The 144,179-nt window shown below is 46.3% G+C and overlaps 1 protein-coding gene across 1 annotated transcript; it reads left to right on the top strand.

The window, feature by feature from the left end:
* Positions 1-71,357: 71,357 nt before the first annotated feature.
* On the top strand, positions 71,358-135,055 carry USP14 (ubiquitin specific peptidase 14). The gene is made up of 16 exons (XM_082257489.1): positions 71,358-71,516; positions 85,565-85,710; positions 88,037-88,069; positions 92,116-92,220; positions 97,020-97,123; positions 100,081-100,139; positions 101,011-101,141; positions 101,591-101,675; positions 103,031-103,103; positions 107,040-107,154; positions 114,290-114,355; positions 115,823-115,915; positions 118,349-118,477; positions 120,599-120,653; positions 128,321-128,428; positions 134,333-135,055. The coding sequence occupies exons 1-16, from the start codon at positions 71,501-71,503 to the stop codon at positions 134,479-134,481; spliced, it is 1,467 nt and encodes a 488-aa protein (XP_082113615.1). The 5' UTR covers positions 71,358-71,500; the 3' UTR covers positions 134,482-135,055.
* Positions 135,056-144,179: the final 9,124 nt, after the last annotated feature.

The following is a 144,179-nucleotide window of genomic DNA, read 5'->3' as shown; positions in this document are numbered from 1 at the left end:
CCATTGTGAGACCCCTCACACAGCTCACTAGCATTAAAAGACCATTCAAATGGTCAGATGAAGCAAATAAAGCTTTTCACCTGTTAAAGACAAGGTTTACTTCTGCTCCCATACTACGCCATCCAGACCCATCCCTCCAATACATTCTGGAAGTAGATGCGTCAAACATGGCAGTAGGAGCAATACTCTCCCAACGACCAACTCACATTTCACCACTTCATCCAGTCACCTTCTTTTCTAAATCCTTAAGCAGTCCAGAGGTAAATTACCCCGTGGGTGAAAAGGAACTGCTCGCTATAAAATTGGCTCTGGAGAATTGGCGACATCTACTCAAAGGCACCCGATTACCAATACTTATATACACGGACCATAAAAATCTTCAATATCTTCAGACTAACAAAACTCTCTCTCACCGACAGGTACGATGGTCACTATTCTTTCTAAGGTTTAACTTCCTAGTGACCTACACACCTGCAGATAAGAACAAAAAGGCGGATGCACTATCACGACTAACCGAAGAAAACTACTTCGAAATCCCTTCCGTTCCTATAATACCTCACAAACGTATTATTGGAGTTGTCCGTTCTTTGAAGGAAGAGGTTTTGCATGGTATAAGTTTGGATTCACCCCCACCACAACTAAATACTGATGCAGAAGGCTTCCTCTACTACAACGACAAACTTTACATACCACCTACCATGCGCACCAAGATCTTGGAATTATCGCATGATGTGCCTATGGCAGGACATATGGGTATGACAAAGACTCTCAATCTGATTACCAGGCAATTCTGGTGGCCTGACATGAAAACATCTATACAAAAATTCGTCTCTTCATGCAATGTCTGTGCCAGGTCCAAAATTGACACTACGAGACCATCCGGTCTACTATGCAGTCTACCAATACCCCAAACTCCATGGGAAGTTGTGTCCTTGGACTTTATAGTAGAACTACCCCCTTCCAAAGGATTTAATACCATCTTGGTGTCAGTGGACCATCTGACAAAAATGGCACATTTCATTGCTATTCGCAGACTACCTTCGTCCAAACAAACGGCAGAACTCCTGATGAAACATGTCTTTAAGTTACATGGTATCCCAAAAACTCTCTGTCTGACCGTGGATCACAATTTATTTCCAAGTTCTGGCAAGAACTATGTCACATACTATGAATTGAGCGGAAGCTCACTTCTCCTTACCATCCGCAGACCAACGGACAGACTGAAAGAGTCAACCAATGCATCGAGCAATATTTACGTTGTTACACTTCTTACCAACAGGATGATTGGGTGGATCTTCTCCCTCTGGCAGAATTTGCCTACAACAACGCAACCCACAGTACGACCAAGCAGAGTCCGTTCTACTTGAACTATGGGTTTCATCCCTCTATTCTTCCACCACGCATCCTTCCTTCAAATAACCCAGTAGCCTCAGACTATCTTACCCAAATAAAGGACTCTCTGGGTTTGCTTAATACTACCATTGCACACGCTCATAGTCAACAAAAGAAGTACTATGATCTTCGCAGAAGACCTTCTCCTCAGTATGCTATCGGGGACCTCGTTTGGCTCTCAACAAAAAATTTAAGACTGAAAATCCCTAGCAAAAAGCTTGGACCTCTGTTCTTGGGACCTTTCCCAATCAAGAAACTTATTGGAAAAGCTGCAGTACAGCTTACATTGCCAATAGACCTCAAAATACATCCCATTTTCCATGTGTCACTACTGAAGCCCCATGTTCCTGACCAAGGAATAAGGCCTACTATCCCACCTCCTCCTCCTGTACAAGTTGAAGGTGGAGAAGATATGAGATAAAAGAGATTCTGGATTCTCGTATCCACAGAAGAAGACTTCAATACTTAGTTCGATGGAAGAACTATGGGCCCCAAGACGACACCTGGCTAAACACCTCCGACATACATGCCCCTAGATTAATCCGCAATTTTCATGCGAAGTACCCAGACAAACCAGCTCCAGAGGCCTTCAGGAGCCGGCCTTAAGGGGGGGTACTGTAATGTTCTGGTACCTTTGGGTACCCGAATTACTCTTTTTCCTAAGTGTATGCGCCCCACCATTCTCTTTTGGTAAGGTGCGCATACACCTTTAAGACTGATGCTGTCATCACTGAGCGCCGGACTGAACAGCTATTTAAATCACCAGCTTTCACTCACATGTGTTCGTTCAACCTGCTTTGTGCCTTGATGCTAACCTGCCTTGAAGCTCTCATGCTTGCAAGCATACCTCGCTGTCGGAACCACGCTGCGCTGATCCCTGTATCCCGCTACCGGATCATCCGCTCTTGCCGAACCTCTCCTCTGCTACATTGCTACTAGTGATAAGTACCCCACAGGGGAAACCTCTATACCCTTCATACTAAAAGCTTACACTATCTAGCGCTGCATACTAAAGACTATTACTACATCTGCATTATCTAAGATTGCTAGCTCTTGAGCCTACTACCATCTGCTCTTGCACTGGGTTGGTCTCTCCTGTATGTTCACCTGCTACTCTATCACTTGCTACCATACATGATTGCTAACCTATCTGCATCCCATCTGCTACTATCTTACTTTCAAGAACATTCCTTTCAAGTGTCTGTCATCTACCATCTCTACCCAACCTGTCTCTTCAGCCTATCATCACTGTATTACTATATACATAAGTCACTCTAGGAACATCTTATTGAGTGTGTGTATTTACTTGCTGAATTGAGATCATCCACACATGATGAGTCTTGGGAGTTGGGATTGGTGTCTCAGCGTTTCTCTACATGACTACTGAAGTGGAATATTTCTGCAGCTGTAAATCCACATTATACATAAAACGCATGAGCGTTACATGTGGACATGGTACAGGAGATGTCAGGGGCTGTGCGGATATGGTACAGGAGATGTCATAGGCTGTTCGGACATGGTAAAGGAGATGTCAGAGGCTGTGCGGACATGGTACTGGAAATGTCATAGGCTGTGTGGACATGGTACAGGAGATGTCATAGGCTGTGCGGACATAGAACAGGAGATGTCATAGGCTGTGCGGACATGGTACAGGAGATGTCATAGTCTGTTCGGACATGGTACAGGAGATGTCGTAGGCTGTGCGGACATGGTACAGGAGATGTCGTAGGCTGTGTGGACATGGTACAGGAGATGTCCTAGGCTGTGCGGACATGGTACAGGAGATGTCCTAGGCTGTGCGGACATGGTACAGGAGATGTCGTAGGCTGTGCGGACATAGTACAGGAGATGTCAAAGGCTGTGCGGACATAGTAAAGGAGATGTCAGAGGCTGTGTGGACATGGTACAGGAGACGTCAGAACCTGTGCGGACATGGTTCTGGAGATGTCATAGGTTATACGGACAAGGCACAGGAGATGTCATAGGCTGTGCGGACATGGCACAGGTGATGTCATAGGCTGTGCGGACCTGGTACAGGAGATGTCATAGTCTGTGCGGCCATGGTATAGGAGACGTCATAGCCTGTGCAGACATGGTACAGGAGATGTCAGAGGCTGTGCGGACATGGTACAGGAGATGTCAGAGGCTGTGCGGACATGGTATAGGAGATGTCATAGGCTGTGCGGACATGGTACAGGAGATGTCATAGGCTGTACGGACATGGTACAGGAGATGTCATAAGCTGTGCAGACATGGTACAGGGGATGTCAGTGGCTGTGCGGACATGGTGCTGGAAATGTCATAGGCTGTGCAGACATGTACAGGAGATGTCAGAGGCTTTGTGGACATGGTACAGGAGATGTCATAGGCTTTGCGGACATGGTACAGGAGATGTCATAGGCTTTGTTGGACATGGTACAGGAGACGTCATAGGCTGTGCAGACATGGTACAGGAGATGTCAGAGGCTGTGCAGACTGGTACTGGAAATGTCATAGGCTGTGCGGACTGGTACTGGAGATGTCATAGGCTGTGCAGACATGGCTCAGGAGATTTCAGGGGCCGTACGAACATGGTACAGGAGATGTCATAGGTTGTGCGGACATGGTACAGGAGATATCATAGGCTGTGTGGACATGGTTCAGGAGATGTCAGGGGCTGTGCGGACATGGTACAGGAGATGTCATAGGCTGTGCGGACATGGTACAGGAGATGTCATAGGCTGTGCGGACATGGTACAGAAGATGTCATAGGCTGTGTGGTGTAATGTTCTGGTACCTTTGGGTACCCTAATTACTCTTTTTCCTAAGTGTATGCGCCCCACCATTCTCTTTTGGTAAGGTGCGCATACACCTTTAAGACTGATGCTGTCATCACTGAGCGCCGGACTGAACAGCTATTTAAATCACCAGCTTTCACTCACATGTGTTCGTTCAACCTGCTTTGTGCCTTGATGCTAACCTGCCTTGAAGCTCTCATGCTTGCAAGCATACCTCGCTGTCGGAACCACGCTGCGCTGATCCCTGTATCCTGCTACCGGATCATCCGCTCTTGCCGAACCTCTCCTCTGCTACATTGCTACTAGTGATAAGTACCCCACAGGGGAAACCTCTATACCCTTCATACTAAAAGCTTACACTATCTAGCGCTGCATACTAAAGACTATTACTACATCTGCATTATCTAAGATTGCTAGCTCTTGAGCCTACTACCATCTGCTCTTGCACTGGGTTGGTCTCTCCTGTATGTTCACCTGCTACTCTATCACTTGCTACCATACATGATTGCTAACCTATCTGCATCCCATCTGCTACTATCTTACTTTCAAGAACATTCCTTTCAAGTGTCTGTCATCTACCATCTCTACCCAACCTGTCTCTTCAGCCTATCATCACTGTATTACTATATACATAAGTCACTCTAGGAACATCTTATTGAGTGTGTGTATTTACTTGCTGAATTGAGATCATCCACACATGATGAGTCTTGGGAGTTGGGATTGGTGTCTCAGCGTTTCTCTACATGACTACTGAAGTGGAATATTTCTGCAGCTGTAAATCCACATTATACATAAAACGCATGAGCGTTACATGTGGACATGGTACAGGAGATGTCAGGGGCTGTGCGGATATGGTACAGGAGATGTCATAGTGTAACGCTCCTGCGTTTTTATATGGTGTGGATTTTCAGCTGCAGAAATAGTTCCACGTCAGCAGTCATGTAAGAGATATGCTGAGATACCATTCCCAACCTCAATGACTCATCATGTGTGGAAGGTCTTATTTCAGCCAGTAAATACACACAATTAGCAAGCTGGTTCTTAGAGTGACTTTATGCATGTGGTAACACAATGATGAAGGTTGAGGGATAGGTTGAGTGGAGGTGGTAGGTGATAGACACTTGAAGGTGAGACAGTAGCAGATGGATGCAGGAAGGTTTAGCAATGTTGTATGATAGCAGATGATAGAATAGCAGGTGGACATACAAAAGAGATCAACCCAGTGCAGAAAAGTAGCAGTAGTCTCAAGAGCTAGCAATCTAGTTTATGCAGATGTGATAAACAGTCTCTACTATGCAGAGCTAGATAGTGTAAGCTTAGTATAAGTTTATAGAGAATTCCCCTGCGGGGTACTTAGCACTATTAGCGATACAGCCGAAGGGTGGTTCAGGAGAGGAGGATGATCCAGTAGCGGGATACAGGGATCAGCGCAGCGAGGTTCCGTCAGCGAAGTAAGCTTGCAAGCATGGAAGCTTCAAGCAAGGTTAGTATCCAGATAAGGGTGTTTGAACGAACACATGTGAGTGAGAACCGACGCCTTAAATAGCCATCTAGTCCGGCGCTGAGTGATGACAGCTCCAGTCTTAAAGGTGTATGCGCACCTTTCCAAAAGTAAATGGTAGGGCGCATATACTTGTGGAAAGTGTAATTTAGGGTACCAAAGGTACCGGAACATTACACATAGGCTGTTCGGACATGGTAAAGGAGATGTCAGAGGCTGTGCGGACATGATACTGGAAATGTCATAGGCTGTGTGGACATGGTACAGGAGATGTCATAGGCTGTGCGGACATAGAACAGGAGATGTCATAGGCTGTGCGGACATGGTACAGGAGATGTCATAGTCTGTTCGGACATGGTACAGGAGATTTCGTAGGCTGTGCGGACATGGTACAGGAGATGTCGTAGGCTGTGTGGACATGGTACAGGAGATGTCCTAGGCTGTGCGGACATGGTACAGGAGATGTCGTAGGCTGTGCGGACATAGTACAGGAGATGTCAAAGGCTGTGCGGACATAGTAAAGGAGATGTCAGAGGCTGTGTGGACATGGTACAGGAGACGTCAGAACCTGTGCGGACATGGTTCTGGAGATGTCATAGGTTATACGGACAAGGCACAGGAGATGTCATAGGCTGTGCGGACATGGCACAGGAGATGTCATAGGCTGTGCGGACCTGGTACAGGAGATGTCATAGTCTGTGCGGCCATGGTATAGGAGACGTCATAGCCTGTGCAGACATGGTACAGGAGATGTCAGAGGCTGTGCGGACATGGTACAGGAGATGTCAGAGGCTGTGCGGACATGGTATAGGAGATGTCATAGGCTGTGCGGACATGGTACAGGAGATGTCATAGGCTGTACGGACATGGTACAGGAGATGTCATAAGCTGTGCAGACATGGTACAGGGGATGTCAGTGGCTGTGCGGACATGGTGCTGGAAATGTCATAGGCTGTGCAGACATGTACAGGAGATGTCAGAGGCTTTGTGGACATGGTACAGGAGATGTCATAGGCTTTGCGGACATGGTACAGGAGATGTCATAGGCTTTGTTGGACATGGTACAGGAGATGTCATAGGCTTTGCGGACATGGTACAGGAGATGTCATAGGCTGTGTGGACATGTACAGGAGATGTCAGAGGCTGTGCGGACATGGTACTGGAAATGTCATAGGCTGTGCGCACATGGTACAGGAGATGTCGTAGGCTGTGCGGACATGGTACAGGAGATGTCATAGCCTATGCGGACATGGTATAGGAGATGTCAGAGCCTGTGCGGACATGGTGCAGGAGATGTCATAGATTATGCGGACAAGGCACAGGAGATGTCAGAGGCTGTGCGGACATGGTACAGGAGATGTCAGAGGCTGTGCAGACATGGTACAGAAGATTTCATAGGCTGTGCGGACATGGTACAGGAGACGTCATAGGCTGTGCAGACATGGTACAGGAGATGTCAGAGGCTGTGCAGACTGGTACTGGAAATGTCATAGGCTGTGCGGACTGGTACCGGAGATGTCATAGGCTGTGCAGACATGGTACAGGAGATATCATAGGCTGTGTGGACATGGTTCAGGAGATGTCAGGGGCTGTGCGGACATGGTACAGGAGATGTCATAGGCTGTGCGGACATGGTACAGGAGATGTCATAGGCTGTGCGGACATGGTACAGAAGATGTCATAGGCTGTGTGGTGTAATGTTCTGGTACCTTTGGGTACCCTAATTACTCTTTTTCCTAAGTGTATGCGAACCACCATTCTCTTTTGGTAAGGTGCGCATACACCTTTAAGACTGATGCTGTCATCACTGAGCGCCGGACTGAACAGCTATTTAAATCACCAGCTTTCACTCACATGTGTTCGTTCAACCTGCTTTGTGCCTTGATGCTAACCTGCCTTGAAGCTCTCTAGCTTGCAAGCATACCTCGCTGTCGGAACCACGCTGCGCTGATCCCTGTATCCCGCTACCGGATCATCCGCTCTTGCCGAACCTCTCCTCTGCTACATTGCTACTAGTGATAAGTACCCCACAGGGGAAACCTCTATACCCTTCATACTAAAAGCTTACACTATCTAGCGCTGCATACTAAAGACTATTACTACATCTGCATTATCTAAGATTGCTAGCTCTTGAGCCTACTGCCATCTGCTCTTGCACTGGGTTGGTCTCTCCTGTATGTTCACCTGCTACTCTATCACTTGCTACCATACATGATTGCTAACCTATCTGCATCCCATCTGCTACTATCTTACTTTCAAGAACATTCCTTTCAAGTGTCTGTCATCTACCATCTCTACCCAACCTGTCTCTTCAGCCTATCATCACTGTATTACTATATACATAAGTCACTCTAGGAACATCTTATTGAGTGTGTGTATTTACTTGCTGAATTGAGATCATCCACACATGATGAGTCTTGGGAGTTGGGATTGGTGTCTCAGCGTTTCTCTACATGACTACTGAAGTGGAATATTTCTGCAGCTGTAAATCCACATTATACATAAAACGCATGAGCGTTACAGATTGAACGAACCTCAAATGGATGCAGCAGAAATAACCACTCAGGTGACACAATTAAAACAGCAAGTAACTGCGTTAATACACGCACTTGCTGAATTAAAAGAAGACAATCAGGCTCTGTCGCAGCAGGTAATTAGACTGACACAACTTACCACTGCTCAGTCCCCTGAACCCAAAATAAATCCTCCTTTGGTATTTACAGGCGATCGCAAAAAATTTTGCGAATTTAAAAACGCATGTGAGTTACTTTTCTTGCTAAAACCCCGTACCTACCTTACTGATCACATTAAGGTTTGTACTATTATTTCTTACCTAACAGGCGATCCTCGGGCCTGGGCAGACTCTCTTTTTGAGAAAAGCGATCAGCTTCTCAACTCCTATGCCTTGTTTCTAGCAGAACTTACTAGCCTATATGATGATCCCAATAGGCAGAGTACTGCCGATCTTCAATTAAGATCCTTGAAACAAGGTGGGAGACCTGTGGAAGACTTTGTCGCAGAATTCAAGAGATGGACCCTTGATTCAGAATGGAATGATGCATCTCTGAAAACCCAATTTAGGCTTGGCCTATCAGAGGCCGTTAAAGACGAGCTCGCCCGAGCGGATCTGCCAAAAACCCTGGATGCATTGATACAACTCAGTATCACCATAGATAGAAGACTACGAGAAAGAAAGGCTGAGAAAATGGGAATGCCATTATCCAGTTCTTCTCGGATTTCGGCCGTTAACCCAACTCCTATGGAGGTAGGAACCATACGCCCACCTCTATCAACTATGGAAAGAGCCAGAAGACGATCTGGTAATCTCTGCTTGTACTGTGCATCCCCGGATCACAAGATAAACGTCTGTCCCCTAGTCTACAAAAAGAAGGGTGAGTGTTCACATGTCCTCCTAGGGGGATTGGCAACTTCAATCACTAACCCTTACCTTTTTGTTTGCTTAACATTACAGTGGGACCAGAACAGGATTACTACTAAGGCCATGATTGACACAGGATCTTGTGGAAATTATATTGACATACGTTTTGCTGCTTTAAATAAAGTTCCTATTATTTCTAAACCTAAACCTGTCTCAGTGAGTCTTATTAACGGTGTTCCTTTATCCTCTGGTCTGATTACTGATCAGACACAGGCACTCCTAGTCACTACTAACGGGTCTCATATGGAGACTACTACCTTCGATCTAATACCTTCACCCCACTTTCCCATTGTTTTGGGACTTCCCTGGTTACACACACATCAACCAACCATAGATTGGAAGGAACGGACCCTGGCCTTCCATTCTTGCTATTGCGAGGGTACGTGTAACCTCCCGTCTTTCGGGAAGATCCTGTCTGTGGTGACAGATGAGATTGCACCACTATGTTATCAGGATCTCTCTGAGGTTTTTCTTGAGAAAAATGCTCAAGCACTACCTCCCCATCGAGACTATGATTGTAGTATTGATCTACTCCCAAATAGCAAATTGCCGTTCGGTCATGTTTATCCTCTTTCGCAGGATGAACTTTCCCATCTCAAAGACTATTTGGATGAGAATTTGAAAAAAGGTTTTATTAGACCTTCCACTTCTTCCACAGCAGCAGGACTCTTTTTTGTCCGCAATAAGGACTCAAGTCTCAGGCCTATCATCCACTATAGGCAATTGAATGCTATTACAATAAAAGATCGCTATCCTCTACCGCTTATCCCTGAGCTCATTGAGCAGGTGCGTAGAGCTACCTATTTTTCAAAATTGGACCTGAAAGGAGCATACAATCTCATTCGAATCCGTGATGGACACGAGTGGAAGACTGCATTCAGAACCAGATACGGATTGTTTGAATATCTTGTAATGCCATTCGGGCTATGCAACGCCCCTGCAGCCTTTCAACGATTTATAAACGATATTTTCAGAGACTTACTAGATGTCTGTGTTGTGGTATATCTGGACGATATACTTATATATTCACGATCCCTGTCTGAACACATAAGACATGTAAGACTAGTATTATCGAGATTGCTTGCACACAACCTTTATGTGAAACTGAAAAAATGCTTGTTTCATAAAGAAGAAGTACTGTTTCTAGGCTACATCATATCCAAAACAGGAATCAAGATGGACATGAGTAAGATATCCTGCATTCAGGATTGGCCTACACCAACCACACGCAAGGCGCTACAGCGATTCCTTGGATTTTCGAATTTCTACAGGAAGTTCATCAGAAACTTCTCTGCCATTGTGAGACCCCTCACACAGCTCACTAGCATTAAAAGACCATTCAAATGGTCAGATGAAGCAAATAAAGCTTTCCACCTGTTAAAGACAAGGTTTACTTCTGCTCCCATACTACGCCATCCAGACCCATCCCACCAATACATTCTGGAAGTAGATGCGTCAAACATGGCAGTAGGAGCAATACTCTCCCAACGACCAACTCACACTTCACCACTTCATCCAGTCGCCTTCTTTTCTAAATCCTTAAGCAGTCCAGAGGTAAATTACCCCGTGGGTGAAAAGGAACTGCTCGCTATAAAATTGGCTCTGGAGAATTGGCGACATCTACTCGAAGGCACCCGATTACCAATACTTATATACACGGACCATAAAAATCTTCAATATCTTCAGACTAACAAAACTCTCTCTCACCGACAGGTACGATGGTCACTATTCTTTCTAAGGTTTAACTTCCTAGTGACCTACACACCTGCAGATAAGAACAAAAAGGCGGATGCACTATCACGACTAACCGAAGAAAACTACTTCGAAATCCCTTCCGTTCCTATAATACCTCACAAACGTATTATTGGAGTTGTCCGTTCTTTGAAGGAAGAGGTTTTGCATGGTATAAGTTTGGATTCACCCCCCCACAACTAAATACTGATGCAGAAGGCTTCCTCTACTACAACGACAAACTTTACATACCACCTACCATGCGCACCAAGATCTTGGAATTATCGCATGATGTGCCTATGGCAGGACATATGGGTATGACAAAGACTCTCAATCTGATTACCAGGCAATTCTGGTGGCCTGACATGAAAACATCTATACAAAAATTCGTCTCTTCATGCAATGTCTGTGCCAGGTCCAAAATTGACACTACGAGACCATCCGGTCTACTATGCAGTCTACCAATACCCCAAACTCCATGGGAAGTTGTGTCCTTGGACTTTATAGTAGAACTACCCCCTTCCAAAGGATTTAATACCATCTTGGTGTCAGTGGACCATCTGACAAAAATGGCACATTTCATTGCTATTCGCAGACTACCTTCGTCCAAACAAACGGCAGAACTCCTGATGAAACATGTCTTTAGGTTACATGGTATCCCAAAAACTCTCTGTCTGACCGTGGATCACAATTTATTTCCAAGTTCTGGCAAGAACTATGTCACATACTATGAATTGAGCGGAAGCTCACTTCTCCTTACCATCCGCAGACCAACGGACAGACTGAAAGAGTCAACCAATGCATCGAGCAATATTTACGTTGTTACACTTCTTACCAACAGGATGATTGGGTGGATCTTCTCCCTCTGGCAGAATTTGCCTACAACAACGCAACCCACAGTACGACCAAGCAGAGTCCGTTCTACTTGAACTATGGGTTTCATCCCTCTATTCTTCCACCACGCATCCTTCCTTCAAATAACCCAGTAGCCTCAGACTATCTTACCCAAATAAAGGACTCTCTGGGTTTGCTTAATACTACCATTGCACACGCTCATAGTCAACAAAAGAAGTACTATGATCTTCGCAGAAGACCTTCTCATCAGTATGCTATCGGGGACCTCGTTTGGCTCTCAACAAAAAATTTAAGACTGAAAATCCCTAGCAAAAAGCTTGGACCTCTGTTCTTGGGACCTTTCCCAATCAAGAAACTTATTGGAAAAGCTGCAGTACAGCTTACATTGCCAATAGACCTCAAAATACATCCCATTTTCCATATGTCACTACTGAAGCCCCATGTTCCTGACCAAGGAATAAGGCCTACTATCCCACCTCCTCCTCCTGTACAAGTTGAAGGTGGAGAAGAATATGAGATAAAAGAGATTCTGGATTCTCGTATCCACAGAAGAAGACTTCAATACTTAGTTCGATGGAAGAACTATGGGCCCCAAGACGACACCTGGCTAAACACCTCTGACATACATGCCCCTAGATTAATCCGCAATTTTCATGCGAAGTACCCAGACAAACCAGCTCCAGAGGCCTTCAGGAGCCGGCCTTAAGGGGGGGTACTGTAATGTTCTGGTACCTTTGGGTACCCTAATTACTCTTTTTCCTAAGTGTATGCGCCCCACCATTCTCTTTTGGTAAGGTGCGCATACACCTTTAAGACTGATGCTGTCATCACTGAGCGCCGGACTGAACAGCTATTTAAATCACCAGCTTTCACTCACATGTGTTCGTTCAACCTGCTTTGTGCCTTGATGCTAACCTGCCTTGAAGCTCTCATGCTTGCAAGCATACCTCGCTGTCGGAACCACGCTGCGCTAATCCCTGTATCCCGCTACCGGATCATCCGCTCTTGAAGAAACCTCTCCTCTGCTACATTGCTACTAGTGATAAGTACCCCACAGGGGAAACCTCTATACCCTTCATACTAAAAGCTTACACTATCTAGCGCTGCATACTAAAGACTATTACTACATCTGCATTATCTAAGATTGCTAGCTCTTGAGCCTACTACCATCTGCTCTTGCACTGGGTTGGTCTCTCCTGTATGTTCACCTGCTACTCTATCACTTGCTACCATTACATGATTGCTAACCTATCTGCATCCCATCTGCTACTATCTTACTTTCAAGAACATTCCTTTCAAGTGTCTGTCATCTACCATCTCTACCCAACCTGTCTCTTCAGCCTATCATCACTGTATTACTATATACATAAGTCACTCTAGGAACATCTTATTGAGTGTGTGTATTTACTTGCTGAATTGAGATCATCCACACATGAGGAGTCTTGGGAGTTGGGATTGGTGTCTCAGCGTTTCTCTACATGACTACTGAAGTGGAATATTTCTGCAGCTGTAAATCCACATTATACATAAAACGCATGAGCGTTACATGTGGACATGGTACAGGAGATGTCATAGGCTGTGCGGATATGGTACAGGAGATGTCATAGGCTGTGCGTACATGGTACAGGAGATGTCAGAGGCTGTGCGGACATGGTACAGGAAATGTCAGAGGTTGTGCGGACATGGTATTGGAGATGTCATTGGCTGTGCTTGCATGGTAAATGCGGCAGGCTGGTTCAGTTGTGCAAACCGCCCTACCGCTGGAGGCGTGCGCTCGCCCCCTTTAGGCAACGGGTAAGCCAATCCATGTGGCTGGTTACCGCGATTGCCAACGGGCACCCGCGATCGCTCCCTAGGGAGAGAGAACGACAGTCTGCTGTTGTAAACAGCAGTCACGTCACCATGCCCCATGGCCGGCTTTACTCGCGAACGCTGCAGCCGTTTAGCTTTCTCCTTGGAGTTTTTGTATGACTGTTTTTTACATCAACTATGTGAGTGCACTATTTTATAATAAATGGAATTCTTTTTAGATGGTATTATGCTATGTATGCTTGTGTTCATTTTATATATATATATCTGTGCCTACTTACCTATCTGGAAGCTTACCTAAACTGACATCTGGGGTGATCTGTGCCTGGTGCGATTAATCCTTCTTAAGTGCTATTGGTTTTTCCATTAGTTTGGAAGCCAATATATTCCGGTAAGCGACCAATTCTTCCCGTATTCACTGGTGGCCTTTCTCGTCTTGCTGTGAGAGTATTGTGATCTCTATCCACATGCTGGGACTTGTGGTTCTCCCTCAATACATTTGCTTATCTCATCATCAGATATTGTTTTCATCACCTTATTTCCATCATCTTTGTATGGACTTTATGCACACTTAAATTTATGTTGTTATTTATTTTTCCAGCTATTCACCTTGGGTGTATAATTTTATACATCGACTATGATTCATTTATATGTCTCTTACCTCAATTATTATTGCTATTGGACTTTTTTTATTGGTCTGTGTGAGCTAATTATTTTTCACCAATTTTTATGCTTATCTAGCACAGGAGACGTTTTTTTTTTAGTTCTGTGTCCATGATGGTAGAGGAGCATGGGGGAAGGGGGACTCCTGTGAAATTTGGTAGTGAGGGGCCTGGGAACAGAGGAGGGATACTCACCTAGCAACTCTTGTGGCCGCTGAATCTCCTCAGAGCAGTTGGATGTGCCCCAGCGTAGCCTTTTCCTAGAGTTCAGGCTCCACCCACTCACATCAGGCCTTTGTAGCCAATCCTAATGGAGCTTCTTAACTTCTATTTTAGGTTCACACCCACAGTGATGCCATGCTTCCAGCAGTCAAGGCTTCCTTTCCCTAATGGGAAGGAAGGATCGTATACCCACAGAGACTCACCACCCCAGATTGCCAAACTGCTATGAAAGAGGGAAAGGAAGCACAGACACTGACACTAGAATCCCCCGCAGCACATCCCTGCACTCGGACTACAAGAAAATGGCCGCCGCTATTCTCAATGGTAAACCAAAAACATGGCCGCCAAAGCTGGGAATGCAGCATCCATGGCAAAATGGCGGCGCAGGACTCCACTGGACCCCAGGGAAGCAGGCATCCACCAGATGGGGACCCCCCCAAGCACTAAGGTACAGGCACCCCCAAAAGGGGGCCGACAGTGACACCCACCCCCCACTCTCTGACCCAATATCAGAAAAGCCCCCCTACCCAAAAATACACCAGTGTCCCCCAAAAGGGGGCAGGACAGAGGGCAGGTGAGGGCAACCTGTGTAAAAACTGAGGAGAAGAAAGCATTTAGTACAGTTGCCTTTTCTGTGCCATCTGTAACCATCCTCCGTTCATTTTGTTTTATGTGGGTAATGTGCTCTGATCCCACTTTTTTACTATTATTATATCTAAAGAATTCCTTGGGATTTTTTTTAGCTCTCTGTCACGGAACCATGAACCAGACGTACAACAACAGATAAGTGAAAATAAGAAGGCTTTATTGAAAATCAAGCTGTAAAGCAAAAGTCCAAACGGATGGCGAAACCGAAGCAGAGTCCTTGCGAAGCCAGAGGTCAGGAACCAGGAGGGTAGTCAGACGAGCCGGGATCAGGAACCAGCAGGGTAGTCAGACGAAGCCAGGATCAGGAACCAGCAGGGTAGTCAGACGAAGCCAGGATCAGGAACCAGCAGGGTAGTCAGACGAAGCCAGGATCAGGAACCAGCAGGGTAGTCAGACGAAGCCAGGATCAGGAACCAGAAGCAGCAGCAGTCTAGAAGCATGTGAACACAGGAGGACCAAGCAAGGAACTGAAGCCTCAGACCTCCTATATATATGAGCTAGGCATCCAGCTCCTCCCAGTGGGAAGGAGGAGCCGCAGGGTGGGAGGCTACAAGAAACCCAGAAACCAAGATGGCCGCCAGCACATGTCAAACGAAGGAGAACAGCAAGAAGGTAAGACCATGACACTCTCCTCTGCTATGTGTCTCTCGTAGTCTTTTTTAGCCGCCCTGATTTTGTTCTTACATTTCTTGTTGCATTCCTTGTATTGTTGGAATGCTGACAATGCCAATTTTTTTCTCTTCTTTACGGTTTAGCCACCCAGGGTTAAACTTCACTCTTCTATATTTATTACCCATTGGAATGCACTCTGTGATACCTTTGTTTAATATGTTCCTAAAACATTCCCATTTTTTCTCATTGTTCAATGTTTCTAGGGTTAGGTCCCAATTGATGTCCTGTAGCATTGAGCACAGTTCAGAAAAGTTTTCCCTTTTGAATTTTAGAGTTCTTGTGCTCCCCTTGTGCCTCCTTTTCCTATGATCTACGCTAAATGTGATCATCCTGTGATCGCTAGATCCCAAGTTGTCCCGTATTGCCTCATCTGAGATCAGACTTGGATCGTTTGTAATGAATAAATCTAGCAATGCACTCTTTCTAGTAGGAGAATCCACCAGTTGAGACATGAAGTTGTCCTGTAAGTCATTCATGAAATGACGGGCCTTTAATGAGTGAGCTGTCCCCTCTGCCCAGTCAATATCTGGATAATAGAAGTCTCCCATTATGATGTAATTTGCCTGCCTCTCCGCCATTCCTAACTGTGATAGGAGGTCCAGGTCCTCCTCCTCCCTTAGGTTGGGGGACCTATAACATACCCCCATTATTAGTTTCCCACTTCTTTCCTGTGGAGTTCTTCCCACACGGATTCCACCTCCCCCCTCGTCCCATTCACAATGTCACTCCTCTCTACCACCCTTACATCATTTTTGATATAGAGACATACCCCCCTCCCCCTCTTCTACCTTCCCTGTCCTTCCTATACATCTGCTTCAAGGTTGGATGTGTTGTGTGTTCAGAGATGGTAAACTGCCTACCTTGGATGTAACGAGTGGTTATTTGAGTTACTGTTGCCTTTATATCACCTAGAACCAGTCTGCCCATTCTCCTCTGACCTCTGACATCAACAAGGCATTTTCCTGCACACACAACTGCCGCTTACTGGATATTTTCTCTTTTTCCCACCATTCTCTGTAAACCCGAGAGATGGTTGTGCGTGAAAATTCCCAGTAGATGAGCAGTTTTTAAAAAAATACTCAGACCAGCCAGTCTGGCATCAACAACCATGCCACGTTAAAAGTCACCTAAATCCCCTTTCTTCCCCATTCTGATGCTGGGATTGAACTTAAGCAAGTTGTCTGCACCACGTCTAGATACCTAAATGCACTGAGTTGCTGCCATGTGATTGGCTGATTCACAATTTGTGTTACCAAGCAATTGGAACATGTGACGAGACCAATCTCGCCACTGGGCATTGGAGAAGCCTGGTTGCTCGCCTCCTGCAATGTGACTATGGACCCTCAGCCCATGCTAAACGTAAACCCCATGGCGATTTGACTGTGGTTGTGGCATCTGAGCACATTTTCTGGTGAATGTATTTATGTAGTTTAGGACTTCTTGCCACCCACGTAACACATATGTGCAGCGGCAAAGAGGGTGGGGTTTAATACCCGCACAGCGCACATATGTGTCTATGGACAGGAGAGTTTTCTGTGCTGAGAACGCACTAAGTGCACGCTCCCAGCACAGTGATCGAGCTGTCAAAGGCCCTACTACTCTTGGCCCTACTAATGATTGGGAGTCAGTGGGACCAGTTCCTGGTCATGTGACTGTCACAGTGGTTAGGTGATGGGCTAATCCTCCCTTCCCCCCTCGGTGTAAAAACCCTGTTAAAGGGGGCTGGACGGGAAGGGGTTAATTTGAAATTTGACTTGGCTTTAATCACCAACTTGGCAAACCAAGAATGTTCTGTATAGTTTGGCAGATATATTGCAGCCCTATATGAGTTCTGGCATCGGAGGACCCCTTTTATGTCTTCTGTGGTCTCCCTTTGGGTGGGAGTTCCTCCATGACTGGTTGGATGATTCTCTGGAGATCTTCAGTATATATAATACAAGGGGGTTACAGCACAATAAGAATAAACTTATAGCCGCCTCCAATAATATCTACAGCTATCCCTGCCCTTTTTTAACCAAAGTTTTACCCCCTTTATGACCAGGCCATTTTATGCAATTCAGCACTGCGCTACTTTAACTAGTGATTGCGCTTGCATCCAACGCTGTACTCAAATTAAATTTATACAATTTATTTCGCACAATTAGAGCTTTCTTTGGGTGTTATTTATTACCACTCGGTTTTTTTATATTTATTTTTTTATAATAAACATTATTTGTTTTATTAAGGAAAAACGACCAAAAATTTTGTTGAAAATTTTTTCTACTTTCTGTTAAACATATCCAATAAAATTGAATGGCTTTATAAATTTAGATTTATTGTTTTCCGTCACGTCTTTGGTAAAATGAAAAAAAATAAAATCCCAAAAACTGTATATTAGCTACTTAAAGCGGAGTTCCACCCTTAAATTATCTTTCCCTTCCTTCCTCTTCCTCCCTCTGTGGACTCGTCCACCGCCGTCACTTCCTGCTTGCATTGATTCCTGGGAGCTGAATGTCATCGCTCCCAGGAATCCCCAGAAGCTGTGCAGGAATGACGTGCCTGCACCGGACATGACGAGCGGGGCCGATGCAGGTGCATTCTGGGACCGAAGAGGAGGCTCCGGCTTCAGCTGCCCACACCTGAGATGGCAGCGCTGGACAAGACATTTTCAAGGTAAGTATTTCTTCTAAAAGGTAAGAGCGACCCGGGACAGTTCAGAGGCTATCCATTGTGGAATGCACCAACCCTGACTGTCCCGGGGGGATTTTTATCTAAAGAAATGTTTTCAGGTGGAACTCCGCTTTAAACACCAGGTCTATTTCTGACACTTGTTGTTTACAAGTTAAAATCAGTATTTTTTACTAGAAATCTACTTAGAACCTCCAAACCTTACATGATTTTTTTTAGCAGAGAACCTAGAGAATAGAATGGAGATCGTTGCAATATTTTATGTCACACCGTATTTGCGCAGCAGTCTTACAAACACAATTTTTTTGGGATAAAGTTCACTTTTTTAAATTAAAAAATAAGAAAACCTTAAACTTTGCCCAATATTTTTCTATAATGTGAAAGATAATGTTACGCAGAGTAAATAGATACCCAACATGTCACGTTTCAAAATTGCGCACGCTCGTGGAATTGGCGACAAACATTGGTACTTAAAAATCTCCATAGGCAATGCTTTAAAAATGTCTACAGGTTACCAGCTTAGAGTTACAGAGGAGGTGTAGGGATAGAATTATTGCTATCGCTCTAACAATTGCGGCAATACCTCACATGTGTGGTTTGAGCACGGTTTACATATGTGGGTGGGACTTGCGTATGCATTTGCTTCTGCACGTGATTTGACGTTTCATTTTTTATTTTTACACTGTCCCTTTAAAAATAAATTCTTTAGATCACTTTTATTCCTATTACAAGGAATGTAAACACCCCATGTAATAGAAATAAGCAGGAGAGGTCCCCTTTATTGTGAGATACAGACATGAGAATCACCGGAACCCCCATACAGATATGAGGATCACCGGAACCCCGATACAGATATGAGGATCACCGGAACCCAGATACAGATATGAGGATCACCGGAACCCCAATACAGATATGAGGATCACCGGAACCCAGATACAGATATGAGGATCACTGGAACCCAGATACAGATATAAGGATCACCGGAACCCCCATACAGATATGAGGATCACCGGAACCCCCATACAGATATGAGGATCACCGGAACCCCCATACAGATATGAGAATCACCGGAACCCCCGATACAGATATGAGGATCACTGGAACCCCCATACAGATATGAGGATCACCGGAACCCCCATACAGATATGAGGATCACCGGAACCCCAGATACAGACATGAGGATCACCGGAACCCAGATACAGATATGAGGATCACCGGAACCCAGATACAGATATGAGGATCACCGGAACCCCCATACAGATATGAGGATCACCGGAACCCCCATACAGATATGAGGATCACCGGAACCCCCAAACAGATATGAGGATCACCGGAACCCCCATACAGACATGAGAATCACCGGAACCCCCATACAGACATGAGAATCACCGGAACCCCCATATAGATATGAGGATCACCGGAACCCCGATACAGATATGAGGATCACCGGAACCCCCATACAGACATGAGAATCACCGGAACCCCGATACAGATATGAGAATCACCGGAACCCCCATATAGATATGAGAATCACCGGAACCCAGATACAGATATGAGGATCACCGGAACCCCGATACAGATATGAGGATCACCGGAACCCCGATACAGATATGAGGATCACCGGAACCCCCATACAGATATGAGGATCACCGGAACCCCCATACAGATATGAGGATCACCGGAACCCCGATACAGATATGAGGATCACCGGAACCCCCATACAGATATGAGGATCACCGGAACCCCGATACAGATATGAGGATCACCGGAACCCCCATACAGATATGAGAATCACCGGAACCCAGATACAGATATGAGGATCACCGGAACCCCCATACAGATATGAGGATCACCGGAACCCCGATACAGACATGAGAATCACCGGAACCCAGATACAGATATGAGGATCACTGGAACCCAGATACAGATATGAGGATCACCGGAACCCCCATACAGATATGAGGATCACCGGAACACCGATACAGATATGAGGATCACCGGAACCCCCATACAGATATGAGGATCACCGGAACCCCGATACAGATATGAGGATCACCGGAACCCCCATACAGATATGAGGATCACCGGAACCCCCATACAGATATGAGGATCACCGGAACCCCGATACAGATATGAGGATCACCGAAACCCTGATACAGATATGAGGATCACCGGAACCCCCATACAGATATGAGGATCACCGGAAACCCCCATACAGATATGAGGATCACCGGAACCCCCATACAGATATGAGGATCACCGGAACCCCCATACAGATATGAGGATCACCGGAACTCCCATACAGATATGAGGATCACCGGAACCCCGATACAGATATGAGGATCACCGGAACCCCCAAACAGATATGAGAATCACCGGAACCCAGATACAGATATGAGGATCACCGGAACCCCGATACAGATATGAGGATCACCGGAACCCCGATACAGACATGAGAATCACCGGAACCCAGATACAGATATGAGGATCACTGGAACCCAGATACAGATATGAGGATCACCGGAACCCTGATACAGATATGAGGATCACCGGAACCCCGATACAGATATGAGGATCACCGGAACCCCCATACAGATATGAGGATCACCGGAAACCCCCATACAGATATGAGGATCACTGGAACCCCCATACAGACATGAGAATCACCGGAACCCAGATACAGATATGAGGATCACCGGAACCCCCATACAGATATGAGGATCACCGGAACCCCCATACAGATATGAGGATCACCGGAACCCCCATAAAGATATGAGGATCACCGGAACCCCGATACAGATATGAGGATCACCGGAACCCCCATACAGATATGAGGATCACCGGAACCCCGATACAGATATGAGGTTCACCGGAACCCCGATACAGACATGAGAATCACCGGAACCCAGATACAGATATGAGGATCACTGGAACCCAGATACAGATATGAGGATCACCGGAACCCCCATACAGATATGAGGATCACCGGAACCCCCATACAGATATGAGGATCACCGGAACCCCGATACAGATATGAGGATCACCGGAACCCCGATACAGATATGAGGATCACCGGAATCCCCATACAGATATGAGGATAACCGGAACCCCCATACAGATATGAGGATCAATGGAACCCCCATACAGATATGAGGTTCACCGGAACCCCGATACAGACATGAGAATCACCAGAACCCATATACAGATATGAGGATCACTGGAACCGAGATACAGATATGAGGATCACCGGAACCCCGATACAGGTATGAGGATCACCGGAACCCCCGAATACAGATATGAGGATCACCGGAACCCCCATACAGATATGAGGATCACCGGAACCCCCATACAGATATGAGGATCACCGGAACCCCCATACAGACATGAGAATCACCGGAACAACCATATAGATATGAGGATCACCGGAACCCCGATACAGATATGAGGATCACCGGAACCCCCATACAGACATGAGAATCACCGGAACCCCGATACAGATATGAGAATCACCGGAACCCCCATATAGATATGAGAATCACCGGAACCCAGATACAGATATGAGGATCACCGAAACCCCGATACAGATATGAGGATCACCGGAACCCCCATACAGATATGAGGATCACCGGAAACCCCGATACAGATATGAGGTTCACCGGAACCCCCATACAGATATGAGGATCACCGAAACCCCGATACAGATATGAGGATCACCGGAACCCCCATACAGATATGAGGATCACCGGAAACCCCGATACAGATATGAGGATCACCGGAACCCCCATACAGATATGAGGATCACCGGAACCCCGATACAGATATGAGGATCACCGGAACCCCCATACAGATATGAGGATCACCGGAACCCCCATACAGATATGAGGATCACCGGAACCCCGATACAGATATGAGGATCACCGGAACCCCCATACAGATATGAGAATCACCGGAACCCAGATACAGATATGAGGATCACTGGAACCCAGATACAGATATGAGGATCACCGGAACCCCCATACAGATATGAGGATCACCGGAACCCCGATACAGATATGAGGATCACCGGAACCCCCATACAGATATGAGGATCACCGGAACCCTGATACAGATATGAGGATCACCGGAACCCCCATACAGATATGAGGATCACCGGAACCCCGATACAGATAGGAGGATCACCGGAACCCCGATACAGATATGAGGATCACCGGAACCCCCATACAGATATGAGGATCACCGGAAACCCCGATACAGATATGAGGATCACCGGAACCCCCATACAGATATGAGGATCACCGGAACCCCCTTACAGATATAAGGATCACCGGAAACCCCGATACAGATATGAGGATCACCGGAACCCCCATACAGATATGAGGATCACCGGAACCCCGATACAGATATGAGGATCACCGGAACCCCGATACAGACATGAGAATCACCGGAACCCAGATACAGATATGAGGATCACCGGAACCCCGATACAGACATGAGAATCACCGGAACCCCAGATACAGACATGAGGATCACCGGAACCCAGATACAGATATGAGGATCACCGGAACCCCGATACAGATATGAGGATCACCGGAACCCCGATACAGATATGAGGATCACCGGAACCCCCATACAGATATGAGGATCACCGGAACCCCGATACAGATATGAGGATCACCGGAACCCCCATACAGATATGAGGATCACCGGAACCCCGATACAGATATGAGGATCACCGGAACCCCGATACAGATATGAGGATCACCGGAACCCCGATACAGATATGAGGATCACCGGAACCCCGATACAGATATGAGGATCACCGGAAACCCCGATACAGATATGAGGATCACCGGAACCCCCATACAGATATGAGGATCACCGGAACCCCGATACAGATATGAGGATCACCGGAACCCCCATACAGATATGAGGATCACCGGAAGCCCGATACAGATATGAGGATCACCGGAACCCCCATACAGATATGAGAATCACTGGAACCCAGATACAGATATGAGGATCACCGGAACCCCGATACAGATATGAGGATCACCGGAACCCCGATACAGACATGAGAATCACCGGAACCCAGATACAGATATGAGGATCACTGGAACCCAGATACAGATATGAGGATCACCGGAACCCTGATACAGATATGAGGATCACCGGAAACCCCGATACAGATATGAGGAACACCGGAACCCCCATACAGATATGAGGATCACCGGAAACCCCCATACAGATATGAGGATCACTGGAACCCCCATACAGACATGAGAATCACCGGAACCCAGATACAGATATGAGGATCACCGGAACCCCCATACAGATATGAGGATCACCGGAACCCCCATACAGATATGAGGATCACCGGAACCCCCATAAAGATATGAGGATCACCGGAACCCCGATACAGATATGAGGATCACCGGAACCCCGATACAGATATGAGGATCACCGGAACCCCGATACAGATATGAGGATCACCGGAAACCCCGATACAGATATGAGGATCACCGGAACCCCCATACAGATATGAGGATCACCGGAACCCCGATACAGATATGAGGATCACCGGAACCCCCATACAGATATGAGGATCACCGGAAGCCCGATACAGATATGAGGATCACCGGAACCCCCATACAGATATGAGAATCACTGGAACCCAGATACAGATATGAGGATCACCGGAACCCCGATACAGATATGAGGATCACCGGAACCCCGATACAGACATGAGAATCACCGGAACCCAGATACAGATATGAGGATCACTGGAACCCAGATACAGATATGAGGATCACCGGAACCCTGATACAGATATGAGGATCACCGGAAACCCCGATACAGATATGAGGAACACCGGAACCCCCATACAGATATGAGGATCACCGGAAACCCCGATACAGATATGAGGATCACTGGAACCCCCATACAGACATGAGAATCACCGGAACCCAGATACAGATATGAGGATCACCGGAACCCCCATACAGATATGAGGATCACCGGAACCCCCATACAGATATGAGGATCACCGGAACCCCGATACAGATATGAGGATCACCGGAACCCCGATACAGATATGAGGATCACCGAAACCCCGATACAGATATGAGGATCACCGGAACCCCCATACAGATATGAGGATCACCGGAAACCCCCATACAGATATGAGGATCACCGGAACCCCCATACAGATATGAGGATCACCGGAACCCCCATACAGATATGAGGATCACCGGAACTCCCATACAGATATGAGGATCACCGGAACCGCGATACAGATATGAGGATCACCGGAACCCCCAAACAGATATGAGAATCACCGGAACCCAGATACAGATATGAGGATCACCGGAACCCCGATACAGATATGAGGATCACCGGAACCCCGATACAGACATGAGAATCACCGGAACCCAGATACAGATATGAGGATCACTGGAACCCAGATACAGATATGAGGATCACCGGAACCCTGATACAGATATGAGGATCACCGGAAGCCCGATACAGATATGAGGATCACCGGAACCCCCATACAGATATGAGGATCACCGGAAACCCCCATACAGATATGAGGATCACTGGAACCCCCATACAGACATGAGAATCACCGGAACCCAGATACAGATATGAGGATCACCGGAACCCCCATACAGATATGAGGATCACCGGAACCCCCATACAGATATGAGGATCACCGGAACCCCCATAAAGATATGAGGATCACCGGAACCCCGATACAGATATGAGGATCACCGGAACCCCCATACAGATATGAGGATCACCGGAACCCCGATACAGATATGAGGTTCACTGGAACCCCGATACAGACATGAGTCACCGGAACCCAGATACAGATATGAGGATCACTGGAACCCAGATACAGATATGAGGATCACCGGAACCCCCATACAGATATGAGGATCACCGGAACCCCGATACAGATATGAGGTTCACCGGAACCCCGATACAGATATGAGGATCACCGGAATCCCCATACAGATATGAGGATCACCGGAACCCCCATACAGATATGAGGATCAATGGAACCCCGATACAGATATGAGGTTCACCGGAACCCCGATACAGACATGAGAATCACCGGAACCCAGATACAGATATGAGGATCACTGGAACCCAGATACAGATATGAGGATCACCGGAACCCCGATACAGGTATGAGGATCACCGGAACCCCCGAATACAGATATGAGGATCACCGGAACCCCCATACAGATATGAGGATCACCGGAACCCCCATACAGATATGAGGATCACCGGAACCCCCATACAGACATGAGAATCACCGGAACAACCATATAGATATGAGGATCACCGGAACCCCGATACAGATATGAGGATCACCGGAACCCCCATACAGACATGAGAATCACCGGAACCCCGATACAGATATGAGAATCACCGGAACCCCCATATAGATATGAGAATCACCGGAACCCAGATACAGATATGAGGATCACCGGAACCCCGATACAGATATGAGGATCACCGGAACCCCCATACAGATATGAGGATCACCGGAACCCCCATACAGATATGAGGATCACCGGAAACCCCGATACAGATATGAGGTTCACCGGAACCCCCATACAGATATGAGGATCACCGAAACCCCGATACAGATATGAGGATCACCGGAACCCCCATACAGATATGAGGATCACCGGAAACCCCGATACAGATATAAGGATCACCGGAACCCCCATACAGATATGAGGATCACCGGAACCCCGATACAGATATGAGGATCACCGGAACCCCCATACAGATATGAGGATCACCGGAACCCCGATACAGATATGAGGATCACCGGAACCCCCATACAGATATGAGAATCACCGGAACCCAGATACAGATATGAGGATCACTGGAACCCAGATACAGATATGAGGATCACCGGAACCCCCATACAGATATGAGGATCACCGGAACCCCCATACAGATATGAGGATCACCGGAACCCCCATACAGATATGAGGATCACCGGAACCCTGATACAGATATGAGGATCACCGGAACCCCCATACAGATATGAGGATCACCGGAACCCCGATACAGATATGAGGATCACCGGAACCCCGATACAGATATGAGGATCACCGGAACCCCCATACAGATATGAGGATCACCGGAAACCCCGATACAGATATGAGGATCACCGGAACCCCCATACAGATATGAGGATCACCGGAACCCCCTTACAGATATAAGGATCACCGGAAACCCCGATACAGATATGAGGATCACCGGAACCCCCATACAGATATGAGGATCACCGGAACCCCGATACAGATATGAGGATCACCGGAACCCCGATACAGACATGAGAATCACCGGAACCCAGATACAGATATGAGGATCACCGGAACCCCGATACAGACATGAGAATCACCGGAACCCCAGATACAGACATGAGGATCACCGGAACCCAGATACAGATATGAGGATCACCGGAACCCCGATACAGATATGAGGATCACCGGAACCCCGATACAGATATGAGGATCACCGGAACCCCCATACAGATATGAGGATCACCGGAAACCCCGATACAGATATGAGGATCACCGGAACCCCGATACAGATATGAGGATCACCGGAACCCCCATACAGATATGAGGATCACCGGAACCCCGATACAGATATGAGGATCACCGGAACCCCGATACAGATATGAGGATCACCGGAACCCCGATACAGATATGAGGATCACCGGAAACCCCGATACAGATATGAGGATCACCGGAACCCCCATACAGATATGAGGATCACCGGAAACCCCGATACAGATATGAGGATCACCGGAACCCCCATACAGATATGAGGATCACCGGAAGCCCGATACAGATATGAGGATCACCGGAACCCCCATACAGATATGAGAATCACTGGAACCCAGATACAGATATGAGGATCACCGGAACCCCGATACAGATATGAGGATCACCGGAACCCCGATACAGACATGAGAATCACCGGAACCCAGATACAGATATGAGGATCACTGGAACCCAGATACAGATATGAGGATCACCGGAACCCTGATACAGATATGAGGATCACCGGAAACCCCGATACAGATATGAGGAACACCGGAACCCCCATACAGATATGAGGATCACCGGAAACCCCGATACAGATATGAGGATCACTGGAACCCCCATACAGACATGAGAATCACCGGAACCCAGATACAGATATGAGGATCACCGGAACCACCATACAGATATGAGGATCACCGGAACCCCCATACAGATATGAGGATCACCGGAACCCCCATACAGATATGAGGATCACCGGAACCCCGATACAGATATGAGGATCACCGGAACCCCGATACAGATATGAGGTTCACCGGAACCCCGATACAGACATGAGAATCACCGGAACCCAGATACAGATATGAGGATCACCGGAACCCAGATACAGATATGAGGATCACCGGAACCCCCATACAGATATGAGGATCACCGAAACCCCCATACAGATATGAGGATCACCAGAACCCCGATACAGATATGAGGATCACCGGAACCCCGATACAGATATGAGGATCACCGGAACCCCCATACAGATATGAGGATCACCAGAAACCCCGATACAGATATGAGGATCACCGGAACCCCCATACAGATATGAGGATCACCGGAACCCCGATACAGATATGAGGATCACCGGAACCCCCATACAGATATGAGGATCACCGGAACCCCGATACAGATATGAGGATCACCGGAACCCCCATACAGATATGAGGATCACCGGAACCCCGATACAGATATGAGGTTCACCGAAACCCCGATACAGACATGAGAATCACCGGAACCCCAGATACAGACATGAGGATCACGGGAACCCAGATACAGATATGAGGATCACCGGAACCCCGATACAGATATGAGGATCACCGGAACCCCGATACAGATATGAGGTTCACCGGAACCCCCATACAGATATGAGGATCACCGGAAACCTCGATACAGATATGAGGATCACCGGAACCCCCATACAGATATGAGGATCACCGGAACCCCGATACAGATATGAGGATCACCGGAACCCCCATACAGATATGAGGATCACCGGAACCCCGATACAGATATGAGAATCACCGGAACCCCGATACAGACATGAGGATCACCGGAACCCCCATACAGATATGAGGATCACTGGAACCCCGATACAGATATGAGGTTCACCGGAACCCCGATACAGACATGAGAATCACGGGAACCCAGATACAGATATGAGGATCACTGGAACCCAGATACAGATATGAGGATCACCGGAACCCCGATACAGGTATGAGGATCACCGGAACCCCCGAATACAGATATGAGGATCACCGGAACCCCCATACAGATATGAGGATCACCGGAACCTCCATACAGATATGAGGATCACCGGAACCCCCATACAGATATGAGGATCACCAGAACCCCCATACAGACATGAGAATCACCGGAACCCCCATATAGATATGAGGATCACCGGAACCCCGATACAGATATGAGGATCACCGGAACCCCCATACAGACATGAGAATCACCGGAACCCCGATACAGATATGAGAATCACCGGAACACCCATATAGATATGAGAATCACCGGAACCCAGATACAGATATGAGGATCACCGGAACCCCGATACAGATATGAGGATCACCGGAACCCCCGATACAGATATGAGGATCACCGGAACCCCCATACAGATATGAGGATCACCAGAAACCCCGATACAGATATGAGGTTCACCGGAACCCCCATACAGATATGAGGATCACCGAAACCCCGATACAGATATGAGGATCACCGGAACCCCCATACAGATATGAGGATCACCGGAAACCCCGATACAGATATGAGGATCACCGGAACCCCCATACAGATATGAGGATCACCGGAACCCCCATACAGATATGAGGATCACCGGAACCCCCAAACAGATATGAGAATCACCGGAACCCAGATACAGATATGAGGATCACCGGAACCCCGATACAGATATGAGGATCACCGGAACCCCGATACAGACATGAGAATCACCGGAACCCAGATACAGATATGAGGATCACTGGAACCCAGATACAGATATGAGGATCAACGGAACCCTGATACAGATATGAGGATCACCGGAAGCCCGATACAGATATGAGGATCACCGGAACCCCCATACAGATATGAGGATCACCGGAAACCCCCATACAGATATGAGGATCACTGGAACCCCCATACAGACATGAGAATCACCGGAACCCAGATACAGATATGAGGATCACCGGAACCCCCATACAGATATGAGGATCACCGGAACCCCCATACAGATATGAGGATCACCGGAACCCCCATAAAGATATGAGGATCACCGGAACCCCGATACAGATATGAGGATCACCGGAACCCCCATACAGATATGAGGATCACCGGAACCCCGATACAGATATGAGGTTCACTGGAACCCCGATACAGACATGAGTCACCGGAACCCAGATACAGATATGAGGATCACTGGAACCCAGATACAGATATGAGGATCACCGGAACCCCCATACAGATATGAGGATCACCGGAACCCCGATACAGATATGAGGTTCACCGGAACCCCGATACAGATATGAGGATCACCGGAATCCCCATACAGATATGAGGATCACCGGAACCCCCATACAGATATGAGGATCAATGGAACCCTGATACAGATATGAGGTTCACCGGAACCCCGATACAGACATGAGAATCACCGGAACCCAGATACAGATATGAGGATCACTGGAACCCAGATACAGATATGAGGATCACCGGAACCCCGATACAGGTATGAGGATCACCGGAACCCCCGAATACAGATATGAGGATCACCGGAACCCCCATACAGATATGAGGATCACCGGAACCCCCATACAGATATGAGGATCACCGGAACCCCCATACAGATATGAGGATCACCGGAACCCCCATAAAGATATGAGGATCACCGGAACCCCGATACAGATATGAGGATCACCGGAACCCCCATACAGATATGAGGATCACCGGAACCCCGATACAGATATGAGGTTCACTGGAACCCCGATACAGACATGAGTCACCGGAACCCAGATACAGATATGAGGATCACTGGAACCCAGATACAGATATGAGGATCACCGGAACCCCCATACAGATATGAGGATCACCGGAACCCCGATACAGATATGAGGTTCACCGGAACCCCGATACAGATATGAGGATCACCGGAATCCCCATACAGATATGAGGATCACCGGAACCCCCATACAGATATGAGGATCAATGGAACCCCGATACAGATATGAGGTTCACCGGAACCCCGATACAGACATGAGAATCACCGGAACCCAGATACAGATATGAGGATCACTGGAACCCAGATACAGATATGAGGATCACCGGAACCCCGATACAGGTATGAGGATCACCGGAACCCCCGAATACAGATATGAGGATCACCGGAACCCCCATACAGATATGAGGATCACCGGAACCCCCATACAGATATGAGGATCACCGGAACCCCCATACAGACATGAGAATCACCGGAACAACCATATAGATATGAGGATCAACGGAACCCCGATACAGATATGAGGATCACCGGAACCCCCATACAGACATGAGAATCACCGGAACCCCGATACAGATATGAGAATCACCGGAACCCCCATATAGATATGAGAATCACCGGAACCCAGATACAGATATGAGGATCACCGGAACCCCGATACAGATATGAGGATCACCGGAACCCCCATACAGATATGAGGATCACCGGAACCCCCATACAGATATGAGGATCACCGGAAACCCCGATACAGATATGAGGTTCACCGGAACCCCCATACAGATATGAGGATCACCGAAACCCCGATACAGATATGAGGATCACCGGAACCCCCATACAGATATGAGGATCACCGGAAACCCCGATACAGATATGAGGATCACCGGAACCCCCATACAGATATGAGGATCACCGGAACCCCGATACAGATATGAGGATCACCGGAACCCCCATACAGATATGAGGATCACCGGAACCCCGATACAGATATGAGGATCACCGGAACCCCCATACAGATATGAGAATCACCGGAACCCAGATACAGATATGAGGATCACTGGAACCCAGATACAGATATGAGGATCACCGGAACCCCCATACAGATATGAGGATCACCGGAACCCCCATACAGATATGAGGATCACCGGAACCCCCATACAGATATGAGGATCACCGGAACCCTGATACAGATATGAGGATCACCGGAACCCCCATACAGATATGAGGATCACCGGAACCCCGATACAGATATGAGGATCACCGGAACCCCGATACAGATATGAGGATCACCGGAACCCCCATACAGATATGAGGATCACCGGAAACCCCGATACAGATATGAGGATCACCGGAACCCCCATACAGATATGAGGATCACCGGAACCCCCTTACAGATATAAGGATCACCGGAAACCCCGATACAGATATGAGGATCACCGGAACCCCCATACAGATATGAGGATCACCGGAACCCCGATACAGATATGAGGATCACCGGAACCCCGATACAGACATGAGAATCACCGGAACCCAGATACAGATATGAGGATCACCGGAACCCCGATACAGACATGAGAATCACCGGAACCCCAGATACAGACATGAGGATCACCGGAACCCAGATACAGATATGAGGATCACCGGAACCCCGATACAGATATGAGGATCACCGGAACCCCGATACAGATATGAGGATCACCGGAACCCCCATACAGATATGAGGATCACCGGAAACCCCGATACAGATATGAGGATCACCGGAACCCCGATACAGATATGAGGATCACCGGAACCCCCATACAGATATGAGGATCACCGGAACCCCGATACAGATATGAGGATCACCGGAACCCCGATACAGATATGAGGATCACCGGAACCCCGATACAGATATGAGGATCACCGGAAACCCCGATACAGATATGAGGATCACCGGAACCCCCATACAGATATGAGGATCACCGGAAACCCCGATACAGATATGAGGATCACCGGAACCCCCATACAGATATGAGGATCACCGGAAGCCCGATACAGATATGAGGATCACCGGAACCCCCATACAGATATGAGAATCACTGGAACCCAGATACAGATATGAGGATCACCGGAACCCCGATACAGATATGAGGATCACCGGAACCCCGATACAGACATGAGAATCACCGGAACCCAGATACAGATATGAGGATCACTGGAACCCAGATACAGATATGAGGATCACCGGAACCCTGATACAGATATGAGGATCACCGGAAACCCCGATACAGATATGAGGAACACCGGAACCCCCATACAGATATGAGGATCACCGGAAACCCCGATACAGATATGAGGATCACTGGAACCCCCATACAGACATGAGAATCACCGGAACCCAGATACAGATATGAGGATCACCGGAACCACCATACAGATATGAGGATCACCGGAACCCCCATACAGATATGAGGATCACCGGAACCCCCATACAGATATGAGGATCACCGGAACCCCGATACAGATATGAGGATCACCGGAACCCCGATACAGATATGAGGTTCACCGGAACCCCGATACAGACATGAGAATCACCGGAACCCAGATACAGATATGAGGATCACCGGAACCCAGATACAGATATGAGGATCACCGGAACCCCCATACAGATATGAGGATCACCGAAACCCCCATACAGATATGAGGATCACCAGAACCCCGATACAGATATGAGGATCACCGGAACCCCGATACAGATATGAGGATCACCGGAACCCCCATACAGATATGAGGATCACCAGAAACCCCGATACAGATATGAGGATCACCGGAACCCCCATACAGATATGAGGATCACCGGAACCCCGATACAGATATGAGGATCACCGGAACCCCCATACAGATATGAGGATCACCGGAACCCCGATACAGATATGAGGATCACCGGAACCCCCATACAGATATGAGGATCACCGGAACCCCGATACAGATATGAGGTTCACCGAAACCCCGATACAGACATGAGAATCACCGGAACCCCAGATACAGACATGAGGATCACGGGAACCCAGATACAGATATGAGGATCACCGGAACCCCGATACAGATATGAGGATCACCGGAACCCCGATACAGATATGAGGTTCACCGGAACCCCCATACAGATATGAGGATCACCGGAAACCTCGATACAGATATGAGGATCACCGGAACCCCCATACAGATATGAGGATCACCGGAACCCCGATACAGATATGAGGATCACCGGAACCCCCATACAGATATGAGGATCACCGGAACCCCGATACAGATATGAGAATCACCGGAACCCCGATACAGACATGAGGATCACCGGAACCCCCATACAGATATGAGGATCACTGGAACCCCGATACAGATATGAGGTTCACCGGAACCCCGATACAGACATGAGAATCACGGGAACCCAGATACAGATATGAGGATCACTGGAACCCAGATACAGATATGAGGATCACCGGAACCCCGATACAGGTATGAGGATCACCGGAACCCCCGAATACAGATATGAGGATCACCGGAACCCCCATACAGATATGAGGATCACCGGAACCTCCATACAGATATGAGGATCACCGGAACCCCCATACAGATATGAGGATCACCAGAACCCCCATACAGACATGAGAATCACCGGAACCCCCATATAGATATGAGGATCACCGGAACCCCGATACAGATATGAGGATCACCGGAACCCCCATACAGACATGAGAATCACCGGAACCCCGATACAGATATGAGAATCACCGGAACACCCATATAGATATGAGAATCACCGGAACCCAGATACAGATATGAGGATCACCGGAACCCCGATACAGATATGAGGATCACCGGAACCCCCGATACAGATATGAGGATCACCGGAACCCCCATACAGATATGAGGATCACCAGAAACCCCGATACAGATATGAGGTTCACCGGAACCCCCATACAGATATGAGGATCACCGAAACCCCGATACAGATATGAGGATCACCGGAACCCCCATACAGATATGAGGATCACCGGAAACCCCGATACAGATATGAGGATCACCGGAACCCCCATACAGATATGAGGATCACCGGAACCCCCATACAGATATGAGGATCACCGGAACCCCCAAACAGATATGAGAATCACCGGAACCCAGATACAGATATGAGGATCACCGGAACCCCGATACAGATATGAGGATCACCGGAACCCCGATACAGACATGAGAATCACCGGAACCCAGATACAGATATGAGGATCACTGGAACCCAGATACAGATATGAGGATCAACGGAACCCTGATACAGATATGAGGATCACCGGAAGCCCGATACAGATATGAGGATCACCGGAACCCCCATACAGATATGAGGATCACCGGAAACCCCCATACAGATATGAGGATCACTGGAACCCCCATACAGACATGAGAATCACCGGAACCCAGATACAGATATGAGGATCACCGGAACCCCCATACAGATATGAGGATCACCGGAACCCCCATACAGATATGAGGATCACCGGAACCCCCATAAAGATATGAGGATCACCGGAACCCCGATACAGATATGAGGATCACCGGAACCCCCATACAGATATGAGGATCACCGGAACCCCGATACAGATATGAGGTTCACTGGAACCCCGATACAGACATGAGTCACCGGAACCCAGATACAGATATGAGGATCACTGGAACCCAGATACAGATATGAGGATCACCGGAACCCCCATACAGATATGAGGATCACCGGAACCCCGATACAGATATGAGGTTCACCGGAACCCCGATACAGATATGAGGATCACCGGAATCCCCATACAGATATGAGGATCACCGGAACCCCCATACAGATATGAGGATCAATGGAACCCTGATACAGATATGAGGTTCACCGGAACCCCGATACAGACATGAGAATCACCGGAACCCAGATACAGATATGAGGATCACTGGAACCCAGATACAGATATGAGGATCACCGGAACCCCGATACAGGTATGAGGATCACCGGAACCCCCGAATACAGATATGAGGATCACCGGAACCCCCATACAGATATGAGGATCACCGGAACCCCCATACAGATATGAGGATCACCGGAACCCCCATACAGATATGAGGATCACCGGAACCCCCATAAAGATATGAGGATCACCGGAACCCCGATACAGATATGAGGATCACCGGAACCCCCATACAGATATGAGGATCACCGGAACCCCGATACAGATATGAGGTTCACTGGAACCCCGATACAGACATGAGTCACCGGAACCCAGATACAGATATGAGGATCACTGGAACCCAGATACAGATATGAGGATCACCGGAACCCCCATACAGATATGAGGATCACCGGAACCCCGATACAGATATGAGGTTCACCGGAACCCCGATACAGATATGAGGATCACCGGAATCCCCATACAGATATGAGGATCACCGGAACCCCCATACAGATATGAGGATCAATGGAACCCCGATACAGATATGAGGTTCACCGGAACCCCGATACAGACATGAGAATCACCGGAACCCAGATACAGATATGAGGATCACTGGAACCCAGATACAGATATGAGGATCACCGGAACCCCGATACAGGTATGAGGATCACCGGAACCCCCGAATACAGATATGAGGATCACCGGAACCCCCATACAGATATGAGGATCACCGGAACCCCCATACAGATATGAGGATCACCGGAACCCCCATACAGACATGAGAATCACCGGAACAACCATATAGATATGAGGATCAACGGAACCCCGATACAGATATGAGGATCACCGGAACCCCCATACAGACATGAGAATCACCGGAACCCCGATACAGATATGAGAATCACCGGAACCCCCATATAGATATGAGAATCACCGGAACCCAGATACAGATATGAGGATCACCGGAACCCCGATACAGATATGAGGATCACCGGAACCCCCATACAGATATGAGGATCACCGGAACCCCCATACAGATATGAGGATCACCGGAAACCCCGATACAGATATGAGGTTCACCGGAACCCCCATACAGATATGAGGATCACCGAAACCCCGATACAGATATGAGGATCACCGGAACCCCCATACAGATATGAGGATCACCGGAAACCCCGATACAGATATGAGGATCACCGGAACCCCCATACAGATATGAGGATCACCGGAACCCCGATACAGATATGAGGATCACCGGAACCCCCATACAGATATGAGGATCACCGGAACCCCGATACAGATATGAGGATCACCGGAACCCCCATACAGATATGAGAATCACCGGAACCCAGATACAGATATGAGGATCACTGGAACCCAGATACAGATATGAGGATCACCGGAACCCCCATACAGATATGAGGATCACCGGAACCCCCATACAGATATGAGGATCACCGGAACCCCCATACAGATATGAGGATCACCGGAACCCTGATACAGATATGAGGATCACCGGAACCCCCATACAGATATGAGGATCACCGGAACCCCGATACAGATATGAGGATCACCGGAACCCCGATACAGATATGAGGATCACCGGAACCCCCATACAGATATGAGGATCACCGGAAACCCCGATACAGATATGAGGATCACCGGAACCCCCATACAGATATGAGGATCACCGGAACCCCCTTACAGATATAAGGATCACCGGAAACCCCGATACAGATATGAGGATCACCGGAACCCCCATACAGATATGAGGATCACCGGAACCCCGATACAGATATGAGGATCACCGGAACCCCGATACAGACATGAGAATCACCGGAACCCAGATACAGATATGAGGATCACCGGAACCCCGATACAGACATGAGAATCACCGGAACCCCAGATACAGACATGAGGATCACCGGAACCCAGATACAGATATGAGGATCACCGGAACCCCGATACAGATATGAGGATCACCGGAACCCCGATACAGATATGAGGATCACCGGAACCCCCATACAGATATGAGGATCACCGGAAACCCCGATACAGATATGAGGATCACCGGAACCCCGATACAGATATGAGGATCACCGGAACCCCCATACAGATATGAGGATCACCGGAACCCCGATACAGATATGAGGATCACCGGAACCCCGATACAGATATGAGGATCACCGGAACCCCGATACAGATATGAGGATCACCGGAAACCCCGATACAGATATGAGGATCACCGGAACCCCCATACAGATATGAGGATCACCGGAAACCCCGATACAGATATGAGGATCACCGGAACCCCCATACAGATATGAGGATCACCGGAAGCCCGATACAGATATGAGGATCACCGGAACCCCCATACAGATATGAGAATCACTGGAACCCAGATACAGATATGAGGATCACCGGAACCCCGATACAGATATGAGGATCACCGGAACCCCGATACAGACATGAGAATCACCGGAACCCAGATACAGATATGAGGATCACTGGAACCCAGATACAGATATGAGGATCACCGGAACCCTGATACAGATATGAGGATCACCGGAAACCCCGATACAGATATGAGGAACACCGGAACCCCCATACAGATATGAGGATCACCGGAAACCCCGATACAGATATGAGGATCACTGGAACCCCCATACAGACATGAGAATCACCGGAACCCAGATACAGATATGAGGATCACCGGAACCACCATACAGATATGAGGATCACCGGAACCCCCATACAGATATGAGGATCACCGGAACCCCCATACAGATATGAGGATCACCGGAACCCCGATACAGATATGAGGATCACCGGAACCCCGATACAGATATGAGGTTCACCGGAACCCCGATACAGACATGAGAATCACCGGAACCCAGATACAGATATGAGGATCACCGGAACCCAGATACAGATATGAGGATCACCGGAACCCCCATACAGATATGAGGATCACCGAAACCCCCATACAGATATGAGGATCACCGGAACCCCGATACAGATATGAGGATCACCGGAACCCCGATACAGATATGAGGATCACCGGAACCCCCATACAGATATGAGGATCACCAGAAACCCCGATACAGATATGAGGATCACCGGAACCCCCATACAGATATGAGGATCACCGGAACCCCGATACAGATATGAGGATCACCGGAACCCCCATACAGATATGAGGATCACCGGAACCCCGATACAGATATGAGGATCACCGGAACCCCCATACAGATATGAGGATCACCGGAACCCCGATACAGATATGAGGTTCACCGAAACCCCGATACAGACATGAGAATCACCGGAACCCCAGATACAGACATGAGGATCACGGGAACCCAGATACAGATATGAGGATCACCGGAACCCCGATACAGATATGAGGATCACCGGAACCCCGATACAGATATGAGGTTCACCGGAACCCCCATACAGATATGAGGATCACCGGAAACCTCGATACAGATATGAGGATCACCGGAACCCCCATACAGATATGAGGATCACCGGAACCCCGATACAGATATGAGGATCACCGGAACCCCCATACAGATATGAGGATCACCGGAACCCCGATACAGATATGAGAATCACCGGAACCCCGATACAGACATGAGGATCACCGGAACCCCCATACAGATATGAGGATCACTGGAACCCCGATACAGATATGAGGTTCACCGGAACCCCGATACAGACATGAGAATCACGGGAACCCAGATACAGATATGAGGATCACTGGAACCCAGATACAGATATGAGGATCACCGGAACCCCGATACAGGTATGAGGATCACCGGAACCCCCGAATACAGATATGAGGATCACCGGAACCCCCATACAGATATGAGGATCACCGGAACCTCCATACAGATATGAGGATCACCGGAACCCCCATACAGATATGAGGATCACCAGAACCCCCATACAGACATGAGAATCACCGGAACCCCCATATAGATATGAGGATCACCGGAACCCCGATACAGATATGAGGATCACCGGAACCCCCATACAGACATGAGAATCACCGGAACCCCGATACAGATATGAGAATCACCGGAACACCCATATAGATATGAGAATCACCGGAACCCAGATACAGATATGAGGATCACCGGAACCCCGATACAGATATGAGGATCACCGGAACCCCCGATACAGATATGAGAATCACCGGAACCCCCATACAGATATGAGGATCACCGGAAACCCCGATACAGATATGAGGTTCACCGGAACCCCCATACAGATATGAGGATCACCGAAACCCCGATACAGATATGAGGATCACCGGAACCCCCATACAGATATGAGGATCACCGGAAACCCCGATACAGATATGAGGATCACCGGAACCCCCATACAGATATGAGGATCACCGGAACCCCCATACAGATATGAGGATCACCGGAACCCCGAAACAGATATGAGGATCACCGGAACCCCCATACAGATATGAGGATCACCGGAACCCCCATACAGATATATTGAATCACCGGAACCCAGATACAGATATGAGGATCACCGGAACCCCGATACAGATATGAGGATCACCGGAACCCCGATACAGACATGAGAATCACCGGAACCCAGATACAGATATGAGGATCACTGGAACCCAGATACAGATATGAGGATCACCGGAACCCCCATACAGATATGAGGATCACCGGAACCCCGATACAGATATGAGGATCACCGGAACCCCCATACAGATATGAGGATCACCGGAACCCCGATACAGATATGAGGATCACCGGAACCCCCATACAGATATGAGGATCACCGGAACCCCCATACAGATATGAGGATCACCGGAACCCCGATACAGATATGAGGATCACCGGAACCCCGATACAGATATGAGGATCACCGGAACCCCGATACAGATATGAGGATCACCGGAAACCCCGATACAGATATGAGGATCACCGGAACCCCCATACAGATATGAGGATCACCGGAAACCCCGATACAGATATGAGGATCACCAGAACCCCCATACAGATATGAGGATCACCGGAACCCCGATACAGATATGAGGATCACCGGAACCCCCATACAGATATGAGGATCACCGGAACCCCGATACAGATATGAGGATCACCGGAACCCCGATACAGACATGAGAATCACCGGAACCCAGATACAGATATGAGGATCACTGGAACCCAGATACAGATATGAGGATCACCGGAACCCTGATACAGATATGAGGATCACCGGAACCCCCATACAGATATGAGGATCACCGGAACCTCCATACAGATATGAGGATCACCGGAAAGCCCGATACAGATATGAGGATCACCGGAACCCCCATACAGATATGAGAATCACAGGAACCCAGATACAAATATGAGGATCACCGGAACCCCGAAACAGATATGAGGATCACCGGAACCCCGATACAGACATGAGAATCACCGGAAACCCAGATACAGATATGAGGATCACTGGAACCCAGATACAGATATGAGGATCACCGGAACCCCCATACAGATATGAGGATCACCGGAACCCCCATACAGATATGAGGATCACCGGAACCCCATACAGATATGAGGATCACCGGAACCCCGATACAGATATGAGGATCACCGGAACCCCCATACAGATATGAGGATCACCGGAAACCCCGATACAGATATGAGGATCACCGGAACCCCCATACAGATATGAGGATCACCGGAACCCCCATACAGATATGAGGATCACCGAAACCCCGATACAGATATGAGGATCACCGGAACCCCCATACAGATATGAGGATCACCGGAACCCCGATACAGATATGAGGTTCACCGGAACCCCGATACAGACATGAGGATCACCGGAACCCCCATACAGATATGAGGATCACTGGAACCCAGATACAGATATGAGCATCACCGGAACCCCCATACAGATATGAGGATCACCGGAACCCCCATACAGATATAAGGATCACCGGAACCCCGATACAGATATGAGGATCACCGGAACCCCGATACAGATATGAGGTTCACCGGAACCCCGATACAGACATGAGAATCACCGGAACCCCAGATACAGACATGAGGATCACCGGAACCCAGATACAGATATGAGGATCACCGGAACCCCGATACAGATATGAGGATCACCGGAACCCCGATACAGATGAGGATCACCGGAACCCCCATACAGATATGAGGATCACCGGAAACCCCGATACAGATATGAGAATCACCGGAACCCCCATACAGATATGAGGATCACTGGAACCACGATACAGATATGAGGTTCACCGGAACCCCGATACAGACATGAGAATCACCGGAACCCAGATACAGATATGAGGATCACTGGAACCCAGATACAGATATGAGGATCACCGGAACCCCGACACAGGTATGAGGATCACCGGAACCCCCAAATACAGATATGAGGATCACCGGAAACCCCCATACAGATATGAGGATCACCGGAACCCCCATACAGATATGAGGATCACCGGAACCCCCATACAGATATGAGGATCACCGGAACCCCCATACAGACATGAGAATCACCGGAACCCCCATATAGATATGAGGATCACCGGAACCCCAATACAGATATGAGGATCACCGGAACCCCCATACAGACATGAGAATCACCGGAACCCCGATACAGATATGAGAATCACCGGAACCCCCATATAGATATGAGAATCACCGGAACCCCGATACAGATATGAGGATCACCGGAACCCCGATACAGATATGAGGATCACCGGAACCCCCATACAGATATGAGGATCACCGGAAACCCCGATACAGATATGAGGTTCACCGGAACCCCCATACAGATATGAGGATCACCGAAACCCCGATACAGATATGAGGATCACCGGAACCCCCATACAGATATGAGGATCACCGGAAACCCCGATACAGATATGAGGATCACCGGAACCCCCATACAGATATGAGGATCACCGGAACCCCGATACAGATATGAGGATCACCGGAACCCCCATACAGATATGAGGATCACTGGAACCCCGATACAGATATGAGGATCACTGGAACCCCCATACAGATATGAGAATCACGGGAACCCAGATACAGATATGAGGATCACTGGAACCCAGATACAGATATGAGGATCACCGGAACCCCGATACAGGTATGAGGATCACCGGAACCCCCAAATACAGATATGAGGATCACCGGAACCCCCATACAGATATGAGGATCACCGTAACCCCCATACAGATATGAGGATCACCGGAACCCCCATACAGACATGAGAATCACCGGAACCCCCATATAGATATGAGGATCACCGGAACCCCGATACAGATATGAGGATCACCGGAACCCCCATACAGACATGAGAATCACCGGAACCCCGATACAGATATGAGAATCACCGGAACCCCGATACAGATATGAGGATCACCGGAACCCCGATACAGACATGAGAATCACCGGAACCCCGATACAGATATGAGAATCACCGGAACCCCGATACAGATATGAGAATCACCGGAACCCAGATACAGATATGAGGATCACCGGAACCCCGATACAGATATGAGGATCACCGGAACCCCGATACAGATATGAGGATCACCGGAACCCCCATACAGATATGAGGATCACCGGAAACCCCGATACAGATATGAGGTTCACCGGAACCCCCATACAAATATGAGGATCACCGAAACCCCGATACAGATATGAGGATCACCGGAACCCCCATACAGATATGAGGATCACCGGAAACCCCGATACAGATATGAGGATCACCGGAACCCCCATACAGATATGAGGATCACCGGAACCCCGATACAGATATGAGGATCACCGGAACCCCCATACAGATATGAGGATCACCGGAACCCCGATACAGATATGAGGATCACCGGAACCCCCATACAGATATCAGAATCCCTGGAACCCAGATACAGATATGAGGATCACCGGAACCCCGATACAGATATGAGGATCACCGGAACCCCGATACAGACATGAGAATCACCGGAACCCAGATACAGATATGAGGATTACTTGAACCCAGATACAGATATGAGGATCACCGGAACCCCCATACAGATATGAGGATCACCGGAACCCCGATACAGATATGAGGATCACCGGAACCCCCATACAGATATGAGGATCACTGGAACCCCGATACAGATATGAGGATCACCGGAACCCCCATACAGATATGAGAATCACCGGAACCCCGATACAGATATGAGGATCACCGGAACCCCGATACAGATATGAGGATCACCGGAACCCCCATACAGATATGAGGATCACCGGAATCCCCATACAGATATGAGGATCACTGGAACCCCCATACAGATATGAGGATAACCGGAACCCCCATACAGATATGAGGATCACCGGAAACCCCGATACAGATATGAGGATCACCGGAACCCCCATACAGATATGAGGATCACCGGAACCCCGATACAGATATGAGGATCACCGGAACCCCGGTACAGACATGAGAATCACCGGAACCCAGATACAGATATGAGGATCACCGGAACCCTGATACAGATATGAGGATCACCGGAACCCCCATACAGATATGAGGATCACCAGAACCCCGATACAGATATGAGGTTCACCGGAACCCCGATACAGACATGAGAATCACCGGAACCCCAGATACAGACATGAGGATCACCGGAACCCAGATAGATATGAGGATCACCGGAACCCCGATACAGATATGAGGATCACCGGAACCCCGATACAGATATGAGGATCACCGGAACCCCCATACAGATATGAGGATCACCGGAACCCCCATACAGATATTAGGATCACCGGAAACCCCGATGCAGAAATGAGGATCACCGGAACCCCCATACAGATATGAGGATCACCGGAACCCCGATACAGATATGAGGATCACCGGAACACCCATACAGATATGAGGATCACCGGAACCCCGATACAGATATGAGAATCACCGGAACCCCCATACAGATATGAGGATCACTGGAACCCCGATACAGATATGAGGTTCACCGGAACCCCGATACAGACATGAGAATCACCGGAACCCAGATACAGATATGAGGATCACTGGAACCCAGATACAGATATGAGGATCACCGGAACCCCGATACAGGTATGAGGATCACCGGAACCCCCAAATACAGATATGAGGATCACCGGAAACCCCCATACAGATATGAGGATCACCGGAACCCCCATACAGATATGAGGATCACCGGAACCCCCATACAGATATGAGGATCACCGGAACCCCCATACAGACATGAGAATCACCGGAACCCCCATATAGATATGAGGATCACCGGAACCCCGATACAGATATGAGGATCACCGGAACCCCCATACAGACATGAGAATCACCGGAACCCCGATACAGATATGAGAATCACCGGAACCCCCATATAGATATGAGAATCACCAGAACCCCGATACAGATATGAGGATCACCGGAAACCCCGATACAGATATGAGGTTCACCGGAACCCCCATACAGATATGAGGATCACCGAAACCCCGATACAGATATGAGGATCACCGGAACCCCCATACAGATATAAGGATCACCGGAAACCCCGATACAGATATGAGGATCACCGGAACCCCCATACAGATATGAGGATCACCGGAACCCCGATACAGATATGAGGATCACCGGAACCCCCATACAGATATGAGGATCACCGGAACCCCGATACAGATATGAGGATCACTGGAACCCCCATACAGATATGAGAATCACGGGAACCCAGATACAGATATGAGGATCACCGGAACCCCGATACAGGTATGAGGATCACCGGAACCCCCAAATACAGATATGAGGATCACCGGAACCCCCATACAGATATGAGGATCACTGTAACCCCCATACAGATATGAGGATCACCGGAACCCCCATACAGATATGAGGATCACCGGAACCCCCATACAGACATGAGAATCACCGGAACCCCCATATAGATATGAGGATCACCGGAACCCCAATACAGATATGAGGATCACCGGAACCCCCATACAGACATGAGAATCACCGGAACCCCGATACAGATATGAGAATCACCGGAACCCCCATATAGATATGAGAATCACCGGAACCCCGATACAGATATGAGGATCACCGGAACCCCGATACAGATATGAGGATCACCGGAACCCCCATACAGATATGAGGATCACCGGAAACCCCGATACAGATATGAGGTTCACCAGAACCCCCATACAGATATGAGGATCACCGAAACCCCGATACAGATATGAGGATCACCGGAACCCCCATACAGATATGAGGATCACCGGAACCCCCATACAGATATGAGGATCACCGGAACCCCCATACAGATATGAGGATCACCGGAACCCCGATACAGATATGAGGATCACCGGAACCCCCATACAGATATGAGGATCACTGGAACCCCGATACAGATATGAGGATCACTGGAACCCCCATACAGATATGAGAATCACGGGAACCCAGATACAGATATGAGGATCACTGGAACCCAGATACAGATATGAGGATCACCGGAACCCCGATACAGGTATGAGGATCACCGGAACCCCCAAATACAGATATGAGGATCACCGGAACCCCCATACAGATATGAGGATCACCGTAACCCCCATACAGATATGAGGATCACCGGAACCCCCATACAGACATGAGAATCACCGGAACCCCCATATAGATATGAGGATCACCGGAACCCCGATACAGATATGAGGATCACCGGAACCCCCATACAGACATGAGAATCACCGGAACCCCGATACAGATATGAGAATCACCGGAACCCCGATACAGATATGAGGATCACCGGAACCCCGATACAGACATGAGAATCACCGGAACCCCGATACAGATATGAGAATCACGGGAACCCCGATACAGATATGAGAATCACCGGAACCCCGATACAGATATGAGGATCACCGGAACCCCGATACAGATATGAGGATCACCGGAACCCCCATACAGATATGAGGATCACCGGAACCCCGATACAGATATGAGGATCACCAGAACCCCCATACAGATATGAGGATCACTGGAACCCCGATACAGATATGAGGATCACTGGAACCCCCATACAGATATGAGAATCACGGGAACCCAGATACAGATATGAGGATCACTGGAACCCAGATACAGATATGAGGATCACCGGAACCCCGATACAGGTATGAGGACCACCGGAACCCCCAAATACAGATATGAGGATCACCGGAACCCCCATACAGATATGAGGATCACCGTAACCCCCATACAGATATGAGGATCACCGGAACCCCCATACAGACATGAGAATCACCGGAACCCCCATATAGATATGAGGATCACCGGAACCCCGATACAGATATGAGGATCACCGGAACCCCCATACAGACATGAGAATCACCGGAACCCCGATACAGATATGAGAATCACCGGAACCCCGATACAGATATGAGGATCACCGGAACCCCGATACAGACATGAGAATCACCGGAACCCCGATACAGATATGAGAATCACCGGAACCCCGATACAGATATGAGAATCACCGGAACCCAGATACAGATATGAGGATCACCGGAACCCCGATACAGATATGAGGATCACCGGAACCCCAATACAGATATGAGGATCACCGGAACCCCCATACAGATATGAGGATCACCGGAAACCCCGATACAGATATGAGGTTCACCGGAACCCCCATACAGATATGAGGATCACCGAAACCCCGATACAGATATGAGGATCACCGGAACCCCCATACAGATATGAGGATCACCGGAAACCCTGATACAGATATGAGGATCACCGGAACCCCCATACAGATATGAGGATCACCGGAACCCCGATACAGATATGAGGATCACCGGAACCCCCATACAGATATGAGGATCACCGGAACCCCGATACAGATATGAGGATCACCGGAACCCCCATACAGATATCAGAATCCCTGGAACCCAGATACAGATATGAGGATCACCGGAACCCCGATACAGATATGAGGATCACCGGAACCCCGATACAGACATGAGAATCACCGGAACCCAGATACAGATATGAGGATCACTGGAACCCAGATACAGATATGAGGATCACCGGAACCCCCATACAGATATGAGGATCACCGGAACCCCGATACAGATATGAGGATCACCGGAACCCCCATACAGATATGAGGATCACTGGAACCCCGATACAGATATGAGGATCACCGGAACCCCCATACAGATATGAGAATCACCGGAACCCCGATACAGATATGAGGATCACCGGAACCCCGATACAGATATGAGGATCACCGGAACCCCGATACAGATATGAGGATCACCGGAACCCCCATACAGATATGAGGATCACCGGAAACCCCATACAGATATGAGGATCACCGGAACCCCCATACAGATATGAGGATAACCGGAACCCCCATACAGATATGAGGATCACCGGAAACCCCGATACAGATATGAGGATCACCGGAACCCCCATACAGATATGAGGATCACCGGAACCCCGATACAGATATGAGGATCACCGGAACCCCGATACAGACATGAGAATCACCGGAACCCAGATACAGATATGAGGATCACCGGAACCCTGATACAGATATGAGGATCACCGGAACCCCGATACAGATATGAGGATCACCGGAACCCCGATACAGATATGAGGTTCACCGGAACCCCGATACAGACATGAGAATCACCGGAACCCCAGATACAGACATGAGGATCACCGGAACCCAGATACAGATATGAGGATCACCGGAACCCCCATACAGATATGAGGATCACCGGAACCCCCATACAGATATGAGGATCACCATAACCCCCATACAGATATGAGGATCACCGGAACCCCCATACAGACATGAGAATCACCGGAACCCCCATATAGATATGAGGATCACCGGAACCCCGATACAGATATGAGGATCACCGGAACCCCCATACAGACATGAGAATCACCGGAACCCCGATACAGATATGAGAATCACCGGAACCCCGATACAGATATGAGGATCACCGGAACCCCGATACAGACATGAGAATCACCGGAACCCCGATACAGATATGAGAATCACGGGAACCCCGATACAGATATGAGAATCACCGGAACCCCGATACAGATATGAGGATCACCGGAACCCCGATACAGATATGAGGATCACCGGAACCCCCATACAGATATGAGGATCACCGGAACCCCGATACAGATATGAGGATCACCGGAACCCCCATACAGATATGAGGATCACTGGAACCCCGATACAGATATGAGGATCACTGGAACCCCCATACAGATATGAGAATCACGGGAACCCAGATACAGATATGAGGATCACTGGAACCCAGATACAGATATGAGGATCACCGGAACCCCGATACAGGTATGAGGACCACCGGAACCCCCAAATACAGATATGAGGATCACCGGAACCCCCATACAGATATGAGGATCACCGTAACCCCCATACAGATATGAGGATCACCGGAACCCCCATACAGACATGAGAATCACCGGAACCCCCATATAGATATGAGGATCACCGGAACCCCGATACAGATATGAGGATCACCGGAACCCCCATACAGACATGAGAATCACCGGAACCCCGATACAGATATGAGAATCACCGGAACCCCGATACAGATATGAGGATCACCGGAACCCCGATACAGACATGAGAATCACCGGAACCCCGATACAGATATGAGAATCACCGGAACCCCGATACAGATATGAGAATCACCGGAACCCAGATACAGATATGAGGATCACCGGAACCCCGATACAGATATGAGGATCACCGGAACCCCAATACAGATATGAGGATCACCGGAACCCCCATACAGATATGAGGATCACCGGAAACCCCGATACAGATATGAGGTTCACCGGAACCCCCATACAGATATGAGGATCACCGAAACCCCGATACAGATATGAGGATCACCGGAACCCCCATACAGATATGAGGATCACCGGAAACCCCGATACAGATATGAGGATCACCGGAACCCCCATACAGATATGAGGATCACCGGAACCCCGATACAGATATGAGGATCACCGGAACCCACATACAGATATGAGGATCACCGGAACCCCGATACAGATATGAGGATCACCGGAACCCCCATACAGATATCAGAATCCCTGGAACCCAGATACAGATATGAGGATCACCGGAACCCCGATACAGATATGAGGATCACCGGAACCCCGATACAGACATGAGAATCACCGGAACCCAGATACAGATATGAGGATCACTGGAACCCAGATACAGATATGAGGATCACCGGAACCCCCATACAGATATGAGGATCACCGGAACCCCGATACAGATATGAGGATCACCGGAACCCCCATACAGATATGAGGATCACTGGAACCCCGATACAGATATGAGGATCACCGGAACCCCCATACAGATATGAGAATCACCGGAACCCCGATACAGATATGAGGATCACCGGAACCCCGATACAGATATGAGGATCACCGGAACCCCGATACAGATATGAGGATCACCGGAACCCCCATACAGATATGAGGATCACCGGAAACCCCATACAGATATGAGGATCACCGGAACCCCCATACAGATATGAGGATAACCGGAACCCCCATACAGATATGAGGATCACCGGAAACCCCGATACAGATATGAGGATCACCGGAACCCCCATACATATATGAGGATCACCGGAACCCCGATACAGATATGAGGATCACCGGAACCCCGATACAGACATGAGAATCACCGGAACCCAGATACAGATATGAGGATCACCGGAACCCTGATACAGATATGAGGATCACCGGAACCCCGATACAGATATGAGGATCACCGGAACCCCGATACAGATATGAGGTTCACCGGAACCCCGATACAGACATGAGAATCACCGGAACCCCAGATACAGACATGAGGATCACCGGAACCCAGATACAGATATGAGGATCACCGGAACCCCGATACAGATATGAGGATCACCGGAACCCCGATACAGATATGAGGATCACCGGAACCCCGATACAGATATGAGGATCACCGGAACCCCCATACAGATATGAGGATCACCGGAAACCCCATACAGATATGAGGATCACCGGAACCCCCATACAGATATGAGGATCACCGGAACCCCTATACAGATATGAGGATCACCGGAAACCCCGATACAGATATGAGGATCACCGGAACCCCCATACAGATATGAGGATCACCGGAACCCCGATACAGATATGAGGATCACCGGAACCCCGATACAGACATGAGAATCACCGGAACCCAGATACAGATATGAGGATCACCGGAACCCTGATACAGATATGAGGATCACCGGAACCCCCATACAGATATGAGGATCACCGGAACCCCGATACAGATATGAGGTTCACCGGAACCCCGATACAGACATGAGAATCACCGGAACCCCAGATACAGACATGAGGATCACCGGAACCCAGATACAGATATGAGGATCACTGGAACCCCGATACAGATATGAGGATCACCGGAACCCCGATACAGATATGAGGATCACCGGAACCCCGATACAGATATGAGGATCACCGGAACCCCCATACAGATATTAGGATCACCGGAAACCGCGATGCAGAAATGAGGATCACCGGAACCCCCATACAGATATGAGGATCACCGGAACCCCGATACAGATATGAGGATCACCGGAACCCCCATACAGATATGAGGATCACCCGAACCCCGATACAGATATGAGAATCACCGGAACCCCCATACAGATATGAGGATCACTGGAACCCCGATACAGATATGAGGTTCACCGGAACCCCGATACAGACATGAGAATCACCGGAACCCAGATACAGATATGAGGATCACTGGAACCCAGATACAGATATGAGGATCACCGGAACCCCGATACAGGTATGAGGATCACCGGAACCCCCAAATACAGATATGAGGATCACCGGAAACCCCCATACAGATATGAGGATCACCGGAACCCCCATACAGATATGAGGATCACCGGAACCCCCATACAGATATGAGGATCACCGGAACCCCCATACAGACATGAGAATCACCGGAACCCCCATATAGATATGAGGATCACCGGAACCCCGATACAGATATGAGGATCACCGGAACCCCCATACAGACATGAGAATCACCGGAACCCCAATACAGATATGAGAATCACCGGAACCCCCATATAGATATGAGAATCACCGGAACCCCGATACAGATATGAGGATCACCGGAACCCCGATACAGATATGAGGATCACCGGAACCCCCATACAGATATGAGGATCACCGGAAACCCCGATACAGATATGAGGTTCACCGGAACCCCCATACAGATATGAGGATCACCGAAACCCCGATACAGATATGAGGATCACCGGAACCCCCATACAGATATGAGGATCACCGGAAACCCCGATACAGATATGAGGATCACCGGAACCCCCATACAGATATGAGGATCACCGGAACCCCGATACAGATATGAGGATCACCGGAACCCCCATACAGATATGAGGATCACCGGAACCCCGATACAGATATGAGGATCACTGGAACCCCCATACAGATATGAGAATCACGGGAACCCAGATACAGATATGAGGATCACTGGAACCCAGATACAGATATGAGGATCACCGGAACCCCGATACAGGTATGAGGATCACCGGAACCCCCAAATACAGATATGAGGATCACCGGAACCCCCATACAGATATGAGGATCACCGTAACCCCCATACAGATATGAGGATCACCGGAACCCCCATACAGACATGAGAATCACCGGAACCCCCATATAGATATGAGGATCACCGGAACCCCAATACATATATGAGGATCACCGGAACCCCCATACAGACATGAGAATCACCGGAACCCCGATACAGATATGAGAATCACCGGAACCCCCATATAGATAGGAGAATCACCGGAACCCAGATACAGATATGAGGATCACCGGAACCCCGATACAGATATGAGGATCACCGGAACCCCGATACAGATATGAGGATCACCGGAACCCCCATACAGATATGAGGATCACCGGAAACCCCGATACAGATATGAGGTTCACCGGGAACCCCCATACAGATATGAGGATCACCGAAACCCCGATACAGATATGAGGATCACCGGAACCCCCATACAGATATGAGGATCTCCGGAAACCCCGATACAGATATGAGGATCACCGGAACCCCCATACAGATATGAGGATCACCGGAACCCCGATACAGATATGAGGATCACCGGAACCCCCATACAGATATGAGGATCACCGGAACCCCGATACAGATATGAGGATCACCGGAACCCCCATACAGATATCAGAATCCCTGGAACCCAGATACAGATATGAGGATCACCGGAACCCCGATACAGATATGAGGATCACCGGAACCCCGATACAGACATTAGAATCACCGGAACCCAGATACAGATATGAGGATCACTGGAACCCAGATACAGATATGAGGATCACCGGAACCCCCATACAGATATGAGGATCACCGGAACCCCGATACAGATATGAGGATCACCGGAACCCCCATACAGATATGAGGATCACTGGAACCCCGATACAGATATGAGGCTCACCTGAACCCCCATACAGATATGAGAATCACCGGAACCCCGATACAGATATGAGGATCACCGGAACCCCGATACAGATATGAGGATCACCGGAACCCCGATACAGATATGAGGATCACCGGAACCCCCATACAGATATGAGGATCACCGGAAACCCCGATACAGATATGAGGATCACCGGAACCCCCATACAGATATGAGGATCACCAGAACCCCCATACAGATATGAGGATCACCGGAAACCCCGATACAGATATGAGGATCACCGGAACCCCCATACAGATATGAGGATCACCGGAACCCCGATACAGATATGAGGATCACCGGAACCCCGATACAGACATGAGAATCACCGGAACCCAGATACAGATATGAGGATCACTGGAACCCAGATACAGATATGAGGATCACCGGAACCCTGATACAGATATGAGGATCACCGGAACCCCCATACAGATATGAGGATCACCGGAAACCCCGATACAGATATGAGGATCACCGGAACCCCCATACAGATATGAGAATCACCGGAACCCAGATACAGATATGAGGATCACCGGAACCCCGAAACAGATATGAGGATCACCGGAACCCCGATACAGACATGAGAATCACCGGAACCCCCATACAGATATGAGGATCACCGGAACCCCGATACAGATATGAGGATCACCGGAACCCCCATACAGATATGAGGATCACCGGAACCCCGATACAGATATGAGGATCACCGGAACCCCCATACAGATATCAGAATCCCTGGAACCCAGATACAGATATGAGGATCACCGGAACCCCGATACAGATATGAGGATCACCGGAACCCCGATACAGACATGAGAATCACCAGAACCCAGATACAGATATGAGGATCACTGGAACCCAGATACAGATATGAGGATCACCGGAACCCCCATACAGATATGAGGATCACCGGAACCCCGATACAGATATGAGGATCACCGGAACCCCCATACAGATATGAGGATCACTGGAACCCCGATACAGATATGAGGATCACCGGAACCCCCATACAGATATGAGAATCACCGGAACCCCGATACAGATATGAGGATCACCGGAACCCCGATACAGATATGAGGATCACCGGAACCCTGATACAGGTATGAGGATCACCGGAACCCCCAAATACAGATATGAGGATCACCGGAAACCCCCATACAGATATGAGGATCACCGGAACCCCCATACAGATATGAGGATCACTGGAACCCCGATACAGATATGAGGTTCACCGGAACCCCGATACAGACATGAGAATCACCGGAACCCAGATACAGATATGAGGATCACTGGAACCCAGATACAGATATGAGGATCACCGGAACCCCGATACAGGTATGAGGATCACCGGAACCCCCAAATACAGATATGAGGATCACCGGAAACCCCCATACAGATATGAGGATCACCGGAACCCCCATACAGATATGAGGATCACCGGAACCCCCATACAGATATGAGGATCACCGGAACCCCCATACAGACATGAGAATCACCGGAACCCCCATATAGATATGAGGATCACCGGAACCCCGATACAGATATGAGGATCACCGGAACCCCCATACAGACATGAGAATCACCGGAACCCCGATACAGATATGAGAATCACCGGAACCCCCATATAGATATGAGAATCACCAGAACCCCGATACAGATATGAGGATCACCGGAACCCCGATACAGATATGAGGATCACCGGAACCCCCATACAGATATGAGGATCACCGGAAACCCCGATACAGATATGAGGTTCACCGGAACCCCCATACAGATATGAGGATCACCGAAACCCCGATACAGATATGAGGATCACCGGAACCCCCATACAGATATAAGGATCACCGGAAACCCCGATACAGATATGAGGATCACCGGAACCCCCATACAGATATGAGGATCACCGGAACCCCGATACAGATATGAGGATCACCGGAACCCCCATACAGATATGAGGATCACCGGAACCCCGATACAGATATGAGGATCACTGGAACCCCCATACAGATATGAGAATCACGGGAACCCAGATACAGATATGAGGATCACCGGAACCCCGATACAGGTATGAGGATCACCGGAACCCCCAAATACAGATATGAGGATCACCGGAACCCCCATACAGATATGAGGATCACTGTAACCCCCATACAGATATGAGGATCACCGGAACCCCCATACAGATATGAGGATCACCGGAACCCCCATACAGACATGAGAATCACCGGAACCCCCATATAGATATGAGGATCACCGGAACCCCAATACAGATATGAGGATCACCGGAACCCCCATACAGACATGAGAATCACCGGAACCCCGATACAGATATGAGAATCACCGGAACCCCCATATAGATATGAGAATCACCGGAACCCCGATACAGATATGAGGATCACCGGAACCCCGATACAGATATGAGGATCACCGGAACCCCCATACAGATATGAGGATCACCGGAAACCCCGATACAGATATGAGGTTCACCAGAACCCCCATACAGATATGAGGATCACCGAAACCCCGATACAGATATGAGGATCACCGGAACCCCCATACAGATATGAGGATCACCGGAACCCCCATACAGATATGAGGATCACCGGAACCCCCATACAGATATGAGGATCACCGGAACCCCGATACAGATATGAGGATCACCGGAACCCCCATACAGATATGAGGATCACTGGAACCCCGATACAGATATGAGGATCACTGGAACCCCCATACAGATATGAGAATCACGGGAACCCAGATACAGATATGAGGATCACTGGAACCCAGATACAGATATGAGGATCACCGGAACCCCGATACAGGTATGAGGATCACCGGAACCCCCAAATACAGATATGAGGATCACCGGAACCCCCATACAGATATGAGGATCACCGTAACCCCCATACAGATATGAGGATCACCGGAACCCCCATACAGACATGAGAATCACCGGAACCCCCATATAGATATGAGGATCACCGGAACCCCGATACAGATATGAGGATCACCGGAACCCCCATACAGACATGAGAATCACCGGAACCCCGATACAGATATGAGAATCACCGGAACCCCCGATACAGATATGAGGATCACCGGAACCCCGATACAGACATGAGAATCACCGGAACCCCGATACAGATATGAGAATCACGGGAACCCCGATACAGATATGAGAATCACCGGAACCCCGATACAGATATGAGGATCACCGGAACCCCGATACAGATATGAGGATCACCGGAACCCCCATACAGATATGAGGATCACCGGAACCCCGATACAGATATGAGGATCACCGGAACCCCCATACAGATATGAGGATCACTGGAACCCCGATACAGATATGAGGATCACTGGAACCCCCATACAGATATGAGAATCACGGGAACCCAGATACAGATATGAGGATCACTGGAACCCAGATACAGATATGAGGATCACCGGAACCCCGATACAGGTATGAGGACCACCGGAACCCCCAAATACAGATATGAGGATCACCGGAACCCCCATACAGATATGAGGATCACCGTAACCCCCATACAGATATGAGGATCACCGGAACCCCCATACAGACATGAGAATCACCGGAACCCCCATATAGATATGAGGATCACCGGAACCCCGATACAGATATGAGGATCACCGGAACCCCCATACAGACATGAGAATCACCGGAACCCCGATACAGATATGAGAATCACCGGAACCCCGATACAGATATGAGGATCACCGGAACCCCGATACAGACATGAGAATCACCGGAACCCCGATACAGATATGAGAATCACCGGAACCCCGATACAGATATGAGAATCACCGGAACCCAGATACAGATATGAGGATCACCGGAACCCCGATACAGATATGAGGATCACCGGAACCCCAATACAGATATGAGGATCACCGGAACCCCCATACAGATATGAGGATCACCGGAAACCCCGATACAGATATGAGGTTCACCGGAACCCCCATACAGATATGAGGATCACCGAAACCCCGATACAGATATGAGGATCACCGGAACCCCCATACAGATATGAGGATCACCGGAAACCCCGATACAGATATGAGGATCACCGGAACCCCCATACAGATATGAGGATCACCGGAACCCCGATACAGATATGAGGATCACCGGAACCCCCATACAGATATGAGGATCACCGGAACCCCGATACAGATATGAGGATCACCGGAACCCCCATACAGATATCAGAATCCCTGGAACCCAGATACAGATATGAGGATCACCGGAACCCCGATACAGATATGAGGATCACCGGAACCCCGATACAGACATGAGAATCACCGGAACCCAGATACAGATATGAGGATCACTGGAACCCAGATACAGATATGAGGATCACCGGAACCCCCATACAGATATGAGGATCACCGGAACCCCGATACAGATATGAGGATCACCGGAACCCCCATACAGATATGAGGATCACTGGAACCCCGATACAGATATGAGGATCACCGGAACCCCCATACAGATATGAGAATCACCGGAACCCCGATACAGATATGAGGATCACCGGAACCCCGATACAGATATGAGGATCACCGGAACCCCGATACAGATATGAGGATCACCGGAACCCCCATACAGATATGAGGATCACCGGAACCCCTATACAGATATGAGGATCACCGGAAACCCCGATACAGATATGAGGATCACCGGAACCCCCATACAGATATGAGGATCACCGGAACCCCGATACAGATATGAGGATCACCGGAACCCCGATACAGACATGAGAATCACCGGAACCCAGATACAGATATGAGGATCACCGGAACCCTGATACAGATATGAGGATCACCGGAACCCCCATACAGATATGAGGATCACCGGAACCCCGATACAGATATGAGGTTCACCGGAACCCCGATACAGACATGAGAATCACCGGAACCCCAGATACAGACATGAGGATCACCGGAACCCAGATACAGATATGAGGATCACCGGAACCCCGATACAGATATGAGGATCACCGGAACCCCGATACAGATATGAGGATCACCGGAACCCCGATACAGATATGAGGATCACCGGAACCCCCATACAGATATTAGGATCACCGGAAACCGCGATGCAGAAATGAGGATCACCGGAACCCCCATACAGATATGAGGATCACCGGAACCCCGATACAGATATGAGGATCACCGGAACCCCCATACAGATATGAGGATCACCCGAACCCCGATACAGATATGAGAATCACCGGAACCCCCATACAGATATGAGGATCACTGGAACCCCGATACAGATATGAGGTTCACCGGAACCCCGATACAGACATGAGAATCACCGGAACCCAGATACAGATATGAGGATCACTGGAACCCAGATACAGATATGAGGATCACCGGAACCCCGATACAGGTATGAGGATCACCGGAACCCCCAAATACAGATATGAGGATCACCGGAAACCCCCATACAGATATGAGGATCACCGGAACCCCCATACAGATATGAGGATCACCGGAACCCCCATACAGATATGAGGATCACCGGAACCCCCATACAGACATGAGAATCACCGGAACCCCCATATAGATATGAGGATCACCGGAACCCCGATACAGATATGAGGATCACCGGAACCCCCATACAGACATGAGAATCACCGGAACCCCGATACAGATATGAGAATCACCGGAACCCCCATATAGATATGAGAATCACCGGAACCCCGATACAGATATGAGGATCACCGGAACCCCGATACAGATATGAGGATCACCGGAACCCCCATACAGATATGAGGATCACCGGAAACCCCGATACAGATATGAGGTTCACCGGAACCCCCATACAGATATGAGGATCACCGAAACCCCGATACAGATATGAGGATCACCGGAACCCCCATACAGATATGAGGATCACCGGAAACCCCGATACAGATATGAGGATCACCGGAACCCCGATACAGATATGAGGATCACCGGAACCCCGATACAGATATGAGGATCACCGGAACCCCCATACAGATATGAGGATCACCGGAACCCCGATACAGATATGAGGATCACTGGAACCCCCATACAGATATGAGAATCACGGGAACCCAGATACAGATATGAGGATCACTGGAACCCAGATACAGATATGAGGATCACCGGAACCCCGATACAGGTATGAGGATCACCGGAACCCCCAAATACAGATATGAGGATCACCGGAACCCCCATACAGATATGAGGATCACCGTAACCCCCATACAGATATGAGGATCACCGGAACCCCCATACAGACATGAGAATCACCGGAACCCCCATATAGATATGAGGATCACCGGAACCCCAATACATATATGAGGATCACCGGAACCCCCATACAGACATGAGAATCACCGGAACCCCGATACAGATATGAGAATCACCGGAACCCCCATATAGATAGGAGAATCACCGGAACCCAGATACAGATATGAGGATCACCGGAACCCCGATACAGATATGAGGATCACCGGAACCCCGATACAGATATGAGGATCACCGGAACCCCCATACAGATATGAGGATCACCGGAAACCCCGATACAGATATGAGGTTCACCGGGAACCCCCATACAGATATGAGGATCACCGAAACCCCGATACAGATATGAGGATCACCGGAACCCCCATACAGATATGAGGATCTCCGGAAACCCCGATACAGATATGAGGATCACCGGAACCCCCATACAGATATGAGGATCACCGGAACCCCGATACAGATATGAGGATCACCGGAACCCCCATACAGATATGAGGATCACCGGAACCCCGATACAGATATGAGGATCACCGGAACCCCCATACAGATATCAGAATCCCTGGAACCCAGATACAGATATGAGGATCACCGGAACCCCGATACAGATATGAGGATCACCGGAACCCCGATACAGACATTAGAATCACCGGAACCCAGATACAGATATGAGGATCACTGGAACCCAGATACAGATATGAGGATCACCGGAACCCCCATACAGATATGAGGATCACCGGAACCCCGATACAGATATGAGGATCACCGGAACCCCCATACAGATATGAGGATCACTGGAACCCCGATACAGATATGAGGCTCACCTGAACCCCCATACAGATATGAGAATCACCGGAACCCCGATACAGATATGAGGATCACCGGAACCCCGATACAGATATGAGGATCACCGGAACCCCGATACAGATATGAGGATCACCGGAACCCCCATACAGATATGAGGATCACCGGAAACCCCGATACAGATATGAGGATCACCGGAACCCCCATACAGATATGAGGATCACCAGAACCCCCATACAGATATGAGGATCACCGGAAACCCCGATACAGATATGAGGATCACCGGAACCCCCATACAGATATGAGGATCACCGGAACCCCGATACAGATATGAGGATCACCGGAACCCCGATACAGACATGAGAATCACCGGAACCCAGATACAGATATGAGGATCACTGGAACCCAGATACAGATATGAGGATCACCGGAACCCTGATACAGATATGAGGATCACCGGAACCCCCATACAGATATGAGGATCACCGGAACCCCCATACAGATATGAGAATCACCGGAACCCAGATACAGATATGAGGATCACCGGAACCCCGAAACAGATATGAGGATCACCGGAACCCCGATACAGACATGAGAATCACCGGAACCCCCATACAGATATGAGGATCACCGGAACCCCGATACAGATATGAGGATCACCGGAACCCCCATACAGATATGAGGATCACCGGAACCCCGATACAGATATGAGGATCACCGGAACCCCCATACAGATATCAGAATCCCTGGAACCCAGATACAGATATGAGGATCACCGGAACCCCGATACAGATATGAGGATCACCGGAACCCCGATACAGACATGAGAATCACCGGAACCCAGATACAGATATGAGGATCACCGGAACCCAGATACAGATATGAGGATCACCGGAACCCCCATACAGATATGAGGATCACCGGAACCCCGATACAGATATGAGGATCACCGGAACCCCCATACAGATATGAGGATCACTGGAACCCCGATACAGATATGAGGATCACCGGAACCCCCATACAGATATGAGAATCACCGGAACCCCGATACAGATATGAGGATCACCGGAACCCCGATACAGATATGAGGATCACCGGAACCCCGATACAGATATGAGGATCACCGGAAACCCCATACAGATATGAGGATCACCGGAACCCCCATACAGATATGAGGATCACCGGAACCCCTATACAGATATGAGGATCACCGGAAACCCCGATACAGATATGAGGATCACCGGAACCCCCATACAGATATGAGGATCACCGGAACCCCGATACAGATATGAGGATCACCGGAACCCCGATACAGACATGAGAATCACCGGAACCCAGATACAGATATGAGGATCACCGGAACCCTGATACAGATATGAGGATCACCGGAACCCCCATACAGATATGAGGATCACCGGAACCCCGATACAGATATGAGGTTCACCGGAACCCCGATACAGACATGAGAATCACCGGAACCCCAGATACAGACATGAGGATCACCGGAACCCAGATACAGATATGAGGATCACCGGAAACCCGATACAGATATGAGGATCACCGGAACCCCGATACAGATATGAGGATCACCGGAACCCCGATACAGATATGAGGATCACCGGAACCCCCATACAGATATTAGGATCACCGGAAACCGCGATGCAGAAATGAGGATCACCGGAACCCCCATACAGATATGAGGATCACCGGAACCCCGATACAGATATGAGGATCACCGGAACCCCCATACAGATATGAGGATCACCCGAACCCCGATACAGATATGAGAATCACCGGAACCCCCATACAGATATGAGGATCACTGGAACCCCGATACAGATATGAGGTTCACCGGAACCCCGATACAGACATGAGAATCACCGGAACCCAGATACAGATATGAGGATCACTGGAACCCAGATACAGATATGAGGATCACCGGAACCCCGATACAGGTATGAGGATCACCGGAACCCCCAAATACAGATATGAGGATCACCGGAAACCCCCATACAGATATGAGGATCACCGGAACCCCCATACAGATATGAGGATCACCGGAACCCCCATACAGATATGAGGATCACCGGAACCCCCATACAGACATGAGAATCACCGGAACCCCCATATAGATATGAGGATCACCGGAACCCCGATACAGATATGAGGATCACCGGAACCCCCATACAGACATGAGAATCACCGGAACCCCGATACAGATATGAGAATCACCGGAACCCCCATATAGATATGAGAATCACCGGAACCCCGATACAGATATGAGGATCACCGGAACCCCGATACAGATATGAGGATCACCGGAACCCCCATACAGATATGAGGATCACCGGAAACCCCGATACAGATATGAGGTTCACCGGAACCCCCATACAGATATGAGGATCACCGAAACCCCGATACAGATATGAGGATCACCGGAACCCCCATACAGATATGAGGATCACCGGAAACCCCGATACAGATATGAGGATCACCGGAACCCCCATACAGATATGAGGATCACCGGAACCCCGATACAGATATGAGGATCACCGGAACCCCCATACAGATATGAGGATCACCGGAACCCCGATACAGATATGAGGATCACTGGAACCCCCATACAGATATGAGAATCACGGGAACCCAGATACAGATATGAGGATCACTGGAACCCAGATACAGATATGAGGATCACCGGAACCCCGATACAGGTATGAGGATCACCGGAACCCCCAAATACAGATATGAGGATCACCGGAACCCCCATACAGATATGAGGATCACCGTAACCCCCATACAGATATGAGGATCACCGGAACCCCCATACAGACATGAGAATCACCGGAACCCCCATATAGATATGAGGATCACCGGAACCCCAATACATATATGAGGATCACCGGAACCCCCATACAGACATGAGAATCACCGGAACCCCGATACAGATATGAGAATCACCGGAACCCCCATATAGATAGGAGAATCACCGGAACCCAGATACAGATATGAGGATCACCGGAACCCCGATACAGATATGAGGATCACCGGAACCCCGATACAGATATGAGGATCACCGGAACCCCCATACAGATATGAGGATCACCGGAAACCCCGATACAGATATGAGGTTCACCGGGAACCCCCATACAGATATGAGGATCACCGAAACCCCGATACAGATATGAGGATCACCGGAACCCCCATACAGATATGAGGATCTCCGGAAACCCCGATACAGATATGAGGATCACCGGAACCCCCATACAGATATGAGGATCACCGGAACCCCGATACAGATATGAGGATCACCGGAACCCCCATACAGATATGAGGATCACCGGAACCCCGATACAGATATGAGGATCACCGGAACCCCCATACAGATATCAGAATCCCTGGAACCCAGATACAGATATGAGGATCACCGGAACCCCGATACAGATATGAGGTTTACCGGAACCCCGATACAGACATTAGAATCACCGGAACCCAGATACAGATATGAGGATCACTGGAACCCAGATACAGATATGAGGATCACCGGAACCCCCATACAGATATGAGGATCACCGGAACCCCGATACAGATATGAGGATCACCGGAACCCCCATACAGATATGAGGATCACTGGAACCCCGATACAGATATGAGGCTCACCTGAACCCCCATACAGATATGAGAATCACCGGAACCCCGATACAGATATGAGGATCACCGGAACCCCGATACAGATATGAGGATCACCGGAACCCCGATACAGATATGAGGATCACCGGAACCCCCATACAGATATGAGGATCACCGGAAACCCCGATACAGATATGAGGATCACCGGAACCCCCATACAGATATGAGGATCACCAGAACCCCCATACAGATATGAGGATCACCGGAAACCCCGATACAGATATGAGGATCACCGGAACCCCCATACAGATATGAGGATCACCGGAACCCCGATACAGATATGAGGATCACCGGAACCCCGATACAGACATGAGAATCACCGGAACCCAGATACAGATATGAGGATCACTGGAACCCAGATACAGATATGAGGATCACCGGAACCCTGATACAGATATGAGGATCACCGGAACCCCCATACAGATATGAGGATCACCGGAAACCCCGATACAGATATGAGGATCACCGGAACCCCCATACAGATATGAGAATCACCGGAACCCAGATACAGATATGAGGATCACCGGAACCCCGAAACAGATATGAGGATCACCGGAACCCCGATACAGACATGAGAATCACCGGAAACCCAGATTCAGATATGAGGATCACTGGAACCCAGATACAGATATGAGGATCACCGGAACCCCCATACAGATATGAGGATCACCGGAACCCCCATACAGATATGAGGATCACCGGAACCCCCATACAGATATGAGGATCACCGGAACCCCGATACAGATATGAGGATCACCGGAACCCCCATACAGATATGAGGATCACCGGAAACCCTGATACAGATATGAGGATCACCGGAACCCCCATACAGATATGAGGATCACCGGAACCCCCATACAGATATGAGGATCACCGGAACCCCCATACAGATATAAGGATCACCGGAACCCCGATACAGATATGAGGATCACCGGAACCCCCATACAGATATGAGGATCACCGGAACCCCCATACAGATATGAGGTTCACCGGAACCCCGATACAGACATGAGAATCACCGGAACCCAGATACAGATATGAGGATCACCGGAACCCAGATACAGATATGAGGATCACCGGAACCCCCATACAGATATGAGGATCACCGGAACCCCCATACAGATATGAGGATCACCGGAACCCCCATACAGATATGAGGATCACCGGAAACCCCCATACAGATATGAGGATCACCGGAAACCCCCATACAGATATGAGGATCACCGGAACCCCCATACAGATATGAGGATCAACGGAACCCCCATACAGATATGAGGATCACGGAACCCCCATACAGATATGAGGATCACCGGAACCCCGATACAGATATGAGGATCACCGGAACCCCCATACAGATATGAGGATCACCGGAACCCCGATACAGATATGAGGTTCACCGGAACCCCGATACAGACATGAGAATCACCGGAACCCCAGATACAGACATGAGGATCACCGGAACCCAGATACAGATATGAGGATCACCGGAACCCCGATACAGATATGAGGATCACCGGAACCCCCATACAGATATGAGGATCACCGGAACCCCCATACAGATATGAGGATCACCGGAAACCCCGATACAGATATGAGGATCACCGGAACCCCCATACAGATATGAGGATCACCGGAAACCCCGATACAGATATGAGGATCACCGGAACCCCCATACAGATATGAGGATCACCGGAACCCCGATACAGATATGAGGATCACCGGAACCCCCATACAGATATGAGGATCACCGGAACCCCGATACAGATATGAGGTTCACCGGAACCCCGATACAGACATGAGAATCACCGGAACCCCAGATACAGACATGAGGATCACCGGAACCCAGATACAGATATGAGGATCACCGGAACCCCGATACAGATATGAGGATCACCGGAACCCCGATACAGATATGAGGATCACCGGAACCCCCATACAGATATGAGGATCACCGGAACCCCCATACAGATATGAGGATCACCGGAACCCCCATACAGATATGAGGATCACCGGAACCCCCATACAGATATGAGGATCACCGGAATCCCGATACAGATATGAGGTTCACCGGAACCCCCGATACAGACATGAGAATCACCGGAACCCCAGATACAGACATGAGGATCACCGGAACCCAGATACAGATATGAGGATCACCGGAACCCCGATACAGATATGAGGATCACCGGAACCCCGATACAGATATGAGGATCACCGGAACCCCCATACAGATATGAGGATCACCGGAAACCCCGATACAGATATGAGGATCCCCGGAACCCCCATACAGATATGAGGATCACCGGAACCCCCATACAGATATGAGGATCACCGGAACCCCCATACAGATATGAGGATCACCGGAACCCCGATACAGATATGAGGATCACCAGAACCCCCATACAGATATGAGGATCACCGGAACCACGATACAGACATGAGAATCACCGGAACCCCAGATACAGACATGAGGATCACGGGAACCCAGATACAGATATGAGGATCACCGGAACCCCGATACAGATATGAGGATCACCGGAACCCCGATACAGATATGAGGATCACCGGAACCCCCATACAGATATGAGGATCACCGGAAACCCCCATACAGATATGAGGATCACCGGAACCCCCATACAGATATGAGGATCACCGGAACCCCCATACAGATATGAGGATCACCGGAACCCCCATACAGATATGAGGATCACCGGAACCCTGATACAGATATGAGAATCACCGGAACCCCCATACAGATATGAGGATCACTGGAACCCCGATACAGATATGAGGTTCACCGGAACCCCGATACAGACATGAGAATCACCGGAACCCAGATACAGATATGAGGATCACTGGAACCCAGATACAGATATGAGGATCACCGGAACCCCGATACAGGTATGAGGATCACCCGAACCCCCGAATACAGATATGAGGATCACCGGAACCCCAGATACAGATATGAGGATCACCAGAACCCCAGATACAGATATGAGGATCACCGGAACCACAGATACAGGTATGAGGATCACCGGAACCCCAGATACAGATATGAGGATCACCGGAACCCCAGATACAGATATGAGGATCACCGGAACCCCAGATACAGATATGAGGATCACCGGAACCCCAGATACAGATATGAGGATACCCTGAACCCCAGATACAGATATGAGGATCACCGGAACCCCAGATACAGATATGAGGATTACCGGAAACCCGATACAGATATGAGGATCACCGGAACCCCAGATACAGATATGAGGATCACTGGAACCCCGATACAGATATGAGGATCATCGGAACCCCGATACAGATATGAGAATCACCGGAACCCCAGATACAGATATGAGGATCACTGGAACCCCGATACAGATATGAGAATCACCGGAACCCCAGATACAGATATGAGGATCACTGGAAACCCGATACAGATATGAGGATCACTGGAAACCCCAGATACAGATATGAGAATCACCGGAACCCCAGACACAGATATGAGGATCACCGGAACCCCAGATACAGATATGAGGATCACCGGAACCCCGATACAGATATGAGGATTACCGGAAACCCGATACAGATATGAGGATCACCGGAACCCCACATACAGACATGAGGATCACCGGAACCCCACATACAGATATGAGGATCACCGGAACCCCAGATACAGATATGAGGATCACTGGAACCCCAGATACAGATATGAGGATCGCTGGAACCCCAGATACAGATATGAGGATTACCGGAAACCCGATACAGATATGAGGATCACCGGAACCCCAGATACAGATATGAGGATCACTGGAACCCCGATACAGATATGAGAATCACCGGAACCCCAGATACAGATATGAGGATCACCGGAACCCCAGATACAGATATGAGGATCACCGGAAACCCGATACAGATATGTGGATTACCGGAAACCCGATACAGATATGAGGATCACCGGAAACCCCAGATACAGATATGAGGATCACCGGAACCCCAGATACAGATATGAGGATCACCGGAACCCCAGATACAGATATGAGGATCACCAGAACCCCAGATACAGATATGAGAATCACTGGAACCCCGATACAGATATGAGGATCACCGGAACCCCAGATACAGATATGAGGATCACCGGAAACCCGATACAGATATGTGGATTACCGGAAACCCGATACAGATATGAGGATCACCGGAACCCCAGATACAGATATGAGGATCACCGGAACCCCACATACAGATATGAGGATCACCGGAACCCCAGATACAGATATGAGGATCACCGGAACCCCAGATACAGATATGAGAATCACTGGAACCCTGATACCGATATGAGGATCACCGGAACCCCAGATACAGATATGAGGATCACCGGAAACCCGATACAGATATGTGGATTACCGGAAACCCGATACAGATATGAGGATCACCGGAACCCCAGATACAGATATGAGGATCAGCGGAACCCCAGATACAGATATGAGGATCACCGGAACCCCAGATACAGATATGAGAATCACTGGAACCCCGATACAGATATGAGGATCACCGGAACCCCAGATACAGATATGAGGATCACCGGAAACCCGATACAGATATGTGGATTACCGGAAACCCGATACAGATATGAGGATCACCGGAACCCCAGATACAGATATGAGGATCACCGGAACCCCACATACAGATATGAGGATCACCGGAACCCCAGATACAGATATGAGGATCACCGGAACCCCAGATACAGATATGAGAATCACTGGAACCCCGATACCGATATGAGGATCACCGGAACCCCAGATACAGATATGAGGATCACTGGAACCCCGATACAGATATGAGGATCATCGGAACCCCGATACAGATATGAGAATCACCGGAACCCCAGACACAGATATGAGGATCACCGGAACCCCAGATACAGATATGAGGATCACCGGAACCCCGATACAGATATGAGGATTACCGGAAACCCGATACAGATATGAGGATCACTGGAACCCCACATACAGACATGAGGATCACTGGAACCCCACATACAGATATGAGGATCACCGGAACCCCAGATACAGATATGAGGATCACTGGAACCCCAGATACAGATATGAGGATCGCTGGAACCCCAGATACAGATATGAGGATTACCGGAAACCCGATACAGATATGAGGATCACCGGAACCCCAGATACAGATATGAGGATCACTGGAACCCCGATACAGATATGAGAATCACCGGAACCCCAGATACAGATATGAGGATCACCGGAACCCCAGATACAGATATGAGGATCACCGGAAACCCGATACAGATATGTGGATTACCGGAAACCCGATACAGATATGAGGATCACCGGAAACCCCAGATACAGATATGAGGATCACCGGAACCCCAGATACAGATATGAGGATCACCGGAACCCCAGATACAGATATGAGGATCACCGGAACCCCAGATACAGATATGAGAATCACTGGAACCCCGATACAGATATGAGGATCACCGGAACCCCAGATACAGATATGAGGATCACCGGAAACCCGATACAGATATGTGGATTACCGGAAACCCGATACAGATATGAGGATCACCGGAACCCCAGATACAGATATGAGGATCACCGGAACCCCACATACAGATATGAGGATCACCGGAACCCCAGATACAGATATGAGGATCACCGGAACCCCAGATACAGATATGAGAATCACTGGAACCCCGATACCGATATGAGGATCACCGGAACCCCAGATACAGATATGAGGATCACCGGAAACCCGATACAGATATGTGGATTACCGGAAACCCGATACAGATATGAGGATCACCGGAACCCCAGATACAGATATGAGGATCAGCGGAACCCCAGATACAGATATGAGGATCACCGGAACCCCAGATACAGATATGAGAATCACCGGAACCCCGATACAGATATGAGGATCACCGGAACCCCAGATACAGATATGAGGATCACCGGAAACCCGATACAGATATGTGGATTACCGGAAACCCGATACAGATATGAGGATCACCGGAACCCCAGATACAGATATGAGGATCACCGGAACCCCACATACAGATATGAGGATCACCGGAACCCCAGATACAGATATGAGGATCACCGGAACCCCAGATACAGATATGAGAATCACCGGAACCCCGATACCGATATGAGGATCACCGGAACCCCAGATACAGATATGAGGATCACCGGAAACCCGATACAGATATGTGGATTACCGGAAACCCGATACAGATATGAGGATCAGCGGAACCCCAGATACAGATATGAGGATCAGCGGAACCCCAGATACAGATATGAGGATCACCGGAACCCCAGATACAGATATGAGAATCTTTGGAATCCCACATACAGATATGAGGATCACCGGAACCCCACATACAGACATGAGGATCACTGGAACCCCAGATACAGATATGAGAATCACCGGAATCCCACATACAGATATGAGGATCACTGGAACCCCGGATACAGATATGAGGATCACTGGAACCCCAGATACAGATATGAGAATCACCGGAACCCCAGATACAGATATGAGAATCACCGGAACCCCACATACAGACATGAGGATCACTGGAACCCCGGATACAGATATGAGGATCACTGAGCCGAGTAAATAGATTCCTGACATGGTAAAATTGGGTGCGTCAGTAAAATGATGAGAAATATTTTTTCCCTGTATTCTCCATAGGGGGGCGCTATAAAAGCCATGGATAACCATGAATAATGGGCCTGGAATTATTGATGTCACTCCGGCGTGTAGCATGTGTGGTGAAATCCATGTTTTTGTGTGTTGGCGCCCCTGACGCCTGTATTTACCTATGGATGTGCATGAAGATGGGGGTGATGAAATTTTTTTTTGGGGGTTTTGGGTGTAATTTTAGTTGAATACACTTTTTATTGAATCACATAGAGTACAGGAAGAGTTATTTGGAGGTTTTTTTTCTACTTTCAGTGATCAGGATACACAGATGGGAGCTGCACTACCGCCCTCCCACCACCAGAGGGAGCCGCAACATCAGCATCCAACCACCAGAGAGACATGAACCAGCTATACAGCAGTAGGTCGGCTCTCTCTGGTAGTGGGATGGAGATCGCTCGGCTGCCTCTGGGACTGTGCATGAGCAATGCCCACCGAGCATGCGCACTTGTCTAATTCTTTCATGTTCAATCACGTATCCGGGGCTCTGAGCATGCGCACTGCTGCGCTGCTCAGCTGTTTCAGCCCGGAAGTGACGAGGGTATGGTTTCTCCACGGGGTATGGTTTTTTAACGTTTCACCTGTGTCCTAACAACCATGTGACACAGGGAAATGGCGAAACTATTACTTCCGGGTCACTGGAAAGGCGACAATGCTGTGATTGGACCGGCTGTCAAAATTTCCTGCTTCTGATTGGCCGAGGTGCGGCAGCACTGGCTTGTGATTGCTCAGGTGACCGGGCTGTGCGGTACGATTGGCTGAACTCACGGGGCAGCGTGTGATTTCGCAGCGTCACTGCTGTGCGGGGCCCTGTTTGAATGAACCTGGGAGAGAGAGAGCGCCCCGCGAGCCGATACTACGCCCCGAACACCCATCATGCCCCTGTATACAGGTACTGGAGACCCCGGGGCACGTGGCCGTTGTGAGCGGGTGGGGGCTGGGTGGCACTGGGGAGACTTACTCCTACCTTACCTGTAGCGCTATCCTATACCAAAGGGCTGTACAGCCTCCATACAGCACTAGGTCTATTTCAGGGGGAGTTCAGCCTCTGGAAGGTACATATTTATGACAGAAGTAAAGCAAACTATACAAAGGATCACCTGTGCTTAGCCTGACTTTTATTCCAAAATGTAATTCGTCTTTAGCTATGAAATGGACAGAGAATTGTGGGGAGGTCCCCTGATGAGGTACTATGGTATATGTCAGCTCTAGTCCCCTTGTCTAACATTGTCTGTCTCCTAGGTAACCACCTGGCCTGGGACAGGTGAAGCCGTATTCCCCTCCCCCTCCCACCCAAAACTCTTTCGCTATCAGAGACATTTTGAATTCTTTCCGACCTAGAATTATTGATCCTAATCCTGTGTGTGGCGATATGTACTATGTGTAGCCCAATGTGGGGGATGTATTAAGTGCTTGGGTGTAACCTTAAGGCTACGTTCACATGTGAGCGTAGCGATCGCGGGCAGAATCCCTGCGATTCTGCCCGCGATCTGGAAATCATTGCCCGTGATTTGCAATAGCACCCCAAACGCTGTGTGATGTTGCCCCGATTTCCGCCTGCCGAATCGCGGTAACATAGCGTGAACAACACATGTCGCCCAAAAAAGGTACAAGAGCTTCTTTGGGGCGTCATGCATTGTTTGCGCGATTTGTTTGTAAATTAAGTCGCGCTATATTATGATCAATGGAGATGTAAAGTCCATACAGTCCAAACAATAAATGAAGATGTAATCCAGGACCAGGCTCCCTTAAGGGTATATGTTTACCAGATTGAGGTAAGATAAAGGCAGATGCTCTAGGTAAATCTTGTCACCTTGATAGTAGATCCAGGCCCACGTGAACGATTAGCTCAATGGTCATTGGATCATGGAAGTAAAGTAAAAAACGCAATAGCGTAAGACCCAACAAACTAAAATTAATTAAACACCACAGTGTTCCTTAAAGGATGGGTTGAGTGTAAAATAAACCTCCACCAATATGATTGATCACTGATGAAAGTGAGTTAATGAAGAGTAAATCATGCAAAAGAGTGAAGAATTATGTGATAAATATCCCTTACCAAAGTGTGATAAGGGTTGACACCAAAAACAAATATATCGTATTCTAGCTGAAGTCGCCTCTTGCCAAACAATAAATAAGTGGCCAAAGTGAAGAAGGCAATGTTGGGAAGATTAGGTGCTGAACCACCACCAGCTAGATTCGCCTCTTACCATGTGAGAATAAGGTAAAGCAAATATGTGCAAATCACAATCCAGTGTAGCACCCGGAGCCAATATCAAGACAGTAGGGATCGCCTCTTACCAAATTGGAATAACAGTCAAGCCTGTATAGTAATCAATCATCTGGGGCCCGACCCTAGACTTGAGCTGCTCCTGCTCTGTCTTCTCATCCAGAAATAGTCTCCCCCCGCTTCAGCACCGCGTCACTGCCCGTCTCTATGAGGTCACTCAGGGCTCTGCAAAGGCCTACTACGTCACCAGCACGACGTCCTTGTTTGCGCGATGTTAACGCGATTTGGCAGGCGGAAATTGCGGCAACATCGCACAGTTTGGGGTGCTATTTCAAATCAGGGGCAACGCACATGCGTCCCGCGATTTGCAATGATTTCAGGATCGCGGGCAGAATCGCGGTGATTCTGCCCGCGATCGCTACGCTCACATGTGAACGTAGCCTACGGGTTCTTTCACACGGCTTTCCACCTGACGGACTCAGTTTTGCTCAACGGGAATCAATCTGCTGAGCAGGTGGATGACAGCTCCGTCTCCGCTTACTTTGCAGAAACAGAGCTATCATAGCCCTGCTCTCCTCTATGGGGAGATCTGAATTTCACAGACCGGATCGGATGTTAGCGGAGATGTCACCACTGACATCCGCTGCTCCATAGAGGTACATGGATCGTCCAATCAGGTCCACCTGAAAAAAACTGACAGGCGGACCTGATTGGAAAGGGCCTAAAGGATAAGTTAACACTGTTCACACCTAGGGGACCCAGATCGAGGGCGGAATCAATGCGATTTTAAATCTCAGGAGGCCCTTGTAATCTCGTTACTTTTTAATGGCTCCCTAATCGCAGCATGGTTTTGCCACGATTGTCGCCCAAACAGAATTGCGGGACACCTGTTGCCCAAAGGAAGTTCCAGATTTGTGGCCATTCTGCCCACGATCTGGGATGCCTAAGTGTAAACAGAGCCCTTTTTTTTTATTTGTTTTATTTTTCTACCTGCACGTTTTTTTTTTTTTTTTTGCAAGGAAAAAAAATGTACATTATTTTTAATTGCAGGAGCCCGGAAAGCATTGAACCAGGGATCAGCAGATCTCTGATGCCATGCAGGTCTCCTGCACGCCTGTACATCCCGTATGGGTAAGCCGATACTCGCTGACAGGAAGACTCCATGAACAACCACTGCACTCCACAGTGCTGTTTTGGTTCATTGAGAACTATGAGCTGACAGCCGCTAAGGATGTCTGGACTTGTAGTTCATTCAGACAACGAGTTGTGTGCAGGAATGGCACGGCCGAGTTGGCAGAGCCCCGCAGGGCCACACTGGTTTCAATTAATGGCAGCTAGTATGGGGAACTTCTCCTCATGCTGCAGCACTGGGAGCATGTTACATGTTCCCAAAGGTGAACTTCTCTTTAGGCCTCATGCACACTGAGCGTTTTTACAGCTGCTGTTTTTGGCATCAGCATGTTATCTTCTGTGTCCATGCACACATAGGCTGTTATCAGCAGTTTTTGGCAGGAACGTTTTCTGGTTGCAAAAACCCCCCAAAACAAGTGGATTTTGAGAGGAGTTTTTTAGCTGTAAAAACGCTCTAACTGATAAAAGCTGAAAAATGAAAAAACAAAACAAAAAACATGGCTATTCAGCGTTTATCAACGCTTTTGAGCCATAAGCTTTTGTGGGAGTGTAGTCTAGCTAAAAAAGAAAAACACAGAGAAACACTACTGCAAAAAAGCTGAAAAACTCCTTCTACAGCTACAGCTTTGTACTGGCGTTTTTAATAACGTTCAGTGTGCACAAGGCCTAAAAGTATAACTAAAGGCAATTTTTTTTTTCTTTTTCCAGTTTTGGATAGAGTAGAGAGGGATTAGAACACCTGTCAGTTTTTATTGCTGTCTGTCCCCATCAGGGAGATTCAGCCTCTCTATTTGTCTTGTTTACTGTTCTAACTGAAAGTGAAACTAAAAGTAAATTCCAAATTTTGGGTTGTCCCCAAAACAGTAATAGTGAGGAAATCTTCTAATGGTGACTACCAAGGATTTCCTGATTTTGGAGGAATTTCCAGGGGCAGGAGGTAAAGGGAAATCTCCTTAATGGGACAAAGATGGAAAAAATTAACCTGACAGGTGTTATAACCCTCCTTTACTCTATCCATAACACCCCCCCCCCTAAAAAAAAGTTTTGCCTGTGTGTTTTTTTTTTTTTTTTTTGCAGATTGCGTTTTCTTACCTGGCCATGCTGGCTGGGGTAAGTGACATGGGGACCCATAAAGAATGTTTTACATGTTGCTTCAAGGTCTGTGACTGGAAGGGGAGACCTCAGATCAGGGGACACCTGCCACACTCATTGCAGCAAACTTGGAGGGTGCGTCAGCTGTTACAGGGGTATATGAAAGCCAACAGATCGTTTCCATCTGACACTAAGCAGACAATTGTTTACAGCTACTGGGAGTGTGTGTAAACTGAACCCCCTCTGTTTCCACTGATCAGTGGCAATAGAAGGGTTAAGCTGCAGAGGCAGTCGGATGAGGATGCGCATCACAGCAAAACCATGTGGGACGACAGCCATGCAGACCAGTTTGCAGTGTGCGGCGTATGGTCTAAACACTGACAGGCTGACCCCCACCCCTTCAACTTCTGCAGCAATGCTGGCAACACTCATATGTCTATTTCCCAAAGACAACCTCTGTATATGACACTGAGCATGTGCACTCAACCTCTTTGGTCGACCATGACGAGGCCTGTTCCGAGTGGAACCTGTCCTGTTAAACAGCAGTATGGCCTTGGCCACCGTGCTGCATCTCAGTTTCTGGGTCCTGGCAGTCTTCTTATAGCCTAGGCCATCTTTATGTGGAGAAACAATTCTTTTTTTCAGATCCTCAGCAAGTTCTTTGCCATGAGGTGCCATGTTGAACTTTCAGTGACCAGTGTGAGAGTGATAATGCCAAATTTAACACACCTGAGACCTTGTAACACTAACGAGTCACATGACACAGGGGAGGGAAAATGGCTAATTGGGTCCAATTTGGACATTTTCACTTAAGGGTGTACTCACTTTTGTTGCCAGCGGTTTAGACATTAATGGCTGTGTGTTGAGTTATTTTGAGGGGACAGCAAATTTATACTGTTATACAAGCTGCACACTCACTACTTTACATTGTAGTAAAGTGTCATTTCTTCAGTGTTGTCACATGTAAAAGATATAATAAAATTACAAAAATGTGAGGGGTGTACTCACTTTTGAGAGATACTGTATGTGATTAACCTCTTGCTGACCACATCACTTACATGTACAGCGGCAAAGCGCCCTCTCTGTACTGGATCACACATCTGATATGTGATCCAGCACTTCCCGGTAGGGGGTGTGCGCCCGCCACCCCGGCTGTGCTTTGAGTAGGTACCGCACAAGCCAATCAGTGGGTGCTGACCAATGAGTGACTGGCACCAGCAAAGCAGGGGGGGGGGGGGGGGAAGCAAGCTTGCTTAGTAAAATCACCACCAATCATTACGTATAGTTAGGCACACATTTAAAGTAAACCCTCCTATAGTTTTCAGCCAAGGAAGCTGCCATCTTGGCCTGTTTGATCTTCAACTGCCATGATGCTGCCCGTGTGTTCAGTTATGACACCAGCCATTGAATGGTTTGACCGTTTGTTTGAGAGTACAACCAATGTGACAGTTATGCCTCGTTTCTACTGAGCGGGTCGGTACGGTACGCTATTTTGAGTGTTTCCATTATGAAAGTGGCCCGTACAACCGAACCAAACCGCACCATTCCTGGTCCTCCTTCAGATGTAGGGCCATAGGAAATGGTACGGTTAGGGCCGAGCTACTGGCGTCACACGATACATTCCACTGATTGGCGGACAGGAAAACCTCACTGCTCACGTCAAAAGGCATTTGGTGTAAACCCCACATGGCCCCTGGCGGTTGGACTTGCAGTGGAAACGCTCACCTGAATAGGCCGGACCATTCTAACCCTTCCAATCTGTACCGACCCGAACCGTTCTGCTCAGTGGAAACGAGGCATTACTTTCCCGCCACATGCCGGGAATTAAACTTTTTTTTTTTTTTTTTTTTTTTTAAGCTGTTAAAGTGAAACTTTACCCATAACCACTTGATAAATGTCCTTTAGCAAGGAGCATACAGTGCATCTGTAAAGTATTCACAGCGCTTCACTTTTTCCACATTTTATGTTGCAGCCTCATTCCAGAATTGAATAAATTCATTATTTTCCTTAAAATTCTACAAACAATATCCCATAATGACAACGTGGACGTTTGGGATAACATCTTTGCAAATTTATTAAAAATGTAAAAAACAAAAAAAATCACATGTACCTAAGTATTCACAGCCTTTGCCATGACACTCAAACTTGAGCTCAGGTGCATCCTGTTTCCACTGATAATCCTTAAGATGTTTCTATAACTTGATAGGAGTCCACCTGTGGTAAATTCAGTTGATTGGACATGATTTGGAAAGGCACACACCTGTCTATAAAAGGTCCCACAGTTGACAGTGCATGTCAGAGCACCAATCAATCCATGAAGTCCAAGGAATTGCCTGTAGACCTCTGAGACAGGATTGTATTGAGGCACAGATCTGGGGAAGGGTACAGAAAAATTTCTGCAGCATTGAAGGTCCCAATGAGCACAGTGGCCTCCATCATCATCCGTTAATGGAAGAAGTTTGGAACCAGCAGGACTCTTCCTTGAGTTGGCCGCCCAGCCTAACTAAGCGATCGGCGGGGAGAAGGGCCTTAGTCAGGGAGGTGACCAAGAACCCAATGGTCACTTTGACAGAGCTTCAGCGTTTCTCTCTCCGGAGAGAGGAGAGCCTTCCAGAAGAACATCTCTGCAGCAGTACACCAATCAGGCCTGTGTGGTAGAGTGGCCAGGCGGAAGCTACTCCTTAGTAAAATGCACATGGCAGCCCATCTGGAGTTTGCCAAAAGGCACCTGAAGGACTCTGACCATGAAAAACAAAATTGCCTGAATAGCAAGCCTCATGTCTGGAGGAAACCAGGCACTGTTCATCGCCTGGCCAATACCATCCCTACAGTGAAGCATGTAGGTGGCAGCATCATGATGTGGGGATGTTTTTCAGCTGCAGGAACTTAGTTAAAAACTTAGAAACTAGTCGGGATTGAGGGAAAGATGAATACAGCAATGTACAGACACATCCTTGATGAAAACCTGCTCCAGAGTGCTCTGGACCTCAGACTGGGGCCAAAGGTTCATCTTCCAACAGGACATCCACAGCTTCCCTAAGCACACAGCTACGATAACAAAGGAGTGGCTACAGGGCAACTCTGTGAATGTCCTTGAGTGGCCCAGCCAGAGCCCAGACTTGAACCAATTGAACATCTCTGGAGAGATCTGACATAACATAATAAAATGTGGAAAAAGTGAAGTGCTGTGAATACCTTCCGGATGCACTGTACATGCCACAGTATTATGCTACCATTATTAGTGTGTGCTGTAAATTGACTCCAGCATTGTTCCTGTTTCTTTTTGCTGGAGGCTGCCATTTTGCTGAAGCCCAGAGCCCCTGAACAGCAATAAATCCTAAAATGGGACTGAACCCATTGATTTAAGTGTTTAAAAAAATTACCTTCCTGGAATGCCAGGATGGCTAACTGTCACATTTACTTGTGTCCTCATCCTAACTGTCAAGCCATCAAATGGTTGTGCAGCACTATGGCAGTTGCAGATCAAACAGAAGCAGCTTCCTTGGCTATAAAGAATATGAGGGCTTAATTCCACTAGAGCTGTCAGCAGATCAACCTCTACATACTCAGCAGTGCCTAAGAATGGAGAGCCACTGAGCATGTGCAGAGCAGTTAGAGACAGTGTATTACTGGTTTTAAACTGTATAGACCCTTATTTTTAATGTTTTGCATAGCTATATCTGCACAAGGGACCAGCCGTAAGTGATTTACCAGGACTTAATTTTCTGACTAAAGTTCCACTTTAAATTTATGGGTTTAGTTCCACTTTAACACTTTGATCGCCTCCTAGATGTTAGCCCCTCCCCAGCAAGTGTCATTAGTACAGTGACAGTGTATAGTATTAGCACTGATCACTGTATTGTCGTCATTGGTGTCAGTGTACCCCCCCCCCCCCCCTGCCAGCGTCCGCTAGTGTCATATTGTCCGCAACACTACTGCAGTCCCACTAGAAGTTGCTAATCATCGCCATTACTAGTGTAAAAAAAAAATACAGTATATATACCATAGATTGTAGCCTAACTTTCACGCAAACCAAATGTACACTTATTGGGTTTTTTGTTTTAGCAAAGATGTAGCAGAATGCATTATGCTCTAAATTCATGAAAAAATTATATAATATTTTATTTTGTTTTTTAATTCTTTATTCATTGTTTTATAGCAGAAAAACTGAATTTTTGTAAAATCTTACCGTAAAATTCCTTTCTCTGAGTCCTCTGACAGTCGCCGCCCACTCATACAGTCTTCACCAATGGGTATTGACCTCTTATCCATAGGAGCAAGCTAGGCATAAGACTTGTTAAAAACAAAGCATTTACATAGACACACCTATGGGGGCTGTCCCACTGGTCCAATACCCCCCTGCTATCAGCCATCCCAACTCAGTTTGGTAGCAAGCAGTCCAAGAACCCCAAAAAGAGGGGCGGGGGCGGCAACTGTCAGAGGACTCAGAGAAAGGAATTTTACGGTAAGATTTTACAAAAATTCAGTTTTCTCTTACGTCCTCCCGACAGTCGCCGCCCACTCATACAGTCTTCACCAATGGAATGTCCCAAAGCAGTGTAGACATGAGGGGTGGGAAAACGCAACCGTCAGAAAGGCAACGCAGTACCCACATCAGAGAAAGGAACCTTGCATGAACAGAAAGGTAACCCTCTGGGTAACAAAAAAGGCTCAACAGGAGCAACAACCCAGGAAAGCAAATAACTAAGGGGATAAACAACCCCAACAGCCAGGGACCCGCAATAAAACCAGGGTCCCCTCACGGTACTGCCGCACAGAGAACTTTGCGGCCAAAGGAGGCATCAGCTAATGCCAGAACATCAATTTTGTAGAATTTGGAAAAGGGGTGCACTGACGACCAAGTCGCAGCCTTACACCCCTGGGCCACCGAAGCCTGATGCCGGAAGGCCCAGGACGCACTCACCGCTCTGGTAGTGTGCGCCTTGACAGGGAAGGGCGGTACACGTTCCTTCAATGAATAGGCCTGTACAATTGTCTGATCGATTTGGAAATGGTCGCCACAGACGCAGCCATACCCTTCCGAGGTCCCTCAGGAAGGACAAAAAGAGAATCCGATTTCCGAAAGGATTCAGTTGACAACAGGTAAACCCTGATCGCCCTGACAACATCCAAGGAATGCAAAGCAACCTCCTTAGGATGCTGAGCGAAGGCAAAACAATGTCCTCATTAAGATGAAAATCAGAGACCCCCTTTGGAAGAAAGGACTGGTTAGATCGCAAGACCATCTTATACCTATGAACCACCAGGTAAGGGGAGCGGCAAGACAAGGCCGCTAACTCCGACACTCTGCGAGCAGAAGTGATCGCCACAAGAAAGGCAACCTTTTTAGACAGCAGAGTTAATGAGATTTCCCTGATGTTTTCAAATGGGGAACGTTGTAACACGGACAGAACCAAGTTCAAGTCCCATGGAGGTAAGGGCGCCCTTCGAGGAGGGGCAAGTGACGCACACCTTAATTAAAGGTGCAAATCAAAGAATCAGACGCCAAGGGGCGCTGGAAAAGGACAGCCAGTGCAGATACCTGGCTCTTAATCGTGGCCAACGCAAGGCGCTGGTCCACACCAGACTGAAGGAAAGCCAACACTCTCGCCACCGAGTATGAACGAGGAGAGAAGCCCCTGGACTCACACCAGGCAAAATAAGCTTTCCATGTATGGTAATAAATCTTACTAGATGAGGCTTTTCTAGCCTTGAGTAAGGTAGGAATGACCTCTGAGGAGAGACCCCTGTCTCTTAGGACCTGGCTTTCAACAGCCATGCCGTTAAAGCCAGCGACTGTAAAGCAGGATGGAAGATCGGTCCCTGAGACAGTAGATCTTCTCGCATTGGCAGCCGCCATGGAGGCTCGACGGCCAGGTGTGATGTCCGGCGCCACCAGAATCGCCAATGTTGGTTCCTCCTGATCGAATGATTTCCTGAACCCACCTGTCGATTTCGGAGCAGCCAAGGTTGGAGGAAACCACGCAAACGTCCCCCCCACCCCTGAAATGGGTGAGGATGCCCCTTCAGGCAGAGGCGGACTGGGCCGCCGTACCAGCCTGGGCGGTTTTTGGTTTGTCCGCCCAGGGCTTTCTCTGGCCACCCTGGCCCTTGAAGGGTTTTCCCTTGTTCTGTGACTTGAAGGCACGAAAGGACCCCTGATTTGGTTTAAAGGAGGGGCCCCGCTTACCGCGGAAAAACTTGCCCTTAGGATTATGGGGCAGCAGAGTGCTCTTGCCCCCAGTGACCTCTTTAACCAATTCATCCAGGGATTCCCCAAAAAGGCGAGACCCCGCATAGGGGATGTCAGCCACCGTTTTCCTGGAAGTCTGGTCAGCCGACCAGCTTTTCAGCCATATCAGGGGACGGTTAATCACCGCGACACTAGACAGGTGCACAGCTAATGGGGCCTCATTCAAGGCCGCATCGCACAAATACATGACCCCTTGATAAATCTGGTCCACCATCTCCACGGTAGTAGGGGGGGCAGAATCAGCCACGAGGGTGCGTCTCAGCTCCTTGGTCCAATCCGCCACCGCCTGAGCCACCATGACAGAGGTGAAAATAGGTTTCAGCATGGAACCCGCCACCATGTAGGCATGGCGGGCAAGGGATTCCATCCTCCTATCCGTAGGATCCCTAAACACCGGAGAATCTTTGGTGGATACCAGAGTGGCCTTGTTCAATCTGGCCACAGTGTGATCCACCTGAGGAGCCACACACCAGCGCAAATCCGTAGGAGACGCAAAGGGATAAAGGAGTTGAAACTTTTTTGGCACCACAAAGGTGAGTTTTAAATGTGTAAAAGCAGAATTTGACCAGCGCTATGGAGTGTGCGGTGAGGCGTGAAGGGCTAACCGGTGTAAGCGGCCAACAACCAAACCCCAAAAGGGGTCAAGATATATGTGAAGTGCAGAGAAAGGTTGTAAATGGCGCTACCTTGTGCAAATAAATAATTAAATAGTAATAAAGTGCAATAAAGAGCGCTCCAGCAGACGTCGATGACAAAACGCGTAGGGCGGGTCCATTGCGTCACAGCGTCACTTCCGGTTTGAGACTCCACCACCGTGGAACGCGGAAGCTTCCCGGCGATTGCAACTGATGCGAGGCAGCTACCACGGCTTCTCATAGTGAGTGGATGCTACGTTCTTTTTCTTCAGTTTATGATTGATACTTCACGAGGCTCCCCCTTTCTTTCTCCCCATATGGAAACTCGCCAATCGGTGCTTGGTTGATTGTGGAGGGGGACCTTTGAAGATCCATCTTGCCTAACTTTCGTTTAGGGCAGGTTGTATATACAGCGCGACACCTAGTGGTCACACAGGTGATTGCAGCTGATTTCTCATTTTATTTTGGTCTATTCATTTACACGGGATTATTCCCTGATTTCACTTTACTTCACTTATATGGTTTCTACTGGCATGTTGCACTTTTGATAGTAACAGTGCCAGGAATATTCACCAATATTTGATTATTTTATTTCCACAGTGGATTGATTTAATTACTTGTATATCACAATAAAAACACTGTCTATGTTATTTATTTATTTATTGCACTTCAGCACTTTCTGGGTTTTATCTATCACACACCAGGATATTTTACTTGTACCCACTTGATACACAGTATATATAATTTTTTAACCCTTTCGGTTTTATGCGACACACCCTCTCATTTATTATTGATTATAAGAGATTGCACTTTATTACTATTTAATTATTTATTTGCACAAGGTAGCGCCGTTTACAACCTTTCTCTGCACTTCACAGTTTTAAATGATGCCATTGATCATTCACAGTAGCGTGAAACTCAGTGGGGCAAGGAAACGCCTGCGCCGCCTTGCGGGTCCTGTGTGTACCAAAAGAGGACACAATTCCCGGAGGATTGGGCTCATCCTCTAAATGTAGTGTTTCCTTAATGCCAAGAATTAGCGCATCCATAGCTGCGCAGTCTTCGGCCGTCCCAGGGAGGGAATCATCCACCCCTGCAACCTCCGCCTTCCCCTCATACTGAGAAGAGTGAGACCCTGCAAGGGGCACGCTACCTACGGCAACAATGTCAGATTCAGAATAGGGTAGAAAAAGAAACCCTAGGCCTTTTTCTATTAGCTCGTTCAGTCATCCGAATATCCACTTTGGACACCAAAGTTGCCACTGCAGCAGACAAAGTAGTTAGAGCAGAAGATTCAGAAGAACCTGAATCCCCCACTAAGGCTGGGGGAAATTTGCTGTCCTGAGATTCCATAGTGAAAAGTGTTTGGTTGTTTTTTTTTTTTTTTTTTTTTTTTTGTGGTACTGGCCCTTTAGCACACCGCTTAAAGACTGTGACAAACAGACACCTAAGCAGGAATAAACTGATAGCCAGAAGTATTTGCACAAAAAAAAGGACACCAGACAGACCCCCACAAAGTGTTACCACCGCAGCCGATCTCTCCTGAACAGAAGGAGGAAGTGATGTCACCGCAAGAGGCTGAACAGAGACTTCAGGCCAAGGAAAAATGGTTGCCTATAGAAAGTAATTGTAGGCTTTGGGAAAATGGCCGCCGACGTGCTCGGAACGAGCGTTTTGCCACACACAAGATGACGCCGCAAGGCGCCAAAACACACCACGTACAATGCTGTATAAGCGCCCACAGTGAAGCCAGACATGCTGCCTACACCTAAAATGGTGGACCGGCAGTGTTTAACACCGCAGCGGTCGCCACACGTGTGTGTGTGTACCTCCCAAAGCACCCTAAAGTGACACAGGAGAGGGACCCCCACAAACCCACACATCGCACAGGTTGTGAGAAAAAAACCCCGCAGGGACCGGGATCAGGGAGCCCAAAAACGCACAGACATGAGGGGATAACACAGACACGCAGGACTGCCAGCCCCAGACAGAGGCCCCACACAGAATGTACTTATCTGTACCCGATGGCGTGGGGTGCCTCATCGACGGGAAACTGCCCACCCTCAGATGGCAGGGGTGCCTTCAGCCAAAACGCAGGACGCTAACAGTGCACGGAGAACCGTGGGGAGACGTCCAGGCGAGGTAGCCACCTCGCAGGCTTGCATCCCTGAGGACCGGGATGGGTCATTTGCGAGACCAGGGCGAACACATAGCCTGCTAAATGCTCAATGGCGGGCTGGGATTCCATAAGGCCCTCTGTCCTGGAGACCCAGGACGACCAGTCTGACTCCCAGCTCCGCAATGCCGTCATCATCTTGAAGAAGTGACTAACTAAAAGCTGAGAAATAAACAGCTAGTAATGTGAAGAAAAAAACACATTCCCTGAAATAAAATCATAAAGAAAAAAGAAGGCTGAGACTGTAGCCCCAACACAGGGAAGCCTATCTCACTCCTAACTAGGCAGAAGACAAACTGAGTTGGGATGGCTGATAGCAGGGGGTATTGGGCCAGTGGGACAGCCCCCATAGGTGTGTCTATGTAAATGCTTTGTTTTTAACAAGTCTTATGCCTAGCTTGCTCCTATGGATAAGAGGTCAATGCCCATTGGTGAAGACTGTGAGTGGGCGGCGACTGTCGGAGGACGTAAGAGAAACTTTATTTTTTTTGTTTTATATTGCAAAAAAAGGTTACTTTGATGTTTTATGGTTTTGTGTATATATCTTTGCATTATATGTATTATATAGTGACTGAAGTCTGATCATTGTGATATCGTTGCTTGTCTATGCGCTTTAAAGGGGAAGTAAAGCCTAAAGAATAACTTGTACCTATAGGTAAGCCTATAATAGGGCTTACCTTTTTTAAACACTGTAAATATCTCTTAATTGTGTACTGTTTAGGAGACATTTGCATTGCATGTAGCCGAAGACGTCATCGGCGCATGTGCTCTGAAGGAACGGCCACCCGTGCCATTCCTTCAGATACCTGTGCCGTGAATGATGGCTACCCCACGCATGCCTGGGAGTGATGTCTTTGCGGTTCCGGCCTGTAAGACAGCCAGAGTCGGAAGACCGGGAGCAAAATGGACATCGCATCGCTGGAGGGCTTCGTTTTCGGGTAAGTTTCATATAATGTGCTAGTGTGCGATGCATACTAGCACATTATGCCTTTTACCTTTTGCAGGTCCTGGAAAAAAAAATTGTCCATGTACAGACTGGTTTGGACAAGTTTATTTATTTATTTTTTTTTTCTGTGATAAAGGCATTGAGGATCCAAAATGGAATTGGAGTAATGAGATGTGGATCCCAACATTTTTCAAATCCAACTTTTCTGCTAGACCGATACATGGCTTTTTTCTGTGTCAAATTCAGCCTGATACACATTATAACCAATATGGGACTATCTAGGTCATAAATTCTCAAACTTAAATTAATTTGGTAATCCTTATTGTCATTAACCTTTTTATATTTTTTTTCTTACTGCTTGTAAAAACCTAATAGAAATGTATTATTTATTTTCCAAAAAAAATATTCCTTCCCAGCAAGATATGCTTCTGTACATCTAATCCTTCTTTTTTTTTTTTTTTGTTTGTTTTATCCTAGTGAACGTGAAGTGGGGAAAGGAGAAGTTTGATAATGTAGAGTTGAACACCGATGAGCCACCAATGGTTTTTAAGGCCCAGCTGTTTGCCTTGACTGGTGTGCAGCCAGATAGACAAAAAGTCATGGTTAAAGGAGGAACTTTAAAGGTATGACATTTTTAAATAAATGTAAGTTTTTTTTAATTTTGTATTAATCATGCTTTGTATCTGGTACAGGTGCCAGTCACTTCTGGGGTCTGCAGAGGTTATTGCTCACCCAGATCACTTCTGCAGAAAAGAGCAGGACACATCTTTGACAGTCAAAAAGGTTGTTTCTTTTGACTGTATTTCAACCTCCTTCTTTTAATTAAAAAAAAAATATCTATATTTATATATTTAAAAAAAATATATCTATACTTACCGGACCTGTGCAATTGTTTTGCACTGAGCAGACCCAATCCTCCTCTTCTGGTGTCCCCGCTGGTGCTCCAGACTTCTCTTTGGCGGGTGCCCCCTTGGAAAGCCACTTTCCACGGGGGCACCCATGCGTGCTAAACTCAGAACCTGCATTCACTATTTCTCTTTCGTTCATTGGCAGACACAGCTCAAGAATCTTCTTGACCATTGTGTTATGCTGCCCTCTACAGGAGTAGAACACTAGGCAGGAAAAAGCTTTACCACACCTATGGGGCAGTCCCAGTAGATATACTTCCACTTCCTGCTTGAGGCACTCTGAGTTTTTTTTTTTTTTTTTCTGCCTAGTCAGGACCTAGTTCCTTGCTGGGATCTCTGGTCCTAGCATTTTTTCCTTTTTAAACTGATTTTTTTCCTCTTCTTTTTTTTTTTAAATTTTCTGTTCCTGTGGCATCCTTATGGTTTCCCCAGGCCAGCCCACGAGCGCGACCCGATCTCAGCTCCGCGTTAGGTCGGCCGCGACATAGCCCCGCTGCACGGGGGCTGGCTGGTGAGTTAAATGTCTCGTGAAGAACCTGGTCACGGCCTGAGTCGCAGCGTGCCGGTCAGCGGTATTAACTACATTACGCAAAAATGTCATTGGATAATGATTAACCATAAACTTTTGTTGTGCATCCTTAGGCTTCATGTACAGTACACTAGTCTACATTTATTACGGCCATGGGAACATGCAAAATCGCTGCACTTTTTTCTGCGTTTTGCATTTAGCCGTGGCTGGCGGGCAAAACGTTCCCATCCTGAAGAATCGCATTCAGGAGCGAGGTTGAAGCTAATTTAAACGCAGAAGCTCCTAAACGCTGCTAAAAGCCTATGTGTAAATGGACACACAGGCTTTTATGGAGTTTCGTATAGGAGCTATGGGGAAAAAAAAAACGCCAAAAGATCCTAAACTCAAGTTTAGATGCTTCTAGTGTTCATGGAGCCCTAATTACACTCAGATGAAATTCAACCAAGCTTTGCAGCCATGGCTTCAATATATCGAAAAGTTACAGTAGGTTTAGGAAGCGATATACACTTTCTTCCTTCTCTCTTCATTCCCCTTATATGATGACAATGTTACTCTTCATGCATCTTGTGTTTTGTTTTTCTGTAGACACTTGCAAAAAGGATAACCTGGGAGAATCTAGTTCATGAGATATGACTTTACTTTATCTCTATACCAACCATATATTCGTTAAAGAATAATCTTGAGTCATTTTCAGATCTTAAGCAAACTTTTTTTTCTCTGTGACAATATGCTGTATCACCATTGTTGTATATAGCCTACTTTTTTTTTTTTTTTGTACTCTCCGATAAGGGGAATTTCTTTATTATTTAAACCTCAATAAAAAAGATTGAAAGTAGAAAGTGCAAACTCTGCCTCTACTTTTAGTCAGGTTTTTTAGCCCCTTTAAAGGAGAAGTACAGCCAAAGCTGGTTTGGTTGTACTTCTCCTTTGGATCACTGGAGTGCAGTTTGTTCTGCACTCCTTTGACCTGTTTTCAGCAGACAGCGAGCTGGAGTCCTCAGTCTGCTGATATCTCAGAGCCGATCCAGGCTCAGGCAAGTTTGCGACACTGGGGTCAGGATCCGCCCACATGCCTGGAGTGGCACCCTGGTCAGCCTCTCAGCGAGGTGCTGAGAGCCTGAGCCGGTCGCTCCTGCCCCCTTCACAGCCCAGCGCTACAGTGAGTGAGGAGGGGGCAGAGAGCTGACGTGACAGCAGCTCTCTGCTGCGGGAGTTCTGAGAACTGATCTGCAGTGTCAGATTGCTCGGTTCTCAGTGTTCGAGGCAGGTGCAGAATTTATAATTTTTTGTTTTCTTCCTCAATTTAATGTCTGGAGCCTGAGTGGTTAGCAGTCCCTAGACCTGCTTACTGTCAAATGTAAAAGGGAGTTTGGGGGGGGGGGGGTTGCTAAGAATGTGTAGGTTTCAATTTTCTGATAGTGGAAACTTATGATACCCGATACTGAACTAGCAGATGATGATTATTAAGTGTGTAATATCCGTAAAAATAAAAAATGTTATCTTATTTTATAGGACGATGACTGGGGGAACCTCAAAATAAAAAATGTAAGTACATAATCTTTTTAATATCGTCATATGCTCAGCATAAACCATTAGCAGACATACATCTGGTACCAAGGTCTGTACTGACTACAGTCTGAGTGATTTTTGTATAACTGTGAAAACCATTAACCTGTATAAACCTAGCTTCAAACATGATTGCTAATCGATAATAAGAAAGGAAGATATTGGTCCAAATGGTTTTCCAGCTCATGCACAGGACATTGTTTAGAGCACAGAACAATTGCAATCTAAAAACTTTCCAATGCCAGAGACCATTCACTCACAAATTAATTGGATTGCATGAATGCAGACCTTGTTTAAATGAGTTCATTTATTTCTAATCATATCTATAGTGTGAAGATTGTGTGAATAGCTGGCCTGCTCATACCGTCCAGGGCCTTTACACAAACTTGTTATGTATTAATTGCTCTGACCACCAGTGAAATCTATTGTTTCTCTGACATGTTCATATAAAATGGCTGAAAGTGTTCAGCTCAGAGGCAAGTAAACATGATTGCTGACTCATAACACATAAAGTTGCTCGACCTTCTTCACGCTTGAGGTACACCTATCGGTAAAAGCAAGCACGGCCAAAGTACACAACTAGTCGGATCTATATGAGATCACAGGCTGGCCTACCCATAACCTCCTTCACCTCCCTGGTGGCCAGGGAGGCTGCTCTTAATAGTGATTGGCCTGTAGGAAGATGTGAGGAGGAGGCTGGGCACTGGTCTTTGACAGTGTCAGAGATTGCAGATTGACTTGTTCATATAGAGTTCTAAGGGTACATACAGGCAAGTATGGCAATTTTTATTACTACAGGTATTTCCTGTTGTGGCAATCTTGCCTAGACATATTGTGAAGATGAGCTGTGAACTGTTTATTTTTTAAAGTGAGCCTTTCTTTTGGGGGATCCTGCAAAGGGTCACAGTAACTCCTACCCTCAACCGCAGCATATATCTTCCTTTTTTCCCTCGTTCTGTCCTGTTGAGTTCCCCCACAGTAAGCAGCTTGCTATTATATAGTTACATATACATAGTTACATAGTAGATGAGGTTGAATAAAGACAATAGTCCATCCAGTTCAACCTGTGTAGGTGTGTGTAGCTGTAATCATCTCACATAGCCCTGAATGTTCTGATCCTTGAGATGTACGTCTAAGAGTCTTTTGAAAGCCACCATGCTTCCCGCAGAAACCACCTCTTGTGGTAGAGAATTCCACAATCTTGTAGCCCTCACAGTAAAGAACCCCCACGTTGCCTAAGGTTAAAACGCTTCTCCTCTAATCGCATTGTATGCCCTCGAGTCCTCATGCAATCCCTTCGACTGAATAGCTTTTTTTCTAAGCTAAGATCCCCATTGAGATATTTGTAAATTGCTATCATGTCCCCCCTCAGGCGTCTCTTCTCCAGGGAGAATAAATCAAGCGATTGCAGATGCTCTTCATAATTAAGGTCCTCCAATCCCCTAATCAGTTTAGTTGCCCTTCTCTGGACTCTCTCCAGCTCCAACACATCCCTCCTGAGGACTGGCGACCAGAACTGGACAGAATACTCCAGATGCGGTCGGACCAGAGTTTTATAAAGTAAAAAAAAAAAAAAAAAAAAAAAGGGGGGGGGGGACTTAAAGTGGTTGTAAAGGCAGAAGGTTGTTCATCTTAAAAGTATAATTAAGAGGCAAAACTATGGGGTACTCGAGCCGCAGCTCTGTGTGTCCATTCAGACACAGGGCTATGGTTTGGCCCACCCCCCTTCTCATTGGCTAACTGACTTTGACAGCAGTGGTAGCCAATGGCGTCACTGCTGTGTCTCAATCAATTAAGAGGGAGAGTCCCTGACGGCCCACGCACCCATGTACATCGGATCTACATCTGTACATCCACATCTACACTGGATCGAGATGGGACTCGGGTAAGTATTAGGGGGGCTGATGGGTACTGCTGCACACAGAAGGCTTTTTATCTCACTGCATAGAATGCATTTAAAGTTGAACTATGGGCAAAACCTTTTTTTTTTTTTTCATTTTGGATAGAAAGGGTTATAACCCCTGTCGGATTTAGTTTTTGCAATCTGTGTCCCATTGGGGAGATTTTCACTCCCTTCCTATCTCAAAGCCAAACAAAGTGAGAGGAATTCCCTGCAAATTAAGGGAACTTTCTGGGGACCCCAGGTCACCAGAACTAGTGTCTCCATTGGAAGATATCCCCTCTATTACTTTCCTGGGGATAACCCAAAATGTGGGATTTTCTTTCAATTCCAATGATAATGGTAAACAGGACATAAAAAGCTGACCGCAATAAAAGCTGAGAGGGGTTCTAATCTTTCTCCACTCAGGAGCTAAAAAAATAAGTTTTGCCTTTTAATTATACTTTTAAGATGAACAACCTTCTGCCTTTACAACCACTTTAAGTCCCCCCCTTTTTTTTTTCTTTGGCCTGGCAGGGAAAAATGTATCTTTTTAAAGCCTAGCGCCATGGTTTATTGAACTTGAAATCGTTAGTTTGGGCTTGCTTGGTCCAAATGATTTCCTTCGCCAACAAATGTGGTGACTATCGGCTCTGTAGGAACTGTACGTAGCATCAGCTACTCAGATTACAGCACTGTGTTCCAGGAGCAGGATGGGAAATCCTGCCAGGAACAAAATCGAGTCAGCGCTGCTAAGCCATTCACAAGAAGCTTTGTATTATTTTATAAATTAATACAAGGCTTCGTCTAATTGGCTGAAGCTGAGTTATGATCTCATCTGCCAATCAGAGGAAGCCTTGTATTCATTGAGAAAATAGGCTCCCTGTGAATGGCTGAGCAGCAATTCAGTTTTATTCTGGAAGCAAGAAGAGAAGTCCCAGTCTTGGTTCCGGGAAACAAAGCACTGCTCGCTGTATTTAGCTGGGGCACACTGCACATATACACCACTGACAGCCGCTTCATGTGTTCGTGATCCATATAATCCAAGTGAATCATAAAAAGTTCAAGGGTTGAAACACGTGAAGTCCAATGATGTGACCATTAATGGAAAAAACAAAGCGCAGAGTCTTGCGTTCACTATTTTAAAGCGGAATCCCTTCGCCATGTGAAATCACCATTGCCTTAGGTAAAGATGTAGTCCTACCGCAGAGTATGGACCCTCTATTATGGAAGGTCAAATAGGCTTTTGGTATATCCTCCATTAGTGGTTAACCATAGGAGACAAAACAGCAGCAGCATTCAGTCAGCCATGGGACACTTCCAGTCATCTAGCCTCAGGCCGTCTGTAATGGTAGTATTAAACCCAATAAATGAAAAGGATCTGATTGTGTAAAACCTCACCACTGGTAATTTATTTGCAATATATTGCACTTGCATGACTCCAGCCAGATAAACGCATGTACAGCATAGACCGTGATCAGTTGAACATCCAGGTAACGCGATGACAGTCGTAGAACACAGCCCAACCGGTTTCATCGCAAAATGACCTCTTCCGGGGCACCCTGGAAGGCTGGCCTGAAGCTAGATGACTGGAAGTGTCCCTTGGCTGATTGAATACCGCTGCCTTTTTGTCTCCTATGATTGACCAATAGTGGAGGATATACCAAAGCTTATGTGACCTTCCTAAATAGAGGGTCCATACTTTGTGGTAACAGTACATCTTTATCTAAGGTGATAGTGATTTCACGTGGTGATAGTGATTCCACTCTAAAATGGTGAACGCAGGACTCTTCTTTTTTCATCAATTGGCCTTTATGTTTTTCTAATTTTTTTTTCAATTTTTCACATTTCTCTTGTGTTTCAACCCTTGAACTTTTTATGATTTCACTTGGATTCATTCTAGTTCTTTATATTGTATTATCGTCGTTTTTGTGAAAAATCTCACATTTTTCTTGCAGCTTTTTCTGATATATATTTTTCAACAATTTTTATTCATGAGGGCAGTATTGTTTTTATATATGTTTTTTGTATAACCTAAATGGTTGTTTTGTCTCTTGGGGATGCCCAGATCATTCTGTTTTCAACTACACCAATGGTGAATAGATAGGCTTTGCAGTACTCATCTTTTTCATCATTTTACTTCCAGGGAATGAGCTTGTTAATGGTTGGGTCAGCTGAGGCTCTTCCCGAGGAGCCAGCAGTGAGACCCATCTTTGTAGAGGACATGACGGAGGAGCAACTGGCCTCAGCTGTAAGTTTTTTTACTTTGCTTTGTTTCATATGTATTGCCTTGCTTTAGAATACATTTTCTATTATTTGTTTTAACCACTTAAGGACCGGGCCTATTTCCGACACTTTTTTTTTTTTGAACTAGAAAATGACTATTTATTTTTTTTAAGCAGAGACCCTAAAGAATAAAATGGAGATCGTTGCAAATTTTTTATCACACCGTATTTGTCCAGCCGGTTTACAAACGCAATTTTTTATTTTTTTTGGAAAAAATAAATTTTTGAGTGAAATAAGAAAACAGCTAGCCCAATTTTTTTCTATAATGTAAAAGATAATGTTATGCCGAGTGAATAGATACCCAACGTGTCATGCTTCAAAATTGCGCACACTCGTGGAATGGCAACAAACATTGGTACTTAAAAATCCCCATAGTGACACTTTAAACATTTCTACAGGTTACCAGTTTAGAGATAAAGGGAGTCTAGGGCTCGAATTATTGCTCTCACTTGAACCATCGCTGCAATACCTCACGTGTGGTTTGAACACCGTTTTCTTATGTGGGCGCGACTTGCGTATGCGTTCGCTGCTGCGCACGAGCTAACTAGGACGGGGCACTTTAATTATTTTTTTTTTCCTATTTACTTTTATTTTCTAATTTTACACTGTCCTTTCTTTTAAAAAACATTTTTTGATCACTTTTATTCCTATAACAAGGAATGTAAACATCCCTTGTAATAGAAATAAGCAGGACAGGACCTCTTTAATGTGAGATCTGGGGTCAAAAAGACCTCACGTCTCACATCTACAATAAAAAGCCCAAAAAAAAAAAAAATGTTTTGTCATGATGAAAAATAATAGGCTCTTTAAGGCCGTTGGGAGGAAGCAATGTATGATGTCGCTCCGGTCCTCCAAGGCCATAGAGTTCAGTGGGGCCCATTTTGCTCTTGCTTGACTCAGAGGAGAGCGGACCGGATCATTTTCCCCGCTACTGACGGCTCCGGAAAGTGAGGAAAACGAATGGGAAGTGGCGGCAGCACCTCTCCCGCCGCCCATAAAGATGATCCTGTGGCGAATCCACTGCTGGGACCACCTTTATGTTAAAGTGGACCACCTGCCTTTTAAAAAAAAATTACCGGGGTTATGGCAGCTATCTGCTGTCATAACCCCGGTATTAACGTCAAAGGACTGACGTAAATACATGGTGGGCAGTCTGGAAATGGTTAAAAAGTATATATTTTTTTAATGTATATTCTGACTCTTATCTATGGGTATCTCTAGTTGTAAAGGCTTAAAAGAAAAAAGTATTTATATATAATTGTTTGCATTATATCAACTTACATAGGCAGACCTCTGTTCTGTTTGTATGGGGAGCGATCGCGTCTGCCAGACCTGCACTGCTGATTGGCTCCCCCACTGGCTATTGCACGAAACTATGTACAGGCATGTTGCAATAGAGCCAACCTGCTGCAGTATATGTGCGGCGGCTGGTCGGCAAGTGGCAAAAAATAAATAAAAATTATATATTGTGTGTGTGTGTGTGTGTATATGTGTATAATATATACAGTGGGTACGGAAAGTATTCAGACCCCCTTAAATTTTTCACTCTTTGTTATATTGCAGCCTTTTGCTAAAATCATTTAAGTTCATTCTTCTTCCTCATGAATGTACACATAGCACCCCATACTGACAGAAAAACACAGAATTGTTGACATTGTTGCAGATTTATTAAAAAAAGAAAAACTGAAATATCACATGGTCCTAAGTATTCAGACCCTTTGCTCAGTATTTAGTAGAAGCCCCCTTTTGATCTAATACAGCCAGGAGTCTTTTTGGGAAAGATGCAACAAGTCTTTCACACCTGGATTTGGGGATCCTCTGCCATTCCTCCTTGCAGATCCTCTCCAGTTCTGTCAGGTTGGATGGTAAACGTTGGTGGACAGCCATTTTTAGGTCTCTCCAGAGATGCTCAATTGGGTTTAAGTCAGGGCTCTGGCTGGGCCATTCCAGAACAGTCACGGAGTTGTTGTGAAGCCACTCCTTCGTTATTTTAGCTGTGTGCTTAGGGTCATTGTCTTGTTGGAAGGTAAACCTTCGGCCCAGTCTGAGGTCCAGAGCACTCTGGAGAAGGTTTTTGTCCAGGATATCCCTGTACTTGGCCGCATTCATCTTTCCCTCGATTGCAACCAGTCGTCCTGTCCCTGCAGCTGAAAAACACCCCAACAGCAGGATGCTGCCACCACCATGCTTCACTGTTGGGACTGTATTGGACAGGTGATGAGCAGTGCCTGGTTTTCTCCACACATACCGCTTAGAATTAAGGCCAAAAAGTTCTATTTTGGTCTCATCAGACCAGAGAATCTTATTTCTCACCATCTTGGAGTCCTTCAGGTGTTTTTTTTTTTTAGCAAACTCCATGCGGGCTTTCATGTGTCTTACACTGAGGAGAGGCTTCCGTCGGGCCACTCTGCCATAAAGCCCCCACTGGTGGAGGGCTGCAGTGATGGTTGACTTTCTACAACTTTCTCCCATCTCCTGACTGCATCTCTGGAGCTCAGCCACAGTGATCTTTGGGTTCTTCTTTACCTCTCTCACCAAGGCTCTTCTCCCCCGATAGCTCAGTTTGGCCGGACGGCCAGCTCTAGGAAGGGTTCTGGTCGTCCCAAACGTCTTCCATTTGAGGATTATGGAGGCCACTGTGCTCTTAGGAACCTTAAGTGCAGCAGAAATCTTTTTGTAACCTTGGCCAGATCTGTGCCTTGCCACAATTCTGTCTCTGAGCTCTTCAGGCAGTTCCTTTGACCTCATGATTCTCATTTGCTCTGACATGCATTGTGATCTGGAAGGTCTTATATAGACAGGTGTGTGGCTTTCCTAATCAAGTCCAATCAGTATAATCAAACACAGCTGGACTCAAATGAAGGTGTAGAACCATCTCAAGGATGATCAGAAGAAATGGAAAGCACCTGAGTTAAATATATGAGTGTCACAGCAAAGGGTCTGAATACTTAGGACCATGTGATATTTCAGTTTTTCTTTTTTAATAAATCTGCAACAATGTCAACAATTCTGTGTTTTTCTGTCAGTATGGGGTGCTATGTGTACATTCATGAGGAAGAAGAATGAACTTAAATTATTTTAGCAAATGGCTGCAATATAACAAAGAGTGAAAAATTGAAGGGGGTCTGAATACTTTCCGTACCTACTGTATGTATGTGTATATATATATATATATATATATATATATAATATTCTCAAGTTTTTTTTTGCCACTTGCCGACCAGCCACCGCACATATACTGTCCATAGTTTCATGCAATAGCCAGTAGGGGCACGCGTGCCGATTGGCCAGAGGGGGAGCCAATCAGCAGGTTTGGTAGACGCGATCGCTCCCCATACAAACAGAACAGCGGTCTGCCTATGTAAGGCTAAAAAAAAAAAAAATTGTATATACATACACACTATATGATTGGACACAGCGGAAGCCAATCAGCGGGTCTGGTGGCGGCATTGGCCACCCGCGATCGTTCAAGAGAATGACTGACTGAAATGCGGTCTGCCTATGATCGCCCCTGGTGTTAACCCCTTCCCTGCCAGTGTCATTAGTACAGAAACAGTGCATATTTTTAGCACTTATTACTGTAGTAATAACACTGGTCCCCTCAAAAGTGTCAGGTGTCCACTCTGTCCGCCGCAATGTCGCAGTCCTGCTACAATTCACTGGTCGTCGCCATCACAATTATAAAAAATAAATAAAAATGCCATGAATCTATTCCCCTAGATTGTAGACACAGTAACTTTTGCGCAAACCATTTAACCGCTTGCCGACCGCCGCAAGTACATATACTGCGGCAGTCAGCCCCAGCCAGGCAAAGTGACGTATCGGTACGTCTATTGCTCTATTGCACAGAGAGACTCCGAACCCCCTCTTCTGGGGTCCCCCAGCATGCACTTTTGGCTACTCTTCTATATGTGCCACCATAAGAAGCCACTTCCTAGTGGGGCACAAATGTGGACTCGTTCCCAAGCCGGGCTGTGCGCATCCATAGACGCACATAGCACAGCTTGGCCCCGCTCACAGGATTTGATTGACCGCACCGGGAGCCAATGGCTCCCTCTGCTGCCTGTCTGCCCTTTGAAGGCTGGGAGAGAGGAGAGAAGTACTGCAGACAGACGGTGCAGGGCTGAGTGAGGATTCTGCTAAGTATTTAGTGGGTGAATGTCATGCCTTTACAACCACTTTAATGACAAACCTAGGTGACACCCCTTCAGACTCAACTATAGGGTTTTGCTGCATCTAAACCACAATTGTAAATCTTTACTGCCCTGAGCCCCCCCTAAAAGAATAACCCAGAGTTTTAGATCCTATTATGAATATTTCAGTAATGTGAAAGACACTGACCTGAAGTTAATCCAGGAGAGTGGAGAGCCGACTTTTGTTGCAGCACAGAGCTCTTCTTTCTGTCTTGCAACTTCTGCAGGCACCACTCCAGCTAGCAGGGTTAAGAGGCAGACTGCAATAGATATCACTCCGCCTTATACTACAGCCAGAACTACAGAAGAGGTCTGCGGCCGCCTTCTCCCTCCCCGGCTGGAGCGTGTTTGATGTTGTGGGGTCAGCAAGCCAAAGGCTACCAGTCACCTGGCAGCGGTCGATTGACTGCCATTCCCCACTTAAGGACAATGCTGTAAAAAGTTCCACAGATAGAGCTTATGCAAAACTAAGAATCTTTTCACCTTTTTGTTAAATAATTTAAATATATGTTTTTTTATACATCATGCTTTACTTGTGCACAGTGCTGAATATATATATCATTTCTTGCAGATGGAACTCCCCTGTGGCTTAACAAACCTGGGAAACACCTGTTATATGAATGCCACTGTACAGTGTATCCGCTCAGTTCCAGAACTGAAAGACTCTCTTAAACGGTATAGTTATAGTTTATATAAATGAAATGAAAGATGAGCATCCTTTTGATGATCTAAGATTTTGCTGCCACTGTATGTTGGTCCTACATTGGCAGCAGTGAGAAGTTTTATGCGTTAATCTGAGAAGTCGGCTGTCAGGTGAAAGCGATCTATTGACTGTACAGCCACCGTATCGCTTCCATGGTCCTCTGGTAGTGCGTGATATGCACTCCATTAGCTTCAGTGGAGGGCTTGTTAGACAGGGGTCTAATAGACCCCTGATGTCTCTTTAACCACCTCCCACCCGGCCATAGTACATATACGGCCGGGCGGGAGTCTCGTTCTTCTGAATGGACGTTCCGGAACGTCCTTCAGAAGGAGAGAGATCGCGCCGCCGCGGGCACGCGCAGCGACGCGATCTCGATGTGCCTGTGTCCCTCGGACACAGAGCAACATCATTCGGCAGGAGGGCCCTGTGATTGGCCCTCCTGATCACATGACAGCTGTGTCCAATCACAGCCGTCATGTAATGTAAATAGAGCCGTTGTAACGGCTTCGATCTCTTCTCCTCCTGACAGATCCTGTCAGTGAGAAGAGGGATGATCGGTGCTGCTGCGGGGGCGATCAGTGAGTATTTCTAATTACTCACTGATCACAGGGGGGGTCTGTGCTGGTAATCAGAACATTGATTACCAGTGCAGCCCTGGGGGGGGGGGGGGGGGGGGAGGGGTGCCACTAAGCCACCAGGGATGCCCACCTATGACCACCAGGGATGCCCACTATGGCCACCAGGGATGGCAAGCCCCCCAGTGCCCTCCCTATCAGTGTTGCCCACCAATGCCATCTATCAGTGCTGCCCACCAGTGCCGTTATTGCCATCTATCAGTGCCTCCCACCAGTGCCCATTATTGCCCACCAGTGCTGCCTATCAGTGCCACCCATCAGTGCCGATCATTGCCACCCATCAGCGCTGCCTATCAGTGCCCACCAATGCTGCATATCAGTGCTATCTATCAGTGCTGCATATCAGTGCTACCTATCATTGCCCATCAGTGCTGCACATCAGTGCCACCCCATCAGTGCCACCCCATCAGTGTCTCCTCATCAGTGCCTGTCAGTGCGGCATCATCAGTGCTCATCAGTGCAGGAAAAAACATATCTATTTACAAAATTTTATAACCTAAACAAAACTTTTTTTTTTTTTTTTTTCAAACTTTTCAGTCTTTTTTTTATTTGTGCACCAAAAAAAAAAAAAACCTGACGGTGATCAAATACCACCAAAAGAAAGCTCTATTTGTGGGGACAAAATGACACCAATTTGGTTTAGGTACAGTGTTGCATGACCGCGCAATTGTCATTCAAATTGCAACAGCGCTAAAAGCTGAAAATTGGTCTGGGAAGGAAGTGCCCTGTATTGAGGTAGTTAAAGAGAACCTATAATACTGAAATGCTATGACATATATTACATTGTTCCCTATTTGATAAAAATAAAGTTGGTAAAAAAAAAGGAATTTTCGAGCCCCCCCTCCAACCCTATGTAAAAGCACATTTCATCGATCGCTAAGTAAGCTGGAGTCAGAGAAAAATTTCTAGGGCCTTTGTTCACAATTGGCTCTAAACTGATTTATCATTTCACGGCAGTGTGCAGTTTTAAGGCTTGACATGTTTGGTATCTTTTTACTCAGCCCAATCTCTTCTTGTTGTTTTTACCAAAAAATTGGGTAGTATATTATAGCCTTTTGAGTACTCATGATTGTAATCTCTAAATTTGGGCTTGATAAATGTTGCTCTAAAATATGACTACCATCACTTTTTTTTTTTTTTTTTTTTTTCCCCGAGGGAAATTCAGAAAATAACTAAGCAGTGGCCTCAAGCTGTTGCAGAAATACATTTCCCATGAGGCATTGCAAGGCTGACAGTTAAAAGCAGGACTCCCATAGGCAGAGGCATGATGGGACTTGTAGTTCCACAACAATTGTAGGGCTGCCAGTTTGAGACCCCTGGTTGTTTAGGTGGCTTAGGGGGTTTAACCAATCTTCAGGCCTAAAATCATTTTTTAAATGTGTGCACAAAACGCCATAAATGGTGAAAAGGGGTTCAACCATTCACAGTGAATGTTGTGAAGCTCTGCTGATTTCGGTCATTCAATCAGCTGTTTTTTTTTTTTTTTCTTGCATCTGTATGCTTTACAAAGTGAACCTTTTGTGAAAGAGTGCACTTGAAAGGTGGCGGTGCACAGTTGATGTTGCCTTTTTAGTAAATCAATCCTTTGTCTTTATTTTGGGTGACAGAAAAACATCCATTAGTGTTAATGGAAGTTTAATTTCTTTCTTGTCCATTGGGGGACATAGAAGTTGATCACCTGTTAAGATTTTCATGCCCCCTATAGAAGGCTTGGACACTGCCCCCCACCAAAAAAAAAAAAAGAGGCTGTAGACCTGACTAGGATAACCGCCTGCCCCAGTGCATTCAGTCTGCATAGAGCAGCCTCGATCTTCGTCTTCTGGGGCATTCCTGACTCCTGAGCCACTCCTGTGAGATTTATCCCAAGCTTTGCTCTGTGTGCATCCCCCACTCCCTGCCGCTGGCCTACAGTTTTTTGTTTGCCAGTACTCCTGTAGACAGCAGTAAAACCCAGAGGGGAATAACAACTTCCTGTGTCCCTCTTTGGACTCCAAAACATGAAATTTATAAGTACAAAAAAGCTCTTTTTAGACTGTCACAGCAATCGTAGAGTCCAATATGCCTTAGGCAGTCTTTTTTGGTTGCTGGGTTTGAAATAGTTGCCTGACATTTATTTGCTGCAAGGCAATATTTATTTAATAGCAAAGGTATCCTTTTGACTCTTTGACTCATTTTGGCATAGATGGTAGCATAGATGGTAAAATATTGTACTATTGGGTCATTTTTGTTTTATTTGCAATAATTCTTACATGGTATCTTCTTTTTTTTTTTTTTTTTTTTTTTTTTTTTTTTAGCTATGCGGGTGCCTTGAGAGCTTCTGGTGAAATGGCTTCTGCTCAGTACATTACTGCAGGTTTGTGCATTTATAAAGGGAAATTACCATTGTTTTTAGTAAACTTTTAAACATTTTTTTTTTTGTTTGTTTTTTTTTTTTTAAGATGGATTTCAGGTATGATTATTATACAGCTTAGACTAAAGCCTGGCTCATTCTCTGGGAAGCTGGAAATCACTGACGTAGACACCACTACCTCAGTGATCTCTACTTGCTTTCAGGTTCAGTGGCTTCCCTGCAGCATTTTAAACTCAGGAAGTCATCTCCTTGGCAAGGGTGCCATTCTGAGAATGCTTTACATTTTTGTAAAAGAACGCAAAGTGTTCTCTGATTGGACAAGGTGGGGAGTGTGATGTTGCCGCCCCCCCTCTCCACTTTGTCCAGTCAGAACACTTTGCATTCTCTGATTTTAATATTTATATAAAATAGGTTTAAAAAGGAGCATTTAATACTGGGTGCACCCATAATAGGATCACAGAGCATTGTCAAGAGAACACAGCAGTAACTGTTTGCTTGCTTTTGAACTGTCTCTGATTTAAACTACTTTTAATCAAAGAGTATACACCTTGGGTTATTTTTTTCAATAAACCAAAAAAGAAAAACTCCCAGATTCTCGCATCCAAACAAGCGATGTAGATGAAGGGATCTCCCTTACTGCTCTATTGTATTCTGAAAGCAGGAACTCCCCTGTTCCTTTTGAAATGGACAATTTTTGGACCATGTATACTCTGCTTAAGATTAGCCTGAAATGTAAAGGCATTTTTCTTAACCAGTCTGTTTGGATCCCCTTGCGTGTCTTTTTTGGTGGTAGTTCTGTGGTCTTTGTTTTTAGTACAAGGGCTGTAAAGTGCTAGTGTTGCATGTTGCTTTAAAGTACATCATGTTTTTGCAGCCCTTCGAGATCTGTTTGAATCTATGGACAAGACCTCTTCCAGTATCCCTCCCATCATCCTCCTCCAGTTCTTGCACATGGCCTTCCCACAATTTGCAGAGAAAGGTGAACAAGGGCAGTACCTGCAGCAGGTAAGCATCAGACTGGTGTGTGGTATTCCTAAAGTCCTCCGCATGAATTTTTTACAGCCAAACCAACACTTTTATTTTGTGGGCTACCAAATAGAGACAACATTGAAATATGCAGCAGTAAATAAAGCTAGCAAAGCCATGGGCAGCCTTTATTTTGCCATAATGGATTGTGAAGTGAACATGTCCCTACTTTAGTACATTTAGCCATTTAGCTGGAAACCCTTTGGCCTGGCAAGCTGGTAAAAGCTTGCTTAGCAGGTATGAGGAAGGGTTATATGTGTAACATTAATGTCTATGCTGCTCAGGACTTCTTACCTTCATATCTATATTGTGCCAAAACTCATGAAAGTGTATTTCTCGAAGTGGATTAATTAGCTGGTTTAGCTATCAGTCTGGGTGAAAATTGGGACCATTTGTTTGTCATTATTATTTACCTATCTTATTTTCAGGATGCCAATGAATGCTGGATACAAGTAATGAGAGTGCTACAGCAGAAATTAGAACCCATAGAAGAGGACACTGATATGGAGGTAAGTACTGGAAGCCCATCCCAAGCTCTTAACCACTTCCATACCACAATACGTCATGTCGAGCCCTGCCCTAGAGAATAAAAAAGTGGTAGTTCCAATTATTTTTTTCACTCAACATTACCGCCAAGGAAACACATTTTAGTAAAACGATTTTCAAGTTCATGTTAGGCGGCACAAAAACGCAATCAATTTACTCGATTTATTTAGTAAAATTTTAAAAGCCAAGGTTGCACCGAGCAAATATATACCCAACATAGCAAATCTTAAATTTGCGTGCACCCATGAAATGGCAACAAACTTCAGTACCCTATATTTTCTATAGGCGATGCTTTAAAAGCTCCCTAGGTCATCAGTTTAGTGTTATGAAAAGGTTTGGGGCTAGAAATATTGCTCTCTCTCCAGCGTGTGGCGGCAATATGCAGAATGTGTATCACAATCAACGTTTTCAGGTGTAGGCACCCTGGCGCATTAATTTACATTTGTATGTACATATATGTGGGATTTTAAGTGCTTGGATGTAGCTTTTTACTTTTATTTTTTTCATCACATAGGGTACAAAAAGTCCCTGATGTCATGATTTTTTTGATGACGGGTACTTTTCAATGAGACACCCAGGATCTAAAAGTCCTTGCATGTCTCCCCTCCGCTCCACCGAATGTAATGCAATGCACATTGCACTGCATTACATTCTTTCCCGGCCTTGATGGCCGAGGAAACTGTCAATGGGGACCCGGAAGTGACCATACATATGCGTCACTTTTGGGTCATCAACAAGAAAGGGAGGAGCGCGGACGTGTGTCAAGTAAACCGGACTGACAAAAGGCCAGGCGCCAGGACGCAATTTCTAGTTGCCATGGTGACCTTGCGCCTAGGTTTTGTCAGGCCCTGGCCTGAGGGATGGCTTAAAAATTAAAAGAACACTACCTGTATCCTTAACTTCCAGTCACTGTAAGGGTGACACAATTGGAGTTCTCCCTTCCCTATGTGTGTCATTTTTCCATAAGGAAGCAAATACACCAGATTAGTAGAAGGGATCTCTACCACCAGAAAATTGTATAAATTGTACACAGTTCTGCCGAAGCAGAAGTCTTGAGATATTAAAAAAAAAAAAATGGGCTCTCTAGCTGTGATCTATTGAGATGTACAGTTTATCATTGGAAGAATTTATGGTTGTTTGACTCTGCCTATGTTTTAGTCTTTTTTTTTTTTTTTCTCTGGGGAAAATGAGCACAACTGCTCATGCAAGTGCAGTCTATTTCTTTTACTAAATTACCCCATACTATTGTTTGTGACGAATGAAGAAATCCGTGAAAACTGAAGCACTAGATAACCGATTTTATCTTTCATAGACCAACTCAGGAGCTGCTGCTGCTGCTGCACCAAAGAAGAAAAGCTTTATTGACCAGTTTTTTGGTATAGAATTTGAATCAACGTATCCTTTTCATTATGTAGATTTAAGGGTTAAATAGAAAACATTGTCTGATTCGCTCACCTATGCAAAGGTTTGTCAGTAAGTATACATAGACCTTACTTTTGGTGTGTCATAGTGGGCTTTGGTCTGTAAATGGAAGAGAACAGAATGAAAGGGCAAATATTGATCTCCAGACTTACTTTATTCACCATATTCAAGTCAGCATTGAACATTGAGGTTAGTATGACTTTAATGGAGGAAATAACCAGTAAAATCTGTCTGTATGTGCAGTAAAGCATGCTTGTTATACATTGTGTAAATAGGTTGTTTGATCCTGTCTTCTTTGATCCTCCCCTTCTTCCACAGTCCCTAATCCATCTCCTGATAGAACAGAGCTGCAGGTCAGGGGCCTTGCAGCCTCATAGGACCAACAGGGGGGAATGAAAACGCCTCCTACAAGCTTTAACCAGTGCTGCTTGACACTTGATAGAAGTCATGAGACTGCTGATCAGAAAGGGCATTTTATATTTACTAAAAGTATTGTATTTTCATGTTCTGTGTACTGTGGGAGATCAGATATAGTAAATGCAGGGTCCTGGGTTTAGTAACACTTTAAAAAAAAATGTTCTTTATTTCAATCTGCAGTTAATATTTTAAACTCGTAGAAAATGCAACTTTTTCAGGCATGGACTGAAGGCAATTCTATACATTGGGAAGAGAATACAGAGAGAAATCTCATTTCCTGCTTTTGTGTTATTGGCTTCCTGCTTTTTCTGCAAAGAGTTGAAGGCAAAATGTCAGGCATCTCCAGCACTGTCCTTCGGTTTTCTGCAGTGAGCCTTTCATGTTTGGCTAAGAGTGTTGCGTAATCACAGGTATGCGGAGATACATCTGCGATGAAGTAAAGGGACACAGGAAGTCTTCAGCTTTGGGTTGTATTAATGCCTACAAGATGGTTGGACACTAGCAAACCAAAAAAGTGTAGGCTAGCCCAGAGTAAACTTGTACTAGTACTGCCCTAGGGGAGGGTGTATTTTTTCCGACTCTGCTGTGTAAAAGGTTAAAGGAGTTGTAAAGGCAGAATGATTTTTAACCTAATGCATGAAGATAAAAAAACCTTCTGTGTAGCAGCCCCCCCCCCCCCTCAGCCCCCTAATACTTACTTGAGCCCCATCTCTGCCCAGCGATGTCCACGACTACCTTGGCCGTCCGGGACTCTCCCTCCTAAATTGGCTGAGACACAGCCGCGGCACCATTGGCTCCTGCAGCTGTCAGTCAGTTAGCCAATCGGGGGGGTGAACGGCAGCTCCGTTTCTGAATGGACACACAGCTTCAGCTCAGCTCTGGTGCAGCTTGCTGTGGGGGCACTTGATAGGAGGGATGGGCCAGGAACAGAGGACCCGAGAAGAGGATCCGGGCTCCCCTGTGCAAAACTAACTGCACAGAGGAAGTAAGGTTTGTTTTGTTTATTTAGAAAAAAAAAACACAAAACTTTACAAGCACTTTAACCTTTTTGCTAGTATCATTTTTTCTTGCTGTTCAATCATTTTTTTTCTTTAGTCCAGACACTTCTCTACATCACTGCTAGAGCTGGTCTCTCCAATTGCAGCTATTAGGGACAGGCAGGCGCCCTCAGTCTGGCTTTTAGAGTGCTGTGTCAGGACCCCGCTGGACTGGACATTGCAGGGATAAGCCTGTAAGTGAAATTTAGCTGCTGATCACTTTCTAGAGCCACTGGTGTTACCTCGATGCTTGCCCTGTCTCTGTGACTGGGCCTGTGAGGCCAAGCAACAGACGCTTTTATAGTTTGGTTACAATAGGTGGCTGAGTACCTTTTTAAAAACTCCCTATTTTCAGAAATGTTTCACAGTGGGGTATACAGTAGTACAATTTCCCACAATAAAGCACTGAGGAAGCATCTACCTGCTATTGCTTTGCAAAGAACAACAATGAACACTGATCTTTGATCTGTTTCTACTTCTCGCCTACAGAGACTTTTGTCATTTATTGTCCTCTGACTCTTACTTGCCACAGCTTTCTAGGTTTTGTTAGTATATGGGGTCTTGCCTCAATACCCTGGGTCTTATGTTGTCCTACCTACACATGGGGCAAGACAGTCCCACTGTAACAGGTGCCTCCAGCTTGCCCTCTACTTGCAGCTTTGGTGCTGCCTCCAGCATACCCACTGATGTGGCCATTGTCTGCAGCATGTTTCCCTCTGCTCCTGAGACTTTCACCACATTCCATACAAGACTTCTCTTTCCAAGTTGAAATCTCGGTCACTGCTTTTTTCAGAAAGACTTTTTTTTTTTTTTTTTTGTCATCCTGGATGGTCCCCATAATGGCACACCAGCTACCGGCTTCTTGTTCTGCCATCTCTAGGTGGCTCAGGCACACCTATCATCCAAGGTTATGGTTTTAAGGATCATCCTTGCTTGTCAAACCACATGCTAGATCAGCAGGGCTTTTAGCAATCGGCAACAAGAATAAAAGGTTAGTATAGCAGGATTAAACACTTCAATGGTTAAAAAGTAGGCAGCTTACAAAGGTAGGAGAAATCATGCTTTGTATATTCAAGTTCTACTGCGTTATGCAGTCCTGGGTGATCGCACTGGGTGTCTGTGTTGCAAGAGGTAGGCTGGCGTCTGCGCTGCTGGATTCCAACGCTTCCTGCAATACACATGGAGGCTGAGAACGCTGGAGATTGGTGGATGGTTCCAGGTTTCATCAGGCCTGCGGGTTTGTGGGCAGAGGAGGTTGCACGCATTCAGAGCATGCGTGCTCCATCAGGCCTGATGAAACCCAAATTTGATGTCATTCCCCCATCTCTAGCATTCTCGGCCTCCACGAGCACTGCACAAAGTGCCAGAATCCACCAGCACAGCCGTCAGCCTGCCTCTTGGAACACAGACACCAAGTGAGATCACCTGGGACTGCTTAACCCAACAGAACTTGTATGATTATATAAAGCGCAATTTTTCCTACTTTTCGTGAGTTGCCTACTTTTTAACCATTAAAGTGTCTAATCCTGCTACACTTGGAAGCGCTATTCCCTTATTGCTGACAGTCTCTTCTAGCTCGTTTTTATACTGGCTGCTTCAAAGTGTTGATACCCTTTGGAATTTTCTACCCAAAGATGTTTTTATACATGCCTTTATGGACATTTCATATGTTTCATTATGTTTTTAAGGATAGCCTCCTGTAACTTCTAGGATTCTCTCCCTAGTGCGCCAATATCTACCCTTGCTTTTAGCATTAGGCAACGGTTTCCCAGATTTGCAGGGCTGCTAACTGGCCTTCGGTTCACACGTTCTCTTCTATCAGGTGGCTATTATGGTCTCATCCAATGCTAGATTCAGGCACATGGTCATTACAAGCAGCAGTTTGAGCTGCAAGCAGTCCCAAGTTTTCTTCAAACTTTTATCCTTTGTTGGTTGTGCTGCTCATCTCCCATTTGGACTGCTGTAGGTGAAAGGTGAAGGACTTCCTATGTCCCTTCAGTGGATTAGAAAATATTTTTTTATTTTATCTAAACCTCCTGTAGTCATCAGTATTACCCAAAGGTTAAAGGCTTCCTTTGTATCTCGCAACCATATAATACATTGCTAATCGTTGCGGGTTGTTTGTGGCACTTCCTCATTGATGTGAATGTGTAGCGTTCAGGCAGGCTTGCTGATTGCTACAAATTGGGTCAGCTTTGCTGCAGGTGCGAAGCATCACAGCCATGGCATGTAAATACCCTTGTCTGCTGCCTATTTCAGCATAAGGGGCGGTGGTTGGCTGGTGGCAAAAACGCAGCTCAGTCACACATTTTTGCCGTCCTCCAACCACACATTTAAATGAGGCTTTAAAACAGCTGAACAGCTGCCTCCTTTTTAAGATAATCGCAAATGATTTTACTTTTTTTTTTTTTTAATCAAACTTTTTTCTGAATGTTTTCTTTAATGGTTTCAAAAGCATGAAATGCACTGAATCTGAAGAGGAAGAAGTAACGAAAAGTAAAGAAACCCAGTTACAGCTTAGCTGTTTCATTAACCAAGAAGTAAAGTATCTCTTTACTGGACTTAAGCTGGTGAGAAGAATTTCTTCACTATATATTTTTAAACAAAAAAAATTGTAATTTAACACATAAGTTACATGTATGCTCTGTTTACCAGCACTAACAATGCCAAAATAGTGATTAGCAGTACCACCTTTACCTCCCAACTCCATGATTGGCTTGCATGATTGCTTCAAGTGGGATGCTCAAATTGCAAAATGTCCTGCTAAAATATTGTTTAATGGACGGTAATACATACCTATTTGTTTTTTTATATCATTTAGGAGCCCAAGCCTTTTATCTTTAACTAATTAATTTGATAGGCCTATGTGAATGTTTTTGATATCGCCTACATTAAAGGGTAATTTATACTTTAATTACACTTGCCTTGCCTGCCTACCTACAATCTCTAGCACAGCTGCATACTTGAATATTGCAGCCACAGCCCACCATAAGGTTTACATCCTTAGCACTATATCATCTTCCAGCTGACTGCACCTGAGCACTGAGCCTTCATAGGCTTCCTTGGGAATGTCTTCCGAGCAGCTGTCTTCAGGATGTGAACAACACAGCAAACTAAAGCTGGCTACAGATGGAACAAAATTTGGCCGGTTCAGCAGGGACTGGCCAAATGTCAATCCATCTATGACTGTTCCTGTTTGAGAGGATCTGATGAGTAATTCTGAACAGGACTGTTGGCAAATTTTTGTCTAGTCAGCCTATGCAGCCAGTCTGCTGCAGTGCTGATTAGTGTATTTTGACAGTGGAGGAGTCCCGCTGTTAGGATCCAATAGTGTAACAGGATTTCCCCATCCCATCCACCTCAAATGTGTGAATAGGGCAGTTCGTTTAGTTTTTTTGATCACTGACTGATCAAAAAATAATGATCAATGTATGACCAGCTTTAAAGTAGAAGTTCACCCCAAAACTTATCTAGCCCTGTAAAGAAACAATCGCTATACATAACATACCTTTCCTGAAGCCGATCCAGTCCAGTTTCCAGCAGCGGGTGCTGTGTGTCGGCTGCCTCTCCTGGACACTCCAACACACTGAAGCTGCTGCTGACAGCTCAGTGTGGGAGCGGACTGGAGCGACTGCAGAACAGGTAAGTATAGCGAACTCTTCTTTACAGGGTTAGATAGATTAGGCTTAAAATTTGGCTGCGAGTAGGTTTAGCATTAAATCGGTATTGCCGGAATTTATACTTAAGGGTTTGAGAGTCAGAAAAGTATATAGCTGGGAGGAGGGGCAAGGGTGGACAGGAGGGTAAGGCTGCTTTCACACTGATGCATTTTTGCTGTGTTATTACATTGCTAAAAACACAATAAAATATTTCCCCTTAAATCCTATGGGACTATGCAGCTGCAGCGCATTTTAAAGCGTCCTGCATCTTTGGTGTGCTTTTCAAAGACACCGCTCTCCATTGAAATGAATGGAAAACAAGTCTAAGTCTCATATATGCATGCTGGGGGTCAGGCAATCAAAAAAACGCATTTTTTTTTTTTTTTTTTTTTTCTGTGTTGTGCTTTTTGTTTGTGTAAGAAAAAGAATTTAAACTCCATAAAGTCTTTGGAAAGAAAAGGAAACGTATCAAAAATGTATATGCATGAAGGAAAAAAAAAAGGTTGGTGGACCCAGTTGCTTCTGGGTGCCCAGGATGTGGCTTCCATCATTGACCGGTTCGGGATGATGCTTTGTCATCCTGGCACACAGGTTTTGTGCAGGAATGTAAAGTGAGCTACGCATGGGCAATCTCAGTGTGCATTCTAATTAAGACTGCAAGAAGGCAGGTAGGTTTATTTTTGATGGCTTTTAAGAAAATAATAAAAATTGTTAAACGTCACAGGGAATTATTTGAGAGTGATCTAAGACTCAAATATAATAACTGACATCGTTATACAGCATACACTTAAACAGAGCAAAAGTATAACGAGACACCAGTCTTTGGGGAGGGGGGGGGACCTCAAAAAACCTCAACTATGGATACGCTAGCAAATCTATCGATCTTCAGATAGCACCCGAAACGGGTAATGAAAGTGATAAACTCCACAGACACGACGTGGTTCTGCACTCAGTACTTTATTTTCTCCTCCACACTAACTAAACAGGAAGGGGAAATGCATCATAGAATAGGAGGGAACACTGAAAGATGCAGTAACCGAAATGACCACAAGATGGCAGTATATTAAACAACTATATCCCTTGTACATGAAGTTAACAATCTCACTCTCTTCTTAAGATAAAAAAAAAAAGAACGGGTGAGTTTGACATAAAACATTGTCATACAAAAATGATTTTCAGAACACAGTAGCATTCAAGTGAGTTTGCGTATTTAAACAAACAAAATAAAAATACCAAGATATATGCTCAATGGACCAGATTTTACAGTTTCCATACACCCTCATACAGCGCTTTAAGAAGCATAAGAGCGGAAGCACCTTTTTTTGTCAAACAGTCAGCAAGTTGTGACTTGGCTGTTGACCAACGCACTTCTTTGATTTTATTAGCATATATGAGCTCTTTGACACCGCTTATTTCTAATCTTAGTCTCTTCTCTGTGACCTGTTTTGTAGACTTAAGAGCGTCAAACAGGGAATGGTTATCCGTAACACAGATAAGAGGAAGAGCATTAAGATCAGCTTTACCAGTAGTGAGTTCAGAGTAGAGCATAGCCAAGAACATAGCATTGTCAATACCATCTGACATGGCAAGGGTTTCCCCTGCCAGTGTGCTTCTTACCACACGTCTAATTTTTTTAGATTGCCAAAACAGTGGGGAGAACTTTCCTGATTTTTCCATGAGGGCAATTAGAGCCCCACCCTGTGTACCTCCATCTGGAAGATTGCCCAGTGAAGCATCACTGAATACTACCAAACTCAAATCCTCACTGTTACCCAAGTATTGAAACTTAAGTGTTACCTTCTCTGACTTAAGTTTACGGAGCACTTTGTTCACTTCATGTATGGACTGAACAGTAGCATTCTTAATGTTGGATGCTAGGCTACATGTGTCAAACATAACATCTGGTCTTGTTTGTTTAGCAACCCACAGAACCTGTCCTATTTTGGATCGGAGTTGTTCTCTTTCTTTCTCATTCAGTGGGGCCTCTCTCTGTACAGCACGTGTTGCCTGCAAATGAATTGGTTGTAGGTTTTCAATATAACTGTGCTGATGCACCTGTACTACACCACCCACAGTAGCAATGTTCATCCCCACATATGAAAAACTCTTCACGACCCACGTGAAATGCAGATTTAAGCACAGGGATGACATTGGTTACAAAATGCTCTGAACCTGCCCAAAAAAAATCATCCACATGGCATGCCAGTACTCCTGTTAACCTCAGACTGCTCATTCTGCCAATAAAACACTGCAGGATCAACCCGTGACATTTTACCCCCACTTTTCAGCATGAGTTCTTGGACCTTGTTGTACCAGTAGAGGGAAGCATCTGCAAGTCCATACACACATTTCTTTAGTTTCCACAACACATTGTCCACGCTCGCTTCTGGTGGGGGACGAATGTAAATGTCTCTTGAGAGTTCCATTCCCTGCAAAAAAGCAGACTTAATATCCATAGAGTTCATTTGCGATTTGTTTTGACAAATAACAGCTAACGGGAGCCTGAGTGATTCTGATGCACATGTGGGAGAATCTTTCTGTAATTCATGCATATTGACTTCTTCAAAACCTCTCGCCACAAGGCGGGCTTTGGGAACAACACCACTAGAAGTTTCCTTTAACGTACAGACCCATCTAGTAGAGATACATTTCTGACCTTTTTGTCTGTGACTTCTTCGTAAACATTATTATTTTGCCAGTTGTCAATCTCTTGCTGTTTAGCAGCATCAAAAGAGATGTCTTTGGTAATAAGTACATCGCCATCGGTGTTCTCACATTCAGTGAGAAGATCATCAACTTGTGACATGTCTAAAGCTTCCTTTTGACCCTCGTTGCCATTTGGTTCAAGATACTGCACATTGTACTAGTTTCTATATTGCCCTTTTGCTTTCCCTGCTCTGCCTAAAACTCTGGCCGTGTGTTTTGTCTCATCATTTCTGTTTGTAAATGTCACTGTCTGACCTGTTTTCAGTTTGACACCCGTGGAACCCACTGTATTAGTAGCATCTCTCTCATTAGTTTGTCTCACATCTTCTCTATCATCAGTTTCTGTGTTTTCATGGATTTGCACTTCTCTATTAACACTCATTTCATCATCTGAATTTTCTGACATATCAGTGTGTATTACATTTTCTTTTTCTGTACTATCTCCAGGAATATCAGGTAGTACAAGTGTATCCCCATCCTGTGCATTAACTTTATTCAGCCTGGACTGGTGTACTCTGACAAGGATACCACCATGTCTGACAAACACTACAGAGCCATCTTGACCGATAACTACAGCAGGACCTTTCCACTCTGTACTGTCTGCTCGTTTGTAGTACACTCTGTCTCCTGTCTCATACTTTCCATCTGTAGGCCTAAGCTGCTTTCGTAAAGCTCTTTTTATTCTTTCTGAGCATTCCACCTCTGTGAATGCTCTTCTGGAAGCATGCAATGCTGCTAGGTGCTGTCCTACTCTAGTACTCATAGAAGTGCCTTCTAGAGCAGGCAGTTTATTAACCAAAATGGAGGGAAGATTAGGACTGTGACCAAACACCAGCTGGTGTGAACTATAACCATGCACATTAATCATACTGTTCTTGTCCATTAAAGCCCAGTCTAGAGCAGTCTGCCAGCCACACCCGTTTTCCCTTTTCACCTTCAGAAGAATCTTAGTCAGAGTCATGTTGTGTCTCTCCAGCAGCCCGTTGCTCCAAGGACTGTATGCCGCTGTGGTCTTCATCTCAATGTTGAATTTTTCTGCCATCTCTCTTATCTCCTCGTTATTGAACTCACCACCGTTGTCAGTGTATATCCGTTTTGGGGCACCATGAAAACTTATCCACGAGTGAATGAAAGAGTTGACAATTTCAGAGGCTTTCTTTGTTCTCACAATGTTTCCACCGCTGAAGCGTGTGAAATGGTCGATGATGTGGAGGTACCATATGCCAGGTTCCAGCTAATGTAAATCCATTGCCACCATCTCATTGTACTCTGAGGCTAAAGGCAAACCCACAGCAGGCCTGGGCTTGGTCCTATTATATCTTTGACATACCTCACAGTCACGGATAATCTCTTGCAGAATAACTGGATAGTCTTTGTCAGTATTTCCAGAGCTGAGGATAAGCCTCTGCAGCCGGTCTGCAGAGGCATGGCCAAACTGTTTGTGAAGCTTCAGGAGAATTTTATGCTTCTCTTTTGTAGACATCTCTGCTGTGATGACAAGAACTTCACTTTCATTGGTGTCCACTTCAGTATTACCATCTCTAATGTCGACACAGTAGTGTCCCGAACTAGTGAGCTCAAGAGGCACCGGTTGCTTGAACATGACAACTTTGTCATTCTCCATGTCTAAAACAGTTCCTGCTCTCTTTAGAGCCATTTTGCTCAGCAGTAAAGGGATATCAACAGGAACAACTTCCGTTTCAATGTGACATTTTGTTGGTCCGATCTTAGCGGGAAGCTTTACCTTTCTGTAGGAGTGTACCACCTGACCATCACCAAATCTGAAAGGTCTACAGCTTGAAGATTCTGTTTGCATCAGTTTATTTGGCTTTGGCTCAGGTCTTTCATGTAACTATCCAGCCACTTTTCACCACAAACAGTACGTGTGCATGCTGTGTCAATGATAGCTGATCCCAGTGATTCAGTTAGGAAGATCTCAGAGTCCGTCATAACTTTTGTAAACAGTGTAATGTTACACTCTTCGACATTTTCATCTTCTGCTAGCTTTACTTCATTTCTCTGATGAGGACAGTCTTTGGCCCAATGGTACGTGCTCTGACAAATTACGCATTTTGTTCGCTTACCATATTTGTCGAGCGGGTTTGTACCTTGCTGTGGCTGCCACTGTCTATTCTGTGACTGGCTGTTGTTCCGTCTGAATTTACCTGGTGGCCTCTGTTCCGTGAAAAACGCCGCATCTTGAGTCAAGCTGCCTCCACTTGCTCCACTGGTTTTTCCTCCGAAAATCCGTTTTAACGCTGACTTCATGGATGCAAATGTTAAATCCGTGCACGCTGTAAGTGCTAGCTGCCTACTCTTCTCTTCAAGACAAGCCGTGTCCAGTAGTTTAAACGCTAACACAGCGTCAGGCAAGGTCATGTATTTCTTCATGCGGTTGTATCTCTGCTCAAAGTCTATGATGTAGTCTGCCATGGACATCGCGCTGTCTTTGGAAATCGAGTCGAAATGAGAGTACGCTTCATAAGCGCAGTCTTTTTCTTCTCTCAAGAATACAGAGTCCAGCTTAGCTAATAAGGTTTCCATACCATTGTCTTCATTCAGATCGCTCGCGGGTATTTCCAAAGCGGTCTCTCTGGCTCGCCCCTCGAGCCCTAACACCACCGCCAGTGCCTGCTTCTTCTTGTCCAAATCCGTAACAAGTTTCCAAATACTAATTTCATTTTTCCAGCACTCGTATGGTCTGATTTCGTCAAACTTAGGTGGTACTCTATAGTTGGAAACCATCCTCTGCTACCATTGATAAACTCCACAGACACGACGTGGTTCTGCACTCAGTACTTTATTTTCTCCTCCACACTAACTAAACAGGAAGGGGAAATGCATCATAGAATAGGAGGGAACACTGAAAAAGATGCAGTAACCGAAATGACCACAAGATGGCAGTATATTAAACAACTATATCCCTTGTATATGAAGTTAACAGAAAGGGCTATAATTGCTCCAAAATGGTGGCCATCTCCCTCTAGAATGCCCTACTAAATATTCCCAAGCAAACAAAAATAAAGGGGGAAATAAAGAGGACTAAAAGAATGAAGAGAAGAACAAAAAAAAAAAAAAAAAAAAAATCAAAGGAGTGTGGTCAGAAGAGAAAGGGGTCCAAAACTCCCCACTCTTAAGGACACTCATTGCTGGTCAAAAGACCGGATGACATGGGTCCTAGCACAAGGGGTCCTCCTGTGGGTGCTAAAGCTCCCAAACTGTATTACTTTATTGCAGAAGAGACATTCTACCTGCTCACAGTTTTGACAAATGAACTAAGCAAATATTTTGGAGATGGCAGAACTGTTCCGACATTTACCTGCTTTGTTTCTTTTTCTAGCGCCTTCAAGAAGAAATCACTAAACATTCACCGTCGCTGCAAAGAAATGCTTTATATATCAAAACTGTGAGTGCAAATATTATATTACCCTACTTTAAAATGTGTTTTATGTTGTGGAAGATTATTAGACTATAGAGATGCTTTTTTAACGTGTGTTTTTTTTTTTTTTTTTTTTTTTTTTTTTTTTTTTATGTGGGTTCTGTTGAAGCAGCCTGCTGATTAGGATTGGGCTGCCAACACACCTAAAATGCTCATAACCCTTTTTTCAACTAAGCGCATCACAACACAAGGCATGTGCTGCACTGCATTTGCTTTGCCTACTACTGTATAGTGCGTTGGGGTGCCACACACAATAGGATTGCACCATGCTTGGAGGCACAAGTTGATGTGTGTGTGTGTTAGTCTAATGCCCCGTACACATGTGCAGATTATCTGAAGACTTTTGTCTGCAGACTTACCAAAACCATATAATATGAGGTCAAACCTAAACACTTTCAATTTGTATGCAATCCGGCAGGCCCTTGCACTACATAGAAAAGGTAAGTCTGCAGACAAGTCTTCAGATAATCTGCACGTGTGTACGGGGCATTAGGCCATTAGAGAGACTTTAAAAGCTGAACAACAGGCTGATTTCTTTAACCACCTGCCACCCGCTCACCGTCAAATGACAGCGGAGCTGTGCGGCTCTCGTCCTAGGATGACGTCCTATGATGGCACCCCAGAACGGTCGCTTTCGCGGGGGGCGCCTAAGACACAACGTGACCCCGATCTTGTTAAAGAGCCAATTACGTGGCTCTTTACGCATGTGATCGGCTGTGTTCAATCACAGCCGGTCACATGTAAATGAGGAAGTGCCGTTTTCAGTGCCGCCTCATCAGTGCACATCAGCGAAGGAGAAAATTACTTATTTACAAAATTTACTGACGAACTAGAACTTTTTTTTTTTTTGTAAAAAAAAAAACCCAGCTGTGATTAAATACCACCAAATGAAATCTCTATTTGTGTGAAAAAAAAAAAAAGATAACCTTTTTCATTTGGGTACAACATTGAATGACCGCGCAATTCTCATTCAAATTGTGACAGTGCTGAAAGCTAAAAATTTGCCTGGGCAGGAAGGGGGTGAAAGTGCCCTGTATTGAAGTGGTTAATGGCAAGTTAAAATATTGGTCTTAAGCAGTCAACATGTTAAAAGCAAATCTTCATGTAAAATTGTCTTTAATATGTTGGTTTGTTTACTTTCAAAGTACAGTAAATCCTACAACCAGTTGAAAAGAAATTGAGTTAGTGGCTCTGGGTTGCTGAATTAGTAATGGCACTAATTTCTTTTGTGGAGAGTTTAGGTGGGATTAATAACTTTGCATTCCATCACAAGGGTTTTGAATTATAATTGAGAATTTTAGTACTGGACATTAGGGCGGCTTGTGAATTTGCTGTCCTATAGAGTGTCTGTCTGACTGCAATGCAAGCTTTGGATGCTGTATGGCAAACAGAATCTGATAATCATTTGTCTCATTTGTGCTTTTTCCATTGCAGTCCAGATTAAGCCGTTTACCTGCCTACTTGACTATCCAGATGGTCCGATTCTTTTATAAAGAGAAGGAGTCTGTCAATGCCAAAGTTCTTAAGGTTTGTGTTTGTTACTATAAAAAGAAAGAGAGGGCCCCAACCAACAAATACCTATCTATATAAGGCAGCCGCTCCTTTAAGTGTAAAAAAAACACTTATGGAATGTTTAACTGAATATTAATGGGCGCTCGCTTTGTGAACATAACAAAAAAAAAAAAAGATGATTAATAAAAATAAAAATGCTAAATCACAGATGTGTGAAACCACAACCTCACACATAGAAAAGCGTGATCATATAAAATGAAATGTAATCCTTATGCAAGATAAATGGATGCTATTTCATGTGTTGAAACATATTAACAATAAATGAAAATAAAAATTCTAACCTAATTCTAAATATATAGGTGTTGCCAAATCACCATGTCCATAAGAAAAATAAGGGTGACTATTTATTCTTCAAGACCCCAAAAAGTGCTCCACTACGTGTTAACAGGGCACCCATCAGAACAATAAGTTTGACCAGCAGCCAACAAGCCCTTTTACCCTAAATCCAGGGTGTCAGAGAGCCATCAACTGGTCTTCTAATACTCATAAGCCATTCTCATAAGATGGATGTAGAAAATAGGAGGGCCCCAAAGAAGGGAAAGCTTTTAGTGTAGTAGTTTTTATTGAAAATAATATTTTTAAAAACACATATCTTCACTCGCATGCATGTCATTTCCTGTTTTACCACCTATGTCCCTTTCAGGTCTGGAATGCATGCTGGCTCTGGTGGATGCGAGACATAGGGGTTTATTTACTAAAGGCAAATCCACTGTGCACTTCAATGTGCAGCTGCTGTAGAGGGGAACATGCAAGGAAAAAAAACATTTTGCTTGCACATGATTGGATGATAGAAATCCGCAGAGCTTCCCCTTATTTCAGATCTACAGCGACTCCACTTCCAAGTGCACTTGTAGAGCAAAGTGGATTTGCCTTCAGTAAATAAACCCCATAGTGAGCTGGTTGGGTTAGTGCCTCTCGAAGGCACTTTTGTGTAAGAGTGAAGATATGTGTTTTTAAATATATTAGTTAAAAAAAAAAACTACTAAACTATATACTTTTCATTTTCTGGGACCCTCATATTTTCATCCATCTTATGAGATTGGCTGATGAGTATTAGCAGAAGACTAGATGATGGCTCTCTAAAACCCTGAAATTTATTCTATGCATTAAGGTAAAAAGCCTTCTGTGTGAAGCAGCCCCCCTAATACTTACCGGAGTCCCATCTCTGTCCAGCGATGTGCATAAGTCCCTCGGCCGTCTGGGACTCTACCTCCTGATTGGCTGAGACACAATTAAAGTTGTCAATCAGGATAGAGAGGGGCGGGGCCAAACTGCAGTTCCATGTCTGAATGGACACACGGAGCTTCAGCTCGGCTTGGGTGCCCCCATAGCAAGCTGCTTGCTGTGGGGGCACTCAACAGGAGAAAGGAGCAGCAACGAGGGACCCGAGAAGAGGAGGATCCAGACTCCCCTGTGCAAAACCAACTGCACAGAGAAGGTAAGTATAACCTGTGTTGTTTTTTTAAATCGAGACTTTACAATCACTTTAGCTTAAAAGGGCTTGTTGGCTCCTGGTCAGCCTTATTGTTCTGGTGAGTGCAGTATGGGTTGGCACACAGAGCCCTTTTTTTTTTTGGGTGTTGGATAGTCACCCTTCTTTTTCTCAACATATGGACACAGTGATTTAGCATCCCCTATATATTTATTGACTTGCTGATTTATAAGTTTATTTTTATTGGTAATGTTTCAACACCTGTTTTTAGCACGTGAATTCGCATCCATTTATCTTGCTTAAGAATTAAATTTTAATTTTATATGATCACGCTTTTGTATGTGTGAGGTTGTGGTTTCACACATCTGAGATTTTGCATTTTTATTTTTTATTTCTTAACTTTTATTGATCGTTTATTTGTGTTTATTACTGCCATTTATTTATGCAGATTTGTTGATAAAAGGAAATCTGTCTGCACTTTAAATGTGCATGCCTCCTATTGTTCATTAACGTTTTAGTTGAGCTAGTTTCTACAGACTGGCTGTTAATCCCATTGGTTACTGCAGGTGTAATTCACTTCCCAGTTGATCTATCATAATGCAGTGTTCTGAGTACTTGCCATATTTTAGAGATATGGTTAGAAATCTGAAATTCACCTACAGAATTGCTTTTTGCTTCTGATGCTATTAAACTGAAGTGAGAATGAAATGAAACCCATGTTGTTGTGCTAAAATCAAGTCTGACTTCTGACCATATTTTGCTTAAGATAGTTTTTCTTCTTGCATATGGTTGTCCTGTTCCTGAAGCTGTACGACCAGTTAGAAAGACAGTCCTGGAGCTTTGCACTGCACAATGCCAGTTTGGTTCACCAGTTTATTTTTGACCCTGTAAAATGTTTGGGTCTTTAGTGCAAATGACACTCTGTCCTAAAAGAAAGTTCATTTCTAACTTAACAGGATGTTAAATTTCCTCTTATGTTGGATATATACGAGCTGTGCACACCAGAGCTTCAGGAAAAGATGGTCCCATTCCGCTCTAAATTTAAAGATTTGGATGACAAGAAAGTATCTGGGCCGGTACCAAAAGTAAGTACATTTATTCATTGCCCTTTTTATACATATTAAAGTAATATCCAGTGTTTTCATTTTTATGAATATTTTGACATTCGCAGTGTGTCCAGAGTTGTTTGCAGGCATTACTGTTGTCTAGTAATGTAGCCTGATGCTAAATTTTATTCTTAAAGCTGAACTTCCGAATTTCTGGGCAGAAATTTTATATTATATGTATACAGGCGCTTCCATACCTTATTAAATTTCTTGATGTTACAGGGCCCAGTCCCCTTGGCAGTCAGTAACCCACCCTTCTTTGTTCTGTGGCAAACTTTGATCCCCTATATCGTGTTGGTTGAATAGACCATTGATTACTGTGCCATCTATTTCCTTGGCCACTGGTCTTGTAGATTCCCCATTGTAATGCTTGGTAAACCGAGTGGTGACGCCATGTCTTCATTGATCGGACCCAGTAGTTTGATCCGTCCCACACAGGTCTCCAATCCCACCCACATTGCTATGTGTTTAAACAAAATCCCAGAGCATGATGGGATTTGTAGTTTTGGTAAGTGGTGACAAACACTAACAGGAAGTGATGTTGCTTCAGAGTAGGGAAGGCATGTTCGGATCATAGTCCCAACCCACCTGAGCAATCCCACATGGAAGCCATAACTGCACACCGCCAATCATAGGCAGTGTATGTATGTGTAGTTTTGGGCTGGGAAATGCCTTCCTATGATTGGCGGTTTGCAGTGAGGGCTTCCTGGAGGGATTGCTCAGGTGGGTTGGGACTAAAGCCTCGTACACACGCACAGATTGTTGGCCGACCGATCGGCCGTCTTTTGTCCAGTGTGGTTTGTTGGTTGAAATGTGCTCTAGACTTGCACTGGACTTTTGTTGGCCAACAAAAACCAACTTCAGAAGTGATGTCATGTGATGGTTGACTTTCCGTGTGTTTTTTCTTCTCTGACCATGCCCAGTCTTGCTCATCTGATTTTTTTCGGCCGAAAATTCGCAGTTGGTTGTCGGAAGCATCCTACTAACAAGCCTACAATCGGCCGATCGGACGTTGGCCGACAATTTACGGCCAACAATCTGTGCGTGTGTACCGGGCTTAAGATCCAAACACGCCTGAGCCCATCACTACTTATGAGATACCTCCTCCTTACCTAACTATACAAGGCTATTGTACAGGTTTGATCACTATTCCAGAGTTCTTTAAGCTGGCTATATGCTAGTAGATTTTCGTTTTTTTAAATATTTAATTGATGAGGAAGTTGGAAAAAGCTAAATGGAAACTTTTTCTCTAACTAATTTCCAACAGTGAATGTGGTTTTTGTTCAGAAAAGTCCATTCATTCCAAAATGTAATGTTTAAAAAGCAAATTAAAATTTGAAGCACTTTCAAAACAGCATTTGTCGTCTAGTCTTCGACTGAGAATGAGAATTTTCGTAAGAACTTTGGTTTGGTTGTTGCTCACAGATTGTAATCACAGACTCGCACTGCAGTAGTTGTCTTCATTTACTCCCTCAGGCTGAAATTAGATGGGTTCTCCAGGGAACTGTGGTACGATCATTTAGCTTTGTGATGGCTGTGGCAGTTATGTGGAAGAAGTCTAATTTTTATGTTGTGTCTAGTGTACATAAGCCAGAGTATCATTCTAATTGGATTTAACCACTCCACCTTAAAATACAAGTATTTGGAGGGTGTTATCCTTTTAATATAATAAATTTAAAGCTGAACTCCAGGCATGGATATTTTTTATTTAAATATATTCCTCTCGGGTATGTAAATCTGCTTTGTCTGCACCAAATTGTTTTGGGAACCCAAATCTCACATTGTTAAAGTAGGGACCTATTCAATGGCAGACCCTGCAGGTTCACACACTACAGACTGCCTGCTGAAAATTACATGGGGAAACAAGACCAGTGTGTCTGCACAATAAGGGGAGAACAGCAGCGACCTCTTTATTACAAGAAAGTCCTGTACAGATGTGGAAGAAATTTTACAAAGGATGCCAAAAATAAAGGAGTGCACATGCTTCTTATAGTTCGACAATATTTTTTCAGCCCAGATTTCAGCTTTAGCCTAACTTAAGATAACATTACATTTAACCATAATTGTCTATGCCCAGTTAATGTCATTTTTGTATTGTAGGTTAATCAAGGGGCACAAAAAGAAGTTAAATATGAACCGTTTGCCTTTACTGAAGGTAAGAATTTGCTACAAATAAAATAATTTGTTAACATTAAAGGAACAAAGATAGATAAAAAGTGGCTTTTTTTAACATTTCAGAGGTGCTAGACTTAACAAACATTTTATTATGGCAATGTTTGACAAAGAGTGTATTCAGAGACTTAGGGTCCTTTCACATGGGCGGTCCGTATATCATCTCATCCGTTTGCGGATGATATACCGACATAATGCATGTCAATGGGATTGCGGATGTCAGCGGATGACCCATCCGCTGACATCCGATTTGCGTCCTTTCAGTTCTGTTTTTTTGGAACGGAACAGAACCCTATTTTTCTTCCGTTTAAAAAACAGGACACAAAATCGGATGTCAGCGGTGTCATCCGCTGACATCCGCAATCCCATAGACATACGTTATGTCCGTATATCATCCGCAAACGGATGGGATGATATGCGGACATAGGGACCGGATGACACAAGTGTCATCCGTGTCCGTTTTAAAAAAAAAAAAAAAGTTCCGGAGCGGACCAAAATACGGTCCGCCCCATGTGAAAGGACCCTTAGGTTGGCCATACATGTTCAATTCTCTTGTACAATGTTCCTTTAGATTTACCTTAAACTATGTAGTGCAAGGGCCTGCCTAATTGGATACAATTGAAAGTTGTTTAGTTTTGACCTCATATTATATGCTTTTTGGTAAATCTAAAATAAAATTGTACAAGACAATTGAACATGTATGGCCAGCCATAAATTACCAAGCAAAAATATATATTTACATAATACAACAAATGGAACATCTGATGAGCAAGGTATGATTTATTTGGAGAGGTCAGACGCTAAATCTAAGCAAAATTAGTGTAGCAACATTGAGAGATAAGCTGCTGTAAATACAGGTGCATCTAAAAAAAAATATATCAAAAAGTTAATTTTTTTCAGTAAATTAACTTATTTCAGTTATATATTTTATATAGATATTTATATAATTTTATATAGATTCATTTTAACAGTGTGATCTATTTCAAGCCTTTTTTTTTTTTTTTTTATTTTGATGGCTTACAGCTGGTAAAAACCCAACATTGAGTATCTCAGAAAATTAGAATATTACATAGGACCAATAAAAAAAAAAAAGTTTTTTTAAAACAGAAATGTTAGCTTACTGAAGAGTATTGTCCATGTCCGTGTAGTATGCACTCAATACTTGGTCAGGGCTCCTTTCGCATAATTTGCTGCATCAATGCGGCGTGACATTTTTTATTTCTCTTACGTCCTCCGACAGTCGCCTCCCACTCACAAGTCTTCACCAATGGGTATTGACCTTTGCTCTGCAGGAGTAGCTAGGCACAAGATTTGTTAACAAAAGCTTTTAGCATAGACACACCCCTAGGGGTTGCCCCACTAGTCAATACCTCCCTGCACCAGCATTCCCAACTCAGTTTGATTTTGCCTAGCTTAGGAGTAGCAGGCTTTCCTGTGCTGGGGCTTCAGTCTCAGCCTTCTACCCTTTTTTTGATTTTATTTCAAGTATTTTTTCTTTACTTTACTAGCTGTTATTTTGTCAGCTCTTAGTTAGGGATCTTCGGATGAAGATGTCATGCGGAGCTGGGTCTCGGACTGGCCGCCCTGGATCCCAGGGCTGAGGGCCAGATGGATCCCCAGCCTGCCATCGAGCGTTCAGCTACGGTTCGCCCTGGCGCCATGAACGACCCATCCCTGCTCGCTGCAGGGATGCTGCCTGTGAGGTGGCTACCTCACTGGACGCCATTCTGCGGTCTCGTGCTGCGGTCCACTGCGTCCTGGCTGCGGCACTCCCTGTCATTAAGGATAGCGGTTTGTCGCCTGGAGACGGCTCCCCACGCCATCCGGTACGGTAAGCACCTTCTGTGTGGGGACCATCTGTCTGGGGTGTCAGTCTGTGGCTGTGTGTATACCCCCCCCATGTCTGTTAGGTGCGGGCTCCCTGGTAGATCCCTGTTGGGGGTTAACATGCCTTATGGGCTGCGGGGGGGGGGGGGGACTCTCCCCGCTCTACTGTGAGAATTTCTCTGGGAGCGATATGTGTGCAGACATGTGGCAGCGGCGGCCGCTATTGCGGTCCGCCATTTTTTTGTAATGTGATGTGGGCGGCCAGTTTATTCTGGACCTGGTGCAGCGCTGTGTTTTGGCGCCAATCTGCGCCATTTTGGCGAGGACATGCGTGCTCCTTTTTTTTCGAGCACATGTCGGCGGCCATCTTACTGTAGCCTCTTTCCCTTATGCCGAGCAGCCATTTTGCCGTAGCCTCATAGGCTATATAAGTTCAGCCGGTTCTTGCATCACTTCCTCTCTCTGGAACAGCGATCGGTGGCAGCAGCCTGTTGTGCTCTCTCCAGGTTTTTTCCTCCATTGTACTGTCCTTCCTAACTCAGTGTTCTCTGTCCCTGTGGGGTCACACGCTCGCCGTGGTGTTAAAGGGCCAGTACCTCTTTTTTTCTCTCATTCCTGTTTGGGCATGGATTCTCAGGATAGCAAGTTTCCCCCTGCCCTGGTGGGGGATCAGGGGGCTGCTGCACCCCCCGAGGGGGCTGATTTGGCCACTGTAGTGGCATCCTTAGTATCTCAGATGCATGTGCTGATGGCTGAATGATCTGCTAAGAGGGCCAGGTTATCCATTTCCTCTGATTCAGAGGGCGATGTGGCTGCTGTGGCTGGCGTGCCCTTCTAAGGGTCTCGCTCATCTCTGGACCTTATGGGGTCTGAGGGGGAGGCAGAGGTGGAAGGGGTTGACACTTCTCCCCCTGGCTCGCCTGAAGAGCTTGCTCTCATGGATGAGCTGATTGCCTCCATTAAGGAGACGCTGCACCTGGAGCATGAGCCCACTCCTCCTGCTAGGGTGTCCTATTTTGGGACACACAGAACCCGCAAATCAGCCCAGGTTTTTCCCTGCCCTGCGGAGTTTCATCACACTGTTAATGAGCAGTGGCGCAATTTAAAGAAGCCCTTTACAGTGCCTAATAAGTTTAAACTGCTTTATCCATTTGCGCCCTCCACCGACGAGCGTTGGTGTGTGGCGCTCCAGGTGGATCACGCTGTAGCCGTTTTGAACAAGGCTACCCTGGTTCCTACTGAGGATACTCCGGTTTTCCGGGACCCTACGGACAGGAGATTGGAGTCTCTTGCCCGTCATGCATACATGGTTGCTGGCTCTATGCTCAAGCCTATTTTTGCTTCGGTTATGGCAGCCCAGGCGGTGGCCGATTGGACGAAGGTGCTAAAGCACACCCTGGTGGCTGATTCGGCTCCGCCGACCACGCTGGCTATGGTGGATCAGATCCATCAGGGAGTCATGTACTTGTGTGATGCGGACCTGAATTTGGCCCCTTTGGCTGCACGCCTGTCTAGTGTTGCGGTGCTCAACCGTCGTCTGATATGGCTGAAGAGTTGGTCGGCCGACCAATCATCTCGCAAGACGGTGGCGGACTTTCCCTACGCTGGTTCTCGCCTTTTCGGCGAAGCTTTGGATACTCTAGTAAAAGGAGTTACTGGGGGCAAGAGTACTCTCTTGCCACAGAATCCCAAGAACAAGTCCTTCCGTGGCAAGCGGAACTCCTCGTTTAGGCCCTCTCAGGGGTCCTTTCGTGCCTTTCGGTCGCAATCCAAGGGCAAGCCCTTCAAAGGCCAAGGCTCACAGAAGAAGCCGTGGGCAGGCAAGCAGAAATCCGGTCAAGTCGGTTCTGCAACCCATTCCACTTCCGCCTGAAGGGACGCCTTCACCCGCTTCTGGGGTGGGGGGGCGTTTGCGCGGTTTCCTCCAACCTTGGCTGGTCCGCATCCAGGACAGATGGGTTCAGGAAATCGTTCGATCGGGTTACAAGATCGAATTCCTTTCTCGGCCGGCGGGCAGATTTTTTCCCTCAAATCTTCAGCTGTCTCCGTAGCGCTTGCAGGATCTGCGCCAGGCGGTGCAGGACCTGCGGGCCCAGGGGGTGGTGGTTCCGGTGCCTAGCGATAAAGTTTTGCCTTCTACGATGGTCGGAACGGCTTCAGGGCCGTCCGGTTCGGGTTCAGACGGACAATGCCACCGCGGTGGCTTACATCAACCATCAAGGGGGCACCAGGAGTGCCCGAGCGGCTTGGGAAGTGGCCGACATTCTGTCTTGGGCCGAGACGCACGTCCCGGCAATAACGGCAGTTCACATACCGGGGTGGAGAACTGGCAGGCGGATTATCTGAGCCGCCAGACCCTGGACCAGGGGGAATGGTCCCTTCACCCGGATGTCTTCCAGATGTTGTGCGCGAAGTGGGGTTCACCGGATGTGGACCTGTTCGCGTCTCGTCTAAACAACAAGGTGGAATGGTTTGTGGCAAGAACGCGCGATCCTCGGGCGGACGTTTTGGTGGCGCCCTGGCATCAGTATCGTCTGATGTATGCCTTTTCCCTGATTCAGTTGCTGTCCAGGCTCCTTCGCAGGTTAGCCTCGGAACCGCATACGGTGATTCTGGTGGCACCGGACTGGCCTCGCCGGTCTTGGTACGCAGACCTCGTCAATCTGGCAGTCAAACCTCCGTGGCGCCTGCCGCTTCGGGAAGACCTTCTGTCTCAAGGACCGATATTCCATCCTGCTTTAGTCGCTGGCTTTAACGGCCTGGCTGTTGAAGGCCAGGTCCTGACGGATATGGGTCTCTCCCCTGAGGTCATTCCCACTTTGCTCAAAGCCTCTTCAGGGAAGATTTACTACTGTACTTGGAAAGCGTACTTTGCCTGGTGAGTCCAGGGGGTATTCCCCTCGCTCATACTCGGTGTCGAGAGTGTTGGCTTTCCTCCAAACTGGAGTGGACCAGCGTTTGGCGCTGGCCACGATTAAGGGCCAGATTTCTGTGCTGGCCGTTCTTTTTCAACGCCCTGTGGCGTCAAACTCGTTGATTCGCACCTTTGTTCAGGGGGTGCGCCATTTGGCCCCTCCACGGAGGGAGCCTTTGCCTCCGTGGGACTTGAACCTAGTTCTGTCCGCGTTGCAACATGCTCCCTTTGAAAAGATCAGGGAGATCTCGTTGCCTCTGTTGTCCAAAAAGGTGGCTTTTTTTTGGTGGCGATCACTTCGGCTCGCAGGGTGTCGGAGCTGGCGGCTTTGTCCTGCAGCTCTCTCTACTTGGTACTTCACAAGGATAAGGTGGTCTTGCGACCTAACCCATCCTTTCTTCCGAAAGTGGTCTCGGATTTTCACCTCAATGAATTTTGTGTACTCTTACTGCTATGCTACCAAACTGAGTTGGGAATGCTGGTGCAGGGAGGTATTGACTAGTGGGACAACCCCTAGGGGTGTGGTGTCTATGCTAAAAGCTTTTGTTATTAACAAATCTTGTGCCTAGCTACTCCTGCGGAGCAAAGGTCAATACCCATTGGTGAAGACTTGTGAGTGGGCGGCGACTGTCGGAGGACTCAGAGAAAGGATTTTTACGGTAAGATTTTACAAAAATTCAGTTTTTTGTTGTCCATTCAACTGAAGGTGGCAGCATAACACAAGTAGTCATGAATATTGACTCACATGTGTCCTGTGATGTACTCCAAAAAAGACTTTGCAGGGAAACCAAAAATCATAGTTTTTTTTTTTTTTTTTTTTTCCCAACAGTGAAGAAATTACACTTTGCTACAATGTAAAGTAGTGTGTACAGTTTGTATAACAGTGTAAATTTGCTGTCCCCTCAAAATACCTCAACACACAGCCATTAATGTCTAAACAGCTGTCAACAAAAGTGAGTACACGCCTAAGTGAGAATGTCCAAAATGGGCCCAATTAGCCATTTTCCCTCCCAGGTGTTACGTGACTCGTTTGTTTTACAAGGTCTCGGGTGGGAATGGGGAGCCGAAGTGTTAAATTTGATTTTCTCTCTCTCTCTCGTCACTGAAAGTTTAACATGGCATCTCATGGCAAAAAACTCTAAGGGCTCTTTCACACGGCCGCTTCGTGTGAAAGCTCCGCTGCGGGACTTTTTTTTTTTTCACGGAGCGGATGACATTTGTGTCATCCGCTCCGTATGCCCGCATATCATCCCATCCGTTTGCGGATGATATGCGGACATAATGTAAGTCTATGGGGATTGCGGATGTCAGCGGATGACACCGCTGACATCCGATTTTCCTTCCTTTCCGTTTTTTGAACGGAACAAAAATAGGGTTCTGTTCCGTTCCAAAAAACGGAACAGAACTGACAGGAAGAAAATCGGATGTCAGCGGATTGTATTCCGCTGACATCCGCAATGCCATAGACTTACATTATGTCCGCAAATCATCCGCAAAAAATAGGATGATTTGCGGAAATACGGAGCGCCCGTGTGAAAGGGCCCTAAAGGTTCTGAACAAAAGAATTGTTGCTCTACATAAAGATGGCCTAGGCTATATGAAGGTTGCCAAGACACTAAAACTGAGCTTCAGCATGGTGGCCAAGGACATACAGCAGTTTAACAGGACAGGTTCCACTCTGAACAGGCTCTGCATCATATCCAGAGATTGTCTTTGGGAAATAGACATATGAGTGCTGCCTGCATTGCTTCAGTGGTTAAAGGGGTGGGGGGGTCAGCATGTCAGTGCGCTCAGACCATATGCTGCAAACTGGATCTATTTGGTCTGCATGGCTGCCGTCCCAGATGGAAGCCTCTTGTAAAGAAAGCTCGCAAACAGTTTGCTGAAGAAAAGCAGACTGAGGACATGGATTACTGGAACCATCTCCTGTGGTCTGATGAGACCAAGATAAACGTATTTGGTTCAGATGTTGTCAAGCATGTGTGGTGGCAACCAGGTGAGGAGTACAAAGACAAGTGTGCCTTACCTAAAGTCAAGCATGGTGGTGGGAGTGTCATGGTCTGTGGCTGAATGACTGCTGTCAGCACTGGGGAGCTACAGTTCATTGAGGGAACCATGGATTCCAACATGTACTGTGACATATTGAGACTGGGCAGCAGGGCAGTATTCCAACATAACCCCAAACACACCTCCAAGACGACCACTACCTTGCTAAAGAAGCTGAGGGTAAAGGTAAGGGACTGGCCAAGCATGTCTCTAGACCTAAACCCTGTAGAGCATCTGTGGGGAATCCTAAACCTGAAGGTGGCGGAGCGCAAGGTCTCGAACATTCACCAGCTCCGTGATGTCACGGAGGAATGGAAGAGGACTCCAGTGGCAGCCTGTGAAGCTCTGGTGAACTCCATGCCCAAGAGGGTTAAGGCAGTGCTGGGGAAAAAATGGTGGCCACGCAAAATATTGACACTTTGGGCCCAATTTTGACATTTTTCACTTAGGGATGTACTCACTTTTGTTGCCAGCGGTTTAGACCTTAATGGCTGTGTGTTATTTTGAGGAGACAGCAAATTTACACTGTTATACAAGCTGTACATTTTACATTGTAGCAAAGTGTCATTTCTTCAGTGTGGTCACATGAAGATATAATAAAACATTTACAAAAATGTGAGGGGTGTACTCACTTTTGTGAGATACTGTATATGAAGAAAACTCAGTTGGCAAGGTTCTATCATGAATTCACTATCCTGTATTCCTGTCCTGTATAAAGATTAAGATCAGGGCTGTCAAACTCGGTTTCATCGCGGGCCGCATTTTAAAGCCAAGCTAAATGTTCTTGGTGAATATGTTCTTGGTCGAGAAGCAAAAATATGACAAATCAAATAACACTCTTTTTTTTCTTTTCTGTTTTGTAGATGTTGGGTCTAATAATTGTGGTTACTATGAACTGCAGGCAGTTCTTACACACCAGGGAAGATCAAGTTCATCAGGGCACTATGTTTCATGGGTTAAAAGGAAACAAGGTAACGCTTCCTGCAGCTGCTTAGTGTCTTCTTTATAGGGTACATACTCATTTGTGTTTGGTCACCATGTGATCCTAACACATTTATGATTGTAATCCATACTAAAAATACTGTGTCTATATCGGGTGTATTGTATAGTTTGGGAACCTGCATGCTGTCTGAAATGAAAAACTATGTAGATCTGGCCTAAATTTGAAGTTAAGTCTGCTTAAACTTTGCTTCTTAGGTTCATTGTAGGATCTCGGTGCCTCTCTATATAATGTAGGCAGCTGGTGGGAGAAAGAGACAGGGTGCTGTACATAGGTTCCTGAAAACATCACAGCACCCTGCCTCAGTACCTCTCAGCCCTGTTGCAAGTGGTGGGCTGGCACTTAGAAGCTATGCAAATATCAAAATGCCTTGAAGGGTGGATTTTATATTCAGGAACAGCAAAAAACAAAATCATACCTAGATGGCTGCAGAACTGATCCCAGCTGCAGCTGTCACCTGCCGGCTCTACCATGAGAACAGAACAATCAAACACCACTGATCACTCTGTTCTCCCTAACTCCCCTCCCCTCTCACTCTGAACAGAGAGGCTCTCTGCTCTGCCCCTCCAGTGCTCACTGGAGCTCTGGGGTGTGGAGGGGCAATAAGGGCTGGCTCAGGCTCTCTGCAGCATGCTGACAGGCTAAGCAAGCTGCTGAACCAGGCATCTGGGTGGATCCCAACTGTAGAGTTGGAATCTTCTCGAGCTCGGACCAGCTGAGTGACGTCGGCCAACAGTGGGCTTTGGCATAAAATGGTTTACAGCAGTGCAGAACCAACTGCATTCCTGTGATCCATAGGAGAAGAATAGCCAAATTATCTTTATTCTGGAGGGTTGGGCATTCCTAAGCAGGCTGCATTTGCATGCAAGTCTGCTCAAGGGAATTCCCTCATGTGATGCTTATTTATGATTGAAAGAATTTAGATCAATTTGAGTTTCATCCATTGAATGAAAGCGGCGGGCCATGGACCATTCAGCTAGGGGGGGGGGGAACATCGTCCAACCAGGAAATTAGGTGAACAAATTGGGGGAAAGGGGAGTATGACTGAAACGTAATGAGGCTATCGGCAAGGTAATATAGCATAATATAAAATATGTGTGAATCCTTTCACAACATAGTAATAATGTAATACATAGAGCCAATGCCTAAGTAACCCTAAATATAGGGACAAGGATAAAAATAAGGGGGCAGTTGGGACTTTAAATGAAGTGCATACCAATGGTTGGGATAGGTAATATGGCTAGAATGATTGTAAAAGTGGGTCCAACAACATAGTAAAAGAAAAACTTGATTTTAATGATGCAGGTCATCAACAATACAATATAAATATCCAATAGAGCATGGGTACATATCTATAGAAATGGATGGACATTGCAGTGTAAACAACATACAGTAAGTATATGTAAAACAGGTAATGACAATTGGTATAGCACCTCCAAATTCATAATATAGACAGACATCAGAGCAGATTCCAAAATTGTATATATTGAATTTGTACATAACATAGAATGTGGTAATTCCAGGTAATAGAGTATCTGATTATATAGAAAACATCATGGACTTGACGCGTTTCGTGGACGCACATTGCCACTTCATCAGGAGTCGATATTTTGTAAAATTCTAAGAAATAATAATAATATATATGCATAAGTAATAAGGATCATGTTAATGAATGCCAATTAGAATGAGGAGAAAAGGTAGGAGAGGGAAACGGGGGGAAAAAGAATGACCCCCATTTTAGCCCCAATCACTTACGTAATGATACTAAATTGGTACTGAGACTATGTGGACACTGCATGTCCCCCATGGGAGCTGAGGGCGCACCGGCAGGCGGGCAGGAAGAACATATGTGGATCATGGTGAAGGCGTGTCAGGATATGAGATAAGGCTAGCCCATAGTGGTGAACAAATACAGTATCTGTAAAGAGAAATATATATGTAGTCTATACATCTGGGTATAATGGTAAACATCAATAAAGATAGTTGTATATGTTAAAGGGCGTCATATTACTCATAACTGGAGTATGATGAACAAGGAAGGGAACTTATAAGTGTGTGTGACAAGGGTGTAAGCGAGTGGACCGTGAAACCACCAGACAAGTATGCCATAGATAGGTGAGGGAGGAATTGGTGAATACCATTGTCCATAAGTCACGTGTAAACAGGAGGTAAAAAGTCCTTAAGAATAATTGTGAAGAAAGCCAAGCTGATGGTGATATTGTAAGCCAGTGAAGAGCAGATAAGGAGAAAGTTGGAAAAAGAAAAAGTGAAAGACACCAGAAGTGAGGTGCACCAATAAGAACTAGATTACCATGTGAATTATTGCGTGAGAGTCCAAGAGCCGCCTAGCAAGGTGAGCCCAGCGTCACGATCGTGTAAAAGCCTAATGCACCACGGGAAGGGCAACAGCCGTAAGGCGTTACCGTCCCGCGGGCTGGCTTATGTACACAGGTGGAACAGAACCTCGTCGGCGAGATGGCGCCAAAAAGACGTCATGCGTCGGCGGGAGGCGTGGCGCCGATGCGTGGTGAGACCGCCCACCCTGTCCCCTACGCTAAGAAGCAGAGGAGGAGAGGGAGGACACGCAGCACGCATCGCAGCTCCCGGGGAACAGACCAATTGTCACACAGAGAACAATCCAAAGAATCCCTAATGTATGGAGTACTTAAAATTGGTATTAAGCAATGATCCAAAAATTATTAATAAAATGTTGGCCATGATACAGGAGATGATGACACTTATAATCAATTAAATCGCATGATGTGGAGCCACTGAATAAAAATATGAAATATGGTAATGTGTAAGCCATGAAACCAACCAAGCAGGCACTTCCATCCCTAAATCACTATAGACACAGACAACGAAAAAAGTTGGGACTTTAAATGAGGTTACGCCTGGCTAGGGCTATGTACCTCCATCCCTGTTTCTTGAACAAATTGGGGGAAAGGGGAGTATGACTGAAACGTAATGAGGCTATCGGCAAGGTAATATAGCATAATATAAAATATGTGTGAATCCTTTCACAACATAGTAATAATGTAATACATAGAGCCAATGCCTAAGTAACCCTAAATATAGGGACAAGGATAAAAAGAAGGGGGCAGTTGGGACTTTAAATGAAGTGCATACCAATGGTTGGGATAGGTAATATGGCTAGAATGATTGTAAAAGTGGGTCCAACAACATAGTAAAAGAAAAACTTGATTTTAATGATGCAGGTCATCAACAATACAATATAAATATCCAATAGAGCATGGGTACATATCTATAGAAATGGATGGACATTGCAGTGTAAACAACATACAGTAAGTATATGTAAAACAGGTAATGACAATTGGTATAGCACCTCCAAATTCATAATATAGACAGACATCAGAGCAGATTCCAAAATTGTATATATTGAATTTGTACATAACATAGAATGTGGTAATTCCAGGTAATAGAGTATCTGATTATATAGAAAACATCATGGACTCGACGCGTTTCGTGGACGCACATTGCCACTTCATCAGGAGTCGATATTTTGTAAAATTCTAAGAAATAATAATATATATGCATAAGTAATAAGGATCATGTTAATGAATGCCAATTAGAATGAGGAGAAAAGGTAGGAGAGGGAAACGGGGGGAAAAAGAATGACCCCCATTTTAGCCCCAATCACTTACGTAATGATACTAAATTGGTACTGAGACTATGTGGACACTGCATGTCCCCCATGGGAGCTGAGGGCGCACCGGCAGGCGGGCAGGAAGAACATATGTGGATCATGGTGAAGGCGTGTCAGGATATGAGATAAGGCTAGCCCATAGTGGTGAACAAATACAGTATCTGTAAAGAGAAATATATATGTAGTCTATACATCTGGGTATAATGGTAAACATCAATAAAGATAGTTGTATATGTTAAAGGGCGTCATATTACTCATAACTGGAGTATGATGAACAAGGAAGGGAACTTATAAGTGTGTGTGACAAGGGTGTAAGCGAGTGGACCGTGAAACCACCAGACAAGTATGCCATAGATAGGTGAGGGAGGAATTGGTGAATACCATTGTCCATAAGTCACGTGTAAACAGGAGATAAAAAGTCCTTAAGAATAATTGTGAAGAAAGCCAAGCTGATGGTGATATTGTAAGCCAGTGAAGAGCAGATAAGGAGAAAGTTGGAAAAAGAAAAAGTGAAAGACACCAGAAGTGAGGTGCACCAATAAGAACTAGATTACCATGTGAATTATTGCGTGAGTCCAAGAGCCGCCTAGCAAGGTGAGCCCAGCGTCACGATCGTGTAAAAGCCTAATGCACCACGGGAAGGGCAACAGCCGTAAGGCGTTACCGTCCCGCGGGCTGGCTTATGTACACAGGTGGAACAGAACCTCGTCGGCGAGATGGCGCCAAAAAGATACTGTATTTGTTCACCACTATGGGCTAGCCTTATCTCATATCCTGACACGCCTTCACCATGATCCACATATGTTCTTCCTGCCCGCCTGCCGGTGCGCCCTCAGCTCCCATGGGGGACATGCAGTGTCCACATAGTCTCAGTACCAATTTAGTATCATTACGTAAGTGATTGGGGCTAAAATGGGGGTCATTCTTTTTCCCCCGTTTCCCTCTCCTACCTTTTCTCCTCATTCTAATTGGCATTCATTAACATGATCCTTATTACTTATGCATATATATTATTATTATTTCTTAGAATTTTACAAAATATCGACTCCTGATGAAGTGGCAATGTGCGTCCACGAAACGCGTCAAGTCCATGATGTTTTCTATATAATCAGATACTCTATTACCTGGAATTACCACATTCTATGTTATGTACAAATTCAATATATACAATTTTGGAATCTGCTCTGATGTCTGTCTATATTATGAATTTGGAGGTGCTATACCAATTGTCATTACCTGTTTTACATATACTTACTGTATGTTGTTTACACTGCAATGTCCATCCATTTCTATAGATATGTACCCATGCTCTATTGGATATTTATATTGTATTGTTGATGACCTGCATCATTAAAATCAAGTTTTTCTTTTACTATGTTGTTGGACCCACTTTTACAATCATTCTAGCCATATTACCTATCCCAACCATTGGTATGCACTTCATTTAAAGTCCCAACTGCCCCCTTATTTTTATCCTTGTCCCTATATTTAGGGTTACTTAGGCATTGGCTCTATGTATTACATTATTACTATGTTGTGAAAGGATTCACACATATTTTATATTATGCTATATTACCTTGCCGATAGCCTCATTACGTTTCAGTCATACTCCCCTTTCCCCCAATTTGTTCAAGAAACAGGGATGGAGGTACATAGCCCTAGCCAGGCGTAACCTCATTTAAAGTCCCAACTTTTTTCGTTGTCTGTGTCTACAGGAAATTAGGTGGGCGCTATCTGATTTCCTGCAGGTATTAATACACACTGTGAGAAGCTCACAGTGTGTAGTGAAATCAGACCAAGCAATTTCAGTACAGGAGAGGAACCTATGCAAGACTAAAGGTAAGGCTGGATTACAGCTTTAAAGGGCTTTGTATACTGAATGCTAAGTTACTTGTAGCACCCCTGCAATCTGTACACTGTCTGTCCTTGCGTTAATGAGGACCACTTTTACTGCAGTCTGTATTCGTTTTTTACACCACATGACCAGCACTTTTAGCGCATGTATTAACCAAGCCCCAGATGACAACACATGCATGGCTCCTCCGATATTGATGCCTATGTATGCAGTGTTAAAAAAAAAAAATTCTGAGCAGTGGTCGTAGTTCAATGAAATGTGTATGTACCCTGCAGAAATATCATTTAGTAGTTACGTATTTTGAAGAGGTTGTGTTGCTTGTCTGACATACTGTATCTGCTTTATCTTTTTAGATGACTGGATTAAGTTTGATGATGACAAAGTGAGCATTGTCTCTCCTGAAGATATACTAAGGCTGTCAGGAGGTGGAGACTGGCATATAGCTTATGTTCTACTTTATGGACCCCGACGAGTCGAAGCTTCTGAAGAGACCGAACAATAATGACATTTTGCTGTTTTAGTCATTTTTTTTTTTTTTTAGGTGTGAAATAAATGTTCCACAGTTAGAATCTCCTGCCCCTAAACTTTTTTGTTTTAGACAGGGATGTGAATTGTATAGTTCAATTCACCACGTCCTGCAAAGCTTGAGAATCTACATCATTTATACTGCAAAAATTGTGTCAAGGTAAAATATTTTCTTACCAAGTCTTAAAATAATTTTTTAAATTGGAATCTGATGCCAAATGGCCTGCCACTGCACAGTGGTGCTAAAACATTATTATTATTTTTTTTTTTACTTTCAATGTCTGGAACAGAGGCCAAAAAATATTTATTGCACACCTACAACTCATCCATTGTTACTGTTGCATGGTTTATACCACAGTACTTACCATCCTTGCCTTATCTGACAGTACTGCCAGGAAGGAAAAAAGGATATGTGTTGCCTCATTGTAACAGTGCTGCTTCCCATGACTGACGACGTGGCCACACTCGCATCTGTGTCCAGCCTCAGCTGACTTTCTGGTCCGGGTTGTTGCTGGCATCTCAATGACTTCAGAATAAAATTGTGATCAATCCTCTTGTCTCCTTTTATTTGAATACCTCTTGGTCTGTTCTAGTGAATGGAGGATTTAAATCTAGCATAAAATATTTGAAAAAGTAATTGATATTAGTTGTTTGTTTTTTGTTAGGGTGTTAATACTACTGAAAAGGGAAAATAGGTGCGCGAACCTTAGAAAAGATGAAAGTAATGTGAAAGCAGCACTGCAAAACAAACTAAATGTGGAAAAATAGTAATGTATGAGACATAAAGTTTAGCGCACCAAAGTGCGCTAAACAAAATAATGAGAACAAAAGTTCATGGGTGATATCTGTGATGACAACAGTAAACACAAAACCTCTATTTCAAATATTGCAAACTAAAAAAAGTCTTTCAATCCAGGAAATAAGGTGAAGGTTGGGGGGTGTTGGGAGGGGGGTGTTGGGAGGTGGGTGTGGCCTCGTCCCAAATAGTGATCCAAAGTGATTCTTAATAAACTTGAATACACATGTGAACACCCATTGATAGGAGTGGACTCTTACCACAATGTGGAGAGATGTGAGCATATACTGTGATATATCCAGAGGTCCCAACTGATCGGCTGGATGATGTGATTCTTAAAATAGAACGGATCAATCAGCTGCTTCCAAAATGGGGGGATCAGAGCGGCTTCCTTTGCAGAGGATTTGAAGTGGACGGCTTTAGGGAGGGTAATGGTGCCTTTAATGAAGATATTAGGAGAATCCCCGCAGCTTGCCGGCCAATACAGGTCTTTCAGTTGTAATACAGTGATCCAGATTTGTTCCACGTCAGTGATGTATCGCAGTCTGAAATTCAGCCTTCCAAATTCCCGTTCGTCTCGAGACTGCGATTACTCCCTTGAGAATCTTTCCTGGAGGAATTGCTGCTGCGGATGCTCGAGACAGAATCGGATCTCTGAATAAGGCTGCTCAGATCATACAGGGAAGTGCTGAGACCCGAAGAATCAGTCGTTTTGATTTTCCTCAAGTCACAGATGGAATGGATGGATGGAGGGATCAGGATTCAGGCATCTTTCCTCTTCTTGTTCCTGGTCTGCAAATTAATACTACTACTACTACTAATTATTATTATTATTATAATAATGAATAAATACATGTAAAATAAATACACAAAAATAATCATGAATACTATGTAATAACCCCTAAAAAAAAAACCACACAAAATACATTTATTTATTTTTTTCATTCACGTTTGAGTCTTTATTTTTTTTAAGTTAGGGGTTAATTATCCATTTTATATATTATAATTTTTAGTTATTTGTGTATTACATTTATTTATTCATATTACATTCTACCCCCCCCTTTATAAGCATTTGAGCAGAAAATCGCGCAATTTCCATTAATTTCTGTGGGAATAAAAACGCTCCAAAAATGTACAAATCTGCCCAATTTGAGCTACAAAAAAAGCTTCCAGAACTTTTGAGCTTCAGGCACCTTGTACTGGAGATGTGAACCAACACCATAAAGAATAATTGCTTTGTTTTTTTTTTTTTCTTCTCTCCAGCCTTTTGGGGCTTCAATCTACAGAAGGCTGAGCCTTCCTGACCAATTTTCCTCTCGTCTTTTCATCAATTTTGGAGGAACATGTACCACACAGCCAGCACTTGCCAGATATTCCTGCAACTCCATTAACCACTTTAGGACCGGAGGATTTTCCTGCTTTACGTCCAGGCCACTTTTTGCGATTCGGCACTGTGCGACTTTAACTGACAGTTGCGCAGTCATGCAACGCCGTACCCAAACGAAATTTACGTCCTTTTTTCCCCACAAACAGAGCTTTCTTTTGGTGGTATTTGATCACCTCTACGCTTTTCATTTTTTGCGATATTAATAAAAAAAGCGACAATTTTGAAAAAAATAACAATATTTTTCTACTTTGACAGCTAAAAAATATCCAATATATTCAATTTTTGTCATTATATTTAGGCCAAAATGTATTTAGCTACATGTCTTTGACAAAAAAATTCTCAATGAGCGTATTTTTAACTGCTTTCTGCTTGGCTCCGAGCGGAAGTGGGAGCTGGTACCTGTCAAAACTAGGTACCCGCTCCCCCCCCAAAAAAATGACATGCCAAATGTGGCATGTCAGGGGGTCAGGACTCCCTAAAGCGGAAGTTCCACTTTTGGGTGGAACTCTGCTTTAAGCATGAAAGTGCACCCTCACCCATACCTGGGGTGGGGGGATGTCTTTGCTGGTTTCCAGGCCTGTGGACCTCCTTGGTAAATGACAAATGGGTCCACAAAGTGATACTGTCCACTTAGAAGATAGAGTAGAAAGGTTCTTTCCTTTTTAATGTACATCTGTCCCTGGACTAATTGCAAGTTCTCTTTGGGGCGGTGCAAGCACTGTTGCTTTAGGGTGTGAATGTCCAGGTTCGGGTATCTTGTCCATTTTTTCAAGGTTTTTATTTGAACCTGTTAAAGGTCCCAAAGAAGGAGGGCAAGGTATGTCTGATTCTGGACTGCAAGGCCCTGCACTGCTTTGTGCGGGTGCAGAAGTTCAGAATAGTCCATTCGCACAGTGGTGGCATCCCTACATCAGGGGGATTTTCTAGCCTCTTATCGACATCATCAAGGCTGCTTACCAGCACATTCCAATATGTGCCTGACACAAGCGCTTCTTCCGTTTTTGCTGTGGGAGAGGAGCATAATCATTTTGTGGCATTTTACGTTTTGGTCTCACGACTGCTCCATGGGTTTCACAAAAGTGTTGGTCCCGGTCCTGACGTTGCTACGTCAGCGGGGGGATTGCGGTACTGGGCTACCTGGACGACCTCCTCTTGCAAGCAGAGCCCTCAGCTGTCTCGATGGACAACCTGCAGATCACTATAGAGACCCTGAAGGGGTTTTGCTGGCTTTTAAATTACCAGAAGTCTGCTCTGATTCCATCCAGGAAATTGGATTATGTGGGTCTGACTCTGGATTCAACTCTAGCTAGAGTGTTCCTTCCTCTGGACAAGCTCCAGAAGTTGCATGCTGCAATTCATCTACTGCTGTCCAGCAGGTGGTCCTCTCTCCTGGCTTGCATGCAGGTGCTGGGCCTGATGGTATCTACCTTCGAGGCAGTTCTGTTTGCACAGTTTCATACAAGGTCCCTTCAAAGAGAGATCCTGGTAAAATGGGGAAAACCGTCTGAGGTCTCTGGACAATCAGACTTAGCTGAGCTGGGAAACCAGAGGGTCCCTGGTTTGGTGGCTTCGCTCCCCAGCAGAGCAAAGCAAATCAAATCATTTCTCCCCTTGTATTAGACAGTGGTCCCCACGGATGCCTTTCTGTCCGGGTGGGGGGGGGGTGTCCTGGGACTGTGCTCCGCTCAGAGTTGTTGGATGCTGGAGGAGTCCAGACTACCGATCAATGTATTGGAACTTTGGACGATAAGGCTGTGCCTGGATCGCTGGATGGCTAAACTCCAGGGGCTCCTAGTACGGATCCAGTTGGACAATGCCATGGCGGTAGCATATGTCAATCAGCATAGCATAACAAAGAGTGTTTGCAGCCCAGGAAGTAGCTGGCGTCCTTTGGGGGCAGAACGCTTCGTTCCGGCACTCTATCCACCGTACACATTTGAAAAGTAAAAAAAACTGGCAGGTGGACTATCTCAGTTGGCAGTTGTTGGACCAAGGGGAGTGGTCCCTTCATCCAGATGTGTTTCTTCATATATGTCACTGGTGGGGTACCCCTGAGTTATTGCTGTTGGCGTTTTGGTTCAACAGAAAGGTACAGAGGTTTGTGGCAAGGTCACAGGATCTTCTCCAAAAAAGATATGTGCTATACAGCACCCCCCTCCTGCGCTCAGAACCTGGTCCTCAGGCTGCCTCAATCCCGGGAACTCGTGCTAAAACTTGGCATCCATTATGGCTAGGCTTTGCTGCCCCTTACGACCAGGGCGGTCGACCAAACACTGTAATACAAAAACAAAGAAAGGGCGCACCAGCCTAGCGCATTATCCTCAGCGAGTTTATTAGATAAAAGTTAAAATCAGCTACTCACAAACATTCGTGAAATTCAGACACATCAATTCCATAAAGCCGCCTCATAGCAGAGGTCCAACGTCTTTACTGGAAGCAGAGGGCTGACGCGTTTCGAGGCCGTGCCTCTTCCTCAGAGCCTGGAGACCATGGTCTAGTCCATTGTTTAAATATGGTATGGAGGACCAGGCCTCCACATGACCCTTGGGGATGTGGGAGGAGATATCGCCCAAATGGGCGTGGCTACACAACTACTTGCCCAAAAACATTGCGGATCTCAATTGTAATTTGCTGGCCCTATGCGACCATTCACTCCACTGGTGAGCTGATCAGTCCACAACCACTTCTCAATTCATCATAAACATTTCATTACATGCCAAATAGTACATTTAGGATAGTATAGTAAGGCAGACCTGTACATGACTCGGTCCATGCTGTACAGGGCATTAAGTCGTCCTCTTGCGGTGATGTAGGAACAATCCAGCACAAAATAGTAATCAGAGCATTGCTTATGTCATTGTGTATATATATATATGTATATATGTAAATACACACAGTTCCTGCAGACGGGCAATATGTCAAACTAATTACTTTTCCTGCACGTTCATTGGACTACTCTTGACAGTCCATAATCTGTCAAATTAGTTTGACATATTGCCCGTCTGCAGGAACTGTGTGTATTTACATATATACATATATATACAATGACATAAGCAATGCTCTGATTACTATTTTGTGCTGGATTGTTCCTACATCACCGCAAGAGGACGACTTAATGCCCTGTACAGCATGGACCGAGTCATGTACAGGTCTGCCTTACTATACTATCCTAAATGTACTATTTGGCATGTAATGAAATGTTTATGATGAATTGAGAAGTGGTTGTGGACTGATCAGCTCACCAGTGGAGTGAATGGTCGCATAGGGCCAGCAAATTACAATTGAGATCCGCAATGTTTTTGGGCAAGTAGTTGTGTAGCCACGCCCATTTGGGCGATATCTCCTCCCACATCCCCAAGGGTCATGTGGAGGCCTGGTCCTCCATACCATATTTAAACAACGGACTAGACCATGGTCTCCAGGCTCTGAGGAAGAGGCACGGCCTCGAAACGCGTCAGCCCTCTGCTTCCAGTAAAGACGTTGGACCTCTGCTATGAGGCGGCTTTATGGAATTGATGTGTCTGAATTTCACGAATGTTTGTGAGTAGCTGATTTTAACTTTTATCTAATAAACTCGCTGAGGATAATGCGCTAGGCTGGTGCGCCCTTTCTTTGTTTTTGTATTACACAGGATCTTCTGGCTGATGCCACAGACCCTCTGGTGGGCTGTTTTTTTCTGATCTACGCCTTTCCTCATCTCAAGCTTCTGCTGCGGCTTTTGCACAGGATCGAGGCCGAAGGGGTTAGTCATTCTAGTGGCCCCAGGACTGGCCTCACTGGTCTTGGTACACTAACCTTGTCCGATTGGTCGCTGATGTCCCTTGGAGACTGCCTCTTAGGGAGGATCTGTTGTCCCAAGGGCGGATCGTCCATCCTACTTTACAGTCACTGGCTTTGATGGCCTGGCTGTTGAAAGCTAGGTGTAAAGGATAGAGGTTTGATTGGGTTGGTGATTTTGACACTGCTGTTGGCTAAGAAGTCTACCTCCTAGGAAGATCTACCATCTTACGTGGAAAGCGTACATTTAGTGGTGTGAGTGGATCGGTGTTCACTCTCATTCTTTTTCGGTGGCTTGGATTTTGACCTTCCTTCAATGAGGTGTTGAGCAGAAATTGGCCTTGAGTACCATCAAGGGCCAGGTGTCAACCTTGCTGGTCTTCCTTCAGTGACCCCCCTTGGCTACACACTCCTTGGTGCGTACTTTTATTCAAGGGGTTTCGACATCTGACTCCACCGATGCAGTCTCCTCTACTGCTATGGGATTTGAACCTGGTGCTTTCAGTTCTCCAGAAGCCTCCCTTTGAAAATATTCAGGAGATTCCCCTGCTTACGCTGCCCCAGAAGGTGTTTTTTTTGTTTGTGGTTATCACCTCTGGCGGCGATATCTTATCGTACCCCCCCCCCCATCTAGTGGTCCACAAAGATAAGCTGGTTCTTCGGGTGGTTCTTTGCCCACGTCGGTCGTTCCTTCCCTGTGTCCCAGTCCCAAAACAAACATCCTAAGGAATTTGCGTTGCATGCCCTGGATGTAGTTCGGGCGATTTGGGTGTATCTGGCAGTCGCAGAGTCTTTTTGGGGGGCAGACTCATGAATGGGTCAAGAAAAGGGCTGGCAAGTCCAGATGGATCAGACAGACTGTGACCCACAGTTGGAGTGAGAAACTGTGTGCTCTATTTGGTCGCTTAGTGCTTCTTGGGCCTTCTGTCATTAGGCGTCAGTGGCGCTGGTTTGCAAGGCGGCCACTTGGTGGTCAGGGCCCACTTTCACTAAATTCTACAAAGTGAATGTGTTGGTATCTACAGATGCTTCCTTTGGCTGCAAGGTTTTGCAGGCTGTTTTTTAGAGGGTATGTTCCCTCTTTGGGGGTGTTTTTTTTTTCAGGTTGGGCTCCAGTTGTTTTATTGAGCACCTGTTTACCTGGTTCACTATTATGAGGGGTGTGACAACAAAAAATCCCAAGGCTAAACATGTTTGGCACTGCTTGGAGATGCCTCCAATGTTCTGAATATGGAAATCTGTGTCCATTAATGAACGAAAGAGAAAATATGATTTTTGTACTTACTGTGAAATCCATTTTTCTGAGTTTGTTGATGGACACAGCACCCACCCCTCTATGGAATTTTGATACTTCTGACACTGCTTGTTACTAAACTGAAGTTCTATAGCAGAGAGGGGGGATGTTTATCACCTAAGACTGCCCATAGCAGCCAAGTCTTTTTCCTGCCTAATAGCCTACTCCTGTAGGGGGCAATGTAACCTTATAGTTTTGAATATGGAGCCCAGCCCTGACCCCCTCATCACAGAATTTGATTGATAGCAGCAGGAGCCAAGGGCTGTTGCTATCAATCTTCTAAGTGAGGGGGGAGAAAGCTAAGGGTGCTGCTGCTCTCATGCACAGCATGGAATCAAAATTGGGCTCAGGGAGAATCATGAAGGTTTTCCACCTCAATGCATTAAGGATAAAAAAAAGACAAGGGTTTTGAATTACTCAGTGCCTCCTAATGTACCATGGCATGATGGATTATGGATACTTTCCTGACAGACTTCCATAGCAGAATATGTTTGGGTAATCCTGCCCTCTCTCCTACCCCATAGGACTTCACTCCCATTTTCAGGCTGAGGCAGAGGCCATGTTCCTTCTTTGTCCTCACTCATAGGACCATCTTGTATGGAGGTTTCCTACCTTTTGGAAGTATCGGCGGCCAGGTCTCATACGGGACAGCTGCGCCTATGTCAAGATCGTCTTGTGGTGTCCAGAAGTCTTCCAGGATGGCTCCGTTGGTCACTGAATCCCCAGCTATCAGCAGGGCGGTGTATGGCACACGTCTGCAGAGGATCGGCACCTTCAGAAAATGGGGGAACCCAGCTATTGGCAGGTGTGTGCACAGGTCGGATGCTTAGGTGACCAGTAAGTGTGCCAGCATTTTTGCGGCAATCGCTGTTCCTGCCTCGGATCCAGGTCGTGTGCGTTCCATTACCTCTGTGGAAGAGGTCCAGGATAAGTGATTATGTTTGGTTTGAGGTTAGCAGGATAATAAGTAATTAAAATAGGTATATAAATGAGTAAATATAATTAGGGTGAAGGCGCCAAATTTTTTGTAAAATACACTGTGGAAAATTACCTGCTGCCCCTTTTGTATTGTGTGTGCACAAATAAACAAAAATCCAGAAATTTCAGGCTGCAATTCGCCTCCTGCTGTCCAATTGGTCATCCCTCCGGACTTGCATGTGGGTGCTGGCCCTGATGGTGTCTACCTTCAAGACGGTTCGGTTTGCACAGTTCCATACGAGGTCCCTTCAAAGGAAAATTCTGACCAAATGGGACAAATTTGAAGGGATTCCGGTCATCTTAGTGGCTCCGGACTGGCCTCGCCAGGCTTGGTACACTGATCTGGTGGGGCTGGTCCCTAACGTTCCTTGGCAGCTTCCTCTCAGGGAGGATCTGCTGTCCCAAGGAACGATCTTTCACCCTGCTTTATAGCCACTGGCTTTGATGGCTTGGCTGTTGAACGCCAGGTGCCGAAGGATAGGGGTTTATCTCAGTCGGTGATTCCTACACTGTTGAAAGCTAGGAAATCTACTTCTAGGAAGATCTACCATCGTATGTGGAAGACATACATTGCGTGGTGTGAGTCTCATTGGGTTCTTCCTCGCTCCTTCTCGGTGGCTCAGATCTTGACCTTCCCTCAACGGGGGGGTTGAACAGAAATTTGCCTTGAGTACCATCAAGGGCCAGGTGTTGGCTTTGGTGGTCTTCCTCCAACAACCTTTGGATACACACTCCCTGGTGTATACCTTTCTTCAGGTTGCCCGACTTTTGGTTCCTCCAGTGCGAGCTCCATTGCCGCCTTGGGATCTTGATTTGGTGCTTTAAGCTCTGCAGAAGCCTCCCTTTGAAAATTTTCAGGAGATTCCCCTGCTTACGCTGTCCCAGAAGGTGGTCTTTTTAGTGGCCATCACCTCTGCGCGCAGGTTGTCGGAACTGGCAGTGTTATCCTGACGTTCACCTTACCTGGTGATTCACAGGGATAAGGTGGTTCTTTGCCTCTGCCGTCATTCCTTGAAAAGGTTGTCTCTGATTTTCATTTGAATGAAGACATTGTGTTGCCTTCCCTGTGTCCCAGGCCTAAACATCCAAAGGAAATTGCCTTGCATGCCTTGGATGTGGTCCGGGCAATCATGGTGTACTTGTCAGCTACAGAGTTTTTCAGGAAGTCAGTGCTCATAGTTGGACCTCAAAAAGGGTTGTCTGCTTCCTCTGCGATCATTTCTAGATGGATCAGACAGACGGTGGTTCAGACCTATTCTATCAGGGGTCAGGTTCCTCCTTTTCCCTGTCAAGACACTCTACTAGGGCACTTAGTGCCTCCTAGGCTTTCCACCATCAGGTGTCCGTGATGCGGGTTTGCAAGGTGGCCACCTGGTCGTTGGTGCACACTTTTACAAAGTTTTATAAAGTGGATGTGTTGGCATCTGTAGGTGCTTCTTTTGG

Source organism: Pelophylax lessonae (assembly GCF_965119305.1).
Source record: "Pelophylax lessonae genome assembly, chromosome: 5".
In the NCBI taxonomy this organism is placed as follows: Eukaryota; Metazoa; Chordata; class Amphibia; order Anura; family Ranidae; genus Pelophylax; species Pelophylax lessonae.
The sequence above is the reverse complement of the archived record's forward strand: the minus strand, read 5'-3'. Positions and strand labels throughout refer to the sequence as shown.

Coding starts and splice junctions, on each gene's coding strand:
- USP14 (XM_082257489.1), top strand. Junction 85,711..88,036: donor TTAAAGGAGGAACTTTAAAG/GTATGACATTTT, acceptor CTTATTTTATAG/GACGATGACTGGGGGAACCT. Junction 101,142..101,590: donor AAGGGCAGTACCTGCAGCAG/GTAAGCATCAGA, acceptor TCTTATTTTCAG/GATGCCAATGAATGCTGGAT.